The 144,179-nt window shown below is 41.0% G+C and overlaps 3 protein-coding genes across 11 annotated transcripts in view; all 3 read left to right on the plus strand.

Moving 5' to 3' along the window:
- Positions 1–26,000: 26,000 nt before the first annotated feature.
- LOC137257694 (SNF-related serine/threonine-protein kinase-like) lies at positions 26,001–62,448 on the plus strand. Of its 2 annotated transcripts, XM_067795076.1 has the most exons (6): positions 26,001–26,738; positions 46,778–46,919; positions 47,602–47,811; positions 48,660–48,833; positions 51,523–51,609; positions 53,532–62,448. In XM_067795076.1, the coding sequence occupies exons 1-6, from the start codon at positions 26,135–26,137 to the stop codon at positions 54,901–54,903; spliced, it is 2,589 nt and encodes an 862-aa protein (XP_067651177.1). In that variant the 5' UTR covers positions 26,001–26,134; the 3' UTR covers positions 54,904–62,448. The 2 variants fall into 2 exon arrangements, with proteins under 2 accessions (XP_067651177.1, XP_067651178.1); XM_067795077.1 differs by lacking the exon at positions 51,523–51,609.
- A 3,692-nt stretch (positions 62,449–66,140) lies between these two features.
- LOC137258874 (sodium-coupled monocarboxylate transporter 1-like) lies at positions 66,141–83,584 on the plus strand. The gene is made up of 14 exons (XM_067796569.1): positions 66,141–66,485; positions 70,431–70,496; positions 71,891–71,942; positions 72,057–72,124; positions 73,185–73,339; positions 75,246–75,386; positions 75,961–76,090; positions 76,788–76,876; positions 78,046–78,173; positions 78,964–79,121; positions 80,650–80,837; positions 81,349–81,449; positions 82,765–82,883; positions 83,460–83,584. The coding sequence occupies exons 1-14, from the start codon at positions 66,141–66,143 to the stop codon at positions 83,517–83,519; spliced, it is 1,800 nt and encodes a 599-aa protein (XP_067652670.1). The 3' UTR covers positions 83,520–83,584.
- Positions 83,585–111,024: 27,440 nt separating this feature from the next.
- The window catches only part of LOC137257338 (FH1/FH2 domain-containing protein 3-like), a 156,012-nt gene continuing 122,857 nt past the window's right edge, over positions 111,025–144,179 (plus strand). For 5 of the 8 annotated variants that reach the window (XM_067794643.1, XM_067794639.1, XM_067794649.1 and 2 more), the window contains exon 1: positions 136,102–136,247. In XM_067794643.1, coding sequence (XP_067650744.1) covers positions 136,200–136,247 — 48 coding nt within the window. In that variant the 5' untranslated portion in view covers positions 136,102–136,199. Of the gene's footprint in view, positions 111,068–119,509; positions 119,596–136,072; positions 136,248–144,179 lie in introns of those variants that run through there. The other 3 variants (XM_067794642.1, XM_067794641.1, XM_067794640.1) reach the window with 3 other exon arrangements.

The following is a 144,179-nucleotide window of genomic DNA, read 5'->3' on the forward strand; positions in this document are numbered from 1 at the left end:
TCTCTCTCTCTCTCTCTCTCTCTCTCTCTCTCTCTCTCTCAGTTTTCGAAATCGTAGTCCTAGATCAGAGCCAGTTATCACTTGTCAGCGGCTGCCAAGGAAGGTGATTTTGACTTGGGGATGAGTGAATGTAGTTTTATGCAGCTATCATAGTTACATCCCAACCAGAAGGGCACCATGAATGAATGGGAAGGGTTGAACCTCTGCCATATACACGGCCTCACTAGATTTCCCACAGGAATTAATTTACAAAGAGTGTGCTCTATACCTACCAGTGGATTTATATCATTCTTCTAGAGCGTTTGGTCTAAGATCAAAATCCGGGGATTAGAACATGCTTTAGGATAACAAGATTAGATACGCCTAACTCCTGTGAAAATTCTCCCTAGCTCTTCAGAAATATTGTTACAGCCGGTGTAAAACCTCACTAATTCATTCCTTGATTCCTTGACTTCACAATGCCATTATCAGCTACATGGGAATCAGCACCTACAAACTCATTTCATAAGCCCTGACAAGGTAGCAGCAGTGCACCCTACTACATTATATGAATACATTATATGTATACGCGACCCGTCTTGATTGACCACAACGAATCGCTTTTCCCCTTCTTTTTATCACGCATTAACGTATGGCTCGATGTCTCGAGGATATATTCCCATGTAAAGCCAGTTCCAGACCTTAAGAAATCAATTCAAGCGTCTGCAGCTGAAATGTCGTCTGCTTCGGCACAAAGTCGTCTGCATGACAATGCGTGGTCGTCTGCGCTTTACCAACTTTTGTCTGTTTCACCTCTCGGTTGTAAATCGACTATTCATGGACTTTTCACTTATGGTTTGGGGCTACAGCAGTAATTAGAAAAGCAATACAAAGCACACATTCATTATGAATATATGCTGTGGGCGACCTGTTCTCGCCCTGATACCGAGATACAACCTGAGACTTCCTGCTGGTTTAGCGTTACATATACCACGCATTTTGTGCCATTTTGAGATAAGGAAGGCAGTTTATTGCTACCATTCGATCTGTTTGAACTGAAAGGTGAGGATAGGTCAATATATCTCTGTATCTGGACTACTGAAGTGTCACGTGACTAGTGACGTCAGAAGGCAGACGTCAGATAGATAAGAAATGCCTATTTTCTGACGTGTATGACTGACACTGAGTAATGTGACGTCATGACAATGCTGTCTGCGGTGTGTATTCCATATAATTCTATATCACGCACAAACATTTTGCAAGTTTAAGGACCAATCATGTGATTCCTGGAGGGACAAGTGGGACATGAGCAAGAACATTTGGCATAGGTGGGTGTGGCAGAGGTGTCTTTACTAAGGAAATAATTCGGAACTGAAAAATGTGTTCGTTTTTCATGCTCTCCTGAAGAAGAAGTTTTGACTGGAAAAGGAAATTGTTTGACTCCTCTTTTCAGAGGAAAAACATTGTACATCTGTATTTTATGCCAGAAAACTAGCCCGTCTGTGGTAAAATCTTACATGAGTAATCAAACATCAATTATCTGGTCAACGGCAAAACGTCATACAGTGTGTTGTTTGATGCTTTATGCATTTGAGACAAACAAAGATAATACTTACAACTCCTATTTATCTGCATGCAATGCATATTTAATGAGAAAAGTAATGCAAATAAGACTCCTCCCCTAACTTATTCATTGAGTGAGTTGAGTTTTACTCCGCAGTCGACAACATAACAGCTATATGAAGGCTGTCTAACTAATGAACTCTGGACCAGATAATCCAGTGACCAACAGCACGAACATTGACCTGTGCAACTGGGATATGATTGTGTCAACCAAGTCAGCGAGCCTGACCACCCGATCCCGTTAAGCGACTTACGGCAAGCATGGGTTGCTGAAGGTCAGTTCCAACCCGGATCTTTACGGGTGGAAGCAAGCATGGAAGCTTTCAGCTGTCCATTTCGATCTACTCTGAAAACAGTCGTCATTCTGACCATTCCTACGTTTGAACACTGTTAATCATACCTTGGATATTGTGTATTGTGCTAAACACTGCATCCCAAAATGTGTGTGCAAACGTTACTTATATGGAATGAAAATGACACATGAAAAGTGCATGCAGAAATAGTTCAATGTGTCGGAAACACGAGGAGAGTTATCGACTATAAAAAGGAGGACCAAATTCGTGAAATCAACGACGCAAAGGCAGGTAAACAAAACCAAGAGTGAATGCAAGTGACCGAAATATCACCATTGGACTTGGAAAGATGGAGAATCCCTTTAAGCATATCGACCACACACTGGACCCCTCTTGACGAGGCTAAACAGACAGCGACCTGTTGAATGGTGCAACAAAGCAAAGGCATGGAACTTGGGGAACTGGCGACGTGTTTGGTTCAGTGATGAATCCCGTTTACTCATGCAACGACAAGATGGGACACAACCTGTCTATCGACATCGACACGGACGTTTTGAGCCTAACTGCTGGACAGATTTAATGAAGTAAGCGTTGCGGTGTGGGGAGTCATGTCACACGGGGAGATCAGGGCTGATGGTAGTTGAAACCAATCTTACAGCACGTGGCTACATCGGCCAAATCTTGCGACTTCACCTCCCCTACGTTGTAATCGCCAAATTCAGCTGTTTACAAACGAAAACGCTCGACCCTCACAGGAGCCTGTCTCGCCAATACAAACGTCAATGTTCTTCCTGGCCTTCCAGATCGCCTGATCTGAACCCGATCGAGCGTCCATGGGACGGACTTGACCGACGTGTCCGTCAGCGTCACCATCGTCCACAGATACTTACAGAACTTTCCAAAACTCTGCAAATAGGAATAACGAGAAATTCCCAAAGCCAAAATCCAACGATTTGTGCAATTCCTTCCTGCAAGGGGGTGGTGTCATCAGGTGTTGACCTGAACGGCCTCTTGTGTCCACGCATTTGCAGTGAGTGAACTGAATTAATGCTGACAATGACAGCAATACACATGTTCATCCATTTGTCGAATTTTCTTCATCTATGTTCAAGCCTAATCAACTTATGTCATTTAATAAATTTTCTTATTTTTGACCCCTGGGGTTTCTTTTTAGGAAGTGTTTATTATGCAAGAAGACAAGAACTCTGCTTATTCATACAATTTTCCACTGAATTTCCCATCTGCTACAGACATGACGTTCAGTGCAGTCGTAGTTAGCCTCTAGAAAGTCCAGATACATACTTTGACATATGGATCACAGATGGTTAATTGGTCTAGTGAATGGAACACACATGGTTATTGTCATGTTGCAGTGCTCATTTTACCGATCGATTATGTCGTAATACATTGCGACTGAACCAGACTTGTAATGTCTTACATCTTGACTTCCCCACCATACTCTCTGTCTGGTGACATCAATCAATGTCTGTATCAGGTCATATCGTCTTGCTTCATCCCGAGTTTCTATATATACTGATAAGACTGAGTGAGTCTGTTCAGGTTTGCGCTGCTTTTTTCTCAGCGTCTAGATTTTCAAAGATCGTCGTAAGTTAAATGTCAACGTATGGCACTTACGAATACCTTAGTGCTAAAAGAGCATCGAAAATCTAGACCAAGTTATCCCACGGCGGTGGACACCAGAAATGGGTTTCACACATTGTGTCCACGTGGGGAATCGTACCCAGGTCTTCAACGTGACGAGCGAACGCTTTCACCACCAAGCTACGGCACAAAACAACCCCGTGAGTGTCGTCATCATGTGTGACGTCCTTTCGTTGTCTTTGGATATCATTTCATGTGGATTTGGGACACCATGACGTTGAATCATCCTTTTAAATGTATTGAAACCCGACATTACCATGTCATGTTTTGATACGCGTATGCCATTATCAAGCTCAAATGAGCGGGCGGTCTGATCAATAAGATGGAGACACGACCCCGATGGTGACAGGTAATACTTGTCCACTTGTCACCTGCCTCATCATTAGAACTGTTTCCTTCAAAGCAGTGATAGGTATGATCTTCTGTGGTGCGCATATATTACGAACAATGTTATCCGCGACAGCAGGCTATATTTGAAACACAATGAGCCAGGCAACATATGTCTACAGGCAACGAAACGACAAGGTGTTCTCCGTTGACAAGAATAGAGCTGGGTCCCGACTTTCTTTGAGTGTCGCCCCCCTAGGCTAAAGCTTGCATACGGAGATGAGCGACGGAGTACTTTTAGACGTTTTGTGCCATTGACGTTGACGACTGGTTGTTGCGACATTGTATTGTCTTAACTCAACACGACCTGCTGACAGCATGGTCGATATCTCCTGATGTCTTTTCTGACGGAGATGATCATCGACTGTAAACACAATGCCACATATCCAGAACTATCTACTCTAGTACATATGCGCTGTATCGATTCTGCTTGATACACCGTAGACATGTTTATCTGACATGAGCACCTGGGTCCAAGTCATATTCTGCATCCGGTCACATTCCCGATCTAAAATTCGAAGATGTATCATGCCCAAAAAGTCCATTCTCTCTTTGTTCTCTTAATATTGACAGGCGTTAGGGTAGCATTTGGTTGAACTTCACCCCCAAAAAGGACTTCGATTCCCCAAGGGGGCACAGTATCTGACGCCCATTTCCGGTGTCGTCTGCCGTAATATTGCTGGAACAAGTATCGCAGTTCCCATAAAGCCAATGTTTTCTTATCATACACTGTATTTATGTTTGGTTGATTATTTTCACCCTTCGGACCCACCATTCGTTGATTTCGGTATGCACGTGTTAAACACATATCAACTGGCAGTAAACTGACACCTTAGAAAATTTATTGATTTTGCTATTGATAAGAAAATATAGGGTTTCTTGAACTGACCAATGCTCAAAGATGACTAGTATGATGAAGGAGCTACGTCGTGTTATTCACAATAAAGAAATGGACACCCATATATGTCACTTTTCTTTCTTATTGATATGCCGAATGTTAGCATGTCATTTAGAGCTATTGCAAGAAATGATGTTTGCCATCCATCGACTACCATACGTTTGTCCAGAAAACATCATTAACTAATTACAGATTTCAGGACGACCGCAAGCGACAACACCAAGGGAGTCAAGTGCCCTGTTAAAAACAGTGTGGCTTTCATATCGTCAGCAAAGCACAAAGCAGCGCGACTTACTGTCAAGTCCGACGTCACTTAAATTTGACGTCGTAGAGGAAGTATCCTCTGGTCGGACAAAAGTCGAGTTCTTTCGTTCGTGACTGATGCCAGAGCTTAGGTTTGTCGTCTCTGTAACATTGCACATACCCAACGGGAATATCTTAGCGCAAGTACCGTTTGGTGGGGATTCACTGATGGCGTGAAGGCGTCACTCACATGATTGTAAAGTTAATCTTGTGTCGATTAGACAAAATCCGAATGGACAACGGTACATCAAGACCATCCTCACGGGGATGAACATCCTTTGAACACAAGGCCTATCTCTATTACTATTATTATTATAGATATTTATATAGAGCACACATCCATGCAACTAGTGCATGCTCAAGGCGCCGATGTTTGTTTCTCTCGATCATTTTGATGCCAATCTCAAAGTTACACCGCATTATTAATCTCAACTCCCTGGGGAGTAGATAACTCTTGCTGCCACTAGTCGCACCGAGTTTACTGTGGCTCTTTCATCCTAACGAGGTACACAATTCACAGCTGGGTGGACTGGGCACATAGTCACAGTATATTGTCCTAGTTTACTGCACGTCTTAATGGACGTTCATGCCAGACCACATTGTGGTCGTGCGTTTGGGATTCCTTACATCAAGAGGCGCTGACAGCCTACCTTTGGCCCACCAGATGTCAAAACCTCCATCCGACAGAGCATGTTTGGGACATTATGGGCCAGGGATACCCCCCAGGACAAACACTTAATGCATTGGAATGAGCCCTCCCTCAAAAATGGAGCGCAATACCTTAACGTCAGTTTTAATGCCTAATACCATCAGTGAGGAGAAGGGTCAGGGATGTTATTGCAGATAACGGACGATGGTATGCCAGAATCTTAGATGTGGCCGGCCCCACCTGATAAAGTTTGCCACACTTGCTGTCTGAATTAACGACAGTTTTTTGTTCGTTTTACTATTAGATTTACCCAGAAAGGCTTTCAGTCAGTGTATCCAGCAGCAGGTTAAATTTTATGCCTGGATAACTTCCTTTGATAGACTGCAAAAAAATTACATATTTCTCTGGCACATTTTTTTCAAAAGTGTCGAGGGCGGCGGGACTTTCTTTGCTTTTTTATAGAATAAAAAAAAACAGTTACGAGGGAGGACTACATTTTCATTTTTTTCTCTCTTAGCAATACAGTTTGGAAGGTTTAGCACGTGTTAATGAGTTGCAGATTCAGTCACACTCGTTCTTACAGACATTTATTCTTATAGTGGACACATGGATGATCAAGACACGGCCAAGTCAAAATTATGTTTTTGAAATGGCAATAAAAAATGTTACGCGAACAAATAAATGTGACTCGCCGATGCCCGAGAAACATTTCACATTTTTTTATTTGGCCTTATGGTTAGTTGTAACATACTGGTACCGACATAGATTGTTGTTCTTTTTCTGGAAGGCTGTCCAGCTGATGGGTGACCTTTTCAAAATATATATTTTGAACAACAGGATTAAAATGATTCAGGCTTGAAATAGACATCCAATTTCGAACCAGTAATGTGTGAACGGTCGTGTATGGGAGCTGTCACTAAACTTGTTTCCTTAACTATGACTGCTTTAATCAACAACAGTGTGCATGTATTAAGTACAATATACTTTCAGGTCGCATAAGAACCATATCCACAACCAGGCTTCATGTTTCTGCAAGAATCAATGTTTCTTTTTTCATTAATGAAAAAGGCTAGCAATGGTAGATACAAATACCGCATGTCCTTGTCCACCCTGTCCAGAAACGTTAACGTTTAGTCCGACCGCAAGTAACAACTCCTAGGAAACATACCCTCCTGTCCTTAAATATCATAAAAAAGGCCAGTCATACGTTGACGCGGTGTCAGCCTTAGGGGTCGATGCTCCTTCCATTGTTAAGTGGTAGGGAGGGGAGTTCAAGAGATGGGGAGAGATTCTCGTAGGTCATTAAAGTGCAATGCTGAAGAAAATGTCGATAAAATAAATGATACAATTATGGATACTTGATGCACCGCAGTACGTCACCGAGCCGATGCAGCAGGCATTTCAAGAAATGAGTGTATTCCGAGAACTGACGTTTGTGCGATCCAGGCTTCAGCACATAGGGTTTCAATGTTTCGTTTCCTTGATAGGAACCGATCGAGGATTATCAGCTCTGGTGATGATTTACGTCGGTCTGAAGCAGACCAAGCGTATCTTTTTTACGTCAAGGTCACGGCCGAGAAGATAGCATTCCTAACTACTCGCCTCTTTCCGTAACCTGCAAGAACGTCATCCGGCTTTCCGGAATGACCCGAGTAGTTACGAATGGAGAAGATAGGTCGGACTTTTCTGATGTTTTCTGATTTCTAGTGGCCAAAATTTGGCAAGTCAGCTGAAGTAACCGCGAAAGTGTATCAACGATAAATGTCGAGGTGACCTACAAAACACTGTGGATTTGAATTCATTGAACATCCTACTCAATCATGGCGATAGGGTAGCCAAGTAGTTAAAACGTTCGCTCGTCACCTCGTATACCGAGTTCGATCCCCCACAATGGTAAGATCTGTGAGACAGGCATTGATATTAGGGATATAGCTGAAAGTGGAGTAAAATCATACTGATCTTCGTAACCGCCATTTCCGATCGCACGTACGCACGTACGCACGTACGCACGACACATACGGACACATACACACGGGGCTTTTCACATTTACAAATCTGTTACCACACACTGATTTGATTCTCCATCAGCACATAACGGAACTGTAATTAGCGCCTACAACGTTACCGATTAATTCGGCATTTGTTACCTCGGTGATATTTGCGTCAAACTATGCCTTAAGAAAAACTGCTCTTCCTCTGGCAATCGATAACGACTTCGTCAGTTATTTAATGTTTTTTGCATGTATGTTCGTATATAAAGATGCATATCAAGAGAAACAGAATTAGCTCAGTTTATCGTCAGTGTCTGCAATGTGAGCAACAATCTCGGATTACAGCGTCTGTATCTCTGTAATTGACGAATGTGTGGGGAATCAGTGAGATGACTGAACAGACGTGTATAAATAACAGTATTGCTCATGATTCTTTCTCCAACAAAACGCAAAAAGGCTTCAATAAACAGGAAAAGTAACACTCGAATCCATGGATATATTTCATAAGGCAGGTGTTTGAAAGCCACGTGATATTAGAGAGACAGTCCGTGAACACGCACACAGTCCATGATCGGGAATATACTGTCTACCACCTTTGTGTCCTTCGACACAACCAAAACATGTGACAGAATACGAAGGGATCCAGCACTTCGAGACAACGGAATGATCGACACAATGGGAAGTTCGAGACAACGTTTCCTTCGACACAATGGGAAGTTCGAGATAACGGGAAGTTCGACACATTGGAGGTTCAGCGCTGTGGGAACTTCGACACAATGGGAACTTCGACACAACGGGGTTCTTTGCATTGTAAACGGTACCTCTGCTTTGCAATACCTGATATTGCAACAAAGAGCAATAAACAACAGTTCAGATGCTTTTTGCTACTTAGTTTTGCTCAGCTGAGATTTGGGTTAAAATCAATAAAATCTGAAACATCCTTTATTCTCCAAGTAAAGTTTAAGACCTCTTGTCGTGGAGCTGCTCGGAATTAACGATATTCTTGTCCTTTAGACTGCCATACAGAACACTTCTTCGCAGACATCATCAAGCCTGCAGAGCAGCGGAGAGACAACGTTGTCGTGATCAATGAGGCATCATGAACGTCCTTCACACAACCTGTTACCATGCATGTACCGTTTGACGCCTCTTTGGTAATCTGACCAATCAGAAGCAGTGATCATTGTGTCAAATTGACACTTTCGGGTTGCGGGTTAGGGCGGTCTTGACAGTTGGGTTGCTTCGAAGCTTCTGAAGAGGAATGTTTTAGGGAAGGGAGTGATGTTTGATCAAGATCCAGGAATACATTTACACCCTCTACTTTTGACACCACGTCCAAATTATTTATTTACTGAGGCCCAGTATAGCCGAGTAGATCATGTTTCATGTTTTCTTCCCCATAAAAAGAACGGCGGGGTAGTTCATGGCCAGTGGTAGCACTCGTTCATCTCACGAGTTCTATTCACCACTTTAGGAGTAACATGTGTGAAGACTAGTGAAGATCAGGGTTGTCAAGTGAAGATCAGGGTTGACTAGTGAAGATCAGGGTTGTCTAGTGAAGATCAGGGTTGACTAGTGAAGATCAGGGTTGTCTAGTGAAGATCAGAGTTGACTAGTGAAGATCAGGGTTGACTAGTGAAGATCAGGGTTGACTAGTGAAGATCCGGGTTGGAATTGGTCCTCAGCAGCCCATGCTTGTCGTTAGATGTTGATCATCTCGCTTAGACATGCAATCGTATCCCAACTGCGTATATTGATGTTCATGATGTTGATCATTAGATTGTCTGGTCTAGATACGATCACAGGGACGTGTATCGTTTAGAAACAGTGCTGGGAAGACATATAGGTGCACAGATCCTGTCCTAGTACCATAAAAAGGATACCAGGGTAGGGTCTATACACCTATATGTATGTCTTTCAAACACTGTTTCTAAGCGATACACGCCCCGGCATCCTCTATATCCCCAGGGTATACGTTCCGATAAGTCTGCACTATATCCTGGATGCACCTACGGCTCGGCCCGAAAATTTGATTACCTCCCTATGTTGGGTCCGAATTCTCACAGTAGCCAATCAGCTTAGCCACCGTTACAACTGAACTTGCCAGTGTCAACAAAGATAACGGTCGCAGCTGCGAAGGTTTGATCGTGGATGAGTTACTTGCCCTTGTTCCTCGATACTGGAACATCCTGAACTCTCGAAATAAAATTGTTCTGGGGGATTGGCCATAACAACTACCATTATATCGTTCACCCGACAGAGTCTGGTAGAAATAAGCCCTGAAATGTTAATGTGTCTCGTTCTTCCCTCTCGGACTGGAACAAGAGCACATATAACCTCAACATTGTCTCGTTAAACAGAGTTAAAGGGATTTACGGTTGAATTCCATCTGGTCGACGAAGCAAATGGGGTAAAGGTTATTTAATCCGAATTAGGAATTAAAGGTATACTCTTGGAGTACATTTTAGAACTAAGCTATAGAAAAGAAGGAAGCGTGTTTTGCGAATCGATGCGTCATGGCAAGGCCAACAATAATATTTATCAACAAAGAATTAATTTGTCTTTCATAAAGTGCCCATGCTTGATTGCTGACTTGTATCAAATAGCTCAGTAAGTAACAAGTTATGTTTGTTGGTATTCCACACAGTTTTGTTACATCTAACTATAAATATAAAATTAAAACCTCCTAATCCCTTATAAGAAAACTGTTCCCGAGTTACTGACATTTTTCTTTACTAGCGTAACATTCCTTTGCATGACTGCATAATGCGCCTGTTGATCGCTAATATTCAGAACATACATGTACAAGTACATTAGGGCTAAACAAATATAACAAATTTTCCGCAATGCAGCTCCTTTTAATAAAGACTGGTTTCTGCATGTGCATTCGTTATAGCACTTATATGATATGTGAAGGCGATTTCTTTCCCCGATATCTCATGACGATTATGGCTTAGTCGAAGGTCGCGGTACTGTATCGTCCTTTCGTTTTACACCAGGATTCTCTTGCAAAACGGACTTAACGCCACTTCCGTCGGACGTTTATCAGCGTATCCTGGTTACGATCATTTTGTGCAAGTGGATCCTGTTCTCCAAACGCATATGGCACTCAGCCATACATCAGTGCGTGTAGATCAGGGTTATAGTGAACCACAGTCGGATAGCATTTGGGTCTGGGAGACCTTGCGCACCATTCACTGGATTGTCTAGTCTGTAATCGATTAAGAACAGGCCTCCATTATTCATTCAGAATATTAATGGATGCGATGTGAAACAACAAATAAAATAACTCTTTCCGCAACGTAGATACTGATCCTCATCATCCATTGTGACCAACCGATCTCCATTTTTCTTGTGTCCTTTAAATGAACACCCACTCCCGAACGCACGCACACACTTCACCGTTCAAAAAGACTTCTTCACAGCAATTGCCGAAAATAACTGAAATCCAGCAAACAAGTTCCAGCAAAAGATTCCTGTATATTAACTATCGCAAGCCTATATTAAAGCATTGGAAGTTACATAGCTGACATCGCTTTGTTGACTGGACGCTGACCTTGAACTTCAAAAAAGAACCACGGTGACCTGACGGCTAATTGACCTGCGGTTGTCGAGAGCCTAATGGATATTCCTGACCTTCGCGTATATTTCTAGTTTGCAAGCCCGGTAGTAGATACTCCAACTACCTGGTATTTATTCCTCGGCTGGAACTGTCTACAAGCGGCCTGTCAAACGCAACGCTACAGCATCAGGTTCCTGAGTAGGCGTGGGTATAACAATAGCACCGCCATCGCTGGCTCCGGCTCCGTTTGGGAGAATACGATCACATGGTTGTGTTGGCACACATTACGCTAGAGTTACCTCCCTTGCTGACACCACTTCGTTGTTGCTGACCTTAGTCTTTGCTTGATAAAATATTTAACGCCGCTTTGAAGGTACTTAAATTCGTGTGAGGCTGATGTTGGTTAAGAGAACTCTAAGTGGCGCTTAACCTAACACACGGTTATAACTGATCATCCATGCTTGTGATCGAGTGGTCAGACGTGCTGACATGGTACATGTCAACGTATGCAGATCGATGATCTTGATATCAATCACTAGATTGTCTGTGCCAAGCTGCCGTCATATAACTTAACAACTGTTAAAGAAACGAACTTAGATACCCAACACTAACACTAAATTATTTGAAATCTGTGATTCAGCCCTGTGGTTTGGGTTTCTGTTGCGCTTAAACCCAAATACCTGAAAATTGCAATAACTAACAGGGTAAAGCCATCGGCTGTAGGCACACATGACACGCATGACGTCATGTCACGTGATATTCGTTTCTGCCTGGTGTTTCCATAATAGGTGGAATATGAGTGCGTTCTAAGGTGTTTATTGCGATTTTACAAACAGTTTGTTCATTTTATTTCATGCAAGGTAACTTTTAGAATGTATTAACTCCTATGATTTTGTTTGCTCTACTATTCTTCTTTAGGGAACGCAGCTTTGCATTTGGAGTAGATTAACGCTTAGTCCCTGAATGTCTATACGTGAGACCAGGGAGCCTATATAGAGGCCTATATAAATCCATTCAAGGAGCCCCAGTCAGAAAGGAGACTGAACTTGAGGAAATCTAGACTTGCTTCAATTAGAGCTAGACTTGCAGTGCTTTCGCCGAATGGACCATCCGTGGGTCCTTTTTGTAAATGGTAATAAACATGTGCAAATGGTAATAAACATGTGTAGCAATTTTGATCATTTGAGCATTACATCTGTGCTACAACATAATTTGCATATCACGTGGTCTAGCGTTTCTCTTAGTTGTAAACATGACTAAGAAATCAATGGAGTTCAAGCTACTGTAATTATGGATCGTATTCCATAAACCAAATGAACTATACCCATCTAGAAGTCGATTTGGCATGTGAAAAGGTTTCATTGTGAATTCGTCTATTGTAAACAAAGACAAGAAGACTTCAGAACAAGACAGGAACATAAAAGACCTTCAAGACAGGATCTCAGCAAGAAGACAAGTGCACTAAAGTTCTTCGAGACAAAGACAAGCGTAAACAATGAGTGAGTTTAGTTTTAAGCCGCTTTTAGCTATCACGACAAGGGATACCAGAAATGGGCTTCACACATAGTGCCCATGTGGGGAATCGAACCCGGGTCTTCACTGTGACGAGTGATTACTTTAACCACTAGGCTACCCCACCGCCCCAGATAAAACAGGATGTGAACATTGAACTCCATCACAAGATCCCAACACAGCATGAAAGAACGCTGCGGTACTGAATAGCATGGAGAGAAGACGTTACTTAGCACATTCTCAGGAATATCCGCTTATCGTTTGAAGATGGATCTCTGATGACAAGCGGTTTTCGTGAACCTGCCGATCAATGCGCCAGAACACACCCAGTGACCTGACAGCCAGGAAATCCCAAGTTAGAACGTGGAGAGCTTAAGGCCGTTGATAATGGAAGTCGGTTATCTAGAATTAAACTTAGAGGACTGGATCAGTAGTGCCGGTTTCTGCTGAACAGAGTTTGGAGCCCCATATCTCTCGATGTCTTACCGTAGTTAGTTGAATAAATAACAGAAACTATCGAAAAACCAGTCTATGCCAATATCGTTAACTGTCTTTGCGAATATCGTTAAACCACAGCACGTTTGTATACAATACGTTTACAATTGTGAGTGAAGAAAATATATGTTCAGGGCAATTGTCTCGTGTTCAAATTCTTTACAATTTTTTTTCGATTAGCAATGTTTCATGTAAAACGGTATCTTATCAGAGCAAAAGGTCAGATCTGAATGAGATTTAAATATGTACAAAGTGTACATAAATTATGTATTTCCTGAAGAGGAACAAAGAGAATATCTGTAATACAGTGCTTAGTGCTTAGATAGATGTTCCATTTACCTATCGGTTTATGTTCTTTAACCTTAAATGGTGTGTGCGTGTGCGTGTGCGTGTGCGTGTGCGTGTGCGTGTGCGCGTGTGTTTATGTATGTGTCGGGTGGGGGGATGGAGGGGTAGCCCAGTGGTTGAGCCTTCGCTCGTCACGCTGAAGCCCCGGGTTCGATTCGATAGGGATAACAGTATCCGTCATGATATTGGTGGAATATTCCTAAAAGCAATGTAAAGACATATTCACTCATTCACTCACTCACTCAACGGCGATATCTGTTTCACATTTCAGAACCAAATTCTCGTAATTTCTTCATCCCTGAAAATATTCGGGATTAAACAGTTGTTAGTGCCGCTGTATGTTTTTATTTAATAATATGCTTCGGATTATTATTCTTAGTGTAGTTTCCAATTAGGAGATAAACATCATGTGTTGGCCAATTTCCGGGGGTTATTGAGTATTTGAAGCACGGGAATGCATTTGGAACCGACGGCGTCAGCCGGAGGTTTCAAATGAAATATTCCCGTGCTTCATATACTCAATAACACCCGGAAATTGGCCAACACGTGATGTTACCGACATTGTAAACAAAAAGGTAAACCAAAGGGGTTTTATTGTCTGCACTCGTTTACATCGAGCATGAGTACAGCAGTAAAGTGTCATCAGCTGGCCGTTTCAGCTGGTTCCCATGGTAACATCTGGAGTTGCTTATTTGTGACGTCATTCTAACTTTACGTCACAATATGATTTGAATGACGTCACCACTGTTGATGACACAACAAAACAATTGTTTACGTGTTAATACGCAGTGAATAGTCTTTCAGTTTCCGGGAATCTAATACCATTTAATCATGTTTTTCAACCAATCAGATTACAGAACACAGTAACTTTTGGTTTACAATGTGTTTTAAATGAGTCTACATACGTATTTTTATGTGTTGCGACCTGTGAACGTCCCGGTGTAGAATAGGCCTTCAGCAGCACATGCTTCCCATAAAAAGACGGCTATGCTTGTCGTAAGAGGCGACTAACGGGATCGGATGGTCAGGCTCGCTGACTTGGTTGACATACGTCTTCGGTTCCCAAGTGCGCAGATCGTTGTTCATGTTGTTGGTCACTGGATTGTCTGGTCCAGACTCGATTATTTACTGACCGCCGCCATATAGCTGGAATATTTCTGAGTGTGGCGTAAAACTAAACTCAGTCGCTCACTCACTGATGTGTTGCCCTTTGTGTGTATATTATTTATTCCATGCTATTTCATCTGTAAAAGGCACTTCCACATGTGCATAATAAAGAACTGTCATTTTCATTACCATATAAATAAAATTTAAAGGCCGTACAGGTATGTGACTGAATCGACACCTGTAGGTATGTGTGTTTACTTGAACACGTAAACTCTCTATTTAATCATTTATGGAACATTATATATATAATATTTTTGTACAAGTAAACACAATATCACGAGAGCCTATAAAAGTAGATCCGGCTGAGCGGCCGTATTGGCAATAGTTATTGAATTGTCATATCTGACTAGTTATGTTATCCCAGAATAATTGATTTTATGATTATACCTACAACTCGTTTCTTTCAAAATGGAAATGAATATTCCGACACGGAATATGAAGGCTTGTATTTGTGGGTACATATGCAAAACGCCTGTTGGTCGCATACTGAAGACAAATGTGCATATGTGTAGGTTGAGGTGATCGATTGTACCATCTGCCCTAGCTGGTGTCTCTTCTAACCTTCACGTAAAACTATGTGGTTCTAATTTAGCTGACGTAGAGATATAATTCCCTAGGGATTCCATAGTTATTCATTGTTTGTAAGGTCGGGCTATATATCGCAGCGCCGTCCCAATGTATCTGCCATTCATTACACAACTGTCATTCTTTATTAAGCTCGGCGGGTGCAATAAAGCTAGCATCTCGTACGGACTCTCACCACAACGATGCCGCGTCATCTTGCTTCATCCTCATAATCTCCATGACACTTTCTATGACAATCCAGTGGATTGATCTGAAAATATAAACCCAGATAATCTCTGTCACGATCAATGTTTAACGTCGGTAAATGGGCAACTGCCATCGCGTGGTCAGAGCGAAGGCACAGTATCACCATACTTAATACTGTCGCTGTCTGAAACTAATTGCGAAATAACATCTGGCAAAATATTCTTAATATCCAAGAAAACAGAGATTGACTGTGTCTATTTAATTTGTCTGAGTGAGTGAGTGAGTGAGTGAGTGAGTGAGTGAGTGAGTGATGTTTTAAATCAGGGTAGACATGCGGGTACACATGAAGGCGTCTACAGCTATAGGTTCAGCTTCACTAGAGGAACATATGTCTAGACATATAACATTCAGCATTGTATAGATGCAGATATTTTTAAAATTTCACTTTAACATTCTTAAATAACAAATCTTACAGCATATTTTAATATTTAATTAATCCAAATGAAAATAGATTGGCTTGATTACGTATATTAATATTCCCCTAGGCAATTCATTTCCCAAAAGCGCTTGTGAGAGATTAGACTAAATGAAAATAAGCACTAAGTAAACATATATTTTTATGATATATGTATATCTATACAACATTCAGTGTACAATTCCATATTCTTTAGAAAACACAGCTGAAACAAGAGATTATCACATTTCACCTCCATATGCCTTGATTCTCGTTTGTTTGTTTATTTGTTTGTTTGGTTGGTTGGTTGGGGGTTTTTTTTGTTTGTTTGTTTCATGTCTTGGCTTATTGAAAGTTTGAAGTAAATCTATAGATTTGATTTGAGAGTTACTATTTCTATTTATTGAATCCACCTTTGGCCTTTTGTGAGAGAAAACGTCATGAGATTATTTAGTGTTTATACAAGTTCTTTCTGCCTTCTCATTAATTCCCTACACATTCTTGGAGAGATATCCACGCTGCAATATTGCTCACACCATAGACGCTGGCGATAACACGAGCTAATTGTGTCTTCCAAGTTAGATATTTTTCTACACGGGTATACTTGTAAACAACAATAACTGAAGAAGTCGTTATCGATTGCTAGAGGAACGATGTTTCCTCCCGGCGTGTATTGGCGCAAATGCCACCGAGGTCTTTACGTAGTCACAGTAACGAAATGCTGAAATATCGGCAAAGTTGTTAACACAGGCAACAGATGGACAGACACGGAGCAATACTACACCGTACAATACTGCACAGGGAATTATACAAGATAATACTACATGTTACAATACAGTACAGGGAATTATACGAGTCCATATTAAACGTTACAATACTGCACAGGGAATTACACAACACAATACTACATGTTACTATACTGCACAGGGAATTATACGAGTCTATACTAAATGTTACAATACTACACAGGGAATAACACAGGTCAGTACTATGTGGTAAAAACTGCACAGGGATGTATACCCGCCCATACTACACGTTACAATAATGCACAGGGAATTATACAAATCGATACTATACGTTACAATAATGCACAAGGAAGTATACAAGCCAATAGTACACGTTACAGTACTAAAACACGTAAGTATAAACGCCAGTACTACAGGTTACAATACTGGACAGGGAATTACACAGGTCAATATTACACCTTACAACACTGGACAGGGAATTATACAAACCAATACTACACGTTACAATACTTCACATTGAATAACAAAGGGTAATACCATGCGTTACAGTACTTCGCAGGCTAATACCACATGTTACAATACTACACGGGGAATAACACAGGCTAATACCACACGTTACAATGTTACGCAGGCAATAATAAAGGCTAATGTCATACGGGTAATAACACAGGGTAATACCACACGTCACAATACTACACAGGGAATAACACAGATTAATGCCATGCGTTACAATGTTACGCAGGCAATAACAAAGGCTAATGTCATACGTTACAGTGTTATAAGGTAATAACACGAGCTAATGTCATACTACACGGGTAATAATTGAGATAATACCATATCTTACAAAGTCACAGGGGAAAGTACACAGGCTACTATACCACACGTTACAACGTTTCCAGTACAAAATGAGACATGTGCCAGTACTTAGAAATGGCATGGCTAAAATTACGCAGACAAGCCATTTCCAGAAATATAGTTTTGTACTTAGAAACACATACCTGCAAAAGAAATATCTAAAAGGGACTAACCAATTCTTAATTTCAGAGCTCAGGCAAAACAGACTTCCCGAATCACTATACACACAGTTTGGCTGTCTTTTTTTTATCATATTCTCTTGGAGGACAGACTAAGCTAAGGATTCTGTAACGTGTGTGTATATATTGAGGATGGAACTACAGCGTATAGGCGTCTCATCGCACGAGAATTAGCCATAATTCCCTGTCGATTGGCAGTGTGTATCGTGACATATCACCATTCCATGCCTGGGTGTATCAGCAAAGACCTGGAATAGACGGCTCAGGCTTTGATTGCCATGACGAATTTTGACGTACGGACGCTCAACGCTCGCGTATACAAACTCAAAGGAGACATCAAAGTACGTTTAGTAATGCTTGCCACGTGCACAACTGCCACGTGCACAACTACCACGTGAACTACTGCTGTCACGGATTTATTTCTGAAATTTGTAATCGGGATCGTGATCTTGTTCATTGTCACGCAAAGTTAAGGATGAAAGGATCTGGTAGCGTATATAATATATAATATATATAGGATATAATATACCTGAACTGTTGGAATATTTCTAATGAACAGTGGAGTGAGTGAGTATGGGTTTACGCCGCTTTTAGAAATATCCCAGCAATACCACGACAGGGGACACAAAACCTTGGCTTCACACCTTGTACCTATGTTGGGAATCGAACCCGGGTCTTTGTCGTGATGAGCGCACGCTTTAATCACTAGGCTACCCCACCACCCCTATAGCACAATGGAAGTGACTGGACACACTTATGCACATGCATCGATATCTGTGTTTTGCCTCCTTGTTGCTTAACGCACAGCAATATTTAAGTGGTCTATAAATGATCTAGTTCAGACCAGACAATCCAGTGATCGACAGCATGAACTTCAACTGGGATACGTGTCAACGAGGTCTGTGAGACTGACCAACCGATCCCGTTCGTCGCCTTTTATGACATGCATGGGTTGTTGAAGATTAATTCTATCCCGGATCTCATTTATATTTACGTAAGAGACATGATACCAGAAATACTGTATTTTATCAAAACAAACATCACATAGTTTTGAGCATTATTTTTGAGGATTAATACCTGTCTGTACAATTTTTCACAATGTATTGACCATGATCATAATCATACAGAGATTCACTCGGCATGTTATTAAAGATGTAAACCGAAGTGTAACATGTCATGTCATCCTGCAGTGTACCATTCTGGATTTCTAGCAAGCAGATACAGTAAGGTCCCAGTTTTAGCTGATGTTTCCTGTGAGTGAGATGTACCCAACCTTTGACCGGTGCATCTGATGGCGACTTTCCCGTCACCCACAGCTTCGCCTAACATGGCCGTGAGGCCTTAGATGCCTCAGAGCTGAAGCCGCTTCGTGATAACCAAGTGCTTCCGCAGTCTTCAGCCAATCTTATCAATATAGTCTGACAACCAGCCCTTGATCTGAGAGGCGCTAAATTCATAACGTTTGTCAGTTTTGACACAGTTGGGTATTGTGCACTCACCCGCTCGCTCGCTCACTCACTCACTCACGCATTTATTTATTTATTTATTTATTTATTTATTTATTTATTTATTTATCCCCACACATCACCACCTAAAGGTTTAGTGAGAAAACGAAGAATGCTTTCATGGAACAAACCTAAAATTCTACCAAATATTTAAAATACAGAATGCAATAAACAAATTTCTCGATAAGGAAGGTAGTACTTCCTCATAACAGTTAATGCAACATGTGGATGAAAATAGAAGGTTACATGCATACTTATATCATTCTATTTGTACATGAAATTCGTGCCGGAATTAATTCCCTGTGCAAGTAACCAAATTGAGTTGTGAGAGAGAAATAATTCAATTTGTGCCGCGCCAGTTTGACAATCTGGCGAACATGAAACAGAATGGTTTTGGCTTCTTATTCCTGCTAACACGCCCAAATATAGATATCCTTCCAGACGGGGGTATTTTCGTTCTAATGCCATGGATCATTGTAAATATTTCCGTATTGTTTCCCAATGGCAAAATAAAGTTGTTGGTGGGCCTATTTCGAGGGGAGATAACCCTATACTAATTATCCTCACTGGAAACGACACTAATGTTGTTGTCGTTTTGTTTATGTTAACTAAATAGGTCTCTTATCGGAGCACGTGGGCCTAAAATAAGAGTTTTTTTCTGTTTTTTTCTTCTGTTTTTCTTTCTTTTTTTTTTTTCATTTTGTTTTTAGCTGTGTTTTTTCTTTGTCCAAATTTTTATTTATTTGTGGGTTTTTTTCTATCTTTTTTCTTTCTTTTGGTGTTTCTCCTGGGGTTGGGGTGTTTTATGTGCCTATTTATTCATAGCAATATCATGGCAGGGGAAACATTTAACGAATCGGAAATCGTGTTTTGATGATATACAGACTATAGATCAACGTTTTAGAATTTTCTGCATGGTACCCAATATCTGAATTCACATGACTGAACATAATCTGTCTCTGACGGTATGGCAAATGTGATATGACAAACGTCGGGGTTCCCTCATATTTAAAATGCTATACAACTTGTGTTTACTTTGTATCGTGTTGGATATGCATAAAAAAACCCAAAAAACAACATATATTTATGACTGTAGCATATTAATCATAAAATCTGGACTATACAAACCACTGATTGATGACACGAAGATCTCCCTATGCCTGTGGGACCGGCGATGATCCACAGTCATCTGTGAGTGAGTGAGTTTAGTTTTGCACCTTTTTCAGCAATATTCCAGGAAAATCATGGTGGAGGACATCAGACGTGGGCTTCACACCTTGTACCCATGTGTGGAATTGAACCAGGGTCTTCGGCGCGACAAGCAAACGTTTTAACCATTAGTCTACCCCTCCGCCCTCATCTGTGAGAACGAGAACTACTCGATCCATTGATTCGCCACTTATAGTGTGTGAGTGAGTGAGTGAGTGATGTTTTACGTCGCTCTAAGTAATATTCCACCAATATCACGACGAGGGTCATTAGAACTGGGGTTCACACAAGAGACCCTTGTGGGTAATTGAACCCTGGTCTTCGGCGTGACGAACGAACGCGGGCTACACCACCACACCTTAAGACACTTAGACACATTTATACAAGTTTTGGGGAGTCAGCTCCCCACGGGGAATCGGCATTGAACAATTTCCTGTTACTGCATGCCCTTAGTGATACGTCTAAGCTAAGTAAATACAGTTTCAAAACAGAAATTCATGCAAATTACAAACAAAGAAATCTAAACGAAACGTTCCATTACGTTCAGTGTTAAAGCATATTAATACACTCCGGGCTGACTGCACTTTTGCTGAAATACAAACATAATATTTTGATATAAACGTTTGCTGTTATCGGTATCAAATATCAGTTGTAACGTTGGTAAAAAGGTGCCTGATAAGGAAGTGCGCGTTACCGTAGTTACTCAAATAATAGTTTTTTGTTAACATTTCCATATTAAAATGTATTAGTGTAGGGGTGTATGCGTAGTGTGGAGTGTGTGTGTGTGTGTGTGTGTGTGTGTGTGTGTGTGTGTGTGTGTGTGTGTGTGTGTGTGTGTGTGTTAGAGAGAGAGAGAGAGGGAGAGAGTGTTGGATGTAAGTGTATTTTGTATGGTGGAAGTGTGTATGTGTGTCTATCTGTGTGTCTATGTGTGTGTGTGGTGGATATAAGTGCATTGTGTGTGTTGGGATAGTGTGGTGGTGTGATGTGATGTGGTGTGGTGTGTGTGTGTGTGTGTGTGGCTGTAAGTGTGTTATGTATGGTGGAAGCGCGTGGTGTGTGTATGTTGGGTGTGTGGTGAGTGCTTGTTAGATGTAAGTGCACTGTGTGTGATGGAAGTGTGCCCTATGCGTTTGGTTCATGTATGTGATGTGTGTGTTGGATGTAAGCATTTGGTGTGTTTGGTGGACGTGTGTGGTGTGTGTGGTGCATGTGTGTGTTGGGTGTGAGTGTATTGTGTGGAGATGAAGTGTCGCGTGGTGGAAGTGTCGTGTGTGTGTGATGGATGTATGTCGTATGTGGTGGATGTGTGCGTGCGGTGGAAGTGTGTGTGGTGGATGTGAGTCTTGTGTCGTGCGTGTGCGTGTGCGCATGCGTGTGTGCGTGCGCGGACGATGGATGTGTATGTATTGTGTGCAGTAATTTGCACGAACATCCATCTCGTAGTCCCTGTCTCTGTAGGCTTGAATCCCCATACTGTGTGTGAAGCTATGCCAGTCAGGTCGAACATTTTCAGAACCATCACCAGTGGCCGTCCTTTAGTCTTTCGTTTTGTGGTGTAGCAATATGCCACCGTGTCTACGGCTCCTTTTGTATTGTTGTCATAGAGGATAATCTCGTTCTTCTTCTTTGGGTTATCGCCAAAATCAGGTGCATTACGTATTGTGCTCAACAGAACTACTGTCTTGTTTTTCTTGCATTAATGGTGGTCTTGCCTCGGAATACAAAGACTGACGAGCTGACATTTCCTCCTTTCTGTCTTTGAAAATCTTGAGGCAAGAAGCACTTTCTCTGACAGACTGTCCAAGAATGGTTAATCAATTTGACAAAAGTTCTAGTCCAAGACTGTGGTCATTGATGAGGTTGTCAGAGCAGTTAAATTTCGGCAAGGCCCTGAGAATGGACGCTTTATATTCAGCGTCATCTGTTTACCCAGTCCAACCTGGACCCTCTTTCACAAGATATGGAATTCCTCTGATGGGCAGGCTGATGTCAGAATCTGGAATCCAGAAAATCTTGAGGCCGTACTCGTCTGGTTTTCTTGGCATGTATTGGATGAACAACCTCGACAGTGGAACCGTGTAACGGCTCGTCTAGGGGGGTCTTCACCCTGAATATAACGCTTCCTCAGAGCTTGTTCAAACTCACCCAAGATATCTCGGACTGGTGACAGTTAGTCTTTTGCGCATCTGAAACGTGTTGCTTCCCTGTCATCAAATCTCAATGAACCCATCAAAGACTTGGATCTATTTTGATACACTGTACCTCTCACAATAGGAACACCATACATTTTATCCCAGAAAACATTAGTGTCCGCCACGTTTTATTTCATGTGTCCACCTGTCAGTAGTTTTCTAGTGAGTGCCCAACTTCTACCTTATCCGTATATCACCATTCTGTATCGCCTCTTCCGTCATCGGTTTTCACTTTCTTGTTTGAATGTTACTAAATTTCACAATGGTGTCTACCATGTTTTCTGTAATATACTTTGTGAACATGTCGTCCTCATGGACAACGTTGTCAGCTTTGGTTACACTTTGAATCTTACCACGGATGATGTTTCATGGTGGAATACCACTAGATGCAGAGGAGTGATCGACCATCTTCCCTCCTCTTTTCCAAGATAACATTCTTGTTCTTCTGAATGAAACTAATGCATAGAATGATCATCAGATGTTTCAGCAGATTCAGAATCTGTCAAGTAAATCATCTGAAGTATCCAAAGGGACAAACTCCCTATCAGATAAAATTGTCATAAGAAATGAAAATATCACATTTAACTGATCTTCCCCACTCTTGCTCATCGCGAAGTTCTGCTGACGCAATTACATAACCTGGCACCGTTTTCATAGTCTGTAGTTAGAAAAATAGATATTGACATGGGCCTCTCAGGTCCAGGGTATACTTTACTGTTGTTAGAAATGCTTTTGCTAAATAATTCGAAAACCTTTTTTGTCTACTGCCAGTAGATTTGAAGAATTAAAGATGTTCTAATAGTTAAAGTTTTCTTGTATACATGAATGGTGGGGCTCAAAGGCCCAGGGTATACGTTTGTGGGTTAAGAAATCTTAAGGCTATGTACGTTTAGAGAACAAGGGCCAGAAAGGGATGTTCCTGCCTTTAGACTGGTTTTCGACACGCATTAAGGTTTCCAATGTGACGTTTCGGTCAGGTCTTCGTCGATCATGATAAAGACACCAGCATCCGAACAGCTAAAAGGCTGCAGTGTAACGTTCTCCGTCTCAAATAGTTTGAAACAGGTCTTTTTTTTCTCCCTGGTCAACTCTTTCTGTAACTCAACAGCACTGACACAAGTCAAGTCATATCCCCCGCCATGATATTAATGGAATATTGCTAAAAGTCGTGTAAAAACAAACCCACTCACTCGCTTAAAGACATTTTCAAAAACATTTTCATTTTGAGGTATACATTGCAAGCTGTCCAAACCGGCCTCTGTCCATTCCGGCAATCTGTTAACACCGGCATAAAATCTCAGTCTCATTTGTGGCTTTATCATCAGCTCTCCAATCCGGTACGTTATCAAAAATGGATTATTTCTTCAGCCCCGATGACTGCCGGTTTAGACAGCTTCCAATGTATTTTCCACTGCGGAAACGATGACTATACCATTTAAACTCCCAATCTTGAAATCGGATTATCAGTTACGTTTTTGACATTACTTCACTGGCATGAATTCAGTGAATCAGCTGTTGGTGAGGAAAGGAAAACCTGTTCCGATTCAATGATTCCTTCACGTGAATGTGATCATCCCGTGTAATGACCACTTGCATTAAACCATGGGTCAGTGGAGCGTGGAGCTGAGATAACCTTTTCATCCGCAACCTGCGCGTTTGTTATGTTGACCCGAACCCACCCCTATATAATTTACTGCTGCGTTCCGCCCCTGAGAACGTATACAAGTCTTATGATGGTTACACAGACTTTGTTACGACGCGACTGACTCGTAGGTTTCATCATTTTGGATTCTTTGACAAAAGAGACTATTTACCTTCACGTAAGCCAAAAGTGAGTAAGTGACTTTCGTTTTAAGCCGCTTTTAGCAATGTTCCAGTAAGATCACAGCAGCACCAGAAATGAGCTTCACACATTGTACCAATGTAGGGAATCGAACCCGCAGTCCAAGTAAAATTAGTCTCAGTGTTATTCGTTACACTCCACCACCGAGTCTCAGAAGTGGAGTGTAACGAAAAGTACTGAGCCTAAGTTTACTTAGACTGTCGAATCCGGGTCTTCGTTGTGACGAAAGAAAGCTTTAACCACAAGGGGAACCCACCGCCCCCGAAAGCAAACATCTGATCGAATGATTGTTGTGATGTTACTGTGCGGTCGCTCTCTTGGTGAAAACAGATGTCATTTTACAAAGTAACGCCTCAGTGATTGAGTGAGTGAGTGTTGTTTACGCCGCTTTAGCGATATCACGGCGGGGGACACAAAACTGGGTGTCTTACATGAGGAATCGAGCCAGCGTCTTCTGGGTGACAAGAGAACGCCTCGCTCAGTGGAAGAATAATAGTTCATATAAGTCTTCCTGTCACCACGGCAAATGTCGTTGGAGATGTTCTTTATCAACTAAACCACTAAAGAATGTACTTCTTTTTTATTTTGAAGAAACTTCCCCTTAAACTGACATTAGTAACTGCAATATTAAAGTATAAAATGTTAATAAAAACATAGTTTGCTGACACGATTTCAGAGGCCATAAAGATCCGTATTCACAGTTACACATACATGTGTGACAAGTACATCTGTACTTAAATGTTTGAATGTAACTGGTACACGTTATACGTACAGAAAGGTGTGTTTAAATAGATAGACGAATGCCATATTTGTGTTTTCCTAAAATGACGTGTCTTCTCCACCAAACCCAATGTCTGACGAAAAAAAACCCGAAAAAGACGAAGATATCCTTGAGGATTCTTACAAATTGTTTCTGTTTTCGCCTACGCGTTGTGGGCTTGTAAGTACAACAAACCGTTTAAATGCGTCGAAATGATGAGTTTATAGAATCTAGGGAGGTGTATTTGTAATTTAAACTCGCGCAAGTGATGAATTATTGCATTGCAGTAATGGGCAACACCTATAGCACAGACCATCCTTTTGATACTTTGTTCTTATCGTACAATCCCATTCTCACCGAATACTAACTCACACTGATTTATCAGCTGAACAGGTAAGTTAAATATAAATACAAGATTGAATTTGACCCTAAACAGACATGGCAACTTAGTGGTAAAATTATAATCATAACTACCGATAAACAGCTCATTTAAGAATTAATATTTTCTTGCGGTATACCATTTACGGTAAAAATTCATTCATTCATTCATTTAGTAGGTCACGTGAAAACTACGTCATGGATGCGTGAGATTTGTGCGCAAAGGTCCAAAATGGCCGTCAATGTGATTCGAAAACGGGAGACAGTCGTTTAGCGTGACGACATTTCTGTATTTGCCAAAAGAGTGAAGGGGTAAAAGCTATTGGAACGCCCTATAAATGAGACCCAGTGAGTTTGAGCGGCTGATCAGATGTCCGGGATGGAAACGAGGAAACAACGAGGCGATTACGATGGTAAAATCGCCGGTTTGTACGATTTGGAGGACACAATCGGACGAGGCCATTTTGCTGTCGTAAAACTTGCAAGACATGTATTTACAGGCGAAAAAGTTGCGGTGAAAGTCATCGATAAGACAAAATTGGATGAAATATCACGTTCACACTTATTTCAGGAAGTACGATGCATGAAATTGGTGCAACACCCCAACGTCGTGCGGTTGTACGAGGTGATAGACACACAGACCAAGTTGTATTTGATATTGGAGCTTGGGGATGGAGGAGATATGTATGATTATATCATGAAACATGACGGTGGATTGGAAGAAAATGTAGCCAGACGATACTTTAGACAAATTGTAGAAGCGATATCGTATTGCCACAGACTTCACGTCGTTCATAGGGATTTAAAACCCGAGAATGTGGTGTTTTTCGAGAAACTTGGTCTGGTGAAATTGACAGATTTTGGATTCAGTAATATGTTTAATCCAGGGAAAAAGTTGGAGACTTCGTGTGGTTCACTTGCATATTCAGCTCCAGAAATCCTTCTTGGGGATTCATATGATGCACCAGCAGTAGGTGGGTATTTTAAGAACTGTTTCATGTCATCTGTCTGCAACATCTATTTCAGGGTATCTTTGACAGTCAGCACCTGTCTGAGATTAGCATGTTATCGTTGTTTGGGTTTCATAAGCTAATTAGTTTTGTCAGTGACCCTGGCAAACTGTTAGTAAACAAGAAAATAAAGTGATATCTGTATGGATCAGGTGATTGTCCTATTCAAATGTTTTCCTCACCTCTCCATATATTAATTGAAGTTACCAATTTGTCATGTTTATCAATTTTATTATGCATATTTTTATGAATCTCATGAAACATTTACACTGAGATGCCCTGTAGCCAAATGTACTTTGTCGTTTCCTTTCCTTGTGTGTTATGTGTGGAGTAACCGAGGTGATCAATAATTTCTTGTGTGCTGGAGGATGGAACTAGAAGAGCTTTGAAGGGGTTCATAAGATCTTGTAATCCCGTTATATAATTTCAAATGTATTATTTTGATAGAAAGGTCAGTTATCTTGAGCCATGACTTGTAGCAGAGTGCACTCCAGATGTTTTGTGTGTAAAGTAATACATGGTTGATAAACCATGAATGTGACAGTACCTTGCCATTGATATTTAAGTTGTTTTTAGATTTGCCTATGTTTTGGAAAAAGTTGTTAGGATGACCATCAGCTGTCTACATTTTTCTATATACAACTGAAAATGGAACATGAACTTTTGGCAGATAGTACGTGTATGACTTAACTGGACCTGCCATGAAAACGTCAGGTTGTGACATTGGATGAAGTACGAAATTTAGTTTTATTGTAATAGTTTTGTACGTTTTCTAACATTAATAATAATGCATAACTGTATACATATTATTCTTTTAAACCATGCAAGCACAAGTATAATATGATGATAAGGTTGTTACCATGGTGACAGGCAGCTATGTTACCGTGATATTAGGCCACATTTACATGCAATGATTGCCAGAATTTACAGTGTGGCTTTCACTACAGCACCTACTTGAGTGACATGTGTAGGACTGATTTGTCCATGAAAATGATGATTTTGTCCCACTGATCAGACATGATAAGCATGATTAGTAGTAAAACACAAACTCAGTTTCCTTACTGTGTACATCACATCCTTTTCTTTGTTTTCCTGTTCGGTCTTGTTGACAGTGTACAAATGCCTGATCATGATTACATGCACATGTCTTTCAAAATGATCATGGTTTGATTATTTGTAATTTTACCAACCAACACATATCATTGTTAAGAAATATGCACCAATACAGTGTGTTGTGTTTTCACTATTTCTGCATCAACATGATCAGGTACTGTTGTCATGGTAACAAGCATTCTTACTCGTTCACCCTGTCAAGTCTGGTACCGTTACTACCTATGCTGGGGTACATGTTAACTCTGTAATGTAATGCTAACTTCCAACTGACTTGTTTTACTTAGAAGTAACAAAACAGTGTTTTTACCTTTGTTTCCAACTAAGAGCTGAGGAATGCATGAAACATGTTGAAATGGGCTGTTGGGGAGCTTGTACTTGTACATTGTAATGCTAATGTAACCCAGTATGAATCAGTTGATCTCACTTGGGTGAGTGATTTTCATTGGATTCTGGAGAATGATTGATATTCAGAAAAAAATAATCATCAAGTTTAACTGAATTTTAGAAGTATTATTCTTACACACTACAGTCAAGTCTCGGAAATCTGGCATCACCCGTTGCACCTGCAGAGCAAATTGTTGGATTAACGAGGATGTTGGACTTAAAAATGAGATGAGACTAAAGTACGATTATTCAATTTGTTACCAGAAAAAGCCATTTGGCGGACAAGCAGTGGTCGGATTAACAAGACTGTAGTTATGTTTGTTAAAGTGGCAGTGTTTGCCATGGCACAGAAAAGAAGCGTAACTTACTCCCCAAAACATGTCCATCAGTGTCTCTTATGACACAAGCAGTCACGATGACTCTTAAATTTTTAAACATGGATGCAGAAAACCTGCTTCCTTGACTCAACAAAACATGTCCATCACTCCCTCTAGTGATGCCAGAGTGACATCATAACTCTGAAATATTTATGCTCAGGGCAAACACTGCAGTGTAGACAAACTTCTGTCAGTATCTCTATAGGAAGCATCCTCAATTATCTAGATCATAGTATTAATGCGTGAACATTATTATGCCTGTGTTCAGCTATTGCCCATATGAATATTGTGGAGGTTAACAATCCATTACTGAGATCCAATTTTCAATCTGCATGTTGTGGGCGATAACCAGCACCATGACCACAGTTTCATCAAGAATTGATATTCTATGCTGTTACTATGTTCCTGGTGCACAGTAATATATAATCCTACCATGCATTATATATATATATGAGGTAATGAGTTCATGATAAGCTTGTTTTTGTATTGAAATCAGTGGTGCTCATTGTTTCACAAATAGTTATCACTCCTAACCATCAGATGTCTGATGGTTTACAAAATAAACTTCTAGTTCCAAATTATGACCCGATCTAATGCTCCTAGACCATTCTTACTCAGCATGTTCTCTTGGAAACAATATTGTCTTAAACATGTTGAAATAGCATGAACATTGGGTCATGAAATATTTGTAAGTAGATCAGCTTCTGCTTTTTCGCTTTTATGCGACCATGAACGCATCAGCTAATGAATTTAGAAATCACTCCACTGACAAACGCAGGAAAATTTGAACAAATACTTTAAAATGATTGAAATAATTGTTATATGTCATATTGTCACATATTACCACGCTTCAACATGCCAAACATGTTTGTAGCCCATTACGTTCAGCATGATATGACATGGCAGTCTGTGCCAAAATGTTTGACTTTGAAAATACAAACCTGAACATGGCACTTACAGGGATTTGGAAAGGCAGGGGCCATGGGCCATTTTGCGCATTAGAATAAACAATGGCCCATTAAAATTTTGAAGTTTACTATTGATGCAAGGGCCATGGCCCATTCTTAATTCAGGATAATCCTGAAAATGGCCCATTGTCAAAGTTCTCTTTCCCAATCCCTGCACTTAGCATTATTTTCAGTTGGTTTTACTTTTTAGTGTATGTATATGGACTGTCAGTCATTAGCTGAAGTGACTAGAACAGTGTTTACAAAGTTTACTGGACCTTAGCAGTGGATTAGTGGCTTTAGTCTCAGGCTGCCAAAGGATACTGATACTGAAAAGTATATTATCTCATTGAAGGAGGGTAGATTTTAAAGCTGTTAATTATCAAGCATGATCAAGCTTATGACACTATAATATGTAGAGATTGGCCAAGGTTGGGATTGGATCAACAGGATTCTTAGCACATGTACAGGTAATCATGGTGATCCACATATCATGGTGATCAGTTCAAGGAAGTGATAGTGTCTCCTGTTCCCAGAATCACGTGAACAGGATGACGGTAACTAAACAGTGCTAAAGGTTGGACATTCTTTTATCACCATCATTATGTCATAGGATTTATGTTTTAATTCCTTCCTTGACCAAGGAAAGGAAGAGCTGTGAAACACAACTTTATCTTCTGTTGGCATGCTTTCCTTAAATGTTTTACAACTGATTACTTGTGTTTTTATTTTTATTTCTTGCTCCTTTTCATTACCCTTAATAGCACATGAGTAAGTTACTGTACAGTAGTATCAGAATAAGTGTTGGTGCCTTTTTGGTTGCTGTGCAGTAAAACTGTAATCTTACTGCTGATTACTGAGTAATCATATAGATTCATAATGTTCATGTTCTGTCAATCCGATTGATCCTCATAATATTGCTGCCAGGATTGCATAATGTTCAGTGATTGGAAATGAGGCGTTTACGTCAAGGGAGCTGTGATGTTAGACAAATCTTGAAAGTTAAAGATTCAGTGCTCCCCATTCTCCGTTGATGAGGAAACAGCATGGCTGCAAATATCAACATGTTCTACATGCTCAAGGACCCACAGACCCACCTCATTTTCAAACACCAAAGTAGGAAAACTTCTATTTGGGCTACCTATGTAATTTTCCATGCATTGTTTATGTATGATGGTGGTTGATTTTGGCAAACTTTCAAGAAAGTGAGACTTACAAGTCTTTGGAAAGTCAAACAGTTCTTTACCATCAACCACTTGAGAGTACCTGGTTGCCACCCTACACAAATGATGGGTGGTTAAAGTGTTGAAAAGGCAGTGTAAATAAAAGGCAGTCATCAGCTCCAACTTCCTGGTTGTTGATCAGCAGATTAGAGAGCACGTCACTGAAAAAATACATTCCTAAAGATCGTTTGATCCAGTATGATCTCATTAACAAATCCAGGTGTATATTTCGAAAGGCAGATCTTTGAATAATGTGAAGTTCTGTTTCGTGATTTTTTCTGGTTTTTCGTGGTTTTCTCCTGGTTTGGATAGAGGTAATTTGGACTCATATGAAGCTTGGGGAGTGATTACCACAAGGTGTTTACACAGAATAGGAATGTAGGATGTATCTATGGTGCATGCAGGTGTTTGATATTACAGAGAAAGAAACATGCTGAGTGCAGTATCTGTAACCATTATAAGAGTAGTACTAGTTGCTTCATCATCAGCTGGAGTCTGCTGATATATAAACTTCATATAATAGGGGCATAGGTTTTCCGGCCATTTGCTATGCAGAGTTATGGCCATAGGCATGCCAGGAACCTGTGACTGTGATTGACTTATGTGTCAAGACCTGTCCTTATGCGTTTAACCAAAGTGGTAATTTATTTAAATGTCTTAAACTCTCCTACTTATACTTTGATACACTAAGATATGACTCTGTTCAGAGGTGCATTTTACTCGATTTACTTACTTGTATAAATTTTTCTCAATATATAGAGATAGATTATAGGAAAGGAAATTCCTTTTCACTCTTTAACATTTAATTTACTGTTGAAAGGTATTGTAGTGATCCTTTCAACTTTGGATGCTTTAAATTTTGTATTTAGAGAACTATATTAAAAAATGTAGAGTTAATCATTGAGTTTTGTATTTACTCACTTTACCAGTAAGGGAGAGTTGATACTTTTTGATGTTTTTCTTTCAATATCTCAAACTGTGTAGGAATGGAATTCACACTTTATGGTGCATTTTATCATAGTTTACTTTTATCCGAGAAGTGTAAAATGACTTGCTGATGACATTTGAAGTGAAATTCTACCTAGCAAATATCAGGTCATCATAACAAAGACGAACTACTGTTTTTGGCTTTTTTCAGTGTTGCATTGTCAATAATATATTTTTCGTACGATAAAGTAAACAAGAATCTGACATAATATTGATGGCTATAAATCAGAATGTTGATTTAAGTAGGTGAAGCCTTTTATTGCTTTCCTGCATTCTATTCAGTGTACATTTGGAACATTCCTTTCTGGCTTGCATCTGGAGATTGTGGCAGTTGCATTCATGTGTAACATTTGCTTGATACTGGAGAGACGTGGACTGAATGGTGGTGACAGCCTGCTCAGGATATATTTGAATTCTGATAGACCTTTGTGCGATATACCAAACACAAACAGGCTCAGCTAGCATGGTTATGCATGCAGGCATATGTCAGAGTGCCAACAATAGAAATGCTTGGATGGTTTTCGTCATTGGGGACAGCTTGTGTTTCCAGGGAGAAAATAACACTTCAGCAGAAATCGATGTATATGTGCAATATTCAGTTCATCAACGTGATCAATATTGTGGTCATGGCACAGCTTTCTAGATCATTGGCAGGAACATACGGTTTTGAATAAGTATGATAAGGTCAAACCAGAACACTAACTGGTATTCTAAGATGCTTCGGTGAAAGATCAAAGGCGCCGACAATACTTTATCAGACGATAATGTGCACTTTTTGCATTACGTCACAATGTGTTGACATCGCTGCGCCATTCCAGTCTGCCGCCTCGTAATCGAGCTTTTTTGCATTACGTCACAATGTAACCGATGTCACGATGGATGTCAGTTGCCATCGCCTCTTACAGCCTCCCACAGTAAACTGCTTCGTCGCATCCCGTTTCTTGGTTTGCAGTTGCACCACACAACCAACATCACTGTGGAAACATTACGTTTATGTTTTTCGACGGATAAAATGTCTCATAGTTCGACTCAAAATCTTACAGACACGGTAATGTTGGCAATGTTTACATTCCCATAATGCAATCATGGAATGTCACTTGACTTGTCAGCTTCCTCTGAATGTACTGATCTAAACTTTTGTTTGTAGTAGAAATGAGGCGGTCATATTGCCTTGTATGGTTTAAGAGATGTAATTAAAATGATCTAGAAAAGATATTTAACCCGAACAAAACTACCATCAAACTGTTCATCATTTGTTTTTCTAGTAATCTTTGTCTTAACGTAGGGGGCTGACATGTCAAAAGAACAGCGCCTCAGTTAGCCCTGTGTGAGGATTCTTAATTTAGGTCACAGACATCATCGTTTGTTTTCTGCCATAGATTAATCGAAATTAGACTTAGAAGTTACTGAATACGGCATTTTAGAAAAGAAATACAGTTCGTACGTACAGGGCGAAAGTGTGCTTTATTACACTATACATGGTGGTAGAACGAACTGTATTTCTTAAACATGGGTTGATAAGGAAGTATGTGTTTCAATGCTGATCGTGGCAATATTCCAGCAATATGATGATGGGTGGTTAGTAAATAATTAAGTATGAATCAGACAAGCCAGTGATTGAGTGATAATAAGCATTGATCCATACCACTGGGAAAGGATCAACCAATTGTTGCTGTCTGACAACATGATCCATTCAGTTTCTTCTTCCTGCTAGCAGTGGATGCAGAAAACTGATATTCTTTCTTAGAATCTGTACAGGTGTGCATGCTTAGTAAGAGACTAAAGTTTTGGGGTTGATTTTGTTGACCATAATCATAAGTATGTGAACTGAGTAATGAAGATGAAAGGCTTATTTAGTCCTAGAGAGAACATGGTGAATCAGAAGAGGAATAGCATGACCTGTTTGTTGTTGCAATTGTCATAACTTTGGTCAATTGCAGTCATGGAAATATCACAGCATACCCCCTGATGAGAGATGTAGCTGACAACCTGTGGTAATGTGTTTGTACAACAATAGCATGATTAATGAGAACTGATTCACATAATTAGTTTTGGGGGACTTGTTATTGTGGTCCAGTTGACCACTACAGCTCACTTTCAACTTAACAGGCAGGTGATGTAGTTTGTGTGTTGAATTGTGTTTGTTTAGAACTCATGGGTTATTATTAGAAGGTGCTTTTATGATCTTAAGACAACACTTCAATATAAATTCCTGAAGGGAATTAAGGCATTCATTCATCATCCTGAAGATGTGGGTTTGATTCCCCACATAGACACAGTTCTTGTGGTCTCCTGCCCTAACTTTCCTGGAATATTGCTAAAGGCAGTGTAAAACTAGACTCAGTAAAACTCAATTCCTGAAGCATGCAAACACCACATGTATGAGGTTTGGATTGTACTATCAGTACTATGTACTACATCTAAATGCATAACACTGCTAGTGTTAAACATCCTCGGTTGTCTTTATTGATAGGAATATTGACTAGTGTCCAGTGACTGTTGTCGCATGTCTGTCTCCAGAGAGTGTGTGAATATGTAAAGTTATGAATCTCCAGAGATGCGAGTATGAATACGTAGAGCATTCTGTTACAGTGTCAAACTAAGGGGATGTTCACTGTTGGAGAGATCAATACAGTTATATGTCAGCAAGCCTCCCTGGATGACTGCATCCTAATCTCACATATCTGTATGTCATCAGCTCTAGCAGTTCTAGAATTCATCACCTGATTTGCCAGTCAGTCAACTCAGTAACTCAGCTAAATTAAATCTAGAAGAGACCTCCATCATACTCAGCACTTGTTTGGGTTGAAAGGCACAGGCAGTCTGAGATGTCCTACATTGATTGAGTCAAGAATGGGCAAGAAGGTTGTCACATTAAGAGTTTGACAGGAGGAACAGGTCGTGTATCCTTGCATGATGGGCAGTTCTCTTTCAACTCTTTGGATGTGATGGCTTTGTACTTTCAGCACTACAGTTTAAAGGACCTTTACACAAGATTGAGATTACAGACCTCAAAGGTGCTGGGTTTGAATTTGTTATTGTTGTTATGTGCAAATAAATACATATTTCATTTAACAGGGTCAGAATATGTTTTCATATGTCTGCAGCAAGTGACAAGTTGCACAGCAATCACATATACAGTTGCTTACTGGATGAAAAGATAACATCTTGACACTTACTATATAAATAACATGGCTTTTTATAATTTAGAAGGTCATGACAATATACCGTGTTCAGTCTTGGATAATTGACAGGTCTTTCTACTCATTGATCATTTCTTTTTATAATTTTTATGGAATTTAGATCAAATGTCAGATGGTAGGTGTTGAGTTTGCGAGAAGACTAACACTATTGTTGAATGTTCAGCATTTCATTTGGCCCCGGTGAAACTACAGTTCCTCAATATTGTATTTTCAGTAATCATGGTATTCTAGGTCAGGTATTTGCTTGACTGATGAAATTTATTGAAACTGAAAAATTACTGCTTCTCAAATCAGTGTTGTGACCAATTCATTTTTGGCTTGGGACTGGCATTCGCATAAATTTAGGAGCACATTAAATTCTGTCATTAAAATCATTGTGATGGTAGTCATGTAAGTAATCAGTTCTAAAATGTTGATCTTTTTGCAGCTAATCAATTCCTTTTGGCTTTTGTTTTAAGCAAGTGTTCGGAAATTGTTGACTTTATATCATATGTTTTCATATTGCTATTCCTGTTAGTAACCCATTCATCGAGGCCCATCAGTGTCCAGACATACTGTTAGCCTTGTAGATGATAGATGTGTATGATAAGTGGATAAAATCTATCTTATGCATTAGGGTTCTGCGGCATGACCTGATATGATTTGCATCGTCACTTTAATGTCCTCGCTGGATCAATTGGAAGAAGACAGAACGCCTGTGTGACTTACTTCAGCTATCATGGTTTTAGGCATTTTTCTTTTTCAGTTGACTAATGGACATTGATTGATCTATTTTTACAAGATAAGAAAAGGGAATTTCAGTCTTTTATACTGCAAATACAAGTTAATGTAATGATAGGGACTGAAGAAGAGCTTATAAGAGTAATTGAAGACTTTGTTTGGCAGGAAGAAAACTTAATGTAGGGATTTTAGAAATACCCATATTAGTGTTTAAGACTTATTACTGAGTTAAGAACTGGATTTAAACCTGTTCAGCATGTGTTCAGTGAAAGTCTCGTTTGCCGATATTGGACTCGCGTTAAGGTGATATATATGTATATGGTTTTTTATTTAAGTTTTTGAGCATGTTGAACAGTGACAAGAAAGGTTTTCTTGAGCAAGGCAGGTTTGAAGGACTAATGTGAGACAAGTGAGGCATTCATTGTAGGTGAAAAGACTCTCTTGTCTCTTGTTCAAAACAAAACATTTTGGAAGTTGCTTTGTGTTAGTTGCCATGGTAATTAGTGTTTGAATCAAGGAAATTGCTAAATGAGAATTACTCAGCTACAAGTAGTACCTCACCAGTGTCTATTCTAGAACTGAAAATCCAGGGGGGAGTTGTCTACAATAGTCACATATTTTGTCTACAAAAGTCACATATCATAGCACCAAGCTCATTTTGAGAGACCCATGGCCATTCTTTCAACCATTTTTTCTGAAAAAAACACTTGGTTTGGGGTTTTTTTTAGAGTCGGAGGGACCGGGGTCACTCTCGGGGTTTGGTCTCCTTTCGATTCACACGTCTGCTTAACAGACATATTGGTCTGGGGAGACGTGGCTGACACTGTTGCTTTCACAGTGGTATTTTGTGCAGAAAAGTCAGTTATTTGCATTCTCTTGTGTGACATTATTCCCGCCCAATTACCACAAACCGTTGTAAATAAGGATTTCGTATTCATTTGTTGTCTGCAACTTCAAGTGATAATATTGTCTGATTTCGAAAACAAAGCTAAAACGAACTGATGTTCTAAGAAAGATCTACTGAACTGTGTTTTGCAAGCACTATACACATGCACTGTTTAGAGTTCATAGTCTAACGTTGTCAATTAATTAATTAATCAAATCACAACTTCATTGAAAAATGTGATCTATTTTCATACTGATATGAATGGAATTTCGTTTCCCCAGTGTCCAGAGTGGTTTTCACCAAGGGAGGTTACTCTTTCATGTTTATATGTTGTCACTCGATCTTGACTCTGTAGCTGACTCTGTTTTAAAATGTCATTCCTTAGCAATATAAAGCTTTTTTGATATGTTTTTTTGAAGGGTGGTCATGGAGCAAATTACTATGCGCGATAGTTTGTGCTCTGTTGTGGGGCGATTTGATCATTATCAGCACAAATCGCGTAATCATGCATCCTAGAATACACACTGCCTCAATATTACAATTTTCAATGAATTCTTTGGGCGGGTTTACTTTTCTGGTGTTTTGATGAGCAATAACAGGTTTTTACCTGAAGAGAGGGCAGCACCATGGTGGTCTGTGTCACTTTGTCTAAATCATGAAGGCAAGTAGCAATTTAGTCTTTCTGAGGCTTGATCGTGTCCTTACATATTAAATGAAAAAGTTGGGAATGTCAGATATTGTTGATATTTATGGTATGAAGACAAAGTTTCCTATAATGTATAGTATATGAAATATACATCTGCTCAAATGTCCTCCTCTGGTACTGTGTTCATGTGTCATCTGTTACCATGTCAGTGTGTCCTTAACTTTTTCAATGAAGGTGTATCTTTATGTGTGACCATATTGGTGTGTCCGTATCTGTTACATTGTCAATATGTCCTTATCTGTTACAATGTTGGTATGTCTTTTTCTGTCATTGTGTCGATGTGTCCTCATCTGTTACCATTTTGGTGTGTCCTTATCTGTTACAATGCTGGTATGTCCTTATCTGCCACTGTGTGACCTTATCTGCCACCATGCAGGTGTGTCCTTACCTGCCACTGTGTTGGTGTGTCATCTGCCATTGTGTGACCTTTTCTGCCACCAAGTTGTTTTGTCCGTATCTGTCACCATTTTGCCCTTTTAGGAAAAAGTGCTGGTGTGGCAAGGACACAACCAGATATTGTTCCTTTATTTGTGGTAAAGAAGTAACTAACAAGCAGATTCTAGACATGCAACATTTGAACTTACATATCTGGGTTCTAATTCTAAACTTGTTGAACACTGAAAAACTACACAAACATGACAGATCTTTTTGTTAGAATTAGTTTCAGTGTGAAAAAGTTTCAGATTAGGTTGTGAAGCTGTGTAAATAGAGATTTTCTTGTTAGGAAGTAGAAACCAATTCATTATGTTTCAGTAATGTTTCGATCATGACCCTGAGGCCTGTGGGTGTCATTAATTGGAATGATCAAGTGTGTGCCTTTTATTCTCCCTGTAGTCCTCAGCATCATCTGATGTTTGTTTTTCGTAAGGTAGATGTGATCGTAGAGATTATGTCCTAGTTCGCCAGGTGTTATGTCCAGTTGTGTGCTAGAAGATTGCCAAGACCAATAATCCTATTCCCAGTGGGGACACAAAATGTATCCATTTGCATTTTGAAAATCAGTGAAAGTTGTTAAAAATGTAGATATTTTAAACCACACTTTTTACAGGGCTTGCACAGATTTGAAAATCTAAGAATTTAACCAAGACCCCTGACACATGCACTTTTACCATGGAAGTGTTTGGAAAGCACTTCAGTTCTTCTGACAGTTTTTCTTTAGTACTCCAATGTTTTATAGTGAAAAAAACTGCTACTCTAGTATTTTACACAAACTCTATTCTTTTTGGAAACTTAAAATGAAACTTTTGTGAGTTTCAGAGTTAGACTTGAGTTATTAGTCCAAGGCCCTGTTAAAAGTCTGTTCTGTTCAGTAAGCTAAGCAAGTAATTATCCTAATCATCCTTGCTGGACATGATGTCAGAAGCTGTGGGCACTGACGAACATTCTTTTGATTATGTTTCAACAAAAGTAGTCCTATGTTGAGAGTGTTCCTACCATGTCTGTGTAACAAGGCTTCCAAACTGAAATATATGTTCAAGATACAGACATGTGATTATGCATTTGATCAACAAGCACAGAATCTGCTGACTCTGCATAATTGTTTACATGGTGAAGTGAAAGAAGAATGACACACTTGGCAATGTACAGATCTTGTAATATTTGCCAGACATTCCAAGCATCAATAGCGGTTTTTGCCATATCCACATGATCCAGTTGCGGATGCTGCTGTTCTTAGTGATGGTAACAACTTGAAGTGACATTCCCTCTAGGGTGTATCCCTGACAAGGAGCATATTAGCCTCACACCTGAAGCAATCTCCCGAGGTAGAAGGTATTTTTGAGCATGGGAACGAAATGGGCAGCATATTGTCTTTACATGTTTATCGGTGCAACACTGATTGGTTTTCACAGTGTTGTTGACATTCAAACAATGTACAGGCAATTTATAATTGTCATTATTGTGTTATGATTCACCATTGCTCTGTATTTAGAATGCATAAAAATGTCTTTATAAACATGGACATCACAAAGATTTTGACCAGTGCGTGAATTACCTGCAGAGTGCTAACAAATACGTCATATCATGGATATTGTGATTAGAACTGACTCATGCTTGTCATAACAGAGCCAGTGATTGAACTTGGGAATCAAAGCCTCTGCAGAACGAATTACTATGGCATATTTGTGTCACCTGACCATCCATGGATGAGCCATTGTGATGACATTTTGACCACCCAAGGCTTGTTAGCTACCCTCTACTTAGTTGACTTTGTCCTGGCTTTGTCCTGGATTGTAATTGATATTGGTAAAAGTAAGGGTAAGAAGTGGTGGTATTTGTGGCATGTCACAGGGTTGTTTAGGGCCAGTGTGTGGTTCACAAGGCATGAAGCCTTAATATGTCTTGACAGCCTATTAAAAGTAGAAGGGCCCTGGTATTATGAAGCCATCAAACCTCTTGACTGGAGTTTGTCTTGTTGACAAGGGCATATAGGTCTTACAGCTTGTTCAAAGACAAGTCCTGTGCCTCTTTTCAAAGCAGTCTTCAAAGTAACGAAATTTGTGTTATGACATTTGCATGAACCAAGTCTGATATCATCTAACAACATGAGCTGAACCTTATCAAGATTGAGAATTTACTGATTCAGATACTTGTTATCATTATGAAGTCATGGAAAGACAAGCCCCAGAGAACGTCTTGTCTTTGTTTTTAATTTCTCATTGAAATTAGTCAAATTTGAAGCAGAAAAACTTAAAATTAATGCTATGATAAATTAACTATATTGTTTTGGATACAATCTGGTGCAATATGAACCAGGTTAGTGATACTGATCAGCGAATCCGTTTGGTCACCTTGTAGTATGACAAATGTAGGTTGCTAGAGACCAATTCTAACTCAGTGTACTGATAGGTTGAACTTTTCTGGGTAACATTTTCTTTTTATTCTTGAGTTCAACATTTCAGGGCTTCTTCTGGCCCCATCATCAGGTATAACTGAACAGTAACTGTCAGCTCTACCCATGTTATGTGACGTTCTTATCATGGGGCCAGATCAAGCCCTTAGAAAGAACTCAAAATTTCTCTCTGTTTGTCAAATAGCTTCTTGTAAGGGACCTATCTATTGATAGGTTATTCATCTAGCCTGTCACGGTAGTATTGACTGGGAAGCATGGGAAGGTCACCAGCTATGCCTATACTCACTGTATCTGGTACAACCCGTGAAGGCCCCTGGGCTAGAATAGGCTTGCCATAAAAGGCGACTATGCTTGTCGTAAGAGGCAACTAATGGGACCGGGTGGTCAGGCTCGCTGATTTGGTTGACTCATGTCATCGGTTCCCAATTGCGCAGATTGATGCTCATTTTGTTGGTCACTTGATTGTCTTGTCCAGACTCGATTATTTACAGACCGCCACCATATAGCTGGAATATTGCTGAGTGCAGCGTAAAAGTCACCAACTCACTAACTCACTGTATCTGGTACCTTAGTCTGTCATACACACCCTGAAGCATACATCCAACTAAGCCCACGCAGGTCTAGAAAATGTTGCAAGTCTAGATTGCTACAGCATCTCAAAATGAAAATCTGGAAGTGTTTCCAGGCTCCTTTTCATTGCATTTTAGTTTTTAACTATGAACATTTTTTTGTGTATAATATGTTCATTTCAGAGACTAGTTGTTAGTCTACTGGTACCTATAAAATGAGCTGGTTTCAACCGCTGTGTTGTGGTTTCAGTGCTTATGTACATTATGTATTAAGCTGGGTTTGTTTTTCCACAAATATGGCCTGTTTGTGTTAAGTCAACATATAAACATGAATCTACAAAGTGCAAAGTGTGGAGACATTGGTCATTGTGTAATGTGAATCTTGCAGAAAGAAGGGGTTTGTTTTAAGGGGTTCTCTAATCAGGAAATCAATACTTGTTATGATGGATATCAGTTATTGATGTTGATTCAGTGTTTAGCAAAGCAAAATACCAAGCACTGTTTGCGGAAGTTTCGAATGTTTAGTTTTTGCCATGATAGGACAACAGGCGTAGATTGAAAGTGATCTCAAGGAAGCAGGAAGAAACAACAGTTGAAAGACCTGTCTCTATCACAGTGGCTAGCTGTCACAAGGATGATTTTAAAGATGATTTTTATAGCATATTTTCTTGAGCATAGTGCATATCTGAGAATTATGTGCACCAGATGAGCTTCAGTATTTTGCGCAATAAGTTGTAATAATTGGCTTTTATTTGCAGTGAGTGAGTTAAGGTTTATGCCACATTTTGTAATATTCCAGCAATATCATGGTTGGGACACCAGAAGTGGGCTTCATGCATTGTACTCGTGGGAAATTGAACCCGGGTGTTTGGTGTGTCAAGCAAAGCCTTTAACCACAAGGCTACCCCACTGCCCCACTTCTAATTTGAAAACTAGTATAAACACAAACAGCACTCCAAATAGCTAATTTGTGAATGTAAGTTCTGATTTAATTCCCATTTGTATGGTTTCACATTCCTTCAGTTGGTGCTATTGTCATTTCGAAAATGACAAAGACAGGCTGAAATATGTTCCTGGAGTACAAGGTGTCTGTAGACTCACTTTGAAATATTTATTCATGTAAATATGGTTGTCAGTGTGACACATGAAAATGAAGGCACTTTGTGAGCTGTGTGATCTATCACATCAAACCTTGGGATTCAGAAACTCTAAATAAAGTCTCATGGGTATTATCACTCTCTGAAAGAACACTGACTTTGCAAATACAACTGCTTATCGAGGTCAGGGTGAAATGACATCTGTTTATTTCAGAATGGTCCAAAATAATCTTATTGCCAGTGCACTTAAAATTCCAAAGAGCACACCTGAACATCTTTGTGTACACTGTGGTACATTTAAAAAGGTAAATCTTTATCCTTATAAAAGTATTTGATGTATTTTGTGATGTGAATAGTTCGTCACCAGCTGTTTATATATTTACAATGGCAGCTATACAGAGTGCAAATATTCTAACAAAACAGCCTTCAAAAAGTTTACAACAGCAGAACAAAGGCATGACATAACAGTGCGTTATGAGCCTGGGCCACCTGTATGATCAGGTGTTATTGTGGTTTACCTTGCCCCTTGGTGTTGTGGCACTATAGGACAAGACAAGAAGTCTTGCCCAAAACAGATTACCTAAGTGATGATACATAGCTCATCAAGGATCACAAATGTGCATATTCATAAATCTCTTTGAATTTGAGAAGGTTGTCCGAGCATTTATATCAGGACTAAATGCTCTTTTGACAGTGATTTTAATGCAGACAAATGCTGCTCCGGTATTTCGGAATTTCTGAAACATTTGAAAGGACCTGGATCCTCTGTTTTTGTTAAACATTATTTTTGTTATGTATTTTCGTAATATAGACATGGAAGAGCTTGATCAAGCCCTGCAAAAGCATTCACAAATACTGTTATTGTATTTTGGTTATTTGGCAATACTTGTTGTGTTCATCTTTGTCGATTTCTGGCCAGTGAATTTTGTATCAATTTGATAGTTACGTAAATCTGTGAATGTTATTTTGGACCAGTGAAGTAGAGATAGGACCACTAATTATTGTCCACTCACAAGTGGGAATTTTTTTCAAGATTTCTTTCCTAATTTGCAGTTAAATGTATTCTTTCCACATGACTGCCATGCTAATGTAAAAAGATGTTTGATATCTGAACATCATGCTACAGTACAGATAGTCATCCAAATATTTTGGATAAGTAGCAGGTGCTTATAGTTATGCTGTGACAGTCAGCATAATCATTTCAACAAGTAAGAGTATCTTGTAGAATTTGTATGATTTAAGGGTTGAAAACTTTTCAGGTACTTGCTGTCCTTTATGAATACTCTCTCTTTGATGTTACCTGTGTGCAAGATTTTCAGTTTTGGTAGCAACATTCTGGAAATCTGTGAATAATAGTACCCTAAAACATTTGTTTCAATCAAATCACATTCTTATTTTATATATATCTCATGTAGGATTTGTATTGAGTGGCGGTGAGATTTGTATTGAGTGGCAGTGGGATTTGTATTGAGTGGCTGTGAGGAGACAGCGGCTCCAAAAGCCCATGCCTTTCTATTCCCCCTTCCCTCAGCTCCGCTGTTATCAGCCTGCAGAGTGATGAAGAGGAGAGGTGGTGTTACCTTCACATTAAATGCTCAGTGCTACACCTACGTGTGCCTGTTACCTAAATTTAGCTCACAGGGAATTGGCGCTCTATTTTTTCTTGCATTCCAGACTTTGGCTAAGAAAAGCACAGGTTGTTTATCTGCTTGTTTATTGAGTGCATCTGAACGTTCTCTTGTTGGAATAATGCGAAGGAAGGTTGAACAGTTTCCTGTTATTTGAATTGAATACCTGAAATCTGTCATGTATTTTCAATATATTTTCAGGATATGAAGTCAGTTTATGTGTTGTCCTTATCATTGCCCAACTCGGATGAAGATGACCTTAAAATCCTGAGTAGATTTAAGCTTAAGGGTTCTAATAAGCCACTTGTTAGTACCAGAATAACAAGAATCTCAGGAATAACACGTTTTTTGTGAGATCTCCTTGACGAGAGAAAGGTCTTCTTGATCTACTGTCCCTATAAGTATAACCAGGTACAGCCTAGACAGTGTAATTGATAAGTGACTGATTGGGTTAGAAGTACTTATTGCCAGATTGATGAATGTTATAAACAGACAAGTAACGTGACCTTTAACCATGTTGAATGTCAAGGACTGGAACCTCTCATAAGTCAATTTACTACACTGTTCCTCTTTCATTAAAGGCCTACATTATCATGACCATTTTTCTTTCGTGCTGTTCACCTCCCTGAACAATTACAAGTGTCTTTTGCCAATTGTATTACAGTAATGAATAGAAGCTGACTTTATATTGTAAAACCAGCTATAAATAATCTTCACACGACTTTCGCTCTTTTTGGGATTCTTACCACATGTCAGTGCGCAGGAGTTCTCCACTTGTCAGTTCAGGCTGATTGGTGGTTCCATCCATGGGTGCATACCATACAATGGCTGTTGCCTAAAATCATGGCTCTATCATCTGGCTGATTAAGTGTTTCAGCTTGTTGGAGGTGTTGACTGCATAAACATTGCATAATCAGACAAGGGTTGGGATAAGTAAATATGTAACATTTCATAAGCAGATAAGAGACCTTTTTACATCTTCATCTGATAGTAAAGGCCAAAAGGGTTATTGAAGTGCAATACCAAAGAGTTTTACCTCGGCCTTCCCTGCTTGTGAAGGGTTCTGTTAAGCAGTAAATTGATGGAGTGTACTGTACTGTAAAATTTGATAATTACTATACTTACAGGACTTTTATATTTCTTAAATACTGGGTACGATGAATATTATTGTGCATCCCTTGGGTTGAATTGTTGGTGTTTTAGCATCCATTCTCTTCACGCTGCATCAGAATCTTTTTAGTTTGGTTCATGACCGCATTGACTTACACCACAAGGACTAGCAATGTAGGCGAATAGCTAGAGGGTTTAGGAGGTACGTGTTGTCCTTGTCCTCTGGACTTCTTGCATGTAGCTGTGACCACTCCAAAGCCTGGCAGAAAGCTATAGGGCGGAGGCTAGTAATGAGACTGTCAGGGCTACATAGGATGTCCATGTTTCTACTTGACCTCACCGCTCTTGAGGAAGCATTACAAGGGTCTGTGTGGGCTGTTAATGGTCATGCTGTTTGACGTGTTTTGACGTGTTCAGGCCGGGCTGAAAGAGAATGAGGAAAATAATTGGTTTGGTTACGTCATGAATGGAAGCTTTCATACTTGATACATGATGAACCATCTGGGAGCAATCCGGATAATACTAGAGTGACTTAATGGGTCGTAAACATGATGTGATGGTGTGATTATTTACAGTAACATTGTGTGAGTCAAGTGAACCCAGTAAAGTAATGTTTACAATATGTGATGCTATAATGCATATCATGATACGTAGGTCATGATGAGATGTCTATCATGATGCATATTTCATGATGTGATACATGTCATGATATATAGGTCATGATGTGATACATATCATGATACATAGGTCGTGATGCGATATGTATCGTGATACGCAACATAGGTCATGATGAGATGTATATCATGATACATATGTCATGATGTGATACATATGATACGTAGGCCATGATCGATGAGATGTATATTGTGATACATATGTCATGATGTGATACATATCATGATACATAGGTCATGATGTGATACATATGATACGTAGGCCATGATCGATGAGATGTATATTGTGATACATATGTCATGATGTGATACATATCATGATACATAGGTCATGATGTGATACATTTGATACGTAGGCCATGATTGATGAGATGTATATTGTGATACATATGTCATGATGTGATACATATCATGATACATAGGTCATGATGTGATACATATGATACGTAGGCCATGATCGATGAGATGTATATTGTGATACATATGTCATGATGTGATACATATCATGATACATAGGTCATGATGTGATACATGTCATGATACATATGTCATGATGTGATACATATCATGATACATAGGTCATGATGTGATACATATCATGATACATAGGTCATGATGTGATACATGTTATGCTACAGGTCATGATATGACCAGGGTTCCCACTAAATGTTTATATTTGGGGGTCAGGTTGACTCTCCCAATTTGGGATGTCAAAAGTAACAGTTTGGGGATAATACAATTTACAAAGATAATCAATTTTCACTAATAATTTCATTTTCTTTCAGGTATATGCCTTTAAGTCCAAATTCAGAAGAATTATCGTCTGTTCTTTCATATCTCTTTGAAATCAGAAATTTGCTTTGTTACATTTATTACCTATAGCATTGAATAGTGTGGTTTTGTTTGTTTTTATGCCAATTTTCAGTTTACACTGCATCATTATACCTAGGTTTCCTGCCTCTAGGCGTCATATCTTGATGCAAAGGTCATGATGTGATGCATATCACGGTACATAGGTTACACTACAGTATGATGTGTATCATGATACTCATATTTATGTCAATTCATATGGGAAAGCTCTTGGCTAGAATTTTCTTAGGGTAGGATCAACACTAAACCTGGCTGAAGAAACGTGTTTCTAACGGCTGTTATAAGGAGTCAATTTGAAAAGCTAATAACATCACATTGCTTGGTAAAAATATCGAAGGGTCACTGACAGAGTAACAAGTAATTTATTTTTGTGACAACATGGTCAAAACAGAAAAAATATCATGCATCACTTTGCACATAAGAACTCACTGTGCCCTGTCATGTCGAACTATGGTGTCAACCCAATTGGTCTCTCCATGACCTGGTATTCATCCATGCAAAGACCCACCTCTGTTAAGTCTGGTTGTGTCTCACTTTTCATACGTCATCAGTGCTGTGTAAGAAATCAAGAATGAAAATCGGAGGACTTTAAGATGCACGTTGGGTAGTCCTTGAGTTCGTAACATGTTGGTTATAAGTTTGCTGTTGTTGATTTCAGATGTATGGAGTCTTGGGGTGATTCTCTACATGCTAGTTTGTGGCTGTGCCCCCTTCCAGGAAGCCAATGACAGCGAAACACTGACCATGATTATGGACTGCAAGTTCAACATCCCCGACCACATCTCTAGAAGCTGCAGGGAGTAAGTGGAGGTTACACTTCTAAATTATCACACTGCACAGAGCCTAGAATGTCTTCGATGTTTCTGAAATACAGTACATCATTTCATTTACACAGATCGTTTGTCATGCATTAAGAAGGGACAGTATGTTCAGATTTCCATTAAGCAGACCACTGAGGCAGAACACTTGATATATTTTACAGTTGAGATTACACAACTTTATGGATGACCACCTTCTTTATTCTAACAATGATGATGCTTCGGTATAGTATCTTATACCTTTTGTTCTTGATAACGGTATAAGAATCTATACCGAAACATTGCCATTGTTAGAATGAAGAAGATGGTCATCCATATACCTGTGTCTTCTAAATACCAGCAACTTGAAAAATGCCACTCAAACAAAACATTTGCAGTTGTTGTTTCAAGATTTATGCAGACTATCATTAGTCTGATTAATCGGATTAAGGACAAAAGCATAACTGTCCCACAGTGTCAAAGATTTAATTTGAGTTCTGATGATGAAACTGACATTTCCACAATTTAACCTTGTCAAAGCATTCTGTAGTCTTATGTTAAAAGTTGCAGATTTAGCTTATCCCTGGATGCAAATACTGAAGTTATAAACCTCGTGGATACCTCCACAGTCTGTGCATCTACACTTGGGTCTCAATGTTGTATTTAGTATGTGTAAATGTTTCAGATTGATTCGTGGTATGCTGATCCGTGAGCCATCACGGAGGCTGACACTTGATCTGATTCTACGCCATGAGTGGGTGACGGTAGGGGGAGAGTACAACCCAGTGTTCTACATGCCCCTCATCTCACACGAACACCTGACACCTGAAGACCACACCTACGTTGTACAACGCATGGTGGAGGGGAAGATTGCATCCAAGGATGAGATTGTCAGGTTCGTTAACACCTATACAGAGCTCACCTGTGATGGTGATTAATAAGCCAGGTTTCAGAAAAATTGGGTCATTCACAGGGACAGTGTCAGGGTCAGGGTCAGGGTCAGGGTCACGGGCAGGATTGTGGACATGATTGTTAACGGAAAACATATTGCTTTGAAAGGTAGGTTAATTTTATGAATGACTGGACGGCAATGACTTTTAAGGGCCCCATTTTAATGTGTCTTGAACCTGTGTCCTTTGTTGATGTCAGAAGAAAATATATGAAGAGATTAACAAAGTTTGAAGAACATACACGGAAATATACGTAGAGACTCAAGACCAATAATGATAGCCATGAATTTTTTGCTTGATTACTCTTAGGTGTAATACACAACATACATAATCTGGACGCTGTTTGACATCTGTAGAACTGACAAATAACAAAGATGTTTTCGTTGTTACTTTCACTCTGGGTTAAGTTTTGAAGTGACTATACACTTACAAGGCTTTAAGAGAGTCACTTTGTATTATCTCCAAAAGTTAAATGTACTTTTCAGTGCTATAGACAAAAAGAAACACTTGGTCGCAGAACTGTTTGTTTGGGGAAGTGTCTAGTGTGCCCAAGTGGTTATTTTCATATTTCAGTCTGGTGCCTGGCTATTGTTTGTCATTCCAAAGACCTTGGTTCAATACCTGACATGGTGTACCATTCCTGGTGTACTCCCTGCAAGACACTGCAGGAATGTTTCTTAGAGTGATGTTAAACACACTCACATTACAAGCTTAAGCAGCCATAATCATCCAATATGATAGTGTATTTGAAGTATGACACATATGTAATATTTACTTGCATCTTCTCTGGCAGCTCTCTTGACAAAGATTCGTATGATCACATCACGGCCACATACTACTTGTTGGCCGAGCGTAAGCTGAAGAAACACCAGCACGAGTTGCAGCAGGCTGCCAGTCAACTGCGGAAACAGTCCGCCCCTGGACACACCCAGAAACCACACCTCGAGCCACTGTCTCTCTCACCTCGGTTAGTATCCTGCTGCTTGTCATTTACGCCATATTTCATTAAGGCAGCAATAATTTATTTAAAATTCTTTGAGTATTTATTGTACCATTGAATTCTTCCTACTTTCTTCCAGTGCAAAGAAATTATTTCTGAGTTTCAAGGGGATTTTGAACAATATTTTGTACAACCTTCTATTTTTTTTCTGAAATGTATTGATGAAGTGCTGAATTAACTGGTCTGTGGAGGTCATATTGTTTATTTTTGTCTCAGACTAGTGGATAAATCCTTTTGGTGGGTAATATAAGCCTGTTATTGTATATGGCAAGTTGTTGAATAACATGCATTGTATAAGTTGTGATGTGGTGTTGCTTAATGAGAAGCAAGTTGAATATGGCTGAATCTTTTGAAACTTGGTTTATTAATGCTTGCTTAAAGAATAACCGCTGGGGGAATGGGTAAAGTTGAGTATCAAGGCTTTGCATTTGGCTGTTGTAAACTAAAACTATTTGACAAAGATTATATGAAAACACGATTTTTGCAGGATTTATGCTGAAAATATGAAGATGAAAATAACTACTGTAATTTATGATCTCTAATGGTATCAACATAATACTGCATGTGTATTTTAGTATCCAACTTTTTCTCAAGAAAGTACCATTTTCTTCAGTACTTCTGTAATTTCTGTAGACTGACAATTTGATTCCTGGTTTTGTCCTGTGCAGTCTTGTATGTGGTATTGTGTATTTAGAAATCTTGTAATACCTGGCTTCTGTTTGGTTCTGACAGCATCGAAGTTGTCTTGTGGTGGTTCTGTGACTTCCATCTGGTGTTTACAGTTTTGTTCTTTTGATATTTGTACAGCAAGCAAAGAGAAGTGAAGAAGACTAAAACTGCCCCAATAGGTTGGGGAATGGATGCAGACTCCCTAGCTATAAGCCCTACTATCTCCCAGCCTATGTCCGCTGATGGCAGTCTTAATAGACCAGTGTTTGTGAAGACTTTGACCTCAAGCATGACACTTGATCGTAAAAGTAACCAAAAGAAACGCCCATCCAAATCAGGTGCAGTCTCGCCAGGTGAGGTTGGCTTACCATCTCCACCTGAGATGCACCTTTTGTCCAAATCGGAACCAGATGCTGAGAATATGAAAAAGAGCATTTCAGTTTCTGCCAAATTTTCCAAAATTGCCATCTTAAGTTCATTCTTTGAGCGAAAAGCTGCTGCAGCTGCAGGAAAAGGCCCCACCCCAGACCACAAAACTGGGTTTTTCCTACCTGGAGGTGCAAAGAAAGCAGACAAGTAATTATTTTCATCTCTTAGCCTGCCTGTGTGGGCATGGTGTTTTGTTTTTTATGTTTCTTTGTATAGTTAGGAGAGACACTGCCTTTTCTGAACTGATTAGTTGCATTGGAGTGTGACGGCAAACATTATCTCCCTTTGTTTTACCCCCGTCTAACGTGTGGCAAAGTGTTCTTAATAACTCATGCATGAGGTATGTAACGGAATCGTGGATTATGTGGATAGTTCATCATCATGAGTTGCTGTTAATTTTTCAGTGAGTGGTTTTATGATGCCTTTGTGTTGCTCTCAGCTTATCTGGTTTGTTTTCTCATGATGCATTGTGTATTCCTGGACTTGCCCATGCAACGAAGGGGAGACAACTCATCCTTACTCATTTGGGAGCCATCATGTACTGCAGTGTTTAGTTATCCAGGAATGTAGTGATTCGGTTCTTGCATGAACTTGAAACACCCAGATTCTCACTCTTGGTTGCAATATTAGTGTGAAGGGATTGTATCCTCCTATATAGTGAGATTACCTGTATTGTCACCTGTAGTTCATGATATATTTTAACCATACTTGTTCAAATCATTCATCTTACCAAAATACTTAGGGTGGAGTGGCACTCAGTTGTAGTCTGTGCCAAACACTTTTCCAGCCTAATTGTTCCATTTTGGCTTTAACTATTATTCAGTATATTTATTTATTTGTTTTTATCATCATGTGAATTGTTACTAGCTGAGGGTATAAGAGCTTATGAGATTTTACGAGATATGGGTTTTGGGCCTGTATAAAAAGGTGCACGATGTTGTAGCCAGTAGCTGCTTACATTGAACTAATCTAATTCCTGTATTGGACATGGTCATCACAGAATCACACAGTGTTGTTATTGTCTACAAATTTTCTGTTTATTTATACTGTTTATCATAGGTTCTTAGTCCTTTCAAACAAGTGAACCTTCTAAACTGGCTTCTGCTGAATAGATATGTATGTTTTTTCAGTAAAGAAAGACAATGTAAGTTATGTGAAGATGCTAATGACATACTGAGGTATTGGTGTTAGTGTCAGATAACCATAGTATATGTAAGGGTTGTAGGTGGATGACCCATTTTAATGTAAGGATGGCTTCTTCTGTAATTCTTGTTTCAGGAGCTCATTTAACCAGATGAGCACAGATACCAATCCTGTGATGGTCTTTGATTTTGTCGCTCTTATTGATAAATGGGGGACATGCGTCCATTGTTTGTTCCTACAGGATGAGTTTCCCTATCTTTTGTGCGTTGGAATTCTCATTGTTGTGACGTGGTTCTCTTAGTTGTTTGTATTGAATGTCACTAACAACAAGGAGACTGCACATCTGTTACCATAGTAACTGTTGATTCCTGCAGTAATGTGTGTTTTTCCCTTTCTACCCTGTGTGCGTTCTCAGCGTGAGGCAAAGACTCCTGAACAAGGCAGTGACGCCCAACTCTCCCCCATTCTTGACGCTGGAAGCATTGGCGTCGCGATTCCAGGGGTAATGGGTTACCTATGTCCATGTCATTCAGCTGTTGTAACCTTGTTTCCAGCATGTTGTGTTGTCATGGAAACCTTCACTTGTTCATTTCTGTGTAATCCACTCTTTCCTCTTCCCTTCATTCATGAGATTTTCTCTACACTCATTTAACACTTACATCAGATAGACCTTCTATGACAGCAGCCATATTGTTTGACAGGAGTGTGTGTGAAGGGGGGATTGGGATGGGAAGGTCTTAGGTGTAGTGTTGAGTTAGGCATGTGTGTATTGAGAAGGCTGGGCTGGGCCTATGTGTGAGTGTGTATTGAGAAGGTTGGGTTAGGCATGTGTGTGAGTGCATCTTGAGAAGGTTGAACTGGGCTTACATGTGAGTGTGTATTGAAAAGGTTGGCAGGGCCTGTGTGTGAGTGTGTATTGAGAAGGTGTGGAGGCTTGTTGGCTGTTTCCTTGTAGTGTAAGCGTATTTTAGTGGGAATGGTATGTGTGTGGTAGGTGTGTTGAGTGTTTTGATGTATGTGGATATGACAGTCATGGAGTAGAAGCATGGCTGTTTGTGCTGTAGGCTTGTGGATAGGTATTGTGTTGGCAGCTCCTGTCAGGAACCAGTGGCAAAGTCGAAAAGATAAGACCTTGAAAACAAATTCAAATAGTTTTGCTTAAATCATTAATATTTGTTTAAATGTAGTAGTATGTATCAAATACATTTCATACAAACCAGCAATCCCTGATAGTGCTCATTTTAGTAAGTGATTCAGCCTAGATCTTCATGAGGATTAAGGACAGTCAGATGTGACGGTAATGGTTGCGGTGTTGTTGGCAGTTTGCTTGTGTTTTGGTTGTGCCAATACAATTAGACCACCAGTGAAGAAGTGACCTGTGAAGAAAGATGTCCAGGTGTTTTGTAATGTTTAATTTCCACAGTTCATTAGAACAGGACACCCTACCAAGTGGACTGACTTATGAGCTGAGTGTGGTTAGGTTCAACATTGCATGATAAGTTTGATATCATGGAACAAATCCATACAAATATGACACTGATATTGATGAAATGTGTTTTATTTAGTTTCTCAAAGTTTGCCTCTTTGTTGTCAATACCCTTCTTCAGTGTAGTAAGTTGAGTGCCAGATTGATAGGCATTGTGTTGGCCTTGTTTCAGCATTTAGATCTTTGGACATTGGACATCTAAGTGATGACTGCGTCAGTTGAGCACATTCTCACCCAATGAGATTTTAAGTGATGACTGCCTTTCCTATACAGTACCTGATATTTACACTATGTATTGTGTAACCTGCATGATATTGATATTTGTTGTTTTTTTCTTTTGTAATTCGTTGTATGTCACATGATCAGTTTCGTTGTCACAACGTTTCAGGTTACACTGTGTATGTGATTTTAATGTTGAGTTATCCCACGATGCTTGCGTTTTACCAACCAAGAACTTGCATGTCTCCCAACAATGCACGAAGGACTGCTTTCTGAAATGAATTATAGCACTTTTGTTCCTTCTAACCTCAAGCATGATACATATTCACAGTTCCCAAATATTTTTGTCAGCAAAAAAAACCCCACAAAACATTGTCTTGAGTCATTAATTCCCAAATATTTCAGTTTGCTTGTTTTCAGTAACGGAAATGGAACACAAGGTTCGACTTTGTCACAACTGTAAGGAAACAAAGACACTGAATTTTGGTTTCCCTGTTAAATTCTTTTATTCAAAATTCCATTCAGTCTTTATTTACCTAGTGTTTCTGTTCATTTCCAGTATATATGTTTTAGGATAATACCAATCTTTGGTGTGAAGGTAGTGAATCATGTTATAAGCACAGTGTATGTTTGGAGGGGAGAGATTAGTATTTTGTGTCAGTGAAGTTCTGTATGTCTGTGAATTGTTTATTGTAAGACTTTTGTTGTGTTATTTTCAGAGTGCAAACGGAGCCATCTGATGCCAAGGATGCATTGAAGCCAACGTACGTGCAGTCATTGGTGTCTCCTCCTGGCACCCACCCCTCCCCATCTGCATCCCCCAAGCATAATGCAGCAAGCCCCGATAAGCACTATAGGGTGAGGAAGTGCAGTCTCATCAAGGAGGAGTCCCAGGATTCACAGGAGGATGGTTCAGACATGGATGTAGAGGAGTCAGGGATGATGAAACCCATTGTGTCCTGTGAAAGTCTGGAGAGTATGGTCTCAATGTCACATTGCCAGCAGAGCTCATCGTTGGAGGCCAGATCAAGGCAGTCCACATCCCAGCCGATGCCATCGCAACAGATGACATCCAAGCAGGTGGTGCCGCAGGTTACTGTGACAAAGCAACCGTCTGTTCAGCAGACATCTTCGACAGGAAAAGAACTTGGTTCAACCAGATGGCCACTGAAGTCGGTTAACAGCTCTCCACAACTCCTTAATCAGATTTTTGAGGAAAACGAATCTGACGAAGAAGAGGACTTTGTCCCCCAGAAGTTACACTCACCTCGTGCATTTGTCAGCAGCATGGCTTCGCCTGAAATCCTCCGTAAGTATGAGCAGCGGAAGAAACGTCGTGGAGCAGGTCAACGAGGCACAAGCTGCAGCAGTTCAGATGCCAGTGATACTGATGATACGGAGGGGAGGTCACGCAAGGATAAGTTGAAGCATAAGTTTGTCCATCGCCGTGACAGCAGTGATCATTCTAGTGATACTGATGGGCCAGGTGGACATGGTGGTAACATGGGAGGTGGGGCGCGCTTCAGTGGAGGAGGGGGTTCATCTAGAGGATCTCATGGGGGTAACCGCAAAGATTCAGGGAAGAAAGACAACTCTAGCAACCAAGGCTCAAAAGGTCAGGGGAGTCAGGGTTCGAAGCAGAATCAAGCAAACACCAGCAATGGGGCAGAACTGAATCTGAAAGCACTGACCAAGAAGTTGAGTCAGCTAAGTGTGAACTCTCTGTCATCTATGTCTAGTGTAGGGAGTGTTGGCAATGGGAATTGTGCCACGTCTGCCTCATCAACGGCTCAGTGGACGATAGGTAATACTCCAATACAATACATAGGGCGTACAGACTCTGAGCTATATGTCGAAGCCAAGTCCCTTCAGTTCAGCGAGCTCTCAGAGTACACCGACCATGACCTTGGAGACAGGTCGTCGGTATGCTCGTCAGATTGTGTCCTGATGCAGCGTAAAGGTCACCGAGCACGCTCCAAGATCACAACTGACATCAACAGCAACGGTGTACCGCCAAGCTACTGCAAGCCAGGAGGGGCTCAACAACTATCTGTGATGAAAGTCGAGTCAAAATGTTGTTCTGTAGTTTGAAGTTTCTTGTTACATAGATAGTAAATGTTAAGATTTTTGTGGCCAAGAGAATGTACATTTTGTATGTAATGTATAGTTAAAATCTTTGCAGAAATGCAGGAACTGACATGTTCACTAAGAATACAACAACAAGCAAGTGAGACTAGTACAAGCTCATCTTGTCATGAGTCATTGTAGCAGAATGTCAAAGAATGATTGATCTTTCGGGAGAAATTTTGATTGGTTTGCAACATGTTTAATTGTCATTTTGTGTCTTCATTCAGTTTCCCTTACAACAACAATTCTAGCTTTGGTATTGTAATCTTTCCAAGGTAATGTCTTTGCTATATCTGTTATACAAACTGCATCCTGTTTTCGTGTACCATCTTATCATTAAGGGATCTAAGCTAGCCAACATTTGTGTTTTGAATTGATGAGAGCCAAATGTTTTATTGTATGTTTGTGTGTTAAAGTATCTGATCGGGAGTCGGTGAAGACTCCCGTATTTGTCATCCCCCATGTCCACAGCTCTTTCAAAGTGCTACTTTTATGTCCTGAAATGCAATATACTCATAATTATACACTGAACTTTTAGCATGGGTTTGGGCCATAATAGACTGACTGGTTGTTTTAACTCTATTTTATGATTAGACAATTTTACAGCATTTTATCTCACAGCAATTAGTATTTGACCTGAACATTTGTAGTGTTCCCCACATATAGGGAAACGTGTACAAGTCAATCTACAATTGTACAGGGTGATAGAGCCTGGCCACCCAACCTGGAAGTAAATGTGTAGCCTTAGTAACTTATTCAGCTATATGCTCTCTCTGAGTGTACCTTAGGCTGCATGTTAGACTGTGTCTGTAATCTGAGAGTGGTTGTGTGGTCAGGTTCTGTCACTGATGTATTATGTCTTTCATGCATGTCTGGATTTGTTGATGCAGTCAGTCAATGTGCAGGTGCCATTACCAATGTGATAGTCTCTCTAACTGTAGTATTCTGTAGGGAGGCCATTAAGGTTGTCAGGACGGACTGCGCCATCAGTGCTGTCCTGGTGTAGTAACAAGTCACACTTATAAGTAGCTATGTATAATGTGCTACAATCCTGTATCCTTAGCGTCTCCAGCAATCTGTGATCATGGGACCGAATTCTGGTTAGCCCAGGCTATGTTTTGAGCACCTCCGACCTGCAGCACTTCAGGCTTCTTTCAAAATCATGCTAACATGCTAACAGACTAATTTTCAAGGCCGTGTCAAACCAAACGCACTCACTTGTATATGCAGGTGTTAGTGTATTGTTATGCTCATTATTATTATTTGTAAACAATACTTGTTCAGTAGAAGGCACTTATCGAAATCACTTTTGGCTTGATTACTGAACTTCAGTGTCAGTTTAATGCATGCCAGTATTCAGAGAAACAATGTGTGACTTGATGTTGATATGAGAGACCGATGTGACTTGTTACGTCTTCAGCTGGCAGCTGTATCTGAGATTGTATTGAATGGACAAGGTTCCCTGTGGCAGCCTAGCCTAGCCTAGCCTAGCCCTGTTCATGTCACTGTGCATAATTACCTGAATCCTGCTTTCAGTTTACCATCACACTGTTTGTCACACTATTGTCTGAGCTTTTTCTGATGTGTTAAAGTAGTCTGGATTCTCCCCAGAATGTACAGAATCCACCTCCTTCTCCTACAGGAGGCATATGATGTATGCTGAGACAATGTAGTTGTAGTAACTTGTAAGATTATTGTAAAATGTGAACTATTGATCCAATCTTCTCAGGAAAAGGATCAGCAAAATACAAAAAGCCCCATAAATTTAAAATATACTGAAATATTTTGGTCCCAGCAGCTCCCAATCAGCATCTTTGGTCAACATCAACTTTCAGCTCCAACAATGGCTAAGTGTACATACTCATGATGTACCAATGGCGATGACTTAAAGAGGCCTCACTATTCTAAGACGAATTTCTGTCTGTTTATGACTAGAACCAGTGAAGTGTCTTTAATGGTATAATTTACCGGTCATTCTATAATTTTATGTATCATTCATTTATTTGAACGCCCCTTTCCTCATTACTGAACCCACATGTTAGTTTCGGCTAAAACTGACATGATAAACCATTGAAGAACCTTTGTCTAGTCATATATGACTTTCAAGGATATTGTCAGCCTGTTTCCATTCACTGCCACCATTGTGACCGACCTTGAAGAATGAAGTTCCATGCTTTTCCTCTGCACGCTAATACCACCCGCTAGATACTAACCACTTGTAGATCTTGTTACATATGTATATACAGGAGAGGATATCTAATATATTAACTTGTTGAAGTAGTCCTGTGTGTGGTGTACGTGGTGTGAAGTCTTCCCCAGTCCTTGTCTTGAGACACAGTGGATGTGTCAGGGTCTTGTTCCCCTTGTCACATAGAACTTTGTTAGTCAGGTAACAACTAGTTGCAGTGTCTGTGAATGGCTTCTTTACAAACTCATACTTTGTGTCATAAGTTGTCTTGCACTTGCAGTAAACATTTTTGTGTAGACCGTAATATGAATCAACCAGTTGTTGCTACCTACTCAAACATCTGTATTAATTATTCAGTGAAAAACCTACATCTCCACTTTCTTTCTTAAAGAGTTGAAACAAGAGTAACATACGAGGGCCGGTCAAAACGTTCTGTGCCTACATAACTCCTAGACTGGTGGCACCAAGTAATCTAAGGAGTCTTTTTGGACAGTGTTCTTCGTCAGCATTTCCAGTTATTTTACTCAAATAGATTAACTAGTTCAAAAGCAACATGTCTTTGAAGCATGCTGCGGTATACATACGAGTACAGCAGATTTGAGCTTGTCAGTACCAGCATGGCGTTTTCCATGGAGATGTTCCTTCAAGTTTGGAAATAGGTGCAAGTCGCTTGGGGCCAAGTGAGGTGACTCCTTCGAATCCACATTGATGTACTGCAGACTTTACCACTCGAAAGGTGTGAGATGAAGCATTGTCATGTGAAATCATAACTCAAACCCACAACATCTCTTACGTTGTACTCGTATGTATACCCCAGTATGTTCCAAGGACCTCTTGCTTTCGAACTAGTTGATCTATTTGAGTAAAGTAACTGGAAATGGTGATGAAGAACACTGTCCATCAACGCTCCTAAGATTAGTTGGTGTCACCAGTCTAGAAATTATACAAGCTTAGAACATTTTTACCAGCCCTCATAATCTGATGTTAGTTGAAGTGTCTCCTGTCTACTTTGCCTTTGTAGTATCTGTGAGTGTGATGTAATCACAGCAGAAGTACATAATTAGCTGTATGTATATTGCACTTAAGTGGAGGGGGTGTACTTCAACAGAAGCATTTTATCAGCTCAGGGGGATATTACGGTATTGTAGAGAACAGCTGGATCTGTGTCATAACATTCAACTTGACCATGCTGCTTGTATTCATCTGCATTTGGTTTTCATGCTTGTTAACAGGGCACACCTGGGTGCCACTAGCAAAAACATCTCAAGAAGTTAATCATAAGCACCATACTTTAACATTGACCTACGATCATATTGTGAAGTTGATCATAAGTCACATGCTTTAACATTGACCTATGAGCATAGCGCAAAGGTGATCATAAGTCACATGCTTTAGCATGCTGCTGTACCCGCAACTGGGTCTTTGCACGTATTCATGTGGTCACCACCTGGTCATATGTCAATGGATTCATGGGTTCTTTTATGTGCACAGTGTTGTGTACTGTACACTAGGGGTTGTGACACACAGAAAGAGTCTGCACACAAAGTTGACTCCAAGGTTGATATACCTGGTCACAGGTGGGCTCGATCTCAACACATCAGCCTTGCTGGATCACAAGCCTGGCACTTTAGCCGACTAGCCCACTGCGCCCCCATTGCTAATTTAAACTGAAGACTTAGGATGCATGTAGTGTTTACACAGTGATACAGGTTGTGCTAGGTTCAAATATTGGAATTTTTGTAGTCAGCCTCACTCCATCACAGTCTGTAAATCCATAAGATCATCACTTTAATTGTAGTAGCAGTTGTATCCAGCCCCACTCGGTTGACTTCCTCTGATTCTTCTAAGCACATGCATAAGCAACTCAGCTCATTTAGCAAAATAAAACATTTATTTACCTCACACATGAAGACGACAACAATTAAAGGTCCAAATATGCTAAAGTTTACTTTCAAAGTAGCTTATTCAGTGAGCTTTCAAGAATTTTGCGTGATCAATGTATGATAACATGTAATCCTCCACAATTCTGAATATTAAGCATGAAACACATAATCATGGTCGTACTACAGGTCTTCTCTCTGACTGATGGGTCAGCAACTACAGCAACATTATTTCCTGATATCAATTCGTCCTTCCATTGCAAGTAAGTCGCCTACTTTGTTGCATTGGTGTTAGAGCTTATGCTTCCTATCTCTACGATGAAGTAATATTTGTGAAGTTGTGTAAATGTTCTGTGTGACCTCAATGCTGGCGTTGAGGCTTGTAGTTGCTGTGGACCTGTGCTTCACCATGGCTGTGTGTTACCAAGGTGATTATGTTACTGTGGATTAGTGCATGTACATAGTTCACATAAACTACAACGGTGTCATTGTCTGTGAAGGGTTGTCTCCCTTGTCGTGTGTTGTAGTGGATACATTGTAATCTTATTTAATTTGGTAGTCTGTGTAATCATTTTCATCTCTTGTACGATTCATATTTTGTTCAAAAGTCAATTTTCTGTGACTGATACTGATGCACATGTCATAAGAGGGGCATTGCTCTTTTAGCATTCTGGGGCTGTTGTTTATATGACAGCTGTAAAGCTCTAATCAGGGTCACTGCCACCCCTCAACAGTCTTCTGTTGCATGTTTGTGTACCTTACACAGTAATATTCCTGTAGCCATGTGCTATTTTAATCATTACTCTTACTTATCCTTAATTCTATTTTGAATATATTAAATAAATACATGTAACAGGAAAATTTTGCCTGGCTAAAGACCAACAAGAAAAGTCCTGCAGGCATAGTGTAGATATCCCTGAAATGTTTTAAGGGATGTTTCACCTTTCATTTCTCATAACTAATCGTATATCACCAAGTTTAGTTTTCCTATATTTTTTACCTTGTATGTCAAGTGGTCGTCTGTCAAAGGTGTTGCTGTAACGAACCAAATAAGCATATTGTGGTCAAAAATATACAGTACTTTAGCTGCAAACATCCTCATGGTCATGTTTAGTTTACAGTGGGCAATGAATTGCATAAACATGATAAAATGCAGTTTCAGAAAACTTGCATGGAAACAACATCAGACTTCCCCTAAAGATCTTTTGCAACGATTGCATTAAAAGTTAGTATCATCTAGACAAGAAGAAAGTGGTGAGACATACTGACAAACAATGTTTGACCTCATTGAAGATCAATCTTTGCAGATGGTTATCCAATGGAATTCAGTAATAGAATGAACTAATGAATAGATATTAATATGTGATGTGTGAAAATGCACGTCAGATTTATGAGGGTTTCAGTATAGGAGGCTGCTGAAAGGCTGATAAATGTCCATAAGCTTCAGGGACTTCTGCTCAGGACAAAAGGACCAATGAAGAGGGCTTAAAGTGTTATTATCTCATGGACAAATGTTACATAGGTGTATATGCAGTAGAGCCGGATTCGGTCTGAAAACTGCCATCAGCTGATCCTGTATTTCAATCATAATAAGAAACAGAATTGTTTCACTATATGATAATGGGTAATTGTCCTAAACCTTATGTGTAATGTTATATTGTTGTACAAAGGTCCAGTGTGTTGCTGTTAAGGGTAAAGTCCCGCATGTTATGTACATTGACCTGTGTATATAGACCTGTATGTATTCCACAGCCCAGCACTGGCTATGCTCATGCATGAGCTATTGAAGAGTTGTGTAAGGCAGCATGTGGACAACAAGGGAGGGAGGTTGGGTAGAGGAGCTAAGTATATGTGCCAAACAGTGGGATTGGGACTGTTTCCTGCTGGCATTGAGGATGGGAGGATGTTGTAGTTGGTTCTCACGTATTTACAGTTCTGGTTTATCTCTGGCTCTAATAGTTAGTTCTGAACCTCCACAAACCCATGTTCAAATGGATGCAGTTGTAACGTATGATAAATTTGGTGTTACACTTTCTCAGTGAAGTACAGATTCTAGTACTTTTGTTGGGCTGAGCTCAATCCGGAACTTGATCCCACACCGTCAGAGTTGGGCACCTGCTCCCAGCAAAATCAGCCACCTAACCAGGTCAGCCAGAAGTTAGTTCTGACTTACTGTTTGGATGAGTGTTGTCAGTTCTGACTTCCTCTGAAGCTTGAGCTCATGTGATGAAATTGGTTACATCTGAATCTTTCATCCATGATACAGGGGTTTGTGATGGATGAGCAATTCTCAACATGGTATCAGTATTGTGCGTTATCAACTTGATTCAGGAATTCAAGATTTCCTGTTCCAGAGGATTAACATCCATTTAGTATTAACCACAGACCCTTAGGCTGCATAAAAAAATGTTTCTTGGGCACATTTTTTTCAAAAGTGATGAGGGCAGTAGGACTTTTAAAAACATTTTGATAGGAAAAATGGTGATGAACGAGGAACACATGTTTTTTCTTTCAGAAATACAGCATGGAAAGTTTAGCACGTGTTAATGAGTTGTGAATTAAGTCACACTCGTTCTTACAGACAGTGGTTCTTATAGTGGACAAATGGATGATCGAGACGCTGCCAAATCAATTTTTTTTTAAAAATGGCATTAAATAATTGTTGTGCACACAAATAAAAGTAACGTGCCAGTGCCCGAGAAACATTTCATTTAGCCTTACAGTGGTGGATTATTTGGTTGAGGACTTCTGTAAAAGCTTGCAAGTTGATTTGGTCAAGGTCTTCAAAGCATAATTGTACAGCTAATACTGAGTCATGGGTTGGTTAATACCTATGAAGGAGACTAGTACATTAGATGAAACTTTCCATCATCTGTGATAGGGAGCAGCTCTAGAACAGGTATTGAGGCATTCAGAAAGAAAGTCAGTGACAAGATTACTCCTAAGGAACTGTTACTCAACTAAACATTGAAGCAGGAATCCTAATAAATCTTGAACATGGAAGTGTAAAGAGTTACAAGTTCCTGCATCTTGGGGCAAAGGTAGTCCCAAATCAGCATCTATCGATATGTTTGATAAGACTGAATTCATCAAATATGTCCACAGGGCCCGGTGTCATTTTAACCATGTAACGTATGCTACACTGAGTGTTCATCATTCTTTGTAATAAACCTTTTATTCCTAACAGTGTTGCCAGATAATGGTCTGTGATGTTTCTACACAAACTGTGGTTAGGTTCTTACTGTTAGGTGTCTATTTGAGAAAACGTTTTAAACCTTACAGTGTTAGAGAACATTGCTTATGTCTAACCTGTGATTTTATCCCTAGCCGTGGTACAGTTATCCTTCTCAAGCCCAGTCATTTAACCAACGGAACATTTTATCATTAGCAGCCCTCTACTGTGTACAGGCAATTGTGAATAAAAGCTGTGTCAGAACCTTTCACCTGGCTTGTTATTTCTATAAACCGAGGCACCACAAATGACCACCTGAACTCGGAAGGAACACGATCTTTCGCTGATTAGTAATGTTGATCATCTGGTGGTGTGAGTGAAATCCCACCAATGAGTTCCGCACTTTAGTAATTTTTTTGATAGGTAGATATGGCAGAGTACCTAATTCGGGAAGACTTCCGCCGTATCCCCCTCAAGTTTCATTCCAGTCAAATGATATAACCAGAATATAAATTCCTCATCTGATAAGGATGAATTTTAAAGCGTTGTTTTAATTGTGTGCTAACAATATTAAAAGACATATTGAACTTATAAAAATGGCACTCGAAGAAATTTTCCTTCATAAATGAAATTTGAGGGATGGGGACATACAGGTGGAAGTCTAACCCCAAATTCTTGCCTTTGGTATATGTTTCTTTGAAACACGATTGATTGTATACTGACACGTGCCCTTACTCGTGCTTTCAATCACGGGTTTCCAGACTTCGTTTGAGAAGGAACTGATGACATGTCAACCAATGCTAACCCGGGTCTTTACGGGTCTCTCTCTTCATTAATCACACCAATCCCTCACTCCATTGTCTCCAGCTAACGAGCTCTCTTGAATGAATCTGAACTTGTAAATGTCCGTCCTTGATGATTAAGATGGCATGATGCCAGGACTTAAGTGTGCCAGTTTGGAAAATGTCTCATTCATGAGTAAAGCTGACAATACATCACTTGTTTGATGTACATGGTTTGTGTTTGTAGCTACACAGAAAAGCGCTCATATTGATAATAAAGAAGTTGTTCTAAGTGCCACACAAAAAGGCTGACAAATAAGAATACCCCAAGCTTATAACTTCTTTGAGAGACATTACGATGTTGGAGTAGTAACGAAGGATGACAATATATGGATGAACAACTTCTTTATTGCTATAAGAGCAACGTTTGGGTGTAGGTTCTAACACCGTTATTAAGCAAGTGATGATCAGTATTAGGAAGGGGAACTTTTATGCAAGTTAGAGGATATGTTTGTACAGTTTTGACTGGGATGGGAAGCCAGACACAATAACAACACATGGGCTTTGATAGGAGCGTAAGAAACGAAGCCTGGAAAATACACAAATGGGTAGTGAAGCCTGTGGTATACACAAGCGTGGGATTGTCAATAATAAGGATCTTCAATGAGTTGATAGTATGTAGGAGGTTTGTAATAACTTTGGTCTTTTGATGTGGATGGCTTCTACATAGGTGATTGTTGTTTCTAGATGCTTTGCCAGTCCCGTTGATGGTGTTCAAGATGGTGGTGTTGTTTCTTTTGAAGATGACATCTACACTGGCCTGGTTTCTACGAGTCTCTGGACTTTAAGGCTGACATTGCAGTAGTATGGGAGGCTGATGACAAAGGGTGCAGTCTGTTGACGGGTGGTTTCCTCTGCTCTGTTGTTGAAATTCTGTATAGTTGTTGCACACGCTGTTCGGGGTAGTTGTACTGTATGAAGACTTTAGGTGTTGGAGTTCGGTGGTGAGGTGCTGCTTGGTGGAACAGATCTTGCGAGGGGGAGATGATTCCTCTCTTGACTTGGGGTGGATGGTTGGAAGCGAAGTGAAGGTACTGGCCTGTGTGGGTTGGTTTCCGGTATACTGTAGTACTTATGTATTGCTAGAGGCCTTATCATAGTTTGGGAAAGATGGTCGATTATCCAGGCGACAGAGGCCATAGGGAAATTATTTAAACTTTTCGGGACCCGACTGTCGTTCAGTAGCATCTGATCCTTCACATCCAGTCGACGGCCATTCTATCACTGCACTCAATGATTCGAGTTCCACGTATTTCGAATGTCACAAACTACTGCCTAGGCCGCGATTTATTGTGAAAGGTTGTGACTCTTATGAAGAGTTAGAGTCAAGACAGCCCAGTAGGTCATTGTCCCAGGAACGCAACCTCTTGAATATTCATGCCAGTTACTAATGAAGTCAGAAAAAAACTTGATCGATTGTTGTTAACACTACAAACTTCCAGACACACAACGACGGTAACTGAAGAAGAAAGTAAGCAGCAAACAGTCCGGTGCTTGACGCCGTATGATAGGGATACGATGACATGCTTCAACCAGACTAGAGACGGTGGAATAGCCAAGCGCTCCTCAAGACCCGGATTCAATATCCCACATGGGTACAATATGTGATGTCTAGTTTTGGTGTCCCCAACAGTGATATTGCTAAAGCGGCATCAAACTAATCTCACTCACTCACTTATATCTGGACATGTAACTAGACCTGCTTTTCGCTAGACGGAAGTTGAAATTGACTACTATCCGTGCAACAACAATAATTAACAGTACTGGATACACATTGACATTTGGAAAGTGGTCAAATGTAACTTAATAATTATGTTATATTTTGGGAATACACTTTATCAGTGAAGTACAGATTCCAGTACTTGTGTTTGGTTCAGCCCCATGTTGGATTAGAGTCAGGCACCTAATCGTCGGGCTAAATGTTGCTTGTCATGTAGGCCATCCTCTCGTTTGGCTCAAATCAAGTGAAGTGTGGAATAAAGTTGTGCCTAGTGCTTAAGTTGACATTGGACATCGCGCCTCTGAAATTTACAATTCCGGAGAGAAAAAAAAGAAGGCAAAAATGATTCCATTATTTCCACATAAAGGAAGCAATCACGAAAGGATATTACATGCAGATTGGCACTCCTACATTCTGTCTTTCCGCATGTATTGATGCTGTAAGATTTGTAACTGTTTGCTAAGTATACGCAAAAAATGCTGCAAGTATTTTCCATTTACCACGATCGACTGGTCCTAGCTGAGAACATCTACAATGAATAACGATAGTGAATATCTATGCAGCATATTTGAAATAGTTCATGGACGATAAGGCTGAGAGACCTGTAGAGTGCTCGACGTGATCGACGAGAATATTACCCTAATGAAAGTATTCTTCACCCAGGATGACAGCTGGCCCTGACCCTGATTAATAAACCATTCAAACCACAATGAAAATTGAATTTAAGACGCAGGAAAATCAGGACACTTACTAACGGTGAATGTTTTTTCTTTTGTTAAAGCCTATAAATCTCCAGAGCAAGAGGAGCCTGAGATAAGAAAATCTTATTGGATCTACTGACGTGAAATTTATACTAAATATGATGATATACCTGAATACCCTCCTGTAGGCTTCGGGTCTCAAACTTGCTGCTCACCCGGCAATAAACTACATCCACACTTTAGTTACTTGCAATAGCATTCAGCTGAATCACGTGAAGGTCAGTTGTAGCTGATCTGTAAACAAACACCTTGGAATTACGAGACAGGTAGAACACGCTTTTGATAGATGATAATGTTATGACATTATAGAATATCTGTTGTATATATACCACAGAGAGGACAAATGGTCTAATGTCCAGCGACGGACACCGTGTCTGACCAGGAGACGTTCACGTATGCTTATACACGCAGAAGGCGTCGAGAATTGCCTTCAGCATTGAGATCTGCCGTTCAAGTGTGATTTTATGTAAATGCGGTTGTTGAGTTGACTTGTTTGATCATATCACCCCTGATGTAGGAGAGTCATACTTTGTCAACACGGCTAATAGGCGACAGGTAACCCAACATCAAAGATTCCCGTTGTGATCTGTCTTCACGACTGCTACTCTTCAGATCCGTTTGGTCGTCTGCGATACAAGATGTCCGACCTGCAAGCTACATTCCACTGGGCAGACTATGTGATATTTGTTCTGACTCTTCTCCTGTCTGCGGCGATAGGCGTGTTTTACGCATGGAGGGACAGAAAAAAGGCGGACACGACAGAGTCTCTCCTGGGAGGAAGAACTATGTCCATCCTGCCAGTGACGCTGTCTCTTATGGCGACTTTGTTGTCAGCGACTATGGTGCTTGGCATCCCGACTGACATCTACTACAACGGTACCATGTACTGGCTAATCTGCTTCTCCAGTTTCTTGGCTTTCCCCGTTATAGCGCACGCCATACTCCCTGTATTTCGAGGAATAGAAGTCTTCAGTGCTTATGAGGTACGTGGTGTGTTATAAACCATACTAATAATACACACTTATATTGCTCTGACTAGACTCGCATCAACTTAAGGGCTACTATGTACGGCCTGTCTTGTCATTCTGTGCACGTACCACACCCTCCCTTTATGTCATGTCGGACTTAGTCTGCAAACACTGTTGAGCAGGTGCCCTATTACACATGAATAATATTCATAAGAAGTTGAGGAGCACCGGATTCATTCATATTACCATAGCTTTTTCTGAAATGCAATGACAGGCCACGCGATTATTAATAATCCTGAATTCTTTAGCATTTTCTTTTGTCCAGGCATTTTTCTTAGAAGAGGAAAGGAAAGGCAAGGGTAGCAACCTATATACAGACTCAAAAGAAATGTTAGTTTACATTATTATGAAAACCTTTCACTTTCATCATTAATGTTTCTATGGCAACAATTTTATAGCGTTCATTATCATTTAAGTGTTCTTTTGGCATGATGTTCATACATATGGCTGAAAGGAACTCATGGGGCAAAGGAGCATTTATTCGAAGTTCACGTGAAAATGTTATTATTCCAGTCTGTGGTCCAAGATGACATTTGTGCTACTCTCTAAGATGTACTGCAGTATGCGTCTCTCACGGATAATGTACGCCTCATTGTAGCAGTGTTATCCACACCAATGGGCGACACACACTGTAACTATCTGTAACAGAGAGTGGAAACGTTCTGGACATCCACGAGCTGGCCAGAGATTCATATCCGTTGGGCTCATCGTCGAGCTTTGAAAATCCGCAGAATCGAATGGCAAGTATACGAATTGGGAGGAATCGTTTACAGTTATAGAACATCCTGTCACGTAGTCAAGCTGTACGTCTAATTTTACACGCTTTGCGTCGTGAAGATGCTAAGCGTGGTTCAGGTTATGGACTGGAGGTCAGTCACAAGTCTGATGTCAGGGTTTGTCCACCTTGACTGCAGTGAATGTGACCATCATAGTGATCTGTAGAGGAAACTCCTCCAGGGGCCTAGACAGGTGTACGTGACTAAGGTATTGTCCTCCCGTACCTTAATGCCACAGCACTAAAATGGACGTCCTCGTTCCTGTTGATCATAGGTTTCACAGGTTTAACCAACAGGTGTTACTAACAGGTCTGACCAACAGGTGTTACTGACAGGTCTGACTAACAGGTGTGAACAACTGACAACTGAACAACCTACGTCTCAAGTACTGCCTTGGCCCACATTGTCGCTAAACCTGTCGCCCGTCGAACACATGTTGAAAACAATGACGTATGCCTGATACTCATGATCAGTCTACAAAAATGAAGCTGAGGCAGTCTCTATCCAGATCTGGAATGTTATCCAATGGGTCTTGCACAGCTATCTCGTGTGAGAAGCTGTTGTCAAGCTTGTATCACTATTTTCACATGTTCCCTTATTTTTTTCCAGGTGTCTTCACAAGGTATGCATGAAAAGCTTGTGAAGACACCTTGGGAAAAAAGGAAATGAACACTTGTCCTTTCTTGACCCCTTATTTGTTCCTTCAGTTCATATAATTTTGATAGTAACAAAACAACCGAAAACGAGACCTAGTGAGTTTGGACATACAGAACCTGAGGAAATCTGGACTTCATTTATGGCACTGCGGAGGGCGCTGGCAGCAGGGGGAGTAATGCGGTTCAGAAAGTGAGACATGCTTTGTCCACAGTGGTGGGCGTAACTGTTACCAAAACAATGCCCTGTGACGTCAGACTGTTGCTGGGTTTTATGTTTGCATTTACCTATTGTTTCCTATGGTAGTCAGTGATGGACAGGGAATTTGATTTACCTGGTACAAAATTAACTGGATCATCGGATGTAGATCTGGGTGCACCCGACTCGACATATAGGTATGGATTGTAAGGTTTCGACGGGGGTACCTTCGGCGAGTCATGATTTACGAAAGTTTAGAAATGTTTGATGTAATATTAGGGGCCAGATATATCCATTTTTCTCTTTTTAAGTTAGAAACTCAAAGTCCACTAAAAGAAGGGATATATAGTTAAGAGTTAAGGATCAATCGAGTATTTTGGTCTAGCGATAATCGACGCAATAAAACTCTGAATAGCCTATATGTATTTGTTTCACTTTAGAATCCAATACATTATTGACTCAGACAGAAGTGTTCCATTTTATTGACAATAATGAGCATCAATGTCAATACAGTTACGCCATTTTATTGGAGGACTGGATGAGACGCCATGAACGACAGAGGAGAATTGGTCTTCGTGTCCTTTCACCATGTTTGTTGTTGTTTAACGCCGCACTCAGCAATATTCCGGCTATGTTAAGTCGGCCTGTAAATAATCGTGTCTATACCAGACAATCCAGTGATCAACATCATAAACATCGATCTGCGCAATTGGGAACCTATGACATGTGTCAACCAAGCTAGCGAGTCTGATCAAACGATCCCGTTAGTCGCCTCTTACGACAAGCATAGTCGCCTTTTATTGCAAGCATGGGTTACTGAAGACCAATTCCTATCCTTTTCTTCACGCGATCCACGGGATACCATGAACAGGACGTGTCACAGCACTGGGGCAACATCTCTCCACACTGTGTCAGTGTTTGGCAGTGGTAAGGCTCGGACAAAGGTGATACATAGAGTAAACCAAATGAGACATTTCTGAGAAATACACGACCTCATCACCAGACTAAAGCTTAAGGAGACCACTGTAGCGTATATCCGTCTGTTCGTGGGTGGAGCATGACAGCAAATGACCTGTCAGCAAATGACGATGGTCGTGTTGTCGGTCCACACGCCTTCCAATATTAACACAGTATTTCTTTTTCCTTAAAGTTCTGAAGGACCGCTTCGTGGTCGCGTTGACTGAGCGTCTGCCCGGAAAACGGAAGGTTAGCGGGTCGGTCCCTGGCTACGTCAGAATAAATAAAACGGTGACGTTACAAGATGGTGCTTGTTGTTGCCTTGTCTTCCTCATGACATAAGAAGTTAAAACACGAATGTACACGAGTGTATATTCATGTACAAGAAGAACACGTGATGGATATTGGACACATCTTGAGCACAACGGTCAACCCTTTTACCACGAATCATCTTAAAGTCCCGAATTCAGGGCAATATGCCAGGTCTCACAGACATGTGATATTAAACTTCGAGAGTGCACAAAGCTCAAATCAACACTGCAAACAGTCACAGAGCTGTATTTCACCGCGCATAACATCAAATGTGTAGTATTTGTATTGGAGCTGGGTAAGTCAAACTTCTGTCATGTATATTACTAGAATGGCGCCTGCACCCTTGAGACATGGACTTGTCACATAACCTGCTTGTTGTACGTGGCTAGACCCACCTTAGAAGAGGGTCTGTACGCTATCTCACGAAAAAAGAAATTTACAACGTAATTTTCCGATCATCCGAAAAATAGGGACGCAAAAGAAAAAAAGGGAAAATTATATTTATGGATCACGATTTTTGAGTAATAATTCATTAACACTACCGTATAAGTTCTAACTATAACTCTCAGGAGCTAAGGTTATCAGAACCGACCCGGATTATAATCAAAAACTCGATTACGGGTTATGTTCAAGGCCGACTCCGGTGTAAACACCTGGAGAATGCTATGCACCCTTTGGGGGCATGAATATTAGTATGTCATTGTTAATTTCGCAGTGATGGCAATCTTGAATAAAGCAAGGATGGTGTTCTATGGTGATCATTTGACCTACCGTGTCCAGTCTCCATTATATACAGACCGCTGCTATATAACTGGAATGTCTCTGAATGTGACGTAAAAGTTAACCCACTCATTCACTCTCAGAGAAAGCCTGTAAGAACCTGATTGTTTACCAGGCATGTTTGCCAAAGAAAAATACGAACGTATACAATTACAGAGAAATATGTCTTCAATTCACCATGGTTACTAAGCTGTTACCAATGAGCTTGTTTTGTCTTCCACAGTACCTGGAACTGAGATTCAGCAAGTCTGTGAGGGTGATGGGCAGCCTCCTGTTTCAGATACAGATGGTAATCTGAACCTGCCGTTCTCTCCATATCTACGCTACAGTACACATCCACTCCAGAGTATCCACCCAACCGTACTTTACGTATCATATCTGACGCCCCCTACATATCCTCTTTCTCGAATTCCATGTATCCTATCACCTGCACTTAGTATATCGAACGTGCCGTATTCTAAGTATCATCTTTCTCGAACTCCACGTATCTGTCAGCCGCACTCATTGTATCATCCCTGCCGTACTCAACGTTTCCTCTGTCTCGAACCCTGTATATCCTATCTTTCCCACTCAGTATCATCAATCCAGCCACGGGTATCCGCTATCTCGAACCCCACGTTTCCTATCAATGGCACTCCCTACCTGGCACATCTTAAGTATCCTTTATCTCGAACCATATATATCCTATGTATTCAGTATATCAATTCTGCCAAACTCTACCTATCCCTTATGACGAACCCCACGTGTCCTAGTTTTCGCATTCACTATACGAGTACCAACCCTGCCAAACACGCATCCTCAATGATACAGTTACCTATCCACCGCTCAGAACTCTAAATGGTCTCTGCCTCACTCTATATATTTACAGTGATGTACTGCGTATTGACAGTACGTTACCTCTGCTTGTATCATGCTCATTCATCCACCCGAGCGTACCTTACGTATCCGATACGCACGCTATTAATCAAATTTGCCATAACCTCTGATATCCACAAATACGCACCTTGCGTACTCTCCCAATGTACACTACACATCCTATCTGACTCACTCTATATATTAACATTGTCTTACGTATTCAATCTGTCGTACACTACGCAATCTGTCTGTTACGCTCTGTATATTAATCTTGTCTTACGCATCCTTTCTTCCAACTTTACATATAAATACGTATACTACGATTTGAACGGCGGAACTCTACGTAATTACATTGGTGCACAGTACGTGTTCTCATTGGTGCACTCTATGTATTAACTCTCCAGAACTCTGCGTATCGATGCTGTCGTACTTTACGTATACAGATCGCCGCACTATGTATCTTGTAACCTGTGAAAATCCGTGGTAGAACTGATCTTCAGTAACACATGCGACAGACTGGACCGGATGGTCAGACTCGCTGACCTGGTTGACACGCCATCGAATCCATACTGCGTAGATTGATCCCTATGACGTTGATCACTGGATTGCCTGATCCATGCTCGATTATTTACCTACGGCCATTATATAGCTGACATATTGCTGAATGTGGAGTTAAAGACCAAAGAAAACAAACAGCTCCATTCGTACTCAAAGGATCTTGCGAGGGGAACATTATCTGTGTCACATGCAAAATGACAAGACCGCGTTTTGGCAGCATGTCGTTATCACAAGTTATTTTATTAATCCTCCTTTCCCTTGCTGTTTCAGTTGTTTAATATGGCAGTCACACTGTACGCACCTGCGCTCGCCGTCAGTCAAGGTCAGTTCGACAAATGATACCCTGCTTCTGTAGTTTCAACACTATCTTAATGTGATGTGAGTGAGAAATGCAGAGCGCATTGACTCAATGTACTCATGTCTTACAATGTTGTAGTGATGGACGTATCGACGGAGGTGTCAATCGTTGTCGTTGGAGTTGTCTGCACCTTCTACACTGCCGTCGTAAGTTGAAGAGATGAATTATCACCTTCATCATTTGCCCCCAAATCCTCAAATCACACAAGTGAGTGAGTTTGGATTTACGCCGCTTTTAGCAATATTCCAGCAATATCACGGCGAGGGACACCAGAAAATTGGCCTCACACATTGTACCCATGTGGGGAATCGAACCCGGGTCTTCGGCGTGACGAGCGAACGCTTTAACCACTAGGCTATCCCACCTCCCCCAAATCACAAGAGGGGTGATAAGGTAGACAAGTGTGTAAAGCATTCTTTCGTCAAGACGATGACCCGGTTTGACTCCTCACACGGGTACATTGAAAGAAGCAGATGCCTGGTGTGCCCCGCCGTGTTTTTTTTGCTGGAATATTGGTGAAAAAGGGCTTTAAACTAAACTCTTAAATGAAGTCTGAAATGAATACATCAGCCAAACAAGGTCTAACAATCAGCGTAGTGAGTGAGTTTAGTTTTACGCCGAGTTTAGCAATATTCTAGCAAAATCACGGCGGGAGACACAGAAATGGGCTTCACACATTGTGGGGAATCAAACTCTTGTCCTCGACGCGGCAAGCGAACACCTTAACCACTTGGTTACCCTTCCGCCCCCAATTATGAGCGCGTCGTTGAACAACAAAACAGGTGATCCTGGCAGATATTACTTGATCTGACGTAGATGAAGAATTTACGCGAATACTACGTTGATCTCATGCAGTCAAACGCCGTTTTGTCGAAGTTGGAGGGACATCCGTAAATACTTCGAGTTATCCGAAGATCGACAAAACCGTTAAACGACAAATCTCGAGACGACGAGCTGTATTTTATGTTTTATTCGTTACAAAAAATCAGAAACTTTCCCATGATATGATGTTGGTGTAAAATTACGAAATCGTTGGGTTCGATAAAGCTGTACGTGTAAGATTAGGAAATACGCGGGGTTCGATAATGCATTTCGTGTAAGACTTATGTTCGGGGAAAAGGTGTTACGAGACGGATGGGTAATCTTGCCCTCACTGAAAGAAGAAAGGTTCTTCGCTGTAGTCGTTGTCGTTGTCGCTGTCGACAGGGAGGCCTGAAGGCTGTGATGTGGACAGACACGCTCCAGATGGTGATTATCTTTGCTGGCCTCCTCGCCATCATCATCCGGGGATCTATCGAGGTCGGCGGCTGGGACAACATCATGGCGGTAGCAAAGGAAGCGGACAAGCTCCAGCTGGACAAGTACGTCAGTGTTATTACATTGTTTGAACTTTGTGCAGTCAGCGCCTCAAAACCTTCCGCGTTTTCCCTTTACTGAATGCTGTTTAACGCCATATAAACTAACATTCCCGCAATATGACGGCATTTGACAAATCAGCGATTGCAAGTTTTAGAATCTTAAAAGGTTTATGAAAGAAATAAAAAGAAGTCGAGTGACATGGGTTACATCCAAGGATACATTATTTGTTTCAACATTTTCGCCCACAAGTAGCAACAGAAAGTCAAATAACTTAAGAGGAAACTACAACATCGCCCCAAATTTGGGTTACATAACATCTGCATTGCAACACGAGACAACTCGGACATCGCCCCAAACTTTGAGTAATATAGCTTGTACATTAGCAACAAGAGGCAACAACACAGTGGATAATAATGGATTTCTGTGGAGCCTGGTAACTGTATCGCAACACAGTCAAATAACCGGTTACGTAACCTTTGCGTAATTATCTCTTTGACAGTATTTTACAGGTATTTATTAAACGAAAAACACTTTCAAAAGTCTATTTAGGTCCAACTTCATTTCATTTTAAACTACAATATATTTTTAATGTTCAGCGTGTAAAGGAAGCGCAATGTGCTTGTAAGTACACAATATGAGAAAAACATAACCAACGGCCTTAGAGCTGTTATATTATATATGTTTTAGCAGATGTCGTTACTAAAACTACCCCTCACCATCGTCGGAAACCTCCACGACAAACGATAAACAAAACATAAGTCAAACTGACTGACTGTTTGAAAAGGATGGGTGATATTGCCTAATTAAATTTCTTTCGTAGGCTATATTTTGTTCAAAGCAGTCCCGAATCAATATGATATCTTTTGGTCACATCTGTTGCCCGAGCTGGGTCAGAGGTCGTGGTGTTTTAACCTCCGAAATCGATTTAACAACGAAACATGAATTGGAAAGTTCGTTAACCGTGCTTAGATATGTATAGACATATGGTCGGGAGCATTTGTCAGGTCGGCTGGGACAAAAAAAAACCCTCAACGGTTAACATTCCTTTGATTTGTTAATTAATCTAGCTGATTCAAGAGTAGACTCAGATATTGTGTATACAGTATGTCTAGACTAATGCGCTTGTTTCAGAAAAGTCGTTTGGCGCGATCATGAGAATGGTGACAAGTTTACCGTGAGTCAACAAGTCAGGATGTGTGATTACTACGCTCTTTTGAAGGAAGAAACTTTACGAGGGCTCAAAGGATTTTTATTTGACGCCCGGAATACCTACTGCGCGTTGGGATTGCGATAAGACACAGTAAACCTGAAAGGGCTCTGAAATATGTCCTCCGACCAACGGAGGGAAAAACATCATAAAATTCTTTTTGTTGACCCAAACAAACAGAGGGACAGTCTGAAAGTCACACACAACACACAAAAACAACAAAATTACAATTACAACTGCGAGAATTCAGCTTATATTGCGTGATATTTAAACAGCTTTCATGAACACTTACTGTTATGGTAGCCCAACATAGGTGAGAGTTGCCCCGTTAGGCGTGTCACTAGCCTAGGATCGTCCTTGCGAAACCTGGTCTGATCTACGTTTTTGCAATGGACCACTTTCACGTTAAGTCAAATCACGAGTGGAATCGCTGGGGACCAAGTAACATATTCGACTTAACGATATATTCGAGACATAGGTATGTCTATGATGGTCGAAAAATGGTCAGTAATATTCGGCTGTGCATCTGACTCATCAGGATTTGACTTTGTACTAGATAATGGGTGCTTGGTTGGGGCTGTTTGACAATTCACCAATCAAAACAAAATCTCTTTCGGGTTATTTTCATTAAGCCTCTCTTTAACATTGACTGCTTCCCCCTTCAGTTTCCAAAGCTATAACATTGTGATTGTGTCTGGCAGCTTCGACCCGAGTCCCTTCGTCCGCTACACCTTCTGGTCCCTGATCGTTGGGGGCTTTTTCTCCTCCTTGACCATCTACGGGTCCAGCCAAGCCATGATTCAGCGGTATCTTAGCATGAGCTCTACAAAACGGGCCCAGATGTGAGTACAAGTCATAGTAGCAGAAATCAGCGGGGAGGGTGCCTTTAGTAACCTGTATTTACCCACCACTATGCAATCGCAGCTGAGATCCTTCGGGAGGATGTATTTGGTGAGCCATGTCTACCTACCAATACGTAATACGGTAGAGAATCCTTCGGGAGGGTACTTTCAGTAATATGTACCTACTTTTCAATACGCTATAGAAATAAAGATCATTCGGGAGGGACTTCGGCACGATATACTTACCGAGTATACCAATCCTAAGTACTATACGCCATGGCAGTAAAGGATCTTCGGTACAAATTGCTGAAGTCGAAATAGCTTCACAATATGTAGGGTCGTGTATTGCATGGAATGCATTACCAGACACAAGAAACCATTCATCCATGCTTGCTGGCGGCTAGAACAGGAAACAGTCATTGGAGGTTGATGTGTATCTTATTTTTGTTTCACCCGTCCTGTTTTCAAGCGTATACTAAGTATATCGTTCGGCGGTTTACATGTTTGTCTGTACACCTCTTTATATTTTTCCTCCAAAAGTGTGACAGGAACGATATTGCTGTAATGTCTTCAGAGCTCTGTATCTCAATCTGCCGGCTGCGCTGATCCTGACATCCCTGATGGTGTTCCTTGGCCTCGTTGTCCACGCCAAATACTACAACGATGACCCTGTAGTGACGTGTCGTGTGGAGAAGCCAGACCAGGTACTAGAGACGATGACCAGAGTAATGGGGTAATGACAGGTTGAGCACATAATAGGGTGATACCAGGTAGATGAGGGTGGTACTGTGTAGAAGAGGATGGGTGCTGACAAGAGGATGGGGCATTGACGGATTGAGCACAAAATAGGGTGATAATGGTAGATGGGTGCTTTGGTAGAAGAGAAGGGCTGTGCCGAGCACTTTTATGTACAGTACCCAGAAGTGAGGCTTGGGACCTATGATGAGGGGTTGGTGCTGGTCTGATAGGTGTGGTGTTAAGCTTGTGAGGGGTGGTGCTGATCTGATGAGGGGTGGGACTGATCTGTGGAGGGTGAGCTGGGCTGATGAGAGGTGGTCTTGCGCGGATAAGGGTAGGTGGTGGGTCGATGAGGGAAGTTGCTGGGCTGAGGCGTGGCGTGTGCTAGGCAGATCAGGGATGGTTTGGGGTCGATGTCGGGAGGGGAGGTGCAGATAAGGTTTAGGGGTGATGGTGGATATGTTGGGGCTGATTATCGGAAGTTTTGGGTCGATTAGGAGTATTTTTCGGCTGGATGTAATCCCTTAGATTAATGCTAATTGTAGTTACTTAATTCCTTCATCTGGTTGAAGTTTGACCCTCTGGCGTTAAAAAGCGTAACCTGTCAATATATCTCTAAACGTCAGCTGTTATGGATTCCGATGCACGGTAACTGTGTTTCAGATTATCCCACTTCTGGTGATGGACATTCTAGGTGGGGTCCATGGTCTACCCGGTCTGTTCGTGGCCTGTATCTTCAGCGCGGCTCTCAGGTAGGAGCACTTAAACCTGCTAAATAGACACTTATTATTACTTGACAGAGACTGCAATAAATTAAATAATTACGTTTCATGCCTCAGTTTTGTGTCATTACGTACTGATTCAGCACCAGTGAAGATCCTGTGAAGTCCTGCGTTTGTCGTATGAGGGGACTAACGGGATCGGGTACTCAGGCTCGCTGATGTGGTTGACACGTATGATCGTTGTGTACATCGATGTTCATGCTGTTGATCACTGGATTGACTTATTTACAGTCCGGAGCAATATGGCGGGAATATTGCCGAGTGCGGCGTAAAACTAAACTCACTCATTACTGATTGGAAGCAATATTCAACTGATTCATTTGACAATATACAATACTAAATATAACATTAATTAAGTAGGGATGAGATTATTCCTGCCATTAATGGTCGTAAAACATGAAAACACTAAATCTGTGTTACATCAGGAAGACCTCCTGGACAGCTACCATGCGTAACTGTGTTCCTTCCTTGAAAGGCATTTAAAGACTGGTATGATAAAAAGGAACAAATTTTGTGGTTTGACAACTTCTGTATTGCAATAGCGGTGCGGTGTAGGCACTAACTCCGTTATCAAACAAGTAAAACATTGTTAAATTTAATCTAGTTCGAAACAGTTCCTTGAAGCGTACTAGGGTATACATACGAGTACAGCAGTTTTGAGCTCGTCAGTACCGGCATGGCGTTTTCCACGGAGATGTCGCTTCAGTCATGGAAATATGTGAAAGTCGCTTGGGGTCAGGTCAGGTGAATGTGGGGGATGGGGAAGTTCTTCGAAGCCACATTGATGTACAGCAGACTTTGCCAATCGAGAGGTGTGAGACAAAGCATTGTCACGTAAAATCAGAACTCAAGCCCTCAACATCTCATACGTTCTTCTCGTATGTATACCACAGTATGCTTCATGGACCTGTTGCTCTCGAACCAGTTGATCTATTTGAGTAAAATAACTGGAAATGCTGATGAAGACTACTGTCCACCAACGCTTCTAAGATTAGTTGGTGTCACCAGTCTAGAAATTGCAGGCTTAGAACTTTTTGAGCAGCCCTCAAACTAGGGAAAACAAAGCGCCTTTGAGCAGAATAATGAATAATGGGACTATGCAAATATTACTATGTATGTATATGTTGAAATCACTCCAGCACGGTGTCCTCTGGTGTGAATGCCCTGGCTGCAGTATTCTTGTCCGATGTCCTGGAACCAGCTCATCAGGCAGTTACAGGACGCAGTGTCCCGGGCAAGGCAGCTTCCGTACTGTCCAAGGTTCTAGGTAGGTCGGAGGTAACACAGAGGTAGCCCCGTGGTTAAAGCGTCCGTTCGTCACGCCGAAACTACGGTTCGATTTCGCACATGGTTACAATGCACTCAGTCAATTCTTGGTGATAATGCTGTAATAATGCTAAAAGCACTCACGGTCGTAATGTTAGAAGGGGAACGGACAGCCTAGTGGTCCAAAGCGCCCAAGAGTTATCTCCATTTGTCCACTGTTTCACTCCCACAATCTTCAATGTTCTTGCCTGTCAGAACCATACACGTGTTTTCCATTAAACTGACATCTTCCTCCCATATTCACCGCAATGTAATGCCAGGATACTGCCTTTCCGCGAAGACCTAATACATTACTATTTAATAGTGATTCATGACCACATGCTGTAGTCGGAACCGTACCATGTGGAAATAGGTTGTTGTCATTTTAATTGAAACATTGTTCATAGTACTATTACCTAAAACTCTGTAATGTGAGTCAACTTACGGTTGGTAAAATATGCCAGAAGTCAGCTTTGGTTTCCTATGCAAGCAAGAGAGATATAAAGTAACTGATTGATCTTCACTTGCTTGATAACGGCTTTAGAACCTACACCGAAACGTCGCTCTCCCTGTAATATATATTTTGTTCATGCATATATTCCATCCTTCCTGATTTCCATGAATTGTTTCAGACTAAATATAGCATATATGCAATTTAGAAATTGTTTGATTCCATTTATATTCTATCTTCTGTAGATATGGGTTACATTTTCAACAACGTGTACAATTACTCTTGTGTTTATTGTTTACAGCGCTTGTATTCGGTGCTGTCATCATCGGCCTTGCCCTTCTAGCGGGCGTGCTGAACAGTCTGGTGCTGCAGATCTCACTCAGTATACTGGGGATATTCGGGGGACCTCTCCTTGGTCTCTTCCTCCTCGGCATGTTTCTTCCCTGTACAAACTCCTGGGTGAGTTGGTCAAACGTCAGTCCATCTGCGTGGGTCATACCAGGAATATGTGAGTGAGTGAGTGAGTTCAATACCAAGGAGAACATCATTGAGAAATATCAAAAATTGATTTAGCAATATTTAAGAATGAGTGACTGTAATTAACGCCGCACTCAATAATATTCCAGCTATATGGTGGCGGTCTGTAAATACAATGTAATCAAGTCTGGATCAGACAATCCAGTGATTAACACCATGATCATCTATGTCAACCCAGTCAACGAGTCTGACCACCCGATCCCGTTAGTCGCCTCTTACGACAAGAATGGGTTACTGAAGATCAAATCTAACCCAGATTTTCGCGGGTCAGCAATATTTAAAAATACGGTTCCCTACCCCCATGCATCATATAGTTTAATAGTTTTGGTTTATGACACTTTCTTTAGGTAGAACTAACCGTATTTCTTTTCTGAGATGAAATAATTAATACTTACCGACTATTAAGAAGAAAACAAATATAAAAACGACAGTGTCTGTGACCAAAACTGACAATCCTCATTCAGGGCTAACCTTTCCTTTCACGAAATACCTATACTAAGGTGAACCTTAACTCCCATTTTTAACATTGCACTAAGACCTTAGAGACTTACGATCACCTTAATGCCTTATGAAAGGAGGCCCTGTTCTCGTAACATGACTCACCCCAGCGTTGAAACTCCCTTTACCAAGAAAACAAATGACAGTTCGAGTTAAATAGATCTATCTCCTCTCTAAGGTTTTGATTGCATTTGAGATTGTTGAAAATATGCTGGGCAACAGGAACTTCGCATTCCTATATACGTTTTGATCAGTGCTTTTGTTCAGCAATGATTCGAACGCTGACACCCTTAGGGTGTCACCAGACATGCTCAAGTCTCCCCCATTCCACAGTGCGATCCACATTACACCTACAATGTTCCCAACAACACTTTTCTGTCACTAAATCCCCCGATTTTTTTTATCAAACGCACGTCATTCATACACACCGTGAATCCTGACGTCTGACGTTTACGGACGTTTTCAGTTCGCTCCATATCGGCTCATCCGACACCACGCGGAATAGGACGAGTGTGCCAAATGGATTTATGATCATTTCGTACGTGAGGTTGTGGTAGTGAATTCTAAAGGTGCTCCCCAGACTGGCGTTGTGACGTCAATACAGCTTGACGAAATGCAGAACGTGTACTTTATCGCCCGGTGAAGTACTATCTACACCTCTTTTAGTGAAGCATCTTAAATCTAAGCTTTACCTGTACTGTAAGTTACGAATATGGTTCGAGGACTCTGAAACATACTACCAGGATACCACAATCTGACCGAATCTAGGATTCGAACATGGAATCGCCGTACTCTCGAGTGACTAAGGTACTCTTTACACACTGTCACTAGCTCACAATGTTAACGCTGCCTAGAGTTTCGTCATTGGTTGTATGTTATTCTTAAAACTGAACTCATATCAATGTTATGTTGTCTCCATCAAAAGCCAGAAAGAGTTATCTTTCCTTTCCAGGGTGCAGCCGCCGGCTTTCTGGCGAGCGTGGCCATTTCCTGCTGGGTAGCAATAGGCTCTACCCTACAGATGAGCGCTAACGCCCCTCCGCCACCCGTCTGCGGCAACGACACAGTGACAGGGAACGTCACTACGTCTGCAACAACCATTTTAACATCAACCTCGATGGCAATGGAAAAAGCACCACTGTAAGGCGTATTCAAGATTCTATTTAAGAACAATAAAGGCCACAGACTGTGTATACTGAAGGGGAAAAGAAAGTATACACCCATTTTTTAAGGTGGCAATAAAGCAACCCATCGGTTATGTATTTAATACGGGTATCACATCTGTGTTGTCAACCTTATGAGCTTCATATAACTAACGTGGGTAACTGTTTGTTCAAATCCAACTTCCACGTGTGTGCTTCCTTTCACCCAGGTGTGGATGTGTAACTGTTACATGTTGTTGCTGGTCTCGTAGATGCTAGTTTTATATGATTGTTTGAGTAGCATTCTAGAAGTTGCTGGTATAGAGATGACACAGCTATATGGATGATGTGCTTGAAAACCGTAGAAGAACCTGTACCGAAACGTCGCCACTGTTAAACCAGTTAATCATCCACAAAGTTGTGTCAGTTATATACTCATCTAAATAAAGATAACTTCTTGTTTAACGATATCGGTTTGGAGACCAACAATTGAGTGATTTCCGTTTTAGTGAGGGCCTAGATCTCTTCTACAACCTGTCCTTCATGTGGTACAGTACGTTAGCTGTGATAGTGAGTGTCATCGTCGGTGTAGCTGTAAGCTGTGCCACAGGTGAGTGAGACGTCTGTCGAGGAATCGGGGTGAGTGAGTTTAGTCTTACACCGCACTCGGCAATATTCCAGCTATGTAGCGGCGGTCTGTAAATAATCCTATCTGGACGAGAAAATCCAGTGATCAGCAAGAACATCAGTCTACGCAGTTGGGACAAGTGTCAACCGAGTCAGTGTGCCTGGCCATCCGATCCCGTTAGTAGCAGCCTCTTACGACAAGCATGGGTTACTGAAGATTAATTCTAGCCCGGATCTTCACGGGTTGAATTGGGGTAAGGTGAGGTGGAGGCGGAGGCGGAGGCGGAGGCGGAGGCGGAGGCGGTAAAACTGGCATTGATAACGTATGCAGCTATTAAAAGCAATTTACCATTTATGCTATCAGCACAACCCCTACTCGGCGCTTTCCGTGACCTAGCCGGAATACCACGAGTAGTTACGAATGAGTCCTTATGTCCTCTCTGCCTTGACATCGCACGCGACTGATGCTATGGTTGTGGATGGGACGGTGGGGTAGTCTATTTGTTAAAGCATCCGCTCTCATAGAGCCGGGTTCGATTCCCCACATGGGTACAACTTGTGAAGCCCATTTCTGGTGTTCGCCGCTGTGATATTGCTGGAATATTGCTAAAACCGGCATAGAACTAAACTCACTCACTCGCGGCTATTGGTACATCACTTTCTGACAAGACCCCATCATCACTGCTATGCTTCTGTGCTGTTGCACTCCTTGTGGCCATTACCCACAGCTAATGTTATAATAGTGCGCCACACAAGTCTGATAGTGATTCCTAAATCGTGTATAGGATATCCTTATTGCAATATTCTCATACTTACATTCTTACAATACCGGAATCGTCTCTAAATATGACCTGGCCTGCCACAGACCACTTGAACTCTGTTCTTGTATACGTTTCTATCTGCTGCAGGCCGACACTGTCGAAGCGTTAGCACAGCAGACCCCACGAACCAGGCTGAAAAAAGCAAGGCTAAACTAACGTTTAATCTCTAAATATATATGATATTGATTGTAGCAAATTGGGTGTAACATGTACAAATACACCCATTTAAATTGAAAAATCGCCACAGTGAGACCAGAGATCCTGAACCAGGGTGATTCTAGACTTGCTTCAGTTTAGGCTTTAGTATTGCTGGAAGGGAAAGACTGTTGGGAAAATAATTTGGCTCAGGAACTGGGAGACAGACTAATACATGCAAGGCCTCCTGCTACAGGTGGTGCTTTTACACAAAACAGCGTTATTTTCATATATATTCTACATGTTATGTGTCACCTAGTTGCAGGTGTGTTTGTGTTGCAGGTGGAACCAGGAAACGCCCGGTAGAAGCTCGATATCTGTCGCCATGGTACGTCGCTCTCAGCCCACTATGTCAGGTAGCCGGGACCAAGGGAGACAACTCCGAGGAGGTGCACGCGGAAGTAGGGGAAAAGTGTTTTACGATCGACCCTAGTGACGACGCAAAAGATCGTGTACGTTTAACCGTGTACTTATAATTGTCTGCCTTAATACGTGAAAGCATGTGGATGGGTTTCGTGCGTGTAGGTACCAAGAACAGTCGTACAGCAGGGACAGCCCCATTTTCCCCACGTTAGGCATATGTAAATCACGCTACATCCGGAACCATATAATGCATCTAATATATGGTATCTGGTTACATCTGGCATGTAACGTATTAATATGCGGACTATCTAACTAAACAAACGAACCCCCAAACGCCAGGAATAGACTAACGCTTTACCCCGATTATATGAAAGGAGCCTTAAGGAGATGGGAGACCGTCAGAAAATCTAGACTTGTTTCGTTTAGGGAAGCAGAAAGTGTAGGTGGAAGGGAATATAGTGTGTCTAGAGGCTTTGAGACAGACTAGGTCATCTCCCCTGGTCACAGATTAGCAAATACTATAATAATAATTACTATCTTTTGTATATAATTAGGTGTGACAAATATGGTTATAAACAGTAGAGCATTGATTTGCGTTTGACGTTCTGTCTCAGGCTGTGGCGAATGGACACACGACGTCGGTTCTAGCAATATCAGATGGCCGTTTGTCTTAGCTGAGACACCAGGATGAGACCCCGACACTGACGACGTGCCCAGAAGAAAGTCGTTTATCATAGGAGTAGCGGGACAGATGGGCTTTCAACAGGATCAAGGACACAATAACCTGCTGTGGATTCTGAAGATCTCTTGGTATTTTATTGTTTATGACAAATGACATTTCAAAAGATGGGCCCAAGTTGAATGTATTATGTGGAATAAGAATTCACAGTTGTATATCTGTTATAAACTAAAGGAGAGGGATGGGTGTGGGTATGTTATGGCTGCGGGTGGGGGTGGGGTCGTTAGGGTGGGAGCTGTCGTGACTAGGTGGACTGTTCTCTGGAACCCGGTGACGTCATGGACACGCTCACAAATGTGGGTTTGTTGTTTTGAATCTATATTAAATTTTGTGTACATCAACATTGACCAGCCCGTAGAGCCCCATTGTATATGTTAACAATTTATGTGTTCTATCAGTTAGTGTGTCATGGGTGAGTTAATGTAGTTTTACGCCGTTTTAGCAATGTTTCAACAATATCACATTGGGGGACATCAGTAATGGGCTTCACGTATTGTGCCCAGGTGGGGAATCAAACCTGGGTCTTCGACGTGACGAACGCATTAACCACTAGGCTAGCCCGTCGCTCTCCATCACTAAGAACATCGCGTGGATGCTCGGCGTGATTCAAGCAAGCACTGGGACTGTAGTGGAACCATACAATTACAGATCGAAATGACATTGTGTACTCACACCGCCGCATCAGAGAAGGATGATCAATAGCTTTATGATGTAATTTGTGTTTTTGGAAGGTGGTGTGCGAAGTCCTTTTTTTTGTCAAAGCGATCTTTATCATCAGAAGTGTGAATGGATCTTGTCATCCTTGTCATGTATTCCTGAATTTCACAATTTTAAGGTCGGCAGATCCGTACACCATAACCATCCATGTGAAGCCTTAGGACTTTTTGCGGGTATGTGATGTAATATCTGCTGGGTCAATAAAACGTTAAATTGTTGTTTGAGATTATTTAGCAGATTGTACGGACGAGTATAACAATCGGTGCTTTTAAATGCTACTTGTTGCGACTTTAATACGTTTGGACCCGTGAAGGTCCCGGGGTAGAATAGGCCTTCAGCAACCCATGCTTGCCATAAAAGGTGACTATGCTTGTCGTAAGAGGCGACTAACGGGATCGGGTGGTCAGACTAGCTGACTTGGTTGACACATGTCATCGGTTCCCCATTGAGCAGATCGATGCTCATGTTGTTGATCACTGGATTGTCTGGTCCAGACTCGATTATTTACAGACCGTTGCCATATAGCTGGAATATTGCTAAGTGCGACGTAAAACTAAACTCACTCACTCACTCATTGATACGTTTGTTGATGTCTAAATGTTTATTACTAAAACGCTCCACCATAACTGACTGAGAGAGTATGGTTTTACGCCATTTCCCCTGCAGCATCACAGCAGGGGACGCAATGCATAAATGGGCTTCACATACTGAACTCATGTGGGGCCTCGAACCCGGGCCTTCGGTGTGACGAGCAAACGCTTTACCTCAGGGTTACCCCACCGCCCCTTCGACCATAAGGAGTAAGTGCTAGAGTTAAGTGCAGCAGTATTCAGCCGAATACTGAAGGAATGGTTCCACCTAACATTTAGGATAATTGCTTGTTTGTCAGGAGTTTGAACATGGTTAATTAAGGTCCCCTTTGCACTAAATGTTTCAAAATGCTTCCAGAGAAGTGGAAGACGGATGATGCGTTCAGACAGTACTTATTTAGACAGCAATAACACAACCCGATAACGAAGTATTATATTTAAATACATCAATAAAACATCAATAAAACATCGATACAGGAGGTGTAAATCAATGTATTTTCTTGTGTATGGCGATACAATATTGTGTTGCCGTAGCGCTCCACCACTTTTGGTCTGATTCGCTGATTTGGTTAATGCTCAGTGCACGAAATAGCCACTGGGATGTTGGCCTGTGGCTAGTGAAAATCCAGTTGGGTCTGTAAATCTCCGCAGTTACTAGCCCGACAGGCTAGCGGATTTTGATGGGGTCATTTTGTAAATGCACTCCGACTTGTTAAGCTACATGTATAATAAGCTTTTAAGTAGAGACTGTGGCCTTATAAAAAAAATGCTGATCAGCTTCATGATAAAACCTGTGTCGACATTCAACCTCCGGGCTAGTGAATTATCCTGTGGGCTAGTAACTTGCAGGCATAGTTAGCTCGACTGGCTAGCAAAGATTGGAATCTATTTCGCACACTGTGGATGTATGACATCGTACTCGTTACTAGAATTTCTGGTTCAAGCTAGATGATCTACAAACGCTTGCGCAGCCCGGAACACAGTCACAGTTCATGAATGCGAACAGTGTTTTACTGGATGCGTCATCAGAAGTTGGAGACGCGTACATAAAATATTACCGTGGGCATGTATTAACATAATGGGAGAAACGCACATAAAATATTACCATGCATTGACACAGGTGGAAGAAACACGCATAAAATATTACCATAGTCAAGTGTCAGGATAATCTTTCTCTATTTATACTATATTGCTCTTAGCAATATTCAAGCTATTAGGTAAATACTTAAATAGATAATCGAGTCTGAACCAGACAACCCTGTGATCAACTGTATGAACATTGATCTGCGATTAAGATACAATGGCATGTGTCAACAAAGTCAGAGAGTCTGACCACACTACGCCGTTTGCACGGGGAGATGAGGACCAATTCTAACTGGGGTCTTCCCGGGTAAGCAGGCCTTAGAACTTAGTTAAGTAAATTCCAAAATATTGAGAATATCCTGTATGTGTCGAATGTATTGAAAGATATTCGTCAAGGGCTTGTTTAAAGCAGGTAGGATCTCGGGTAGTCAATCTGCTCTTGGTTTAAAGACCTTAATCGGTCAGTTACCCTCAGGTTCTCTTGGCAGCCGTTCAGGAAATCCCTTCAAGAATGAACGAGCTTGTCATATGCGAGTAAACTCTCTATGGGCCTTTAATGCTCCGAGTTGTGCTGTTAACTGCTATTGAAATCTGACCAGGACAGAGCTTGACAGTTTTTGAAATATACTTCAGACATAAATATGTTAATGTTTGTTGATTTTGTGGCCGATACCGTGTTTGGTTAAAATACGTTTTTTTTACTGCTTAGTGGAGGGTTTTTTAAGCTATAGTATTGGAGGTGATTATCAGGTCTGAGTTTTGCTTAGTACTACGCAATGTGGAAGAGCGTGCCGTGGGCATTGCATATTTAAAGGTATCTCTGCGAGCATTTCAGCCAGATGAGCAGATTGTGTGACCTGCTAAATATCTTAGGCACGTCCAGTTATACCCCAGGAAAGGATATCCGTTACCTGGGTGGAGGCAGGGTGTAATCATAGAGGCTGAGGACCATCTCCTTTCTGACAGACCTTAGAAATCAGTCACTTTTGTTTGTTCAGGAGGTATTTCACAGGCTAGAGAACATGTCACCTGTCACACAAACATTGGAAATGACGAAAGCCCCAGGCTCTAGGTTCTAATGCTTTTGAAATGTAGACTAATAATTATATATAAATGAGCACATTTTGCAGAGAGAAAGCTCATAGTAAAAAAAAAAATAATGAAGAGGAGAGCTGAGACATAGAATCCTGTATGGGGATTGTCATATGTGATATCATCAGACACTGACTTCATTTTCAGCTGCTGTGGAAATCTAGACTTGCTACATTTTCTAGACTTGTGCGATCCTTCTTGGGTATATTTCTGATGACACTGTTCAGGAAACAGAACACAATGACCTAATGGCTACATGGCAGTATGACAGACTACAGCACATGCTGTTGTTTTCATTAACCTGCATGTCATGAATAACTGTGAGTCTTTTCCTATGTCAGTCATTGTTGATTAGATTGCACCAACACTGTACCTGTTGTATGATACTAGCCTGTAAGTGACGGACCAGATAATTCAGTGATAGATATGATAGATGACAAGCTTAGCTGATGCAGTTGATAATAGAAATTCTGGCTTCCAGTATATGAAACTAAATTATCAATGTGAAAACGACACTGTTGGCATAGGGGTATTAATCAAACTTGCTTGCATGGGAAATCGATGTTATTTCATTGTAAAATAATTCAGAATATTGCTATTTATTTGCGTAAACATTTTGTTGTTGTTTGCTCAGAGACTGAACAGTGGTGAAAAAACTTGGTTCGAATGTCATACTGGTTTAAGCCAGTGGAATCTGTGAATAGAGTGAAGGGAGATAACTCTAGGAGGTACACATGGAAGCTGCTAAGGTTGTGATGGGCACAGAAACTTATCAGTCGGAATGTTTGTAGCCATCTGTTGTTACTCATGCTGTTTCTAATAGGGTGTAATATATTATAATGGTTCTGTACATTTGTACATAGTCATTGTTTATTCAGTTCGTGTAAATCCATAACTATTTGTTCCACACCAACCAGGCTGTTTGTTTTAATACTACTGTAGTATTGTGATGCAAATTTAATGTTTGTTTACGAAGCTGAATTGCTACAGAATGAAAAATGTCATCACTATTAGCAATATTTCTCCAAATGATGGAAATCGGGCCGAAGGACACACATCATCACGTAGGATGTTTTGAAAATTTATTTGTGATACTACTCAGTGGAGTGAAGGAATACTTAATCATGAGTCACGTGACCGTTGTTCATGCGTCATAGCCTCAGTCTTCCACTTCATGTTATTTAGTTATTCTTTAATTTGTTTTGTGGAAGATATTTTGTTAAGTGACCGGTCCAAATTGGCTAATTCTCTGCAGTAGGGTAATAATTGCTCCTGTCTATGACATATCATCCAAAGATATTAGATATTTACATGTGTGGAGTATTTATCGAAGGTTCACTGATTTCTCGTATTTAACTAATGATCATTTTCAAGCATGCTCACAGGGGTATACTATAGTCAGCTTAAAATCACAGGGATTAAACCCCAGATTAAAAATTGTGATCCTTGGTTTTAACGAACCATGCCTGTCCCTCTTGACTTCACCAATTCGGTAAAGTTGATCCATGAGACTGTGTCACTGTTACTGTTACTGAGATACTGTGAAGCAATGCTACTGTTTGAAGCAATGCTACTGTTTGAAGCAATGTTACTGTTTGAAGCAATGCTACTGTTTGAAGCAATGTTACTGTTTGAAGCAGTGTTACTGTTTGAAGCAATGTTATGCACTACATGCTTCACACAGTTGTAAGCTTTGTGTCCTGTCATCAATTGTTTCTTCATGAGTATACATGCTACAGTGAGTGAGTGAGTTTTACTACAGTGACTCTTTGTTATTTGCTATGACGTGATATTATGGTGTTCAATCTCTGTTACACCACCGGAAGATTCTGGTCTCAATTATAGTCCACAGCAAGCCATGCATGCTGTAAGACCGACGGGAACAGAGCCTCCTTTCACAAAGCACTAACGTGATCGTAAGTCACTAAGGTAACCTTAGTGCAATGTTAATGTATGGGAGTTAAGGTTAACCTTAGCAAAGGTTGCTTCGTGAAAGGAGACAGGTTATCAAGGCTTGCTGACATAGGTGATTTATGGTATCTCTGTAAGGTCGAAGGACGTTAAAAGGGTATTAAGGGATGTTAATGGGCGTGGATCATCACCACGATGTTTTTGTGTGAGTAAGTTGGTTGACAACGAGCGTGGAACGTTTACGATTTGCTCATTTCACAATAAATCTACTAGAGACATTGCACAAGTACTAGATGTATTGTGTTTATTTTGCTATGATTTTGAAATGTTATTGATGTTTAGAACTAGAAATTTTGCGCTGCAGTATTTTATGTCAGTAATCAAAGTACCAATGGTAACATATGTAAATCTTAAGGCCATCTCCCCATGTGCTTCTATGCTCAGCCTTTAGTTATGTTTTGAAAATATCAAGCACTGTTTATGTGTTGTATATCTTTGACAACAAAAGCTTAAGTAAGATACAACATACCTCTTATGGAGTTGGCAGTGTTCCTGTAGCTAACTGGAATGTGGTACCACATATGGTATACAGTGATTTACTACTTACGAGGACGAAGATATCGGGTTTAGTATTCATCATACTGTGCCCAGGGGACATCATGGACAAGGCAATGACGTCGCGTTTTTACTATGACGTGGTCTTCTACATGTGGCGACGGTGGGGACTCCGTGTATGTTTGAAAGTAGATTTAGGTTTATTTTCCTCAATCTGACGACTTCGGTAGTAAATGGAACGGTTTATGCGTGCCAGTATTATACTATATAAATACCAACATATACACTAGGGTCGTAATCATAGTGTGACAGGGGTACTCATATAATATCCTCCATTCGTATTTTGAATCCCTGTCGGTCTGCCAGCACCATTCTTCTTCATGGCATATCTTTATAGTGAAAGTGGTGATCCTCGGGAGTAATTTGACGGTGGAATTTCCTGTCATTGCAGCCACCGTAGCTTTAGAAACTTGTGTACTTCTGATGAGTACATATGACATAATCCTTGACTTAATTTCCCCGTGTATCATATAGATTCTGCTAAACCATAAGTTCGTTCTAGAATCATCTAACATAGCTTCAAATAACATTTTGTGACTCAGCATCATATTTGTCATTATCAGCAAATCATAACATCACTCACAATAACATGACCACCACCAACCAATCACAACGTGACAGGGAACAGCATATGAGAGGAAGACAATCAAACTGTTTTTTTTTAATTCCTTCATTTTGTGTCTGCTGAATAACTACCGATAATGTCACTATAGATGAGTTCAGATGTGTGCATGTATGAATCAGAAATCGGAAATGTGTTGTGTGCCCTGCACATTTCACCTTATCAGTAACAACCCGTGAAGATCCGGGTTAGAATTGATCTTCAGTAACCCATGCTTGTCTTAAGAGTTACCCATGAAGGTCCCGGGGTAGAATATGCTTTCAGTAACCCATGCTTGTCAATAGAGGCGACTAACAGGAACGGGCGGTCAGGTTCGCCAACTTTGCTCATCGTATCCAAATGCAGTTAGCCTAAACCCCTTCAAGTAACATGAATCATACCTGTTACCCTTTATCTCAGGTTGTCTATTTGACCTGCGAAATGATGTGACATTATGAGTTTGAAAACTTCCAGCAATATTTATGGCGTCATTTCCCGAAGTTGGCATCTGGTTGATGTTACAGCGTAGTTCCTCAAGGCGGAAGTGGTGTGCAGCGGAAAGCTCTGGGTAACGAGCAAATGGTAATTGTTGGTGTTTTTGTGAAGCTGCATGTGTTTGTAAACAGAAAGAGTTGGATGCTGCGCGTGTATGTTCATGCCATGCTGTGCAGCACGTGCCTATCACCATCCATCACATCCCGGATATGAGGCGTTTGTCAGGCGGGGGGGTGATCTGTCCTCGTTTCTATCAGATGATTTGGTTTTTGTTTTGTATTTTTTTCTTAGGGGAATGACGTAATGTTCTCCAGGTGGGGTTTCAGTCACCACAGGGTGGTTGACGTATTTACTGAGAGATCTATCACAACTCTAGGTTGTTGACGTATTTGCTGAGGGATCAATCACAACTCCAGGTTGTTGACGTATTTGCTGAGGGATCTATCACATCTCCAGGTTGTTGACGTATTTGCTGAGGGATCTATCACAACTCTAGGTGGTTGACGTATTTGCTGAGGGATCTATCACAACACCAGGTTGTTGACGTATTTGCTGAGGGATCAATCACAACTCCAGGTTGTTGACGTATTTGCTGAGGGATCAATCACAACTCCAGGTTGTTGACGTATTTGCTGAGGGATCTATCACAACTCTAGGTGGTTGACGTATTTGCTGAGGGATCTATCACAACTCCAGGTTGTTGACGTATTTGCTGAGGGATCTATCACAACACTGGGTTGTTGACGTATTTGCTGAGGGATCAATCACAACTCCAGGTTGTTGACGTATTTACTGAGGGATCAATCACAACTCCGGGTTGTTGACGCATTTGCTGAGGGATCAATCACAACTCAAGGTTGTTGACGCATTTGCTGAGGGATCAATCACAACTCCAGGTTGTTGACGTATTTGCTGAGGGATCAATCACAACTCCGGGTTGTTGACGTATTTGCTGAGGGATCTATCACATCTCCAGGTTGTTGACGTATTTGCTGAGGGATCAATCACAACTCCAGGTGGTTGACGTATTTGCTGAGGGATCAATCACAACACTGGGTTGTTGACGTATTTGCTGAGGGATCAATCACAACTCCAGGTTGTTGACGTATTTGCTGAGGGATCAATCACAACTCCAGATTGTTGACGTATTTGCTGAGGGATCTATCACAACTCCAGGTTGTTGACGTATTTGCTGAGGGATCAATCACAACTCCAGGTTGTTGACGTATTTGCTGAGGGATCAATCACAACTCCAGGTTGTTGACGTATTTACTGAGGGATCAATCACAACTCCAGGTTGTTGACGTATTTGCTGAGGGATCTATCACAACTCCAGGTTGTTGACGTATTTGCTGAGGGATCAATCACAACTCCAGGTTGTTGACGTATTTGCTGAGGGATCAATCACAACTCCAGGTTGTTGACGTATTTGCTGAGGGATCTATCACAACTCCGGGTTGTTGACGCATTTGCTGAGGGATCAATCACAACTCCAGGTTGTTGACGTATTTGCTGAGGGATCAATCACAACTCCAGGTTGTTGACGTATTTGCTGAGGGATCTATCACATCTCCAGGTTGTTGACGTATTTGCTGAGGGATCTATCACAACTCTAGGTGGTTGACGTATTTGCTGAGTGATCTATTACAACACCAGGTTGTTGACGTATTTGCTGAGGGATCAATCACAACTCCAGGTTGTTGACGTATTTGCTGAGGGATCAATCACAACTCCAGGTTGTTGACGTATTTGCTGAGGGATCTATCACAACTCTAGGTGGTTGACGTATTTGCTGAGGGATCTATCACAACTCCAGGTTGTTGACGTATTTGCTGAGGGATCTATCACAACACCAGGTTGTTGACGTATTTGCTGAGGGATCAATCACAACTCCAGGTTGTTGACGTATTTACTGAGGGATCAATCACAACTCCGGGTTGTTGACGCATTTGCTGAGGGATCAATCACAACTCAAGGTTGTTGACGCATTTGCTGAGGGATCAATCACAACTCCAGGTTGTTGACGTATTTGCTGAGGGATCAATCACAACTCCGGGTTGTTGACGTATTTGCTGAGGGATCTATCACATCTCCAGGTTGTTGACGTATTTGCTGAGGGATCAATCACAACTCCAGGTGGTTGACGTATTTGCTGAGGGATCAATCACAACACTGGGTTGTTGACGTATTTGCTGAGGGATCAATCACAACTCCAGGTTGTTGACGTATTTGCTGAGGGATCTATCACAACTCCAGGTTGTTGACGTATTTGCTGAGGGATCAATCACAACTCCAGGTTGTTGACGTATTTGCTGAGGGATCAATCACAACTCCAGGTTGTTGACGTATTTGCTGAGGGATCAATCACAACTCCAGGTTGTTGACGTATTTGCTGAGGGATCAATCACAACTCCAGGTTGTTGACGTATTTGCTGAGGGATCTATCACATCTCCAGGTTGTTGACGTATTTGCTGAGGGATCTATCACAACTCTAGGTGGTTGACGTATTTGCTGAGGGATCTATTACAACACCAGGTTGTTGACGTATTTGCTGAGGGATCAATCACAACTCCAGGTTGTTGACGTATTTGCTGAGGGATCAATCACAACTCCAGGTTGTTGACGTATTTGCTGAGGGATCTATCACAACTCTAGGTGGTTGACGTATTTGCTGAGGGATCTATCACAACTCCAGGTTGTTGACGTATTTGCTGAGGGATCTATCACAACACCAGGTTGTTGACGTATTTGCTGAGGGATCAATCACAACTCCAGGTTGTTGACGTATTTACTGAGGGATCAATCACAACTCCGGGTTGTTGACGCATTTGCTGAGGGATCAATCACAACTCAAGGTTGTTGACGCATTTGCTGAGGGATCAATCACAACTCCAGGTTGTTGACGTATTTGCTGAGGGATCAATCACAACTCCGGGTTGTTGACGTATTTGCTGAGGGATCTATCACATCTCCAGGTTGTTGACGTATTTGCTGAGGGATCAATCACAACTCCAGGTGGTTGACGTATTTGCTGAGGGATCAATCACAACACTGGGTTGTTGACGTATTTGCTGAGGGATCAATCACAACTCCAGGTTGTTGACGTATTTGCTGAGGGATCTATCACAACTCCAGGTTGTTGACGTATTTGCTGAGGGATCAATCACAACTCCAGGTTGTTGACGTATTTGCTGAGGGATCAATCACAACTCCAGGTTGTTGACGTATTTGCTGAGGGATCAATCACAACTCTAGGTGGTTGACGTATTTGCTGAGGGATCTATCACAACACTGGGTTGTTGACGTATTTGCTGAGGGATCAATCACAACTCCAGGATGTTGACGTATTTGCTGAGGGATCAATCACAACTCCAGGTTGTTGACGCATTTGCTGAGGGATCAATCACAACTCCAGGTTGTTGACGTATTTGCTGAGGGATCAATCACAACTCCGGGTTGTTGACGTATTTGCTGAGGGATCTATCACATCTCCAGGTTGTTGACGTATTTGCTGAGGGATCTATCACAACTCTAGGTTGTTGACGTATTTGCTGAGGGATCTATCACAACTCCGGGTTGTTGACGTATTTACTGAGGGATCAATCACAACTCTAGGTTGTTGGCGTATTTGCTGAGGGATCAATCACAACTCCAGGTTGTTGACGTATTTGCTGAGGGATCAATCACAACTCCAGGTTGTTGACGTATTTGCTGAGGGATCAATCACAACTCCAGGTTGTTGACGTATTTGCTGAGGGATCTATCACAACTCCAGGTTGTTGACGTATTTGCTGAGGGATCAATCACAACTCCAGGTTGTTGACGTAATTGCTGAGGGATCAATCACAACTCCAGGTTGTTGACGTATTTGCTGAGGGATCTATCACAACTCCGGGTTGTTGACGTAATTGCTGAGGGATCTATCACAACTCTAGGTTGTTGACGTATTTGCTGAGGGATCTATCACAACTCCAGGTTGTTGACGTATTTGCTGAGGGATCAATCACAACTCCAGGTTGTTGACGTATTTGCTGAGGGATCAATCACAACTCTAGGTTGTTGACGTATTTGCTGAGGGATCTATCACAACTCCAGGTTGTTGACGTATTTGCTGAGGGATCAATCACAACTCCAAGTTGTTGACGTATTTACTGAGGGATCAATCACAACTCAAGGTTGTTGACGTATTTGCTGAGGGATCTATCACAACTCTAGGTGGTTGACGTATTTGCTGAGGGATCTATCACAACACCAGGTTGTTGACGTATTTGCTGAGGGATCAATCACAACTCCAGGTTGTTGACGTATTTGCTGAGGGATCTATCACAACACCAGGTTGTTGACGTATTTGCTGAGGGATCAATCACAACTCCAGGTTGTTGACGTATTTGCTGAGGGATCTATCACAACTCTAGGTGGTTGACGTATTTGCTGAGGGATCTATCACAACACTGGGTTGTTGACGTATTTGCTGAGGGATCAATCACAACTCTAGGTGGTTGACGTATTTGCTGAGGGATCTATCACAACACTGGGTTGTTGACGTATTTGCTGAGGGATCAATCACAACTCCAGGATGTTGACGTATTTGCTGAGGGATCAATCACAACTCCAGGTTGTTGACGCATTTGCTGAGGGATCAATCACAACTCCAGGTTGTTGACGTATTTGCTGAGGGATCAATCACAACACTGGGTTGTTGACGTATTTGCTGAGGGATCAATCACAACTCTAGGTGGTTGACGTATTTGCTGAGGGATCTATCACAACACTGGGTTGTTGACGTATTTGCTGAGGGATCAATCACAACTCCAGGATGTTGACGTATTTGCTGAGGGATCAATCACAACTCCAGGTTGTTGACGCATTTGCTGAGGGATCAATCACAACTCCAGGTTGTTGACGTATTTGCTGAGGGATCAATCACAACTCCGGGTTGTTGACGTATTTGCTGAGGGATCTATCACATCTCCAGGTTGTTGACGTATTTGCTGAGGGATCTATCACAACTCTAGGTTGTTGACGTATTTGCTGAGGGATCTATCACAACTCCGGGTTGTTGACGTATTTACTGAGGGATCAATCACAACTCTAGGTTGTTGGCGTATTTGCTGAGGGATCAATCACAACTCCAGGTTGTTGACGTATTTGCTGAGGGATCAATCACAACTCCAGGTTGTTGACGTATTTGCTGAGGGATCAATCACAACTCCAGGTTGTTGACGTATTTGCTGAGGGATCTATCACAACTCCAGGTTGTTGACGTATTTGCTGAGGGATCAATCACAACTCCAGGTTGTTGACGTAATTGCTGAGGGATCAATCACAACTCCAGGTTGTTGACGTATTTGCTGAGGGATCTATCACAACTCCGGGTTGTTGACGTAATTGCTGAGGGATCTATCACAACTCTAGGTTGTTGACGTATTTGCTGAGGGATCTATCACAACTCCAGGTTGTTGACGTATTTGCTGAGGGATCAATCACAACTCCAGGTTGTTGACGTATTTGCTGAGGGATCAATCACAACTCCAGGTTGTTGACGTATTTGCTGAGGGATCTATCACAACTCCAGGTTGTTGACGTATTTGCTGAGGGATCAATCACAACTCCAAGTTGTTGACGTATTTACTGAGGGATCAATCACAACTCAAGGTTGTTGACGTATTTGCTGAGGGATCTATCACAACTCTAGGTGGTTGACGTATTTGCTGAGGGATCTATCACAACACCAGGTTGTTGACGTATTTGCTGAGGGATCAATCACAACTCCAGGTTGTTGACGTATTTGCTGAGGGATCTATCACAACACCAGGTTGTTGACGTATTTGCTGAGGGATCAATCACAACTCCAGGTTGTTGACGTATTTGCTGAGGGATCTATCACAACTCTAGGTGGTTGACGTATTTGCTGAGGGATCTATCACAACACTGGGTTGTTGACGTATTTGCTGAGGGATCAATCACAACTCCAGGTTGTTGACGTATTTACTGAGGGATCAATCACAACTCCGGGTTGTTGACGTAACTGCTGAGGGATCAATCACAACTCCGGGTTGTTGACGCATTTGCTGAGGGATCAATCACAACTCCAGGTTGTTGACGTATTTGCTGAGGGATCAATCACAACTCCAGGTTGTTGACGTATTTGCTGAGGGATCTATCACATCTCCAGGTTGTTGACGTATTTGCTGAGGGATCAATCACAACTCTAGGTTGTTGACGTATTTGCTGAGGGATCTATCACAACTCCGGGTTGTTGACGTATTTGCTGAGGGATCAATCACAACTCCAGGTTGTTGACGTAACTGCTGAGGGTTATAGGGTAACCTGGTAGTTTAAGCGTTCACTCGTCACGATGAAAAGATCCGGGTTCGATTCCCAACGTGGGGACAATTTGTGAAGCACATGTCTTGTGTCTCCCGCCGTGATGTTGATGGAAAAAATAATATAAGCGGCATAAAACCCAAACTCTCTCACTCACTACCCAAACATAACTGCTGTAGCGACGTTCTACATCTCTAACATGCAACAAATCACGATCTGGGCCCCGTTTCACAAAACTGTCGTAAGCCTAAGATCTCGTAACTTTCCTCGTAGCATTTGCACCTCCTATGTTACAGTATGCTAGGTACAAATGCTACGAGAAAGGTTACGAGATCTTAGGCTTACGATAGTTTTGTGAAACGGGCCCCTGTCTTTTAACTGATGTACCAACACCTCTTTGATGATCATGTCCAATGCTTTATTTCATGAAAGTGAACTTTGGATAATGGTTCCAGACAACACAGTAATACCCGGACGGGTTTTTTTTTTATTTTTGTATATCAAAGGGTCACCATCTCGTTTTCCAAGATCGTTCCAGCGATCTGGAATTCTGATTTAAATTCATTATGGAGTGTTGCATAAGCCTAACAGGTCAAAGACCATGATCTGTGGTTGAGGTGATTGAAATTGGATTTAATGATTTATTGTTTTGTTTTTCCATGGGCCCCGTATACTGGATGATTGTCAGTGAGAACGTTCCTATGTTATATGACTTATGATTCATATAATTATGTACAATTATAATACGTTGAACATTAGCTAATCTACAGATGTATATATCAGGGCGGTATCTCCGGAACGGTAAAGCCGTTACGGAACTACCGTTATCATATATTCACCATTTCTGCGGAGAGGTTTTCAGACCCAACAAGATGCACACATATATTTTTGAGACAGAAAGTAGACACAAGTTGCATAAATCTTTACTTAAGAGCATTTCTTAATTGCCCTCTTCCCCCCTTCCTGTTACGTTAAAAATATAGGTTCCATGCGCGTTATTAGAAACTACGTTACATCTCTCTATGAAATAGAAATCTGGTAAAGTCATCGTTTATGTTCAAAGTTTGTAATTTAGTTGAAAACTTCAAACAAACCACAAAATATAAACTTCACATAAACAACATCTGCTCATCAGCTGAGACAACGCTGTGCACCTATTGCCCGTTGTCATGGTAACCTGCTGCAGAATACCTGCCTGAAAACACATGTTAAGTATCAGGAGAGCGTCGTCATGGCGTGGTGGGAGATGGCGAGGGTTGTAGTCGTGCATGACATCGCCAGCACGGGGAAGTTTAAGTAGGTCGAGGGGGCATCGGCAATTGAAATTCCTGGCGTTAAACTCGACTGCCTGGCAAAAGAAAGAATACCCTTTAAAACTGGATGGTTAGAACATTCGTAAACATCAAAACAGGACTGAACTAAAAACAGCTACCGAAACACAACAAACCTCAAATGAAAAACGAAATAATGAAACCCGTATTGCAATATATCCGATCGAATATTTTTTAATAAAACATGTGTGTGGATAAACCCCGTGTATGAACTAATGAACAAAGAAGCTGTTCATCCAAACTGTTTGTCCTTATAATAATTTCGGGTGCTTCCCGGCGATCGTATCTCTGCAAGACCAGACAAACCATGACAGACACTGACAAAAGGCAGGTCAAGCACTATATATCAACACGGATCCTGAGTTCAGACCGTTCTTGTTACGACCCTCTAGAGCAGGGAGGACATACTGTCCTGTTTGTCATCGAGATCTCAACAAGAGACAAGACACACTGTTTCTAGATTAACAACAAGTAAACATAATTATATATTTTCCTCGAATGTTCCCCCGATGTAACCCTAAAGCTACAGTGGTATAACCTTTCGTCAGACGTGTTGAAAATAATCAGTAAACACTAAAGACATATCTTTTCACTTATTTTAAACAGAAATCAAACATCTGATACAGCGACTGATAAGGCTTGTGGTGAGATGTACAGAGCGTCCCATGTGTATCGCCTTGTACCATGCCGTTACAGAGCACACGGAGTAGTACAGTTTACGCGAAGAGGTGAAAAGTTGTTGACAGATTTTCTCAACTGAAATCCAATGAAACACCCACATATCTTACCTCGCTTGCCAAAGAAGCCGTACAGTTGAAAAACCGGATCCCGAGCGTGTTGAGAAAAAGGACTTGAAAGTTTTACAGATATACCTAGATCTATTTTGTATATGTGGGTGCGTACCGCCGGACAAGCATTTGTTGCCAATTCTAACCCGGATAATGGTACGGTTTAGACATGAGTACTTCTAAATATATTAATTGGTTGGTCTGACGCACTTTATACATTATGGGATTACACTTTCACAGTAGTAAAGTACAGATTCTAGTACTTTCATTGAGTCCTATCCGATATTCGAACCTACCCCCTCAAGTTAGGCACCTATTCACTAGCAGACAAAGTCAGCCGTCTAACCCACTCAGCCAAGCGCAATGTCAAACATAACGTGTTATATTTGACCACTTTCTAAATGGCATTCATAATTGTGTATTGCTTTAACGGCGTTGTTGAAAATAGTTTTTAGGCCTCGAAAAATGGTTGATACAGCCTAAAGCAATATTCACTCACTTATTGACTGACATTCCCACTATTCCAGGACACTACATGGGACAATGGATACATTGACAACGTTCCACCACACCCCGAAAAAGATCTTAGGGTGACGCGACCAGCTCATGCTAGAATCGTTTTGATTTCTCACAGCCTCACAGTCATACTAACGTGTTGAGAAACTTCATACTTGAATTATGCCAGGAACTGTCAGGACAAGATAATGAACGATCCCCAAGGCGTCACCATCCTGTTGCCTAACAACTAGTCTATCTCACAGTCCCTGAACCAGACTGTTTTACTTACTGCCTCGCCCTCCCTGCAATGCTAAGGACCTAATTCAGTAGCCAGGTAATACGTTTACGTTGCTATTTCCACAGTTAATATGGACTTTTCTACGTTTTTCTGTACAGTGGGAAAACTTTCTTTGGTAGGCATGTAAATAAAGCAAGTCAGAATTTCCTCACGTTACGAATCTCCCAGCTCGCCATGTCATTGGGGCTCCTTTTCTATATAAATAGGTTTACATGTTAGCATCAGACGAACAGATACAGTTTATCAAAGAGTCAAATGAACCAGTACATGAAATAAAATAAACAATTTAAGCAATAAAATGTGCATTAACCCAACCAATAAGGTTTATGAGACTATTACTGTTTACAAACTATGTGCATTTCGTTTTAGAATAAGATATGAAAAATAGCTAAACGGGATAACAATTTCTACAGGAATATAAGTCGTCTCGTGATTAGGTTATTCGCAGTAGATGATAAAATCAGCGGTCTGGCGACATTAAAATACTTAATAACTGCACATTGTTATCATAATTAATAGCTCCATTTATATGCGATGAAATCTAAGATCCTGATAAAAATAACAATGCCAAAGAAGATGCATCTCGTCTTCCACACAATTACAAAACAGACAAATTCTCTCACACAGGGGAATGGGGGTTTGCATGAAGGGCTGGGACGATGTTTACCGTGCTGTAAATATCTTCAGTTACTTAGCGCCAGTCTAATTCACAACAGCCTGTCCCCGTTGTACGCATGAACATAGGTATCTACTTATGCGATTCACCCGACCATAGAAATCAAACGACGTAAGGAGAGTCTTTGTTGTTTCTTTTTTTTTCTAGCGCCAGAGTTCGGTAGTTGTTTAGGTGCAGTTATCATAACAACCCATTTTCACCCTACTAAAACGCCAGACCCCCAAAGAAGCCGTGCACGCGTCAGATAACGCTGGATGATATGAAGGATATGTCAGTCGAGGATACGAACGTCTTCTGATAACTATGTTTATATTTTCACGAGGAAATATGTTTCTTGTCCACATCACATTTTAACACCTCAAGATGATAATTCTCGTGTCACTACCGTCCCGCTGAACTAATACAACGTTGTGAATACGAGATACCAAAATGATAGATTTATAAAAATGTAATCTTTACATGGAATCCGCATTTTTCAAAAGCTACAAAATGGGTCTCAGGAAACTGGGTTAACGTGAAATGTGCATGCTGAGTCAGAAGTAGAAGGAACATGTTAAGTTTTTTTCAACGAAAATTTATGCGAACATTGATCCTATTACATACATTTATTTTTGAAGAGGTAGGTAAACCGCACCTGGTTGTAATAAAATGTAGGGAATGAATATACGATACAATTTAATGATAATGACGGCGAAGTTGGGCGGATGTACTTTGTCTGGCGGCTCGGTACGTAGACGAGTAGAACTAAACTGTAGGGGAAAGGAAAGAGTGCCGATGGTAACTGGATTTGACCAAAACATAACAGATGTTATCTAGCGTTAACAGGCAGGGGGCCTGTTTAAGGAACTGGAATCATCTGAGTAGCATTGTAACAAGTAGACCCACAACAATATACTCTGCATCAACATTTAAAATGAATTTGTTTGTTTCATGTTTTGTCGCCATTAAAGGTGGACGTATACTATTCCCTGGTAGTTATGTGACCTTTCTAAACACAAAGTCCATCTTACTGCCCAAACCTTTTTCACAATATTACAACGTAGGAAACATATTTGGATCAACTGAGCTTCATAAATGTAATTTGTACAGTGGGTTTGTTCTTTGTGTAACAGCAGTGAGTGTACACCAGACCGCCCGTCTACCTTACTTTCTATGCGCCAATTTCACCCTGTTCCTGATGTTCTCTCTGCTTGGCCTTTTCCTCCTGTGGACGCGTTCTTTATGGCCTGTACACCCCCACCCGCTACGATTACATGAACCGTTTGTTTAGGTGTGTGTGTGTGTGTGTGTGTGTGTGTGTGTGTTCTCTGCAATTCTGTCTCTTGCGTAAACTCTATCCTGTTTATGTTATCCGTTTCTTTTGTCTGTTCTGATTTTTTTGTCTGTTCCCCCAACCACCACATGTTTATATGAGCCGTTTTGTCTGTTCTACATATTCTGGGTGTTTCGCCATCTTCAATTGTTGATACTATCCGTTTGAGTTTGTTTTTTTCTGTTCCACATATACTGTTAACTTGCCCTGTTTATATCACCCGTTTGGTCTTTCTGCTCCTTCTGTTAAATCTGTCTGCTTCGCCAATTTTGTGTGTTCCGCCTGTTCTGTCAGGTCTGCCTGCTCTCTGTGCTCCGTCTGTTCTATCTGCTCCGCCTATTTTGAATCCTCCGCCTGTTCTTTCAGATCTGTCTACTTTGTGCATTCCGCTTTTACTCTGGGGTCCGTCTATGTTGTATGCCCCGACTCATCTGTCTTCTGTCTTTCCGCCTATTTTGTGTATTCCGCCCATCTCTGTCAGGTCCGCCTATTTTGTGTATTCCGCCCATCTCTGTCAGGTCCGCCTATTTTGCGTATTCCGTTCGTTCTGTCAGGTCCGCCTAATGTGTATGCACTGCCAATTTTTCTGATTTGCCTCTAGTTTCTGCTCCGCCTATTTCGTGTTCTCTGCCTGTTCTGTGTGCTCAGTCTGTTTCTATGTGTTTCAGTTTTGTTTGGTTACCTTTAAGTCAATGCAATCGCTAACACCATCGTAATTGGAACAGACTGACGTGTGAAGTCAGTTTGGCACAAGCCGTTCACCTGACGCCATCTGGTGGCCAGACACGTCACCTTGGCACGACTTACTGTTTGCCAGACGTATTCTCCAATCTCGAGGTTAAACATTCGATGTAGGATTCTTTGTCGAAAGTAGCGTCTCTCGATAACCCAGCCACTTACCTTATTAATCTTTTAACCCTTAGCGTTTATTTACATCGACATTTATGAAATACACGTTGAGCTGTGTGCCAAATGGTTGGCTGGTGCAAGTTTGACTGTAATACGGTGTAATAAGCACCATCATATTGTGTAGGGAAATGGGCCAGGTGATAAATCTCATTCCAACCTATCTTTGAACACCGATACAGTGAGTGAGTGAGTTTAGTTTTACGCCGCAATCAGCAACATTCCAGCTATATGGCGGCGGTCTGTAAGTAATCGAGTCTGAACCAGACAATCCAATGATCAACAACATGAGAATCGATCTGCACAACTGGGAACCGATGACATGTGTCAACCAAGTCAGCGAGCCTGACCACTCGATCCCGTTAATGGCCTCTTACGACAAGCATAGTCGCCTTTTGTGGCAAGCATGGGTTGCTGAAGGCTTATTCTACCCCGGGACCTTCAGCCCAGGAAAACCAGTTCTATATTCTAAAAGTGCAAAGTGCAAAGTGCAATTTATTGAGGAAAAACGCGTTTATTTTAGTTGGCTCACTCACTCATTCAACAGCGTTCTCACACTTCTGATATTTTGCTTTTTTCACTAATCATTGAGTAAAAAGTGAATGTTTCACCTTCTATACATTTTAGTAATATTCTAACAGCATAATGTTAATGGTTGGTTGGTTGCTTATCGCAGCGTTCAGTAATGTTTCAGCTATTTGGCGGCGGTCTGTATACTAGAATCGAGTCTGGTCTTGAAAACCCAGTGATCAACATCATGAGCAACGATCTACGTAATTGGGATACTATTACACGTCGCGTTAATCGCCTCTCACGGCAAACATTGGCTGGTGAGGACCAATTCTGACCCGAATGTTCACGGGTCTAACAACGCGACTGTAAGGATGTCGAATCATGATCGTTCGGCAGCAATAACAATATACCCACAGGCGGTGCGTGTGTGTTTGATGGGTCGTCGAACAAACGAACACACAAATTCACACTCACATACCTTGGATCCGCAAATAAAACACCCTTACCAGATGATCTAAATGTATATATTAAATTTTATTGAAAGGTTACTTCAATTACCGAACATTTTAAAAATATATTTTGGTATAGAATATATTACTTCGAAATTTATACACCAATACACGAATCACAGAACCACAAGGAGCCAAGTTCCCGCTCCATCCGCTCGCCTGTAGGAACCACTTGGTTCCACAAATAAAAACAATATTTTGTTTTGTGTCATCGTGAACGTCTAACATACATATGTCTAAATCAGACCGTCTTGGGACTGGGTAAAAAGTCCGAATTAGACAGCAGTCCGAGTAACACAGATATGGAGATATCGATGCCTGAAATTGGGCCTGTAAATTCAGCCTGGTTTATACAGCAATCCGAGAGAGACAGAGTCCGAGTTTGACAGAGTGCAATTGTACATTCAGCTACTGGCTTCCTCTAACGAAACCCAGACACACACGAATGTCTCGTGTGATTCGACTTGTCAGATTTAGGAGCAGCCTGTTTGGGCTTGCCGATGAAACTGTGAGAGCACATTTGCTTCATGTCCTGACAGGTTGTTTCCATATTGAAAACCCGTGATCAAGGAATATGTTGAAAATGAATTTCACGTTCCGTTCATTTGCAAAGCAAAGGTGGCTTAGTGTTCTCCATGTTAGTAATTACATATTTCACGCAAACAAATCAAGGTTGTTAAAACGTAAACTCCTAAAGGGTGAGGTACGAGTCTCTGCATCTGTTGACAAGCTACGTTTGAAGCTTGAAAGGATACATGTAAGAATACGATACGTCTGAATGGGATAAAACTTGTTCATTCCAAGTGTACTTGAGTTGAAAATGCGTCTCTCTGTTTCGTTCCCTTTGGTATTGCTTGAACGTCACTTTGTCTTTTCTACTATCTGTTATGTTTGGCCTTTGTGTTTGTGTCGTCTGCTTGTCCGACTCAGTGTGTGCATGTGCATGTGTGTGTGTGTGTGCGTGTGCGTGTGCGTGTGCGTGTGCGTGTGCGTGTGCGTGTGCAAGTGCATGTGCGTATTTTCCGGCTCTATTTGTTATGTCTGTTCGTAGTTTAGGGCTTTAGCTTTTTACCAAACATTAATGCTATATATTGGTTCTCTCTCAAACGACCCGTCAGAGTTATATTTGTAAAGGGAACATAAAAGTATTTAAGGGGCGGAGTTAATTGCCCCTTATGACCTTGACAACACCGGGCATCAACATGCCATTCCTATCCCACCTGATACCCTGTACTAAACCAACCACACATGTGGCAACCATCGATCGATGACGCGGGGGTGTCCACTTCATCTCTTGGCAGTAACCCTTCCAGAGAACCACATCAGTGTGGGCTTGAAGCCACTACCCTACAACTATGTGTTAACTGCCCATTGTGGCTTCTCAACTATCATATTAAAGAGTTTCATTGACGGAAAATGTGGATGATGAGTGAGAAGATGTCTGTGAGGTCATGGTCGGATGTTCCTGACAGCTGTGAAGGTCATCACAGATCTGGTCAAGCCATCATGGTGGCAAGGTTAAGAGAGAACCGGCACTAAATCCAAGACACATTTCATGGATTCTATAATTACCCGTTACCAAAACAAACAACATTCTAATGCACTGACTTCTTCTAACTATAAACATTGCATTGGCGTCTCACCTGACCGATATGTATCTCAAAGGCTATATCACAGAGTAGGCGGGGAATATTAGGACACACAGGAGGAGCATATTAGCGAAGCCGTGCCCTAATAAAATATACCGCCTCGTTACAACGCGGTATCTTTGAAAGCCACATGGAGATTAATCTAGAATTATATTTCAGGCCTTAACAGCAATCTATAAATAGATTCCCTTTCCGAAAATACATTAATGGTTGAAGTACGAATTGAAGTGTTGAAGGAGATATGAAGGTTTTTGCGCGTCTCTAACCTGGATCACGCTGCCATTCATCGTTGTTGTGTGTCATATTTCAAGTGTTTTTTTTATCAGATTTCCTTTGAGAGAACATCGAGGTCTTTCGCTGTCGTAAACAACCTTAAAATAAACACTGAGCTGAACATCAAAGTATGCAGTCACGCACTGCTATCTTGAAATGTTCAAAAAGAAGTTTTTCACCCTAAAGTTTCAAAGAAACAATTGTACAACTCCATATAACGACAGGTCTGTACACTGAAACCTCGTTAACTCGAACTTCTTTGTATCGAAGAAATGTACGCTGTTATCTGGCCGTGGATGGCCGAGTCGCCAAGGCACCGCATTTAGCTGTACAGCACACCAGAGACAAAATTAATCATTGGAGGTTTTAATCCAGATTCGCCATTATTATGTTTCTAGTTTTGTTACGCCATGCCCATCCGTGAAGATCCGGTTTAGAACTGACTAAAGAGATCAAGTGGACAGACAGTGGTTGACACATGTCATTGTATCCCCCTTACGTAGATCGATGTTCATGATGTTGATCACTGGAATAGATAGAATAAATATATTTGCCTTAAACAACAAACAAACACACCGTTGCCACTTTTAGCAATATTTCAGCAATATCACGTCGGGGACACATTGTATCCATTTGGGGAATCAAACCCGTGTCTTAGGCGTGACGAGCGCACTGACTACTGTACCTGGAGTACCCTTCAAAGCGGCGTTAAATGAGTTCACACATAATGATCTAATACTACATAGCTCTGTGGTTAATGGTTAAAGCCATCGCTCGTCATGCCGCAACTCGGGTTCGATTCAAACCAGGGCACAATGTCTGGAGACCCTTTCTGGTGTCTCCGGCCGTCATATTGCTGAAATATTGCTAGATAACACCCCACCCTCACGCCCTTCTCTCACTAGCTCTTTGTTATAACTCTGGATAAACCAACATATAATTGTTATTCCCACAGCTTCGTCTGAACACGATCTCACGATGCTGAAAATGTTTACAACGGTCAAATGGATTTCTCCTGTCGTGAGTAATGAACTGACCGAGATAGGGATATGGTTATCTCTGAGTCTCCGTGGGCAATGACCTCGGTCTGCTCCTCTCACTGCCGGCATTTGCCCCCTCGGACAACAACATGGTGAATGCAAGATGCTATCTGAGAATGTTGCATTTGTCCGTATAGTTGTTTGATACAGACCGACCCGTTTTCCTGGGGTGAAGGTCCCAGGGTAGAATAGGCCTTCAGCAACCCATGCTTGCCACAAAAGGCGACTATGGTTGTCATAAGAGGCGGCTAATGGAATAGTGGTCAGGCTCGCTGACTGTCCCAATCATGCAGATTGATGCTCATGCTGTGGATCATTGAATTGTCTGGTCCAGGCTCGATTATTTACAGACGCCGCCATATAGCTGGAAAATTGCTGAGTGTGGCGTAAAATTAAACTCACTCACTCACTCACTCATTCGATATAGACCGTCGTTCACCCTGACGTAGAGAGATTCGGGATAACTATTGGAGCAAGTTACCATTCGCGAACCTGTTCAGCCGAAGCTATCGAGTCAGGAAAATGCACTTTGGAATATACACGTTAATCTGACCATTACCTTGTAATATACAACTGTATTACCTGTATGATAAAACATAACCTGTGTCATATCTATATCATATGTACAACATCACTTTTACCGAGCAACCGTTGTTTCTGTGTTCCGTCGTCTGTGACATCATTAGACAGTTGAAATTGAAGAGAGCCGTAACGCTTTCTTATTGTGTTTTACGGCACAAATGGACATGGATAAAATGGATAATAAAGAATTTATTACACTTGAGTACCGCAAAATTTCACACTGGTTTCGTGTAAGTCGTATGCCATTCCTGTTCGTGTAATATTCACTGTAACATCAACGTCGAGACGTAATAAGCACGTGAGGTGTTGTGACTCGCTGATGTAACGATGCAAAACAGTGTCATTTTATTTGTTTGTTTGTTTGTTTGATTTTAAGCCTCCATCAAACATGAAGGTAATACTATATACGTCCCTCAAATAAGAGGTGTGTGCCTGTGCTCGTGAAGGGCGCGGTGCGTAAGCGCGTGCGTGCGTATGTGCAGAGAGGGCTGTGTGGTGTTCCAGTAATATCTGTCAGGGATAGTTATGCTCGGACACTGTGACCTCTGTATCAAGTTACCGTTACGCGTGCCTACATCATCGTATTACTGGTATCTGGTACTGTTTTAGAGAGTTTGCGTTTAGGATGAATGATGCTAATATTTCAGTTTGAGCGCAGTATACTCCAAATGTATTTCGTAACGTACATTATATCTAAAAGACGGAACGTTGGATGTTGACGAAAATGCACGTACGTAGAGAAATATTCGTTTAAAGATGTTCACATCCCACAAGTTTTGTTTTCACGTAGATGAAACTTTTAAAGATTTTTTTTAATATAATATTTATATTGTACAACTACCTAGGTAGTAAATTGTTGCATAAACGTATTGTGCTGGAAATTATTTTGAAAAATACATGTTGTGAAAATCAGGGATATATAAAGTGATTACACATGTACATGTATACCTCTTATTGACTAATTATTCAATCGCAATCTTGTAAGGGATTAAGGGAGTACAGATCATCCAAGCATCATTGATGACCAATCAGCGGAACGCTCCCCATGTGTGAATCCCTCGGAATACCACGTTCTATCTGCACACTATCCAAGACCATATATCTAGCTGGTATTTCATCTGTCAAAAGATATGTATGTCCGGTCTATTTAAGAAAGTAAACGTATGGAGGTCAAGTGGCCATATTGAATATACTGTAGTTGTTCTTATCGTGGGCTGCCACATTTAGATCAGGACATTGGCTGTTACCTATCTGGAACTAAAACACCTGTTTGTGTCATGAGACGCCCCCCTGGAACAAGAACCATGAATAGTCGGATGTTGAAATTGGTTTCCTGGGTAATAGTTTCGACATTCCGGGAAGTGGGGAGAAAGTTAACCACTTAAATCTCACCGGGAGTGGCGTAATAAGAGATTACTATACGAGAGGTTGTGTCGTAATGAGTTTACAAAACGAGTGTCAGGATTTAATGTATGAGCGAAGAGACAGAAACGGCATAAGATGAACTTGAGTGCAGGTTTACAAGATGAGTTGGTCAAGTTTTATTTGACACTTTTACGGTCTGCACTTTATATACGAGTGAGTGAGTGTTTCGTCGCTTTTGCAATATCACGCCAAATATCACGCCAAAGGATACTCTGCACATAATATCCATTTTGGGAATCGAACCCGATGTGACAAGCCCTTGCTTTAACCACTAGGCTACCTCACCGCCCCGCACTTTACATGTAGCAACATTCTTTGATACAGTGTGTAAACAATAAACACAGCGAAACAAACAGAGCGAGTGAGTATAGCTTTACGGTTTTATGGTATGAAGTGAGCAATATTCCAGCCCTGATATTCCAGACAGACAGCAGAAATGGGCTTCACACAGTCTACCCATGTGGGGAATCGAACCCGGGTCTTCGCCGTGACGAGCGAACGTACGCTACCCCACCGCCGTAGAATCAAAAAGTGTCAATATGACGTAAACATTCATGCACTGTTACGTCATTAACGATGATCATCACCACGAATGTTTCTAAACTCCTGCTTCGTTTGGATAAACATTAACGCGTTTGTATTAAACCATGTGCACACGATCTCTGTAATGTTCCATATCTATAATTTGTCTCAATCACCGAGCAGAGTTGCACAACTTAGTTTGAACAGGATCCTACGATCTTCATTATGATATGTCTGTTTCACACCCACGTGGGTGGACTAACGCCTAGTCTCTTGAATTTATATAACTACGATAGTAACAAGTAATTCCTCTTAAATTGAAAAGGAACTCCGGCGTGATGGGAGATTCTGAATCAGAGGAAATACGAACTTATTTGTTTCATTAAAGGACTTAGGATTACAGAAGGGCTGGGCGGAAGGGAAAATAAAATTTTTCAGGGACTTTGAGGCTGAATGTGGGTTTCACCATTGTGGCAAGATCTATTTGCATGGCTTCGAATATTTCGCCCACATTAAACTAACACCGAAAATAATTGTACAAGTGCACGTATCGGGGTTACTCAAAAACGTGTTATCCATAAATTTGTCAGTAAGGGATTACATTTTGTCTGTACATTAGAGATTCTTGTCCTTTGGTTGCTTTGAGTCCCATTCGGGATTCGAACCCACACTCTCAGTGCCAGGCACCTAATCGCAGGCACACCGAGCCAGCGGTTTATCCCACACAGCCTTCGCGGATTCCAGTGGTTGTAAAATATTATCCCAAACAACATCTATTACATTTGACCACTTTCTAAATGACATAGTTGGTTCCGCTTTTAGGCGAACAAATTGACGTGCCTATGCATGTGTTTGGAGCAGATGCAAGCGCTGGGACAGGATATGCTAACGTTTTCGCGAATACCTTGCACCAGAACTGTTTGATGGCAATTTATATGCATTCATGTCAAAGTCGGAATCGAAGAATCTGCGTTTGGCAGGGATTTGTTATGAATGTAGAAATGGTTTTGCTGCTTGTGTAACGGAACATTCACGGCACGACTCTGCAGCCTGCAGAGAATCCCATAAAATATCACCAGCACGTCTCGAAGAATGTACGACCTTGTTCCCCGTTTCCGATAACATACGAAAACAAGACCAGAAACAATTAGTTCCGTCTTACTACATTCGTGAAGTATGTTGTTCGGTTTAAATGCCATGTTTGTGTTGCTTGTGTCTTGTTGTAGACGAGTTGTGTAGGGTTAAAGTCATATGCAATTAAATATCTCTAATTGAACAGAGCTATTCTGTGTGCAAGAAGATTTATCTTCCGGTCCAAAGACAAGTAGCAGTCGTAATGGGATATTCCTCAAAGCACGTTGTAGGTATCTTTCATTACCACCTCGCTATACCGATTTCCTTAATTGCCTCGTTATTGCAACGTTAATTAACCGTAAACGAAGCCACCCCCACGAACACCCAAATGATAACAGGGGCTTCACTTCGTCCAATACCAAACAATCGGAGCCGATAACTGCCGACCTGTGCCGAATGACTGACGATCAGACAGCTCCGGCCACATCGCTTCACCTCGGAATTGATCTGCGGGATGAAGAGAAAAGCGTGTTTCTATTTTTTTCTGTTATTTCTTGAGTGATTACCCCGGAGAGTACCGGAGAACTGTTTTTGAAGATAAGCTTTCAGTCAGCGAGGAAGTGATCTTTGGACTCCTCATTCAGGACTCGGCATGGTAAGTTCATCTATGATTATATATCCTTGTTCTGCAGGAGCATTCGTGGACGAAGAGGTCAGATAAGTTAATCAGGAATTTTGAAATGTATTCGGAAACTTGCTGTCCTTTTCGTTTAAAAGGTTCCGCGTTGTAATAAGTCAATATGGTGAAGTTCAGGAGCAAATGCTTCATTTGTCTGAAACTATTCTCTGAAGGCACTGAACACTAACCAATGCTTGAAGTTCGGGTATTGTCACGTTTGTTGTTTTAGGTAGGTGTACTTCTGTTGCCTTAAAAACGCGATGTTCAAGGTTTCGTTTCTTTTTTTATTTTTTTTAATTTCCAAGCCAAGTTTATTTCTGAAGTGAGGAAACCTTAAGCCCATATCACTGTTATTTACAGGGGAGACAATAACATTTAACAAAGAGGATATTTTGTCTGACATGCATTGCTTTGTATACACAGGGTTCTAAGCTGATCAGGGTAGTTTCATTATTTGTGGACATCAAGATTGCAAATTTGTGACATGTAGGATGAGCAAAGTATTTTTTCAGGTATAAAATCTTTCTTTAAACAAGTCTGTAAAAGCCTTCAGTTTAGGTCCACTGAAAAATGTTCATATTAGCCATGGGGTTTCAGAACGTGTATGGTCTTCTGACTTGATGTAGATATACGGATAACAGAATCCACCATAGGTTTTCGGTATATCCGACTGAAATGTTAGAAAATTCGTCAGGAAAAGCTTTACGTTTATTATTATGTTAACGGCCTAGTGGATGAATTCGTAATGTTTAGGGTTTCAAGTAAAAGCTATACAGTCTTCATGTATTGATAGGGATTTCAAGTAAAACTGATAATGGATTTCTTATTGGATAACTTCACCTTTGATACATACTTGAACGATTAAAAAAAATGTTCATTACTTTTCATCAAAGTAACAACCTGTTGATCACAATCAATAAGGATTTCAAGATTTGAACGAATGACATATTTCATTGAATGTTGCGTCTCTGGACTTGTTGGTTTCCAGGAATCCAAGTACGTTACGTTTCTTAATCAATGAGTTCACTGGATTCTCATAACATACGAGAAAATTGATTCTTTCCATCTTGGCATCATTTACGTCAGTTTAATAACTGATTCTGGAAATAACTGATTCTGGACCAGACAATCCAGTGATCAGCAGCATGAGCATCGATCTACGAAACAGGGATACGATGGAATGTGTGAACAAAGTCAACGAGCCTGCCCACCCGATCCCGTTAGTCGCCTCTTAAAACAAGCATGTTTGCAATCATACAATTGGTAATGTTATACGTTATCTTCACATTTGCCGTACAGTCCATTGATGAATGGCACGTATAACTTAAACATTTCTAACTGGTTTCCACGACGATGCCAGATTACCAGATAAAGTCTTAACGTGTGCATCATGCACAATTTTAAAATACTGAAGAAGAAAAATGTAAGCGTTGGAGCATAGTAGCATTAATAGTATGTATCTATAAAACTATGAAATTGTTAGATAATTCCTATTTTTGGTAAAGCATGTCACCAGATGATAGCTTTGTATTTTACTATGACTTGTATGGTTACCCCTAAATAAATTTTTGTTTGATTTAGCTTATTGTGCTGAACAATAGGCCAACTATATTGTGACGGTTTGTAAATAATCAAGTCTGGACTAGACAATCCAGTGATCAATATCACGAGCACTGTTCTACGAAACTGTGATACGATGACATGTATCTGCCAAGTGAGTGAGCCTGGCCACCCGATCCTGTGAGTAGCCTCTTGCGGCAGGTGTGGCTTGCTGAAAACTGAATTCTAACCCGAATATTTAAAGAGCAGTCATGTGACGGGGTTCCGTCTGAACATGGGTGGATATAGCTCGACAAAGCTTTGTGGTCTGTTCTCCATCTTGTGTTTAAGGCGTTGTATCCTGACTGTGATTTCATTGTTATTCACAGCTGTAGTCAGTTGTTGTAACGGGGCTCCTCATTAGTACATCTGTATAAGACTCACACCTGCATACCTTGAACCATGTGTGGGGTAGGCAGTGGGGGTGTAAGAGCAGAGGAAGCTGAAGCTACAAACTGGCGTCGGCACTGCTGAGTGTGAATATCAAACTCCCCCTAGCCTCCCATTGTGGACCCCACCTTACCCATCCCCATCCCCATCCGCACTTCCATCCCCATCCGTACTAACCCTCACATTTACCTTTTCTTGATACATGTACTCACATAGTTCTAACTCGACAATCGTGTACTCATTAAGCCTTTTCTCGGTGTAAGTTGCATCCAGGTACATTAAAGCACTTACTTAAGCATTATCACTCTTCAAAACACATCCAAATATGCGTTTAGCATGGAACATTAAGAATTTTAAACATTCTCACTAATGTAATGTTGATTTCATTACCGTCAGCCAATCTAAGGATTTAGCTCTTACTTACTTGTGTTCAGCTTTCGTGTTTCGATCGCTCAGACACAGCCTCTTGCATAGATGTAGAGTGGTTTTAATTAACATGTGGGGTTTGTTTTTTATGTGAATTTCATAGGGGCGTGTCCTTTGTGTTTTAATTGATATGTGTTCTTTCCGCACAATTTTACAGACGCCTGGGTTTTTGTTCTTTTGTATTCTAAAGGGCTGTGAGTCATGTATTTCTTGTATTATAACTTGTGTTCCTCTTGCACTTTACAGTGGCGTAAGTTGTGATTCTCTTATACTTTACAGTGGCGTAAGTTGTGTTCCTCTTGTACTTTACAGTGGCGTAAGTTGTGTTCCTCTTGTACTTTACAGCGGCGTAAGTTGTGTTTCTCTTGTACTTTACAGTGGTGTATGTTGTAATTCTCTTGCACTTTACAGTGGCGTAAGTTGTGATTCTCTTATACTTTACAGTGGCGTAAGTTGTGTTCCTCTTGCACTTTACAGTGGCGTAAGTTGTGTTCCTCTTGTACTTTACAGCGGCGTAAGTTGTGTTTCTCTTGTACTTTACAGTGGTGTATGTTGTAATTCTCTTGTACTTTACAGTGGCGTAAGTTGTGTTCCTCTTGCACTTTACAGTGGCGTAAGTTGTGTTCCTCTTGCACTTTACAGTGGCGTAAGTTGTGTTCCTCTTGTATTATACAAGGACGTAAGTGGCGTAAGGTGCTTATCTCGTGTGACTTTACCGGGAAGTAAGTTGTGTTTATCGTGTTTGTTATAGGGACGTGGGTTGTGTATCTTGTGTCTCCTTTGGCCGTTGATTTCTCTTCGTGCCGGGACATAAGTCTCAGACCATCACCTACATTTCAGTCGATCCGAATTTAATCACGTAGAAGTGCAAATAGACACCGCAAACGACTCTGGTTAAACAGAGTTCCAATTCCTTGTTTCATAAGAAAATAGTATTTACAAATGAATTGTAATTTTAAACTTTAATAAGACCGTCTTTCTATACTTTATGTCGAGGTCCATGCAGCTACCCTTAACTATGGAATCACAGCCTGTCCCTGTTTGATGAGGTCATAAAATGATCCACAATGCATCTGGCTCACTGGTTTTATCTGTTATGTGCTTTTTCACTTATTCAGCATAGTTCTGTAAAGCACAATGTGGTTGATGTCGTATCAGTTCCGTACCAGACAACCAAATTGTACGAGCCGCAGAGCCTCGTTTTGAGATTTCCACGATTTCCAGGTTTCCGTTTGTCAAAGCTCGCAGTACGACAGAGCACGCTGTACGACGTGTTTGCTCGGACTAGAAGGAGCTTAGTGTTGTAACATACAAGGGCTTAGACTTATCAAATCTTACTGATTAATATTTATGCAAACAGGAGACGAGACTGTTCAGTAATCAGTGTGTTGACGTGTATTGAGGCTTGATACTCACCTGTACTTCACAGGGGTGTGAGTTGTGTTTCTTAAATTTTATAACAAGCTTTGTTTTGGAGGAAATCTTACAAATTACATTTACTATGACTGTAACCTCACAGAACAGCAATACTAATCAAGGAATGAGGAACCTTACATATAGGTTCCATTTACACAATGCCTATGAAAGAGACTGTATGTGTATGGATCGTTGCTTCAAAAGAAGCTGTAAGTTAAAGTTTCATCACTTTTACCTGTACAGGATGCATGTTGAGGATGGCACGCGAATGTCTGGTTCAGAATCGCCTTTAACAGTAGCGAGAGGTCAATATAATGGATTAACTATGATTACCTTTAACTGTGATAACCTTTAACTATGTTTACGTTTCCTCCTATCTTTGACAATAACTATAACCGGAAGTCGTAACTGTAACAACCTCTGTGAAGCTGGGTCCGCGCTGACAGGTACAAGGCAGTCTTTCACGGAGGGTCATTGATAGCCAGGGATATGTACACAACAATCCCACTGTCTGTCTCCCATACATGCCTTAGGGACGAGCAGCGTGTCCTGGTGGGTACAGACACGTCCTTGAGTGACGTTAACTAGGCTTCTTCCGATGTATAAAAGTCCCGTGATGAGCTCGTGCAGGCGCTGTATCACTCTACCATCCATATGGGTGATATCAGTAAAGTTTTATAGTCTGTGACTGTAAACCCGCCATGACAACTGTAACATGCCTCAGTGTCTGAAAGGCCTGTTTGTTTCTGTCAGCTGTGGGATCCATGTATCTGACGTTATGTTGTTGTATGACGCCACACTCAGCAATATTTCAGCTACATGTGTGTAAATAATTGAGCCTGGACCTGCCAAACCTATGATCAATATGAGCATCAATCAACGCAGTGACGATACGATGACATGTGTCAACTAAGCCAGCAAGACTCACCACCTGATCCCGCTAGTCGCCTCTTGCCACAGGCATGGGTAGCTGAAGATCAGTTCTACCCGAATCTTCACGGGTCGAGCTTATCGTTGTTAAATAATGTTTTCGTGGGATTGTATGTGAATAGAAGTAACAACACCATGTCTATAAAAATCTCGAATGAATATATGCCCTGTTCTATGTTGTCGTAATAAGTATAGTTTCCAGTATGACAGAGCCTTAACGTCGACTGATGCTTTCCCCAAACCATTTCCAATAATATTAAGGAATCTTTTCTTTCAATACGTTTTAGGATTTAAACATCATCACCGTGGATTATTGAGTCACTATATATTAGAGATGACACCAGGTGTGTCACACCAACAGTGTATATGTTGAGTGCACACTATTGGGAAAAGTGAGGTGCACGCTACATTTTCACCCGAGTTTCAATGGTCATTTAACAATTTCAGGACAAAATGGGGCTCCGCACCCCTACCTGCACCCCCATCTGCATCCCCATCTGCACCCGTCAATAGTTACACACATAAGAACAGACTGGCCATGTGCATGCACCTTGTTAGAGGTGTACTGTGCATCCTGCTTTGTTAGGCTGAAAACTTTCCAACCGACCGAGTATCACCGAGAACCATCACTTACATTATGATGTTTTACTTGTTATAAGGGGCGATTGGGTAGCCTAGTGGTTAATCGTTCGCTCGTCACGCCGAGAGCCCGGGTTCGATTCCACACATGGGAACAGTGTGTGAAACACATTTCTGGTGTCTTCCGCCGGATGTTGCTGGAATATTGCCAAAAGCATCGTAAACCTAAATTCGCTCACTCATAAGGAAAGTGAAACAAGTAATTGTAGTATAGAAACATTAGTACATACCAGGAATGGCAAGTACTGACACTGTATGAATTACCATTACTCGACACTCGAAAACTAGTAATGTACATTATACTGGTGACAGGTGATGTGCTGGTGCTATGTCAGGTGTTAATGAAATGTTGCTGAGTCAGGTATATCGTAGAGAACATCCAACCTTATCAGTGTGCAGGCCAAGAAAGAAAGTGTGAAGTTATGTGGAGTGTGGAGTTATCTCCCCCTACATCAGGTGCGCATGTCAACACATCCCGATAACACTAGCTCCTGTTTACACGGGTCGACTAATGTACATTTTGTTAGAAATGTATCTGGCGTTTTTTGGTATTTTTTCGATATTTCTGCGTCGGTTACAGTTTATTTGTCTTACAACTAGTGTGTTTGTATAGTATAAGGAAATAAACACTTTCTAGAATTATCACAGGAAAATGCTGTTTTCTGTCTAGTAGTTTAATCAGCTTATAAAATTAGACATTGGACATAACGAATATTTACCTGGTATAACCATAGGCCCACCGACCAGAGTTTACCAAAGTTTACCCTGGTTATCAGTGTTAAAGCATGTTGGTGTTTTGAGGTTGGCCAGCAGCTGTAGCTCTGTATTGCTGTGCCATGGTGACATTCGTTTATTGATTAAGCAATCAATACAAACATTGTCATAAATATTGAATGCTAATAATCATTGTGATATGTGTCAGTGAAACATAACTTTCGATTCAAATTGTAAATGTTTCTGAATCAATCATGTATCTTTATGATAAATTGTCATCTGTGCTATTTTCAACTTCAATGTCGTTTTACATGAATAATTCACAATGCAGGTTGGAAAGGAATGAACTCCTCGTAAACCTGTCACAGTATGTTCTGATGTGTTTTTCATTCTTTTGATAACTATTTTGTGTAAATTTATCTCGGGGTATTTTGGGTATTGTCCAGAGTTACCCTTGCTCAGTACTGGGCAGAGACCAACATAGGACGAATCTAGTCTACACTGGGTCTCTGATATACAGCTCAGTTATTGAATTCACTTGTTGATAATTGGACGCACATAGTAATTCAGTATTATCATTTCTGCATCCCGTTGAATGGTTCGTTCAAATTGTTCCAAGGTCTGAATTGTTCACGAAGCCTCCTATTGTCCAGTTATTCCTATTTGTAACTGGAGGTAACCAGAGCCATTTCCCAACTCCATATGGATAATTTATGGAAAGATTACTGTAAAACTCTTATTAACCACTGCATACGTGTGTACGTGAGTTTTTGCTAAGAAACAATGGAGTTCATTCATGGCGCGCATGCCGAGTGACGTTGGTTTCAGTGTAACAGGTAGAGTTCTTTGTGTCCAGACCATGGAACACTGAGTGTGGCTTCACTTAGCTTCTCGTTTCTGCATGCCCGAGCACACCTGTGCTCTTCAAACCTCCCAGTCCATTCCACGTCGCCAGCCCTAATTACTGTTGACCCACGGGATAATAGAAAGACAACATACACAAGAAGGCAACACGATGTTTGAGTTATGACGGAACGCTTGAGACTGAAGACGTGTCATTAGTGCTTCTCCACTACAGAGAGAAAGCCGCGATTCCTGCTGTAGGCGTATTCCATAGCCATAACCTCAGTGGTTCTAAACGGTTCTCATTAGCGTCTTTAAATCGTCCATCTGTGTTGACGTTTTGAAAAATCTTCCATCGGTCATGGCTTAAAATCTACCCAAGATCTTTACGTCCTTAAGAACTACTATTGTTCATGACGTTGTAAACGACAGACCTCCGGTCGTAATAACCTCCTTCCTTAATCTTAATCTGGAGTTCTAGACGATCTGCCGCTCGTCCTGGAGTCATCTATCCTCGGACTTGGATCTGAGCAATGTACTATCAGCCATGGGGTTCTTAAGTCTACCATCCTACTTGGCGGTCGAACCAATCTACCCTTTGGGAGCTGAAAAATCCTCCAACGGTCCTGGCGTCCTACACGATCTCTCACCACTATGTTGTTCTAGCATTCGACCATCGGCCCTGGCGTCTTGATAACCTGTCATCGGTTCTGGCGTCCTTAATCTACCATCGTGTCTGGCACCGTCGACAACCTGCCATTGGTTCCGACGTCCTTAATCCACCATGCTACCTTTGACAACCTTCCATCAGTCCTGACGTCCTTAATCCACCAGAGAGTCTCGCACCTTCGACAACCTGCTATCGGTTCTGGCGTCCTTAATCTACCATCGGGTCTGGCACCATCGGTTCTGGTGTCCTTAATCCACCATCGTGTCTGCTACCCTTGACAACCTTCCATCAGTCCTGGCGTCCGTAATCTGCCATCGAGTCTGACACTCAACACAACCCGTCATCGGTCCTCGTTAAGCTTCCCCAGCTTTCCACAACTGTTACAACATACCACAACACCAGCCTTCACAACAGCATTCATTGTGCACTATCTTCACACTAATGACTGCCACGTGTTTACATGTGAAGTATTTCATTAAGTCGAGAATCTACCGTCATGCCTGCACCGTGACTAAACTCTGGTTGCACTGAAGGTGGGATAGCCTGACGTTGAAGAAATGTCACAGTATAAATCATAGGCACTGCATGATGTTGGCACTTATACCACAGCTCCTCCGGTTTTAGAGGAACCAGACTTCAGAGCCGGGACTCATGTCACATTGTTTGGTGGCAGGAGGTCTATTCTGGGGATCTTTGGCTGTTTCTGTGAACCGTGCCGCACTAAGACAGTGATCGATTGTCAGAACCTTGTGGACCTTTGTAGCTAGGTATATGACTTACAGAAGTGATGAGCTATATCCTGTAATGACTGCTGTCTCGTGGTGAGGAGGTGGTGATGATGGAGCGCTTTCGGGAATATAAGAAGAAAAAGCAGGAGGTAGGCTGTGTGCTGTTTGTTACAGGTAGTGCTCTATGATAACCTGGAGCATATAATGCCAGGAGAACATTGTATATCAGCTGGGGAACGGTGGCCAGTCGTCTGAAGCCCGGAATTTGCAGTGCACGCTTCCCTCCCTTGGCTGTGATCCGATACTCATGGGTTCGTTTTCAAAGTCCGTTTACATGACATGTTGTTTCATGAAAGTGAATTAAGATCTTCAGTGAAAGTGCGCATCGCCGTATCCTCATAGTCCGTGATTATGATACGACTGAAATACCTTTCAAAGCGACGGTAAACATTATTCACCCTCATTCCAACCTCATTGTGTTCGGTAGCTGTAGCTATACCTCAAAGAATTCCTTGTATTCCTTGTATATCCTTGTATCCTTGTATCCGAATTATTGCAACTTGAAGGTTCATTTCATCTTCACTGGTACCCTGGGATGGTTTATATTTAATCTTTAGCCAGTCTGTATACCTACCAACACATGCTGATACACTCAGATCAAGTCAGAACTGAATCTGGATTAAAACCAACGATCAGCGGATCCGGTCACGGTGGAGGGTCACAACTCTATGACTTGCCTCCTACTATAAATAAGACTACCTTCATAACTCATTATATTTCAGATGGTCGCAAAACCCTGAGATCTTAGCCATCAGTCCCGATGTTTTCGTCCATTAATTTCATTGGCAGCAGGAGTTCATTTCTGCACAGGAATCCTCAAGAGCTTTATAATAAATTAATGCATTTGATTAGTTTCAGGTTATCTTTTCTTTGATATATTGATGTCGAAATCCTTGTATTTCAAAGCTATGGGTATCTCCAGGTTCAATTAAACTGCCCGGCAAACGAAAATATGCTTGATGCAAGCCGTGATGTTGCTGAGAGCCGGGGAAATGCCCGTACTCACACTGATTCTGGTTAAAAGAACCAAGAAATTGTCAAAAACATGAACGAGAAATGTTTTATCGATAACGATGAATTCGCCAGATGTATAGTGGTCTCGTTTTGGACCATGCACCTGTTGTGTTTTTACTTTTAAAGTCTTAAAGGGTTTCACCTACGTTTGCTACAATTAGTCTTCATGTGTTTGGACCCGTGAAGGTCCCGGGGTAGAATAGGTAGAATAAAAGGCGACTATACTTGTCGTGAGAGGCGACTAACGGGATCGGGTGGTCAGGCTCGCTGACTTGGTTGACACGTGTCATCGATTCCCAATCGCGCAGATCGATGCTCATGCTGTTGATCACTGGATTGTCTGGTCCAGACTTGATTATCTACAGACCGCCACCATATAGCTGGAATATTGCTGAGTGCGGTGTAAAACTAAACTCTCTCACTCACTCACTTTACGTGTTTGATTTTCTGCCTGCATTACACAATCAAATGATACATTTGACAATCTAATGTTTGAGAGACCAAACAAAAGCAGATACGAGATTCTCGATAAGATGTTTGACCAACTTTTTGGAATGGCATTTTACAAGTTGGGAACAACGTTGAAAAACTTATTCAATAACAAATTCTTTTACTTCGTGAATGCGACAATTCCTGTCCCATTGTCAAGCATTCCTATAATGAAATTCACGAAACAAAAGAAGTTGTTTTCTGTAAAGTGTGTCAGTGTTATACATACCCATCAACCTATGATGGACACTAAGTGTAGTGGTTGGTCAAGCTGGTGACTTGGTTGTTTGCTTCCCATCGAACCTGGGTATCTTGTCTGAAAGGATTATTCATAGTCTGCAGGAAGAGAATGACTGCTGGAATTATTGTGTTAATGCTTAGAAGTGGAAGGAAATTAATTACAAACAGAACAAGTCTCAGGTCTCACAGACCCGTGAAGGTCTGGGTTAGGATAGGCCTCCAGCAACCCGTGCTTGCTATGAAAGGCGATTATGCTTGTCGTAAGAGGTTACTAACAGGATCGGGTGGTCAGGCTCTCTGACTTGATTGACACATATCATCGGTTCCCATTTGAGCAGATCGACGCTCATGCTGTTGATCACTCGATTGTCTGGTCCAGACTAGATTACTGACAGACAGCCGCCATATAGCTGGAATGTTGCTAAGTGTTCCGTCAAACTAGACTCACTCACTCAAATCTCACATAAACACTTTTAGAAAAGCAGGACAGTTAGCTCTGTTTATGGTTTCACAAAATTATAAAGGTTATGTAACCCAGACGTTATTTGAAATGATGTATGTTTTACTTGCGATGTATGATAAAAGTTTCCGTCTACCGATGTCAGTTTGATGTCTTCTAACTAAACCACTGAGAACCGAGAGGGCTAACTAGTTATGTCATTTCCATTTACACACATGTCGGACCATGCAGTCTTCCACCCGTTATTACCCTGGGAGATCATCTTTGATCTAATGTCCATGTATGAAGTATCATAACATATGTGTGTTTATGTACTCAACATAACTTTTGAAATATTTGATGGAAAGCAATCTGCTTTTTAAAGATGCCTTTAATTTCTTTTTCAGTTTTGACCTTTTTTCTTCCCTTGTTTAATACCACCATTGTTTTCTCATCATTTATGGCTGGATTAGCAATCCATGGCTTCTACTTGTCCATCCCTGCTATTTTAGTGCTAATTAACTACTGGCTTCCCTTGTTATCTTCTTACATGTACATAAATTTATAAAGCTGTCTCTTTCCTAGTCTGTCATACACCTGATGCGCACATAAAATCCTCCCTCAGTCTACAAGTCAGTTCAGAATTGCTGCCAGGATGGTATCTGTGTCAGGAGGCCGATAAATCGACGAGAGAAGCGAGTTTAGATCCATTCACATCCTTTTTTTCACCTGTTCCATCATTGCTGTCGTGTTTATTGACAAACTTCCCAAAAAGTTATTTTTAAACATGTTACGTATTTGTTGAAACACTGAGCATATGATACTTGGCCAGGATCCCTGGAGAACGTGTTGGCTGTCTACTTGTGATTGCTATCACGCCTTTTGGCACTGGTGAGTCTTGTGCTGCTGGTGCCATGCATCTTCCACTGTTACATACATTGAAGAAACACCCTTGGAATACAGGGGTTACATTCTTCAGTGGTTATGTTTATCCTCACACTAAATATCCCTTATCCCTGTGGGTACTGTATGATAGCCCAGTAGTAAAGGTGTTTGCCTAGACCAATGCACTGCAGGGGGGGGGGGGGGGGGGGGGGGGGGGCTAGGCAGTAGAGAAAATAATGTGGTTCGGGGACTGTGAAACAGACTAGTGTTTGCCCAGGTTTAATCAGGTTTTAAGTCTTTTGAGCAATGTGTTAGTCTAGTGGTTAAACCGTTCGTCATGAGCCGCCCGGGTTCAGTTATCCACATGGGTGCCACGTGCCCCCTGCCACGATGTTGCTGGAATATTAAACCATAGGCACTAAATAACTGACTCACTCACTAACTGAGAATAGATGCATTTCTACTAGTTCAGGGCATCTATAGTCGATGATACATTCGGATTTATTTTGGATTTAGAACATTAATTCTTGTGTCAGGGTAATTTGAATCTTGGGCGACATAGTCATGCTTTTGTTCCGAAAAAAATCAACATTTGTTGCACCTTTTTAGGTCTTGTATCATGTTTGCTTAATGTCTTTGTTTTTCAAAGCTTGCTCCACATTGTTGGTGCGAGGTATAGTTTTGTTTGGACGCGTTTTGCTGTTTGGCAGTTGATTGAAGGGAGGTGTGGAGTTTCCACGACTTTGGCACAAGTTTCCATACGCCTGTTACTATGGCGACAAGTTTGACCGACTTATACAAGTTTACACCCTTTCTAGACAAAAAGAAAAGAATTACTATCTGCACGTTATGTTATGATGCATAAATACAATATGTTAACTGAATGCTCTATCCTGTCACCAGGTTTTACCTGATCACGCCAATATCTTCAATACCACCTATCATGTAGATGTACCGGTGTTCTAAACAAGCGTGAACCTGATATAACACTGATACGTTAATCATAGGGAGTATGGCGGACACAAAAAGTCAACTTGACCGACAAATGAAGGAAAATGACAATGATACATCCAAGAAGTAATGGAAGGGTGGGGTGGGGGTGGTCAAGTTTGCTGACTTGACTGACACATGCCAACATATGTCAACCGCGAAGATAGACGCTCATGATGTTGATCACTGGGTTGTCTGGTCGATTATTTACAAACCGCTGCCATATAGCTGGAATATTGCTGAATGAGGCATAAAACTAAACTCACTCACCCACTCACTCACTCACTCACTCACTCACCCACTCACACAAGCTGTTACTGCATTGCACTTTATGTGTGATGCGCACGCAACGCGAAACAACACTGGCACATGCGTAAAGTTTGGAATAGGTCAGGAAGAGAAACCTAAATATCGCTTGGTACAACTGTCTTTGTATTTGAGTAAGCGAGTTTTATGAATTTGAACCACGCGCCTGGGAGGTCCCAAAATACCCGATGTGATAGGTGTCAGTGAAAAGGAAGACACGAAGTCTTTTAACCCAAATATCACTGTTTACCCAGTGTTTTGCTTTATAACAAGTTCATGAGCGGCATCAGTGCTACTTTGTTACCAAAATAGACACCTGAGCATCAAGAGCAAACCTAAAACAGATGTTTATATTTGATCTATTTACAAAGGATGCCAACAAGCCGCTAACACGACTAATCCCACCCTCATCAAGGGAGGTAATTACAGATGAACACTCAGTCGGAGATCAAATTACCTTTGCTTGCTCGGCACTCAATTCCAACTTCATCGTATGGTCTTTCACCTGTAACCTTCTTTAACCCTTTGAACGCCCAACAAACAACAAAACGCCCATCAGCACGCGTGTTACCTTGGCAACCGAAGCTTCTTATGCAGTGCTTGGCACATGCTGATGAGGAAACCAGAAGGTCTGGCACCAGTGGCGCAATTACGCTAAATAACAACGAAGGTAAAGGGAGATAATTATTGTCGGTTGTAATTAACAACGTCGGCGATGACACCAAGGTTTCTGGGTGCAGAAGACACGGTTACTTTCCTAATGTATGCCTGATTGACATTTCCGCACTGGAGTTGTCCCGTCTGCATTATAACATCCACCAGTAAACGGTAAAATGCTGACCGAAGATATTGCTGTTTATTTCTTTTAGTGGAATGTATACGATTTACATTACCTCGGGTTTTCCTCCCACATCAAGCAGACACGCCGTGTTACGGAATATTGCTTAGACACGCAATCCCTTCCCCCCTCCCTATTGTATCTGGCAGGCCGGATCACGGATAAGTGATTGCTCTTAAATACGTGTATGTCCATTGCTTCATTTGAATTCAACCCACCTCACTCACTCTCTAAGTCTTGCATTAGTTGTAGGTGTCCACCTCAGCCGTAAGGTTGTTAAAATATACCGATGGCGTAAAACTATATTCACTCACGAATTACCAATTCACTCTTTATGTCAGGTAGGTAATGTAACAATCCAACAATTAAACCTACCATCGATTTGGAAATCCGCGACAGAATAGAGGTCCCCCATAGATCAGAGTCCTGCATACGTGTAATGTAAATAGAATATGCGAGGCAACCGATTCTGTAGGCTGTAAGAGCAAAATAGCTGTGAAACTTATAATGATGGTTCTCTGAACATCAGTGAAAACACCCGGTGTTACCGACTACGCAGCGCCGTTTCGCATATGTATAATTTAAACATATACCATATACCATGGTCGAGTGGATGAGGCTTCAACTCCAGGGTGACAAGAAGCGGGTTTATGTCCATGTACAATATCTAACTGTCTAGCCCTCCCTGCAGTGTTAAAACTCTAAATGAAGCAAGTCTAGATTTTCCCAGGTTCAGGCTGTCTGCCTGGTGCCCCTTTTCAATTTAAATGAATCTATTTGTTGCTATCACAATTACATAAATTTAGATTCAGAGACTATAAGCGTCAGTCTAAAATGATCCCTGGAGGACCCCATCCACAGGCTCCTGTGAATATAGACATAATTACGCTGAGGTATATTTATCAATAATTATTTATATTTAAATACACACACCGTGTTTGTGTGTGAATCTGTGCGTTGATGTGTACGGGTGCATGTGTTCACTCCCTAACAGAACTATACACAGTCTTTACAGTAGATGCAGGAAGTGATTAATGTGTAAGAAGTGTTGCAATGTGTTAAGCAAGTTTACCATTGCCTATCGCTGACCGATAAGGCATTTTCTTTCTTGCAGCATTTCAATGCACGTTTAGCACTGAAAAAATACATGTTATCGTATTTGAGTCATTTAACTTTTTAAGAGCAATTCCCTGGTGATTACTTGCTGTTTACGCCCCTTATGTGAGATAGCGGGTATTCTGCGGCCCTACTGTAGGCCTGCCAACCTGCCCGATGTTTCCGTTTGGTCCTCATCTCTCCAGCATCGCCTGCAATGGATCATAGAACATGCAGAACATGAATCACGATTCATTATGGTAAATGTGCCCTACATAATTAATCATTATTCATAATATCGATCAAAATTCAAAACATCTGACACGTCACATCGTAGACTGTTTGTGTGACACTGAATGCAATCAGCGTGCAAACAAAGGGAGTACACTACCGGACAAAGGAAAGTATACACATTAGAAACGGATTTTACAAAATGTTATGAAAGTTCTCAAAACTTAATTGACATGGGCGAGAGCACTCATCGAAACCAGGGCGAATGTAAGGTCCTGAAGACTTGTGTGATACCCTGTGAAATACACCACCATCGAATATAACTTTCATGTTTTGTCTTATTTTAATAAACATAGGTCTATGCTCATTTTGGACATCAGTATATGTACACTGTTTGTATAACCATTCACATTACATCTACCACAGTTCATGAGACACTGAATGTTATAACCACAAACACGTTGAACGCCTTACCTTGCATCAACACTTAAATACATGAACAGCACTGTCAGATCGGCCTTCCGGAAGACCAAACTCTTGGCATATTACGAACTGTTCCATGAAAAATTGCCCCATCTCAAAATGACCCTTTCCTTATTTCTATCTAGGAGATTCCATCCAGGGCAGCCGTAGCTATCACCATTTAACGTCTTTTGGCTATGACGCGCCTGGGTTTGAACTCCCAACCTTCTGCTCCCCGGTAGACGCTTCTTCTGCTCGACCACAAGGCCGGTCATCGCATTCGGAAGACATTACGTCATATCCCTACATGTTTGGAAGTTTACAGACGTAATAATCTTTTTTTTTTCATTCCAGCACATTGATCAGAAAGTAATTAATTTATGACGGATAAAGAGTCCTATTGCTGGACGAACGAAACACCTTAATCATTCCTATATGCAAAGTATATTACTGAAAGTACTATCGTGGCATAAATCAAAATCAACAGATTGGTCAGTGAGTACTTTGGTCGACAGTGTAACACCTAAGTGTAACAGACATACTGAACTTGTTTTGCTGCAGTGCTTGAAGGTAATTAGGCCACCATAAACTTAACATACTAATTCCACAGAAAATGTTTGCCAGACAAGTAGTTCAAGGTTAAGATGACCCACACCGAGGTGAAGTCTGTATACGATGAATGCCAAATGTATAGTTTTCACACAAGCAGCGGAAATGATCGATGCTTTACAAACCTATAGTATGTTTCAAGGTACCAGTGACAAGGGGTAAACGGCCTATAAACAGTCACTGCGCAGTACGTTATATAAATGTCATGGGCTGAGGTTGAAAGAATGCATGTATTTATGCTAAGTAATTTCTGATCTTATTCTAATGTAGAGCGTCCATAACGAGGTAATCTCATCAGTGCCACGTGGTCTTCTTGTCATGTCACGTGATATACTTTCCGTGTCATGTGCTCCTCTTTCCCTGCCATTTAATCTTCATATCATGACATGTGTTCTGTTTGTCATGGCATATGATCTTCTTGCCATGTCATGTGATCTTCTTGTCATGTCATATGATCCAATGTAAACTGTCCATATATAGGTAATGTCACTTATCAGTGGCACGTGATCTTCTTGTCATATCATGTGATCTTCTTGTCATGTTATATGATCTTATTATGACATGTGATCGTCATGCCACGCCGAGAGTCATCTTGTAACATGATATCCGTACTTATGTTGTATCTGAAGCCAGATGTAACCGGATATCAGAAGTGTGCTGTACCTGGTGTCAGTGTAACTTGATGGATAAGGTAAAAAAACAACATTAGCAGCAACCCATGCTTGTCGTAAGAGGCGGGTGGTTTGGCTGTTTTGGTTGATGTAAGTCATCGTATTGGAATTGAGAACAACGCTCAGGACTACAGATTCTCGTCATACATCTAGAAACAACAAACAAACAAAGATATATGAAGTGTTCTCTAAAAACAGGACTGACCTTCATATCCCCTTCAAGGTCCTCTGAGGTAGAGTGGCGGAGGTAGCCACGCGGTTAATTCGTTCGCTCGTCACGACAAAGACCGGACTCGATCCCTCACATGCGTACAGTGTGTGAAGCCCATTTCTGGTGTCCCCCGCTGTGGCATTGCGGCGTGAAACCATACTCACTCATTCCTTTGAACTACATGTAGAAATATGTACCTTCTATCTATTACCCATGGAGAAGATCTAGAAGCATAAAAAAGACTCCTCTGCTGAACAGCGTCAGAATATGTGGTGATATTTCCCAATCGGCCAAACAACTAACACCACCCATGTCATGTCAAGTTGACCCCAGACAATACGGTCAATACCGCCGTTTCTACAGAAGATTCCTGGTAAGATGGCCACTGAACCAGACGTGTCTAGTAAATCAGACTGATTAAAGGAAACCTTTGACCAGATTTACAATGAAATCAATGAAAGTGGACATGGGCAATCCAAGCGTCCATATCTACCATGTAATTGTAATGAAGGTAGCGTCTCCACCTATCAAACTGTAAGATCATGTTGCAGGACGTCTCTCAACATTCAGAAGTGATATACTCCGACTCGTTATGTTCCGCATTATAAAGAAATTGACATCCATAAGTTGCCACCTTTCATGTCAAGGGAATGCATTAATTTAAAATTTTGGAATGGTTTGTTGATTCAGACAAGCTGATCCTCCTTCAAGACGTATGAGTGGTAGATTTAAGATGCACTGATGTGGAACTGTGGGTGTGTGAGTGAGTGAGTGAGTATGGTTCTACGCCAGTTCCAGTTTGTCTTCACACGTTGTACTTGTTGAGGGCATTTGTACACTGGGCCCCATTTCACAAAGCCCTCGTAAGTCTAAGATCTCGTAACCTTTCTCGTAACAATCCTACCTTCTATTCTGTAGCATAGACTTACGACAGTCTTAGAGCTAAGACACTTTTAATCACTAGGCTACCTCACCACCATGGTATTGTGAATATGCGACTTTAAAAGAGGTGTCGTACAGACCCTGAAACAAATATACCCAGTTTCGCCCATGCAAGTTTAGAAAGTGAAGAATCTACAGTTTCTGAACACGAAGGAAGTGTCTGGTATCATTTATTTTTGTATTTAAACTTAATATATATACTTTTTCCCTTGTAAAATATGTTCATTTCAGAGATTAGGTGTTATACCCTTGAACGTCCGGGATAGAACAGACCTTCAGCAACCCATACTTGCATAAAAGGCGACTATGCTAGAGGCGACTAACGGGTTCAGATGGTCAGACTCGCTGACTTGACTGACACATCGGTTGTCATCAGTTCCTAATTGCGCAGATCGATGCTCATGCTGTTGATCTCTTGATTGTCTGGTCCAGACTCGATTAGTGACAGACTGCCGCCATATAGCTGGAATGTTGCTGAGAGCGGCGTAAAACTAAACTCACTCACTCACCTGTATATTACTCACTTACTCATTCTAGACAATTAGAGTGACGAGTATACACGTCCTGGCATAGCTGACTGTAAAATTTGGCACTTTCGACTTGTAGTGATAGTATTGAGATAACATAAGAGACACTAACGGTGTACAGGCACCATGCCGACATGTTTTTGGTTCATCTCCTTTAGAGCGACAATGGCACACATTTCCGACAACATTTGGGCCCATATCATATACTACAAAAAGTGTGGGAACATACTAAAATTTAATAACCATGGGTGAACTTAAATGTGGTGATCTCATTTGTACTCTACGGTAAATGCAATTTGTGTTTGCTTAATGGCCACTTTAAACGACGTGTTGGAACATACAGTGAAGCAAATGATTCAATATTCATTGAGTTTGAGAAAAACGAAACAGTGTCAAACAACCGTAAAAGACAAGGGTGGTGAAACACACCAACACCATGTTTGATTCAATCGTCCAAACACAACAGCCTACTGATATTAGAGTCTTTCTGATGCAATAAAAAGACTTATTTTCCCTTACTACTTGCCTCAAATCGATAACTGAAACCAAGATGAACAGCTTCCAAACAGAGAACACTTGCCATATATGGAATACAAACAATTGCTCCGTACATCGGTGTTGTGAGTGTTTGTCGACCTGATTTCAATCACAACCTGTGTATACTCGTAAAGTGTGCTCAAGCGCACATAACTCTAGGGGGTTCGCTTGAACGCTTAAGGCAACGTTGAATTAAATCACTCGAATTTTTTAATTTAATATTGTAGAGTAAATGCATATTGAAAAGAAAAAGAGAATATATTATATGGGACCTTCCATGAGGACGCATAGTTAGTATTATTCAGAAAAATGCATCATTTACGTTTTAAAAAATGTGGTGTGACACAGTGCCTTAAGTCGAACGTGTAATAGAACAGTATTTTTCTTATGACGTGACTTGGGAATCGACCTTCCAATATTCTTCTCATTGGGCTTATAACTGATCCATTGGCTAGGCCAGGGAGAGACATAAGCGCTGTAATTTTAGCAGTAACATATTTCTGAACCAACACCAGTTTGTTATCTCTTTGTCGACATCAACACTTCAAATGCAAAAGAACATTGGTATTCTCATCATGGCGGCATCAACGAATTTCAGGTGCGCCCCCTGGTAGGTAATACTATCAGGAGAGATAATAAAATCATGAGCGGTTATGGATAACGGAAATGCAATGTGATTCATACTTGAAGTTGATAACACCCCAGATGACACTGCTGCGAGACTGATAAACCCTGTTGGAACAGTTCCAAGATGGCAAGAGCAATGACTGCAAGCTGTTTGAAAGTGATGCGTCATGTGACGGTGTGATTAATGACCTGTGTTGATAACGTCACAGGTAACGCTCCTTTGGTACAGAGAGCGTCATATATGTTATCCACATGATAGCTTTTGTCTTGAAGATTCATGGCCAGGCGTTTCTGAGTGTTACGTAAGTTCTGTAATACATGTTCAACTAATAATAATATTGACGCATCATGCTTGTATGGGTGATGCCATCGTTTTTCATTCATCAGGTATCCGGTAATACATATATTTCCTGTAATCTTAAGGGAGAGCTTCACGTTTTCCTCCCCAATCCCGTCACACACGTACACCCCTACTCATTCGCACATTCGTGCACACACACCCACACTCACGCGTACGCACACTCGTAAACGCAAACACTGTGTAACTTCTCTTACAGGTTCCTTCGGTTTTCTGGCAATGTGAATGAAGATATCAATCCTTAAACGTCATAATTATCGTTACATTGTCTCCCCTAGCCTGCTTCTTAGTTTATTTAATTCCCTTCTAAAGGTTCAGGCCGTAGTTGGTTCTTTACATTAGTACATGTATATATTTTCAGACGGTGCACTTTTCGGAGTTACACTGTTTTTCATCAGCCCTGCCTATCGTAAAAGGCGAGTAACGATATTTAAACTCGCTTACTTGGTTGAGGAAAATTGGTGGTCATTATGCCAGTCAATGGGTTGCCTTAATAAGCTTCGTTATTTTACCCACCGCCAGGCTGTATTGTTGTGGGCAGCATAGAGAAAAACAAATTATATAGTCTAAACGCTGAAACAAAACAACAAATAATGTTTTGTTCATTTGTTGTTTAACTCAACAATGCGCCAACTGTATTACGACAGTCTGTAAACAATCGAATCTGGACCAGACAATCCAGTGATTTGAATACGATGACATGCATCAACGAAGTTAGCAAGCCTGACCACCCGTCGTATCTTACAAAAAAACATTGATTACTGCAGACCAATTTTAAACTGTATCTTTGCTGGGAAAAGCATAGATGAAATACACAAAGGAATACGATACTGTTAGCTGTGTGCTACGAAACACATCAGTAAAACACAGTGTAGAAATAAAATAACCTCATCATCGCTACATGCAAGAGAGGCGGTGGGGTAGCATGGTGGTTAAACATTCGTTCATCACGCCACAGACCCGGCTTCGATTCAACATGGGCACAGTGCAATATGTGGAGCCTATTTCTGCTGTCCCCCGCCCTGCTTTGCTGAAATATTTCTAAAGCCGGGGTAAAACCGAACTCATTCACTCATCTGTACCGTCTTGTATGTGAGTGAGTGAGTTTCAGTTTTACTCTGCTTTAAGCAATATTCCAACATTATCACGGAGGGGGACACCAGAAAAGGGGTTCACGTATTGTATTGAACCCATGTTGAATCAAACCCGGGTCCACGGCATGACGACTAGGCTACCCCACCGCCCCACGTACACTCAAGTAAGGAAGATGAGCTCATGTTTGCCGGTACAAATGTAAAACCAACTCGTCATTCCCTATGCTGATGTACAGTGTTCCCAGAAATTATTGAGAAAATCTTTGTTTTTTTTCTAATGATACTAAGATTGGAAAAAGGGCTTTCACTGTGCACTAAGATTAATAAATAAGGGAGACAACTCTTGAAGGCTTTGAAGGCAGCTCATTATGTCAAGAGTTATCTCCCTTGTCTGAGCAGACGGCTTCCTGTGTTGACATAGCAGAATTTACATCAAGAGAGAAAAGAAAGCTCATTCTAGATGATTTTGAAAGGGGTGAGGCTGATGCTAAAGTGTCTACAGTGTCTAAAGTGTCTAATTCCTCTGTCTACAGTATACAGAACTTTGAAGAATATTCAAACAGGAACCGGGACAGAGCACAAAGCAGGGGCAGGTCGGCCTAGGAAATTCAGTGTTGTGGATCGCCGAAGACTTGGGCAGATTGTGAGTAGGGGCAAATTGAAAAGTGTTGAGAACATCAGAAATGAAATGATTAGCAGAGAAAGTCCTCAGGTATGCAATGAAACAGTTAGGCAGGAATTACAGAGACTTAATTGGGTGAAAAAACGTGGAATTCCCTCGCCGTTGATGAAAGATGCACAAAAGGAAAAACGTTTAAACTGGTGTAGGGCTCATGAAAATCAAGATTGGAATAATGTTTGGCTTTTCCCTAATTGTGTGAAAATTTGGACCAAAGATACTGTCAAACCTATCTACCAGCGACCAAAACATAGCCCGAAATTTCACATGTGGGGTGGCATATCGGCTCGCGGAGTGACGCCATTCTGTGTTTTCACGGGAAACTTGACAAAAGAAAGATACGTTGACATTCTAAATGGTCACCTTCTTCCGACAGCACAAACATTGTATGAAGATGATTGGATTTTCCAGCATGATAATGACCCAAAACACACTGAGCGCTACTCAAAACAGTGGTTGTCGGGCGAAAATGTTCAAGTTTTAGACCGGCCCAGTTACAGCCCAGACCTAAACCCAATTGAGAATGTGTGGGGAGTCATGAAGGACAGAATAAACCAAAAGGGACTGAGAAATATTGAAGATATGAAGGCCGAGGTGGTCCAATATTGGGATACCCTGTCACACGATTACCTACAAACTTTGATGGGTAGTGTGCCTAGGCATATTCAGGCATGCATTGCTGAGCGAGGAGGTCTAACAAAGTACTAAAACAAGACTGAGACTGTAAAAGGATGATGTTTTAACATGTTTATGTAAGTAAAACGCCAGAAGTTAATAAACGTAATGAGTTACATGACGCAACATGATTCTCAATAATTTCTCGGAATACTATATGTGATAAAGGTATCATAGCTGGAGGTCAGGACTCAAGCAAATCTGTCTTACCGTTACGATGCTCACAAGCCTCATACTCATACATTTAAATATGAAGATCCAGGTATTAATTGGTCTAACGGGTGGTCAGGCTCGCTGACTCAGTTGACACGTCACCGTATTTCAGCTGCATCTCAATTATTCAGATTCGATTATGTACAGACCGCCGCCATAAAGCTGGAATATTACTGTGTCCGACGCTCACCTGAACTCACTCACTCGCTAACTAAGAGGGTCAGCGTTAATATGATTACTTTGTGCATGTGTACCCTGGACCTAGCCTTGTTCAAAGGCTGTAGCGGATCATTATATATATTATATATACATTATCACCTCTGAGACTTGTGCAAGTCTACCCTGTACCGTAAGCATTATTCCAGGACCTGCTTACAGGCTTCTAACGGGTTTTTTTATTTTTTAATCCCATCCAATTTTCAAGTGTATACTTTGTTTTGCACTACAGTTTACATACATTGATAAATTTGGTTCGAGATAAGAGATAAATATGAGTGTGAGTGGCAAGATCCGTAAAAACTGGGCGTCGAAAAACATGTCTGCAGTTTTATGAGTTTAGTTCGAGATGCTTTTATGAAACTTGATCGGCACGGCTGCATGCGGTAAGTTAGTGAGATAACAGAATTTCGATATACTCGTCTTCGAGATAAAGGGATAAGGATCATAGCGTAAACAGCGGGGACATGACAGTGGTACAAACATTACTTTGTTAACACAGGTTGCTGCAGTGGGTTATAGACACTGGCAGTCTGTGTTCAGAGTACTTGATCACACCATGAACACGTAAGGCAATATCAACAGCGTCTCGCGGCATGATTCACGTCCATGTTACAAGGTATTTGCTTAATGTATATGTACAAGAGCCGATACAGCGATACATCTTTTTTACCCATCTCTTTTCTTGTGAGGGAGGGGAGGAAGGAAGGATGAGTGTTTGGGTGTTGGGAAAGAGTAGATTTACAGTGTTGTTAAGAGAGGGACGTGGGTGTATTCAAAATATAGTACAATATTCAAAAGGACTTCGTGCTTTTGGTCGTTATAACAGTAGTTCGACTAGAATATATACCAGGAGATAAACCACAACAAAAGCCAACAGTTCGTACCCGCAGGTTCGTCATAAGCGTCTTTGTTATAAAGGTAGTATGCTATGTAGACAAAATAGACGCATAACTAGAAACTGGTTTGGGCGACAATATTCGCCAGATTATCATTATGTTACTTGTGAAAATTGGTGATTTATACTTATATGACCAGTTAAGTGATATGATTCATAGAAAATAGACATATGTTCATGATGCAAAGAAAATAGATATTTTCACGATCTATGTACACTAAACATGTTTGTGAATCTATAGACAAGAGTCATATGTTCATGATTCATAGAGGACAGACACGTGTTTATGACCCATAGAACATACAATATATTCATGAGTATATAAAGTAGACATATGCTTAGGATCAGTAGAAAATAATCACGTGTTCATGATCCAAAGAAAAAAGAATTAGGTAAGAGTCCATTATCCATAGAAAATACACGTGTATATATGTTCATGATGCTTAGAAAATAGGCATATGTTCCATGTACAATCGACACTGCTGTTGACACAAAAATCTTATAAACGTGGGAAAGTGTTTAGAAGTCGGGACAGAGATAATTTCTTCATCACCCGAATTAAGAGTCGAGGAAATGGCAAAAACAGTACTCATACGTTTGAAATACCTCTCAGATAAGTGTACGTAATTAATGTCAATGAGTGTATAAATTATCTATCCTTTAGAATAGTTGGAAATCCAAGCGTGCATCACGGCGACCTAGGAACGGTCACCTTGCCACCGTTAGCCATTATAAACATATTTTCGACGATGAACATCCACAAGGTGTATATGTTCTCAAGCTGAAGACAAGATACGTCAAACAATGATGTACAATGTAAACAATCAGACAACAAGATGCGCCATGTGAACCTGTCTATTAATACATCGGGGGCAAATGGCATTTTCGCCATGCATGTGCTTTGCATGCTGAAGTAATTCTGCCGGCTAGCCCCACGCAACTAATGATATAACGACCCCCTCTGGAGGCACACAGGGAAGACCCTCTCTCTATCTCTCGAACACGGATGAGATTTCATACCTCCTTAGCTACGGACTTTCAGCCCGTTGCCAAGGAGAACGGACCACAGCTTGGAAGAACTACCCATCAGATGAAAAAGGATTCCGAGGCATCGCTGTGTGTTTTAAACCGCCATTTCAGTTTTTATTCGATGATAAGGACGAATGTTATATAGGCAAACTGGTTGCTATAACATCTTCAGGAGCAAGGGTTATCAAAGAAATACGATATTTCAACGTTCCATTTTGAGCGAAAGACGGTGGAGATAAATCCGGATGACTCGATGATGCTTGCGAGAGTTTGCTCATCTCACGAGATCAGACGAGACTAGCGAGGGGAGCAGACGACAATTGGCCGCTTGGGATACTGCATGAATGGTTGCTGCCGCCAGTGATGGCGAGGTACTGACCAAGATGTAGAGACAGAAGGATCCCTCAGTACTCGCAACATGTATCAGCGACGGAACTCCCTGTCAAGGGATCTGGGGTACTACAACGTGAGTGTTCATTTTGTTTTCTTTTGCCCACTGTAGATCTACATCTGTAGGTTTAGAGAACACCTTGCCTCGCTGTCAGAGGTTGTAGACATTCGATTAGTGGTTATGCCCGGAAGAGGTGCTACTTCGCATCTGGACTCCTTCCTGGAGCCGTAATTAACACAAAGCTACTATTTCTTTCATCTTCAAATCTAAGGAGTTGGAGATGTCTCAATTCATTTGGCTGATGAATAGTTTGGTCGACGCTGGCCGAAGTGAAAGATAAAAACTATTTACTCTGATTATGACGAAGATATGGCTGTTTTTTGTTTTTGTGATATATGTTCCTGTAGTTATTATTTAAGATTTTAATCCAAACGCAAAAAAGTGAACTTTGACAATGGGTCATTTTCAGGAGTTTTCTCAATTTAGAGTGGGCCACTGCCCTTGTATCAATAGTAAACTTCAAAATTGATGGACTATTTTTTTTCTAATTTGCAAAATGACCTGCCTTTCCCAATCCCTTCAAACGTACCTTGTCACCAAACCCGATATTGACGCTAGAGCAGAATATTGAAATGTTAAATGTTTTAGTGACAATAAAGATCATACATACCTCACCAATATTCAGACATATGATTATATTTGGAATTTCTCTATCTCACTCCTCATGCCAGGATCCAGTTTGAGTACGTATCAGTTCATGCCGTATCCTGGGTGGTTTCATGACCAAGTAATTACGTATCCCTTCCGTAATTGCGTAACGTGTAATCAAAGTTATTGTCATGAAAATGGATACTGTTTGTGCTGTATCCTAACGATGAACCTGCCACCAGTCGTAATAAAATATACGTTTTATTTCAATATATCTGGATTAAATGTAACATATAAAAATGTCACCATGTAAGAACTACATACGTACCGAAACAACTACGGTTTAATGATACTGAAGGGATACCAACAACGGGGTTCGAAATCGTACGGTAACTCTAAGTATATTTAGCAAAGACATTTGGTCAAGCAGTATTGGAATGTGATGTGTTTCACCAAGGAATGAATAATACAGGTCAAGTCGATTTCCCCAAGTTTCTAATTATCCAAGCCGCTAGATACAAGAGTATGTAACCTTCGTATTTCCCCAAGTTTCTAATTATCCAAGCCGCTAGATACAAGAGTATGTAACCTTCGTATTTCCACAACGTTGATGTACTACTAACTCATATACTAGTGACGAAGACAAGAGCAACACTACCACACTTTCCTGTTACCTCTTCGTCAGGAGATGTTTTTGTTTTACCGAGATTATTGTGCATGTAGGCGAGATTATGATGCACGTATGCAGCCTCTAGCTGCTCTGTGCGCGTGCGGGAGGGGGGCTGGGCGAGGGTGGGAGGGGGGCATTGGCTGGCTTGTCATGTTACGAGATCCCCGAACAAGAGCACCCCAACACGTGCCAGTCTGTCAGTTGCGCCACACAGTTCAACAGATGCAGTGGAATGTGCATACACCTAAACTTTTAATTACCATCAATATTTTTCATCGTGTCGGAACAGACACAAAATGCATAGTTTTATCTGATTATCGGCGTAACACTGCGTAGTGTACAATATTCAAATCCACGAAACGTATAAAATTAAGATACACATATTTCAAACTGTAGACTGACTAGTTATTTCTCAACATCTAATTATTAGCCCAATAATCAGACCGAGTTTGTGGGATTAGTTTTACGCCGTTTTTAGCAGGGACCAACAGAAAAAAGCTTCTCACATTGTACCTATGTGGGGAATCGAACCTGGGGCTTCGGCGTACTGAGCGAACGCGTTAACCACCAGACTATCCCACTAGGGTGAATTGAAATGCGAAATATTTAGGCATCATTCCCTGTCTCCCCATGAATATCTTCCTGAGTACCTGTAGCAAAGTGTTTACATTGGCGGGTGTGGCAAGGTGTTTACATTGGCGGGTGTGGCAAGGTGTTTACATTGGCGGGTGTGGCAAGGTGTTTACATTAGCGGGTGTGGCAAGGTGTTTACATTGGCGGATGTGGCAAGGTGTTTATATTGGCGGATGTGGCAAGGTGTTTACATTGGCGGATAATTACATCACATAATTCAGGAGCCTTAAGTCGATATCGACATGTAAATTTACAATACCCCGACTCCAAGAGCGAAACAGAATAATTTCCATAAAGTTTAGATGAGTATATAAAATGTAACGCTTAGTCTGTCATTGAGACCCTGAAACCAAGAAACCCATTGCTGAAACAAGTCTAGAATATGTGGAGAGTCTAGATTGAAACAGCTTCAGAAAACGGATAACGTCTCTGGACTTCATTCTGTTTTACACTATGAACAAATTTGTATTCTGGGATGTTTTTGTTTTGTTTTGTTTTGTTTTGTTTGTAAAGTATATTGAACTCAGAGACTTGTTGTTAGTCTAAGTATTCCAAGAAGATTTTCAATACTCTAGTCATATCTTTGGGTTGCTGTATACCAGTTTTACCAAAAAAGAAATAATGTGACGAATTAAGCGATTTTATCATTGACAAAACATTGCAGTAAGCTTTCTGTAGCATGTAATACGACAAAGAAGAAACGAATATTCCAAGAATATGTTGGTGTAAAGGTCTTTCCAAAAATTAGTTCTGCACATTTGGTAGTATTGTTACGACACCCGGGTGGATGTCGTTATGACGATGCCAGTGGGGTCCAGACCCCCCTGAAGCGTTGATGACCCTGGTACATATACCGATGTCTATATCATTGCAGCAATCTGCCACGTGTAGTGATCCTGCCCCCTCATCCATCCCCTCCCCTTCCCAAACCCTCCTCCACGATGTTGCAATCCACATCTGAATACCGATAGACATGTATTTATTTCTGGAATGTATCATTTATTCATCTGCCAATGTAAACAGAGAACTATATGTAGGTGGGTACATCTTGCCCAACTCCTAGCCATATGGGTCTATTTTGTTTCTATTTAGTGAACCAATAGTGAAGGGTTCAGTCAAGTCTGCGTGATGCTTTTGGAAAACTTTCAGTGTCAGTGCGACCATTTTCCGGTGTAGTGAGTGTGGTACTGTTCATGGAGAACTTGGATTTTGTATCGAGACTAGATAGTATTTCAGTAGTTCCTGAACCATATTATTTTCCTTACTGTCCTCCCTACAATGCTAAAGCCCTTTATGTAGCAAGTCAAGATTCCTAAGGTTCTGAATCGCCCATCTCACCGGGGCACCTTTTCAATTTAAATGGGAGTTTTTTGTTACTTTTAAAGTCCAGAGACTAAGCATTAGTCTATTGTTTCAGCTACTGCTGCCAAACAAGGACCCTTTTCAGTTACCTGCTTCTTTCTTGGGAATTCATTACAATAGTGTAACTTTTGTGGCAGACAATGTCGGGTTTTTATGTCAAGCAGCCTGAGACAGCCTATTTCGAGACATTTACGGAGACAAAAACACATCTTCCATATTACCTTCCCATTTCTCAAAATACCAGGTGTTTGGCCCCTAAAGGCTATCCAAAACCTGGTGGTTTGATGTTGGGAAAGCGCGTTGACGCTGCTGTATCAGGCGCTAACGGATATACAGCTATACAAAACATTATTGCCATGTTTTATACCGTGTAAATAGATGATGGTCATAAACCACCACACAGACACTGCCTCGCTTGTGTGACAAGCAGCTAACTGTGACGGAAAAAGACGAAACCCTTTTTACTCGTGTTCTTCTGCAACTGCCGCGATGACATGGAGGCCGATCTCTTGGCAGCGAGCCAGGTATCGAGTAACGATTGCTGTGCTGTTATTTGCATTAATCACAAGAGCTGTATGGCAGATTCTGACATTTGGCTCCAGGTTTTTACCTATATGCGAATAACTGGCATTTTGTCGAGTCTAGGGTTCGTGGGGATACAGTTAACATCAGGTGGGGAGTTAAAGGAGGTCGCTGTAACCAATAACAGGTGTTCAATACATTTACCTAAGGTACAGTTTGCTCCTATCACGTGGAGCCACTGGGGCAATGTACCCTCTGTACAGGTATTTTGGGGCATTGTACCCATAGGGAAAGGATATATGCCCGCATCGGTGATGGTTTCAATCAAATACCACCTGCATTTCAAATACAAGTCTCAGACCGTTACCGACATACATCTTTCCAGAAAAATTACTAAATACATCTTTCCAGACTATTTATAAAGCGCCCGTTTCCACGCACTTACGCATGCACAAAGCGCTAACACATTCTTACCCCGGATAAAACAAGCTACTTGTGAAATGCTACTAGAAATGCAAGCCGTATGACCTATCCCACCGGGTGCCCATTTATTGCTGGGTGAACAGAGGCAAATGCTCCCAGAAATTAATAATGCTTCATTTACACTATTCGCCTCACTTTATATTTTGGTTTTTAAGATTATATATTCAGACTCACATTTTTAATCAAATTATTTGTAAGCATGACAATAAAATCACGTTGTCTGCTGGATGGTTGTTGTTTAACGCCGCACTCAGCCATATTCCAGCTATCTGGCGGCAGTCTGCAAACAATCCAGTCAAGACCAGACAATCAGGTGATCAACAGCATGAGCGTCGATCTGCGCAAATGGGATGTCATACATGTGTCAACCAAGTCAGCAAGCCTGACCACCAGATCTTATTATCGTCTTACAACAAGCATGGGTCGCTGATGACCAGTTCTAACCGGGATCTTCATGGGTAACTTGGGAGACATGGCTGTTAAGATCACCATCCATATAATATCGTACCTTTACTTACATAGCGTTAACTGAAACAGTGTATAGATTTGCAATTCACCTGTTTTATGGCTTTGAAAAACACTTTGTAACATCGAGATCGTGACTTTTACTTTGATGTAGGTAAGGACGGAAAAAGGCAGAGACAGGTCTTTGGTAGTCTACCCCTTAGCAAATCCGTGTCATGCAGGTTAGGTTTTGGCTCCTGACTGCCACAATGCACACGAGAAACGGTAGCACAAGGCTAATCTGTCTCCCACTTCTTGAACTCGGGTCAGCCTTGAGATCTCTTTCAATTTAAATAGGTTTGTTGCTATCAAAATTATACATATTCCGAGACTTAGCGTTTGGCTCAGACCATGATTCGTAACCAGAACGAGAGGCACAGAATCGGTCGATCCGGTACAGATAAGTCTAATACATTTTCACGTGATATTAATGATTTCATGATAGGCCAGGTGGCTGTTATGGTAATGATCACTGTTGTCGAATATATACGACTCCACTTCATTTGTATCTAATTTCATAAAAATGTTTTTTACATGTTAAGTGCACATTTAAGTAGAAAGACATGCCTGTTTATTCCCATACTACTTTTGTGGCATAAATAAAATGGACTCTCGGTTGTATCATAAACCTGTATGATATAACAGTGAAAAGACTGTATGTTTCAACCCTCGGTAAGGTCAAATGTCAGCGTACTATGACCTCAGACATAAGGTTCGTTGAACTTTACCAGTGAATGAGTTTGTAGGTGGGTTACCGCTTTTAGCCAAAACAGGAGTCTGGTCAATATATTGAGTTATACCACGCCAAGTCAAGCCCGTATGTGCAATCTGGCTATTACGTCACTGATGGTTTCATATGAAGTTCCCCAGACGGATTTATCACTGGATAGTCCGAAATATCGCTAGGACGATCCGCACGAAATGTCAGACTGTGTCAGAAGGTATGTTGGCACAATGTGGCGTGCATCCATTCAGACATGTATTACCCATGGGTATTCTTTAGGATTACAGAACATCTGCCATGATAGTATTGAGGGGCGGCTATTGAGGGAGATATGCAACATACTATTGCAATAGCTATATATAGTCTGTAACAACCAACTATTGCAATACTATTGCAAAAGTGTTTTTCTCTTTTAATTGTCTCATTTGAAGTAATTTCAGTTCAGATATGAATGCGTAGTTTATATGAAACAAAAACAAGCTGAAGTAGTTTCAGTCTCTTTTAATAACTGACAAGAAACTTGAAACCAAGATCAAGTTAAAGAGATAACAGGGGCGGATAACTCTAAATGAAAATGAACGAATCTGGTACTTTTGCACTGCACATTTATCGACGGAAGTCAAATACTAAACTATCAATACTCACTCATACTATTGATGTATCGATAGTTTTTTCGTTTCTACCATCGGTTAATTACTATTAGAAACTCGACAACTGCAATCCATCAATAGTTCGTTGCATCGTTACAGCCCTAATAATTTTAGCATTGGTATCCTTAACGAGTTAACCCAACACACGTCGTCATGACACATATAACATTATACGGGTAAACTTTAGAAGTATACGATGTTGTGGTGTCGTTGGCTATCTTTGCAGGATAGAGCGAGCAATGCACTGTCGTAGTGGTTTCCTTGGTTTTTTTGTACTGATATTTTCTACGAAATTAATGCACCCAGGTTTACCGTTCACCAGACCTTTCTGCTGATAGTCAGATAACGCTAACATTTCACACTGTGAGTGAATTTTAGTTGTGCGCCTTTATATTCTAGCAATATCACGGCAGGGGAGACCAGAAATGGTCCTCATATATAGTATGTACTCATGTGGGGAATCGGATCCGGGTCCTCGGTGTGAACAGTGAAAGCTTAACCTCTAGGCTACCCTACCGCCCCTTTCTCACTGTGACATGAGCATTTGGAAGCGGTACCATATGCAGATCACATTTCACGACGGTCTAACTACTAAGGACGTACAGACCCCCTCAGTGATCAATACCATTCGTCAATCAACTGCCAAGTATATTGTGACAAGTGTCTTTATGAAAAATGTAAACTGTAAAATTAAAATGGCACTGTTTTAAAATATCGGTATACAGTCGCCACTGTCACAGAGGCACAACTATTTCAATACTATCTATAATTTTGACAGTGATCTTTATTGTGAGCAATGCCTCTGAGAAAATGAAATTGCAACATAGTACTGCGTTTTGCCTAATGGTTCCACATTTTCGATGTTACATAGGACGTCCGTTTTACTGTCAATCGTAAGTACTCGTCCCATTCCGTAGCTTGAAAGAAGATTCTTATCCCTCTCGTAGATATGTCCTGGAGAAATATTCCCCCAGTTAGTCAGAATGCTCGTATGTAAACTTGGGTCAGAGTGGTTAGTTGAAATAATTTTGGCATATTTGACATGGCGACTCTATCGTAAGGTTATTTCAAAATACACCACCCCAACTTGAAACCTTTTGGCATTAAACAGCTTGAAACTTGTTGGTAGGAAATTGTACGAGTGTAGATTCGCAGCGAATACCACGGTAATATTGTTGTGAAGTGGTATTGCAATACTACAGAATCTTGTTGATTTGTGTACTGACTATTTTGATCCTCTCTGTTATATTATGATAAATAACTTGCGCCCAAACAGTCTTTACTGGCAGATTTTCAAGGCAGATCTCATAGCGTTTATTTACAACGGGATACACTGGAGCAAACATAGTATTTTTATTTGCATGTAAGGCCTTACGCGTTTACTAATCAACTAGCAAGTTCTTCTGTAGAAATGACTGAAAAACAATTTTGTTTGGAACCTTACCAAACGTCTCAGCAGACATAATAACATGGAATAATATATAATACTTTCTATCTTATGTTTCTCAATAGTAACAGTTTCAAGCACAAGAAGATACCAGTCAGAGACAGCATAATTTAATAATAACTGAGAAATGGAACGTTAATGAAAAGTTTGTGTTATTGGCTAATTTTGCAAAGGTTTTACTGATGGGGGCAATGTTGTTCACTGCTGTGCGTGCTTTTTGCAATCAGCAATATTCCAACTCTTTGTAAATAATGGCGTCGAGTCTGAACCAGACAATCCAATGATCAACAACATGAGCATCGATCTGCACAATTGGGATACGATGACATGTGCAACAAAGTCAGTGGGCCTGACCACCCGTTTC

This window comes from Haliotis asinina, chromosome 12 (assembly GCF_037392515.1).
Source record: "Haliotis asinina isolate JCU_RB_2024 chromosome 12, JCU_Hal_asi_v2, whole genome shotgun sequence".
Taxonomy (NCBI): Eukaryota; Metazoa; Mollusca; class Gastropoda; order Lepetellida; family Haliotidae; genus Haliotis; species Haliotis asinina.

What these genes read in the sequence shown, in the direction of transcription:
- LOC137257694 (XM_067795076.1), top strand. Translation starts at nt 26,135, where the DNA reads ATGTCCGGGATGGAAACGAGGAAACAACGAGGCGATTACGATGGTAAA. An exon ending in ATCTCTAGAAGCTGCAGGGA is followed by an intron (nt 46,920 to 47,601) that starts GTAAGTGGAGGT and finishes TAAATGTTTCAG; the next exon opens with ATTGATTCGTGGTATGCTGA. An exon ending in CCACTGTCTCTCTCACCTCG is followed by an intron (nt 48,834 to 51,522) that starts GTTAGTATCCTG and finishes GTGCGTTCTCAG; the next exon opens with CGTGAGGCAAAGACTCCTGA.
- LOC137258874 (XM_067796569.1), top strand. Translation starts at nt 66,141, where the DNA reads ATGTCCGACCTGCAAGCTACATTCCACTGGGCAGACTATGTGATATTT. An exon ending in TCCTGTTTCAGATACAGATG is followed by an intron (nt 70,497 to 71,890) that starts GTAATCTGAACC and finishes TTGCTGTTTCAG; the next exon opens with TTGTTTAATATGGCAGTCAC. An exon ending in TTCCCTGTACAAACTCCTGG is followed by an intron (nt 79,122 to 80,649) that starts GTGAGTTGGTCA and finishes TTTCCTTTCCAG; the next exon opens with GGTGCAGCCGCCGGCTTTCT.